General features: G+C 36.9%; 1 protein-coding gene across 6 annotated transcripts; it reads right to left on the bottom strand.

The window, feature by feature from the left end:
• Positions 1-40,778: 40,778 nt before the first annotated feature.
• On the bottom strand, positions 40,779-97,258 carry LOC131069409 (telomere repeat-binding factor 1). Of its 6 annotated transcripts, none has more exons than XM_058004818.2 (8): positions 96,994-97,256; positions 96,556-96,750; positions 95,295-95,399; positions 85,895-86,115; positions 85,487-85,571; positions 41,754-41,837; positions 41,284-41,650; positions 40,779-41,141 (listed from the first exon to the last, which is right to left on the bottom strand). In XM_058004818.2, exons 2-8 carry the CDS (start codon positions 96,703-96,705, stop codon positions 41,122-41,124), a joined length of 1,032 nt encoding a protein of 343 aa, XP_057860801.2. In that variant the 5' UTR covers positions 96,706-96,750; positions 96,994-97,256; the 3' UTR covers positions 40,779-41,121. The 6 variants fall into 6 exon arrangements, with proteins under 6 accessions (XP_057860801.2, XP_057860800.2, XP_057860802.2 ...); XM_058004817.2 differs by having other exon boundaries at positions 96,556-96,729; positions 96,994-97,254; XM_058004819.2 differs by having other exon boundaries at positions 96,556-96,729; positions 96,861-96,999.
• Between the last annotated feature and the right edge of the window lie 46,921 nt (positions 97,259-144,179).

Below are 144,179 nucleotides of genomic sequence, written 5' to 3' on the forward strand. Positions count from 1 at the left end.
TTTTTCTGAATCCTGATTTCTTTTGGCCTTCTTTCTAGCACTCTTCTCTATTTTATGGAAAGTGTATCATCACTTGTAACAACAGTTTGTTCCTCGTCATTTTCTTCACTTGATGCATTGGATAATGGATCTAGACCCCATTCATATTCATTTGAATCTATCTCTGAATCATTATCTATAATCACACCAATATATTTGACAAGAATGTTATATGATGAGAATAGTTCTTTGATTTTATCCATCTATTCTTTTACTATTTTTGGAATATCTTAATCAGGTTCCATGCTTGCTTGTACTCTTTGGGCTTGTTTGTAAGATTCTTCTTCTCTTTTGATAGCAAGATCTTCCTATTGTCTCTCATAGTCTTCTTGTTTCTGCTTCCTATTTATTATTTATGTTGCTTGATGTAGCCTTTCTTGTCATAGTTCTTCTTTAGGAATTGCCTTCTTCCTCTATTTGGGATGTTGATAATTGTTTTGCTTTTGTTTTGATTTAGAATACCCAAGTCCTGATTTATCTTCCTTAGATTGTGTGTGAGGACAAATGGGTTCTGAAATACCTTTCTGGTGCTTGCCAATTTGTCCTTTTCCTTCATATCCCATCCTTTGCATGATTTTGTAACCATTGTCATATTGCTCTATGGGAATAATGACTTCTGTAGCTATTGCTATAATCTCATTTTTATCTTTTTATAGCCAACTAAGAATGTCCTTGTCTTCATTTTCCTCTGAAAGTGTTCCAGCTCTAACAAATTCTCCATCAAACATTTCAATTGATTTATGTTGGATATGTGGTTGAGCATTTGTAGGTTTTCCATATGATTTAGGTGAAAGTGGTAAATTATGCAAAGAGTACTTCCTCATTCCTCCATCATTTAATTTGATCTTTTTCTCAAAGTTTTGCCATAATATCTCTTGAGTTTCCTTGGTGGGATAGACTTCTTCTCTATTATGTGGAGCCCTTGCATCTTGTGTTGGTTTTAGATTATTGCAATATTGGCTGGAGTCTGCTGATATAGTGATTTCTTTTCCAACTTAACACAATGATGATATATGGAAGGAACTGCTTGCATGTCATGAATCCATGGTCTTCCCAAAATAATGTTATAAGATAGATTTAAATCTAGAACTTGGCACAGTGTATCTCTTTCTACTGGTCCTCTTTTGATTGGCAACACCATAGTCCCTTTAGAAGAACGCTCTTCCACATCATAAGCCTTGATGGTTATTTTATTCTTCAGATCCATTGCATTCTTTGAATATCCCAAAGCCTTTATTAAACTTAACACACAAATATTCAAGCCAACTCCACCATCTATGAGTACGAGTTTGACACGGATTGTCTTAATGGTGACGTCGATATGTAGGGGAGCATTGCAAGGGTGTTGTAAGGATACGTCGTCATTTTCAAAAAAAGATAAGCAATGAGGGGCTATGAGGTGTCCCACCATGTTTTGGAATTGATCCACATCCAGGTATTTTGAGACTGTTGTTTCTGCTAGAGCTCTTTCCAATATTTCCTTATGCATAGATGAAACTTTTAGGAGCTCCAAAATTGATATTTGGGTGGGTATCTTTTGTAATTGTTCCACTAAGTTGTATTGTCTCGAAGTGGATATTGATTCATTCGTTGTACGTAGAAATGTAATCTTTTCTTTGCTTCTAGTAATGGCATTGATCGGTTCTGAAGGTGTTTTGTCTTTGACAATATTGACATTTACCACATCATCATATGTGTAAGTATATTTTACCTTGGCTTTGCCCTTGTCATCCTTTGGTTTAGATTTTTCACCTTTTTCATAATTTGGGAGTGGAGTTTTGAATGCTAGATGCAATTCATTTGTTTTATGACCATCCACTGTGATAGTTCCATTATCAATTAAGTTTTGAATAAGGTGCTTTAATCTTTGGCAATCATTGGTTTGATGTCCTTTGTTTAGATGATAGTTGCAAAAATGATTGTAATTCCACCAACTCGGTTTGACTTGAGGCTCATACTTTCTTGCTTCTAGTAAGGTAATCAATTTATATGCAAGAAGAGTCTTTAAAACCGATTCCAATGGTTCCCCAATGTTTGTGAATTTCCTGCGGGCATTGGAGAAGAAATACTTGGGTTTATTGTTCTCTTGATTGTTATTGTTTGGTGCTTCGCTTGATAAATTAAATATTGGTTGTTGTTTGGCACCATTGTTATCATCATTACCTCCATTGCTAATGCTTCTATTATTTGATCAGAATTTAGGTTTGTCATTGTTATTGTTACTGTAGTCACATAAATCTGTCCACTTAATTAAAATGAATATTTAGTATTTATTTGATTATTTAACCATCAATCAATAATTAATTAAATTAATATTTAATTAATTCATCTTAACCCTCTTCTCCTATTAATTAAATAAATTATTCAATTTATTTGATTTAATTCACTTAACCAAATTCAGACCATTAATTAAATAAATAAATCATATTTATTTAATTAAATATTCTCTCACATTTAAATAAATTAATATTTATTTAAATCCCCCAAAATCCCACCTCTCACATTTAAATAAATTAACATTTATTTAAATCACCTTTATCCTCTACCCACTTGCATTTTCCTACAAATGCAAGTTGCACAATTATTTTAAATAAATAATTTATTTAAATCACCTTTATCCTCCACCCACTTGTGTTTTCCTACAAAAGCAAGTTGCACAACTATTTTAAATAAATTATTTATTTAAAATCCTATTTATCCTCACCCACTTGAAACCTTTAATGGTTTCCCTTAAAGTCTTCAAACTTGATGGCTTTAAAGTCTTCAAACTTGATGGCTTCCTTCTATAGTCTTCTTAAGCCTTTAATGGTTTCCCTTAAAGTCTTCAAACTTGATGGCTTTAAAGTCTTCAAACTTAATGGCTTCCCTTAAAGTCTTCTTAAGACTTTAATGGTTTTCCTTAAAGTCTTCAAGCCTTTAATGGTTTCCCTCAAAGTCTTCAAGCATTTTAATGTTTTATCTTCCTTTTTCTCATTTAAATAAATTAATATTTATTTGAATATTTATCCAAATGCAAATTACACCATTTAATTGAAATAAATGATTTTATTTTAATTGAAAATACCAAAATTTCTCCCACTTGCATTTTCCTACAAAATCCACTTGCATGCCTAAACCCCTTCTAGATTCTTCTAAACCTTTCCTAATTAACCTAATCCATCCCCTAAATATTGTCACATTCCTAAGAAAATTGAAATCACTTCTCAAAGACTCCAAAGTCTTTGAAAATCAATTAATGCTTTGTGTGTTCAACAAATTAACCTCTAAAGTCTTCCAAACCACTTATGGCTCTTACATGACCATTAATGGTTAATTCCACTTACACCCATGGTTAAGGACTTTGACCCCTAACTTAACCCTCATGTAACCCATGTGTCTCTTCAAAGCATTTATTTCTTTGACTAGGGTAACCATCATGTCCTCTCAAGCATTTAATGCTCCTTATCTCTCCTCTCAAGCCTCCTCATGGTGACACTTGTCAACATGGGATTGGGTTGAAAGTCTCACATGGATTGAATATCTTTCAATCCTAACCCTTGTTAAGATTACTCAATATTAACCCTTCATTTCCCCATTTCTTCTATAAATAGAACCCTTCTCCTCAAGCAAAAAAGAAGCATTTAGAGTATTGTTGTTATACTGGCATTAGCATAGAGCTTTCTCATAGCATCACTATCTACACTTGCATAGCATTTGCTTATCATATTCAACTATCTTGAATCTCCATATGGCATCCATGGCTAGTGCTAAAAGCTGAGAGCTACACTCATTTGGGACTTGGAGAGGAGAGGAACAAGGGAGGAGCAACTATGAGCATCTTGATTAGCTATTTTATTCTATGTTTATATGCTTTCTATTTCATGCTTAATATCTCTCTTGATATGTTTGGAATGGTTTTTAGTTCTTTGTTTTGTTTTTATGGTTGAAACTAACTTATTAACATTGAACTTTGTTGTTGCCTTGTCCCCATTTCCATGACATTAGTTACCATTGTTGTTGTTGTGATTTTTGTTATAGGAATTGTTGTAGAGTTTTAACTCTCCCTTCTTTACCATTGCACCTTCTATCTTTAGACCATTTTCAATATTTTTTGCGAAACTAGGACATTGCAATTTGAGTCTATAACTCATTTCACTAGTAAGGTTGTCAATGAATATGTCCATTTTCTCTTGATCTAGTACATCTCTTGGATACCTATAAAACAGTCGTCTCCATTGTTGTAGAAAAACCATGAAAGATTCACCATTATTTTGTTTAATATTGCATAGGTCCAGCATTGCTATCTCATTTCTTATGTTGTATGAGTATTGTGAGATGAATCTGTTCACAATGTTTTGGGAATGGTATCATGTTTAAATTCTTGTCAAAAAGATATGGACAGATGTCCTCCAATGAATATTTCTTGGAACTCATTCCATTATGCATATCATGTATTTATTGTTGCAAAGCTTGTTGATAGGGAGCTTACTAGGAAAGCCCTCACAAGGCTAGTTTTCTCAAAAGGATCAATTTATTGACCAAAGACTTGTAGAGTCTGTTGTACATGACTACTCAATCTATCTTGTTTTTGTAATGCCAAGTACTCCATGGTTTTTTTGCCTAACAAACTCCCTTTTTGGTGATGACTCTTGCCCATGCATAGATCTACTCAAGATACTTAATCCTTCCAACTACACTTTCTCATGTTTGTCTCTTGGGTCCTTCAACCTTAGGTTTCAGAGTGTACTAGGGGTCTTCCACATGTAAATGTAGGGGCAGTGAGGTACTACTCACCTTTGGATGTTCATAAACTTGTTTTGAGGTCTATAACCCTTAACTTGCTCAAATTTCTTAAGGCTCACCTACCCCCAAATGAGGCTGCACACTATCTAGGAGTCCCAATAACGCTTGTTGGACTGTTTGGAATGTTTTCATTATGTTTCATAAGCCCCAAGTTTCATTTTTCCATCGGGTTCATGCATTCTACAAAAACTATCATTTTTTTGTGTGTTATGCAACAGGGCTAGCCCGTGGAGGCCTAATTGGCCTTATTTTGCTCCTACCGGTCAATGATGGTCATCTCCACCACAAAACTTGTTTGGAATGATGTTTTAGGAGTGTATTCTCAAGGATTTTTGAGGTTTAGCCCACTGTTAGTGCAGATTTAAGACTGTCCACCTTTTGTGGCATAATTGGAGGGTTTGGTAGGGTTTGGAGCAAGTAATGTTTGAAAGTCTCTCTCACTCCACTCTACAAGCCTCCTCAATGGTATAAGACCTCTTCCACATCTTAAAGAACCATCCCCTACTTTTTCCTTGCAAGGAAAATGTCAAACACTTGGCAAACAAGAAGGAAAACAGTGAATTGCCTCTGTCACTGTCTTTTAACTGCCCTTTGCCAATCAACTGTTGTCATCACTTTAAACCTGCACAAAGAAGAATTTGTATAGAGAGAATACCTCAAAGAGGTCTAAGAAGTATTAGAGGAACTCCTATTACATTTCCTTCAAGATTCAAGGCTTGGATTATGGTCTTCAAGCATTCCATGGGCATTTTGTCATATACAATTCATGAAAACAGTGAACTCACTGTTTGATTACAAGATGAGAAGGATTTAAGAAATAACAAGATAAACTACTCCTCCAAGAAGTATACTCAATGCCTTTGGCCAAATTTCCAGACCCTTGTCACATTCATTTTCTCACTCAAATTACTTTTGAGTGCAAACCTTGAGTTTCATTCAAGCTACTAGCCAAATGACAAACACTTGCCTAGTATTCACTCAATTGCATATTCCAAACCACTTTTTTGGCACAAAAAGAAAGATATGTACATTATATACACATGGATAAACTTGGAAGAATCCATTGGAGGGATCCCAGACCTGGATCAACCAAGTTGACACATTTTACAACTCCAAACCCCTGGCAAGGCAGTAGATGCACAGTTTACAAATATTTTTGTATTAACACCTTGCAAATGAAAAACCAATGAAACAATTACATGAGAAGCCTTATTACATCAACATCTCAACTTCCAAGAAGGTACAGTATGGATTTGTATAGCTACAGTACAGATTGCCATTCAAAAGGAAAATAAAACAGTCATAAAAGCCAAAAAACTTGATTTCTATTAAGTTTCACTTGTAAGTATAATCACCAACCCTTTCCAAGGAAAAGGGAGGCCTTATATATTTTCTCTGGTTGGTTTTCACACCCTTGTATGGACAAAAGGCTTCAATAATTACATTTTTCAAGAAAATGACAATTTTGACAACTTTCTTAAGCCAAATGACAACTTTTCTTGCTCACAAAGGCATTTTTGACAACCTAGCCTTATCAACTTGCCTAAAAAACTTAGACATGGTTAAAAATACTAAAAAAACATGTTTCAAAGCTCTTGAAGACATTAGGAGACCTTTTTGGCACTTTTTCATATTTTTGCCAAAAATTGTCAACTCAAAGCCTAAAAGGCAAAACTTGATCTCTAGAGCCTAAAATGAGATCAAAACCACTAAACATGACCCAAAACAACCTAAAACAACAAAATAAACCTAACACAATACTTTACAAACATAAAAGCATTAAATACCCAAAAATGGGAGTTTTACTCAACTAGGTGCTCCTGCACCACTTGCATTTCTTGAGTGAGACTTAATAGAGGATTATCAACACGGATTCTCCTTGCATCCTCATAAGCTCTTCTGTCACCACGCTCTCTTCTTGTTTCACCTTGGTTCCTTGTATCATCATTATCTCTTCTTGTTTCTTCATGGTTCACTCGGTTTACATCATCTTCATTGGGATCATCAGTGTTTTGATTATGACTTGTTTCCGTATCTTGTTTCAAACTTTCCATGTTAAAACCTTGTGGCAATTTTTCTCTTGAATTTGCCAACATTAGGATGTACTTTTGTTTTTCTTTTTCCAAGAGTTTTTCCATTAGTTTATCAAATCTAAAGTCTTGTTCAAGGTCCCTAATGGTATTATAAACTGCTTCTTCATCAAAATCTATGTGCATCCAAATGGTTGAAACATTGAATTTTCCTCTTCCATTTGCTTTTGTTGTCTTCTCAATTGCTCATGTTGAGCTCTAGTCCAAACTTGCATATGATGGATTTGAAACTTCCCAAGTTTTGATTTTCTAAATGCAACTCAATAGGAGATCACTAGTTTAGGAAGATAAGCTAAGTTGATTTTACCACCTCTATTAGTGTGTTGTGATAAGGCATCTTTTTGTTGAAAAGCATGTGGTTGTAATTTTTCTCCATCAAACTTTGTTTCATAACCATGTAAATAGTTACGAAAACAATGTAGGAATGTTCTATGTTTCTGTTGGTGTAAATAAATATTCATTATGGATATTATTACACTTTACGTAAGTTAACTTAGGATAATGCATTTCTTTGTAGTTTGGATTTGAGACACTTAGGGAAGTGTGCACATAGGGATAGAGCTTGTAGGAGAAATTCCACCTTTCGTGGTCTTGTTTTGTTGTTACACTCCACATTCAGTGAGTCATCCACCTCTTGTGGAATATTATATTATTTCTCCTACCTACCCCTAGTATTTCTTACCTACCCTTGTTTCTCATTGAGCCACATGTCATGATTGTGTGCTCGTACATCCATATGGCCTTGCCTATATAAGCAAGCCTATATTCATTGTATTAAAGAATCCAGTTGATCATTTTCATATTGATGAGAATACAGTTTGTTCTTGTCATTCTTTTGTCTCTATTTTAATACTTTTCATTGTGCCCTTGATCTTGGCAAAATCTCACATGGTATCAGAGCCATTGGGGCTTCATTGATTGGTTTTTAGAGACATCATGGAAGGCTTCTATTTTTAGATCTGAGGAACTGCGCTTTTTGGAGGCATCTTGGAGCGTTTTCAACCTCACCATTGCTTTCAAGAGGCCATTTCCATAAAAATCGAGTATAAATTCGACATATTTTGGCAAAAATTGATTTTTGGGTGTAGAGGAAATTTTTTGCCCAATTCGGGTGGTACAGTACGGAATTTTCGGATTTTTTTCAAAAAAAAAAATTATTTTTTTTCTGAAAATTATTTTCCAGTTTGAAAATTTTTTCGAAAATTATTTTTGGGATCTGTACCTTCTACCCAGTCAGCAGCGCACAGTCAGCGCCCAGTCAGCAGCACCTAGTCAACGCCCAATCAGCATTTTCTTTGGAAATTTTTAGACCCCTCTTCGTTGAGTAGTTTGGATTTTTGGGTCAACTTTGGAGGCCCATAACTTGCTCAATTTTGCTCCTTTTTGGGTGCAATTTTTTTTTATTTGGGCTAATTTTTCGTTCTCTTCGCAATGGTGTGGTTATTTTCTGGTTTTGGTGTACAAGGTTTTCATAATTTTCAGATTCTCTCAGTTGTACCTGTCCAATCCTCAATTCTGCAACTTCAAAGGCCTCGTTTGAGCTCATACGACCTCCTTTTCAGGTGCCATTTTTTTTGAAAGTGCATATTTTTTCATCTACTTTCATAATCTATGATCAGATTTTAGAGATTTTAAGTAGAAAATGTACTTTCAGATATTGGTCTTACTTGCCCTATTTGGTACTTGTAAATTGCTTGGATCTTAGTTTAAATCTCTTGCATTATTAGTTTTTGAGTCTCTTTTGGCCTTATTGAGGTAGTTGTAAAATTGAAATCAGAAGTCCACTTTGCCATTTTTTGCAAGTGGCCCATTGTACATGCACTAAGTATAAAGTGCCAAATCATCACTTTTGGGGGGGTTCTTTGATTGAGTGAATTTGGGGGGTGTCTTGTGTGATTGTGCCTCTCTTTCCTTGTGCTCTTTCATTTTGGTTGCAATGAGTCCTTATAAATTTCCACCTTTAACTCCACATAATTATGCATCATGGAAAATTAATGTATTGAGCAAATTAATGGAAAAAGGTCTCACGCATTACATAGATGGGACAATAGCAGCACCACCTGATCCTAAGGCTGATCCTAATGCTCAGTTAGAATGGCTCACTAAGAATTGCATGGCTCATGGAACTTTGCGCAAGTATGTATCAGCTGACCTCATCTTTCATATTGAAAAGTGTACTACAATCAAAGATGCTTGGGATATGTTTTAGAAATTGTATGGTCAAGTTGATGAAATCAGAGGTTATAAGATTGACAATAAGCTCACCAACTTGGATCCCAAGAGTTTTGATACAATCCAAGATTATGTCACCAAAGCAAATGAGCTAAGAGCAAAGCTTAAGGATTGTGGAATTGACAAAAAGGATGCTCAGTTGATATTCAACTTATTGGACAAGCTTGCACCAGAATATGCAGCATTTGTGTCTAGCTTCCAAACTCATCGTTTGACAGTGGGGAGTTCCTATGTTATGCCTTCATTTGATGCTTTCACAGAAATGTTGATATTGGAACAATCTAAGTTGTTGAACATGGGGCTTCTCAAGTCTTCAAAGTCCAAGGCTTTGGTGGCTAATCAAGGAAATCAAGGAAGTCAAGGCAAAAATTCCAATAAGAAGAAGAAGTAATCTAAGTCACAGCCACAACAAGAAAAAGGACAATCATCCTCTCCATCACAAGGCGGTTTTTCATCCTTTTCCAAGAAGGGGACACCACCTAAGAAGGATAAGCCAACTTGTGCATATTGCAAGAAGTATGGTCATGATGAGAATTGATGCCACACAAAGCAAGTTGATGAGTTAACTAATCTTCTTAAGAAAAACAACATCAACTTGCCATACGCCTACACAAAGAAGGATTCATCTCCTTCCTCTTCCTCACAGTCTAAGGGAAAAGGGCAAGCATTTGTGGCTACAACAAGTTCTTCATAGCAGTGGATACTTGACTCAGGTGCCTCATATCACATGGGTTCTATAAAGGAGCAGTTTTCTTCATTGGATCCATCTAAGGTACCTCACATTTACATAGGTGATGATACACAAGTAGAGGTTGAAGGGAAAGGTTCAGTTGACATGGATGATGGAACATTTGAGAATGTTCTCTATGTTCCTAACTTGTCTACCAACCTTCTCTCTATCTACCAAATCACTCACTATGGGAATGGGAAAAAGGTTGAGTTTACACCAGATTCAGTTGTGGTAAAGGAACTTGATGATGATGCCTTGGTAGCGGTGGGACAAGTCAATGACAACTCAAGGCTTTATTCATTCTCCCACTTTGTGCCAAGTTCACCTTCTAGGGCCTTTCTTACTCATTCAAATTCTAAAAGTAAGCTATGGCATGAGCGATTTGGTCAGCTCAACTACTGCTATCTTCAGCAGCTCAGCACTAAAGACATGGTCACAAGTCTACCTCGAATCAGTTTTTCAAAGGGTGTATGTTCATGTTGTTCCATGGGCAAGCATCCCAAGGAAAAGTTTGATAAAGGGAAAGGTTGGAGAGCTTTGGAAGTTCTTCAACTTGTTCACGGCGATATAGTAGGTCCATTTCCAACACCTTCATTTAGTAAGGCCCGCTATGTCCTCACCTTCATTAATGACTACTCCCGCTTCACTTGGGTCTACTTTCTTATTCATAAGAGTGAAGTATTTGATAGATTTCAGGACTTCAAGACTCGTGTGGAGAAGCAATCCGGGAAAGTGGTCAAGATTCTTCGTACAGATAATGGAAGATAATATGTGAACAAGAGACTTGAGGATTTTTGTACATTTGAGGGGATTGATCTTCAGCATTCTGTAGCATACACTCCACAGCAGAACGGAGTTGTAGAACGCAAGAATAGAACTCTCAAAGAAATGGCTAGCTGTATGATTCATGCACGTTCTCTTGATCCCGCCTTTTGGGCTGAGGCTATCAGTTGTGCCACACACATCCAGAATCGGGTTCCTCACAAAGCTTTGCAAGGTATTACTCCTTTTGAAGCTTGGGCTGGTAGGAAACCGATTGTGAGACATTTCAGAGTCTTTGGGTGTCCAGCATGGGCTCGCATACCTCCGCAGAAACGCAAGGCATTGGAACCACAGAGTCGACCTTGCATATTTGTTGGATATCCTAAGGGTGTTAAGCCATATAGATTGATGGATCCTGAGACACATGAGGTGTTCATTGAGAGGAGTGTTTACTTTGAGGAAAGCTCTCCTAGCTTAGCCTCTCTTCCTCCTCCACCTTCCTCCATTGTGGATAGTGATGCTAGTGATTCAGATGATGAGACTCCTTCAACTCTGACTCGTAGGGTTACACCTCTGCAGGGTCCACTTGTAGTTGAGGAGCCTCGTTCTCCACCTCCACCTAGACCTCGTTGGGCTCGATAGACACTTGAGTCTGCAGGTTCTCTTGTTGGGAATCCTTCAGATACACAGAGAACTCGATCATAGCATCAGGATCTACCACATGCATTCATTGCTACCGCTTCCGATCCACAGACATTTCGGGAAGCATCAGGGGTTCCTGAGTGGGACCAAGCTATGGAGGAAGAGTATAGTTCCTTGATGAGGAACAACACATGGGATTTAGTCCATCTCCCTAAGGGGAGAAAGATGGTTCGATGTAAGTGGATCTATCAGACAAAGTATGATGCAGATGGTAGTGTGGATAAGTATAAGGCTCGGCTTGTTGCGAAAGGTTTCTCTCAGGTTGCAGGTGTTGACTATACTGAGACCTTTGCGCCTGTAGCCAAGATGAACTCCATTCGCTTGACACTTGCTATTGTTGCAGCTCATGGTTGGGATGTACATCAGATGGATGTGAAGAGTGCTTTTCTTCATGGTGAGCTTGATGAGGAGATTTATATGGAGCAGCCATAGGGTTTCATCTAGGATATTTCTTTGGTTTGCAGACTAAGGAAATCTCTCTATGGCCTTAAGCAGGCCCCCAGGGCTTGGTATGCCAAGATGGATTCATTTCTTCTCTCTGCAGGGTTCACCAGGTGTCATTCTGATCCAAATGTCTACATTTTGCGACAGGATGACTCTCACTTGATACTTGTGCTCTATGTTGATGACTTGATCATTACAAGGAGTACTGCATCCATCATTAGCAAGGTCAAAGCTGCTTTGCATGACAGATTTGCTATGACTGGCTTGGGTCTTTTGCACTACTTTCTTGGGATAGAGATTTCATAGTCACCTTTCGGGATTACACTATCGTAGCCCAAGTATTCTCTTGATCTACTTGCATGCTTTCATATGGTTGATTGTAAGCCTGCACCGACTCCCTTTCTTTTAGGAGTCAAGATTGAGGCTCAGTGTTCTTCTCCACCAGTTGATGCCACTTTGTATCGTCAGCTTGTGGGTAGTCTCATCTACTTGACCCATACACGCTCTGATATTTCATTTGCAGTTGGCATGGTTTCCCGTTTCATGCAGGAACTACATGAGCTTCATTGGAAAGCTGCCAAACGCATCCTTCATTACATCCAGGGTACACATCACTATGGGATTCACTATGTAGTAGGCACAGGACTTCGCTTGGTTTGTTACACGGACTCCGATTGGGCTAGCGATCTTGATGATCACAAGTCTACTTCCGGTTATAGTTTTCACCTTGGTTCGGGCCCCATTTGTTGGCAGAGCAAGAAGCAACATGCTATTGCTCTCTCTTCGACTGAGGCTGAGTATTGAGGTGTTGTTAACGTAGCAACTAAGACCATTTGGCTTCAGCAGATTCTCATAGAGTTTGGGTTCACCACTCCACGACCGACAGTTCTACATTGCGACAATCAGAGTGCTATTGCAATCTCGAAGAACCCGATCCAGCACCAGCGGACCAAACACATCGAGATTCATATGCACTATATCCAAGAGCTCATTCAGGAGCAGGTCATTGATTTGTAGTATTGTCCTACAGTGGAGCAGGTTGCAGACATATTCACCAAACCTTTCACTGAGAGTAAGTTCTAGCAGTTGCAAGCTCTCTTGGGGGTGTGGGATGTGTCATTAGGGGGGGTCAGCTGACTTCTCCTTCCTCTCTTATGGGGGGGACTTTTTCCTCTTTGAGGTTTTTTCCTTCTTCTTTGAGAGTCTTTTGTACTTTCATCTCTCTTTTGGGGGGGAGTTTTTTCCCACTGGGTTTTCTCCTTTTCTCCATTTGTGAGAGATGGCATTGCATGGTTTTGCTTGCATTTGCATATTGTACATGGGTACCTATCATGGCCTAGTAGTCGGGACCCATCTTGCATTGTTGACTTAAGTCTTCATTCCCCTAAGTTGCACTTAAGGGGGGGTGTTGGTGTAAATAAATATTCATTATGGATATTATTACACTTTACTTAAGTTAACTTAGGATAATGTATTTCTTCGTATTTTGGATTTGAGACACTTAGGGAAGTGTGCACATAGGGATAGAGCTTGTAGGAGAAATTCCACCTTTCGTGGTCTTGTTTTGTTGTTACACTCCACATTCGGTGGGTCATCCACCTCTTGTGGAATATTATATTATTTCTCCTACCTACCCCTAGTATTTCTTACCTACCCTTGTTTCTCATTGAGCCACATGTCATGATTGTGTGCTCGTACATCCATATGGCCTTGCCTATATAAGCAAGCCTATATTCATTGTATTAAAGAATCTAGTTGATTTTCATATTGATGAGAATATAGTTTGTTCTTGTCATTCTTTTGTCTCTATTTTAATACTTTTCATTGTGCCCTTGATCTTGGCAAAATCTCACAGTTTCAACAAAATTTTGCGATTGATGTATAAGAATCTCCTCTTCTTCAAGATAACCTTCCAACTTGGTTTTCTTTTCCTAAGGCGATATAGAAAAGTCATATAAGCATCTAATGATTTTCAAGTTGTTTGATTCCAAAGTGAGTGCAATTTTTATTTTGATATAACCTGGGTCCAAATAGGACCAATATATCCAAGATAATGAACAAAGGTTGATATGATCTAGTTTCATGATAAAGGATTTGATGTATCTTGATAAGAAATTATCGGTGATGTCAATTTTGCACTTGAGATGGTTGAATCAATAACTTGTTGAATGTTTATGAAAACCTTTGGAAATAATCTATTTGATTAATAAACTTGATTGTTTGACTAGTTTTAGAATTTGTGATAGTTGAAAATGAACCTCCTTGAAAAAGGGTATCTGAAATTGATGTTGAAATTTTGCTCTGATATGGGAAAAAGGTAACTACTACGGATGCGCTAGAACAAATGCGCTATCCTATTGAATAAAAGCATTATCATGTGCAATGAATGCATTGTTTTATTGAGTGAAAGTGTTACTCTGTAACTATAAAGGTGTGAACCTAAGTTCTAAATGCGATGTTTCTATTGCAAAAGCATTGTCCAGTTTGACAAATGCATTATCCTGTGTCTCAAATGTGTTGTACTGTTAGGCAAAAGCATTATCTTAACGTGCAAAAGCATTGCTCTGTGCTGCAAAAGTGTGATTCTAACTGTTTAATTGGATTTCTCAATTTACCAGCAAGTTGTCGGATTTTTTACTCATTTCAAGATGATGATTTTTCAAGTTTTTGACCATTTTTTTAAAAAATTTGTAGACACAATGTTTGGAAAATCAAAATGCCCAAGCAAGCACAAGTCTTATGGCAAGCTGGGACAATAATAATCTTACTAAAAACCATTTTGTCTAGTTGCCAAAATCCTTCTAATTGTTAGCACTGGCTCCATCCTCGGCACTCACTTCTCTGGGGCAGCCAAACACTAGTTTCCATGACAACTCCCCATGGCAAACTGCATATCTCTACTAAGAATCGTATGTGTGTGAGATGCTTCAAAGGTCTGACCTCCTGTGCTAACAATTAGAAGGATTTTGGCAACTAGACAAAATGGTTTTTAGTAAGAGATTTTGGTCATGTGGCCATACATGTGACACTTTACACTTTGTAAATACAGAAGGTTCCCAGCCTATAGAGGTTGCGTTCCATAGGGTTTATGGCGAAACATAGTGTCGGTATGGACTAATCAGCACATGTTGCCCATGACTTTCGTCATAGACACGTATTATTTAAAGTGGATCAGAAGGACTCAGTATTAGCTCATTTCCACTTGGGTCATTCCCCTCTCACTGGCCCCCTCAAGGTAGCTCGGGAAGGCAGGCCCTCTAAAGGTAAGACATAAGATAAAAGCAGGTCTAGCTTTATGATCACTGTATTAGGGTGAGAGCATACTCACCTACTACTTTTAAACAAACAGGGTAGACAATGATTATTTTTAACCTTTAAATCATCTATGTGCAACTACTTTACTGAAAAACACACAATGCAAGTTTGCATGTTGTTCATTAACCCCTTCGTTAAGCTAGATGAAAAATGTATGGTCTTTTACTTTCCAAAAGAACTCATAATTAAACTAAGTGAGGAAATGCATCAAAATTGCTCAAGATAAAACCTGCATGCACACTAGTCAGTAGTTTGCAAAATTTAAGTCTTGGATAGTCGAACCTGCAAAGAGTTGTTAGCTAACAGATTATAAAATTTCAAATTTGCAGATAATAGAATGAAAATGCTAAATCAGTAAATGTGCTATCCTACAAAACATAAGCACTACCCTGCACAACGAAAGTGTTAACCTAAATTGTAAAAGTGTTGTTTTGCATATTAAGTGCGTGATTTTTCAAAAAGCGCTAACCTATGCAACAAAAGTGTTAACCTAAATGACAAAAGCACTAACCTAAGCGATAAAAGCGCAAACCTATGCAGTAAAAGCACTACCCTATGTAGTAAAAGCGCTACCCAATTTCACACAGGTGTGAAACAGGTTTACAAATGCTTTAATTCAAGAATTAGACAGGATATTAGAAGAAGATGTGTGAGGCCTAAGCCCCATGGTGGGCGCAAAAAATATATCAACTTAAGTTTTCACCTCAAAAGTAACCTGCAACTTGTTAGTCCATCATGAAAATATAAAACTACAGGGAACTCAAGCTTCAACCAATGAAACAATAAGAAATAAAGCAAATAAAATGATTATACCTTCATGAATTATGTATCATTGTGTCGTAACCTCATTGTTCTTGGTTACAGATGATTTTCTCTCAGACAAGCACCAGTAGCTTTCAAGATGGCAAGTGTGGAATGGACTAATAGATGATATGATATGCAAAATCTATGCTATGAAAATTATTTATGCTAAATTACTCTAAACTCTAAAATGCTTAGACAAATGAACTCATGGATGCAAAGATTAAGACTCCTAGTTAACTATAAGATTAGCTATTAGTTTCAAAAATGGCTTAGGAGACCTCTATTTATAGATTTTTGAGTGCATAAGCTTAGGTGGCAGAGATCAATGGTCATGATTAAATCTTGCTTTTTGGATGGCTATGAAATAAGAGGTTGAAGGTTGAGAGAAAGGGGGAAGGAGAAGACAAGTGTCACTCATCTCACCTTGACTGAGGGGAAGACTGAGAGAATCTAGGATTAGTTTGAGAATATTTAGGAATGGAAGGATAAGTGGACTCAACTCCCTCCAAAGATGTAGGAAGGTTGGAGGAAAAAATAGGGAGATTTCAAAGATTATGTGCATGTACACATTTTATTCATGAATATGGAAGTTGGAGATAAGTGGCTAAAAAATTATTTGTTTTTATTGATTTAAATTAGCCACATGATGGATGAGTTGGCAAAGGTGGAGATGATGTGGAGATGAGGTGAGTTGGAAAGTGGTAATTAAATAATTATGAAATTATTTAATAATGGAACTATAGGATAGTGAATAGTGCACAAATATGATAAGGAATGATAATTAAATGCTAAATATTTAGTTATTGGCTTAGAAGAAAGGGGGATAATGAATTAATTAATTAAATATTTAAACTCAATTAATCAATAGAAGAATATTAAAGACTAATGAATTAAATAAATTAACCTTTTCAAATTAATTATTTAATAGAAGAACAATCATTAAATACATATAAAATATTTATTTTATTGCTCATAGCCAATTTTATGTGTATACAGCCATCAATGACAACCTCCATTATCCATGAACTAGAATCCACTGGATGAGTGTCAATTGCCAACAATCTCTCCCTTTGGCATTGATGGCAACACTTGTGAAAAATGACTAAGTGTTGAAACCTGTATACCGAATCAAAATTTCTAAGGTTCCCCCTTGGACCAAAACTCAAAAACTTGTATCATTCTCTATACAGTTTTTACTCTACTCTCCCCCCTTGACAGCAATGCCAAAGATGGGGTGTTGCTCAAAAACTTATATACAAGGGTATATACTAGATATTATATACATACTTGAAGATATTTGCAAAAATGGTATTCAAAAATCCTAAGTGTGTGTCCCACCCATTCTTGAAGTTTTCCAAAACTATGATGAAAGCGGAAAACATAAGCATATATCCCCACATCTTTCAATTCTGATGGAACTGGTTGAGCCATTGTCTTCAAGCAATCAACTTTGTTGTTCATTATGGTGTATATCCAAGGAGCAATAAGGTTCCAAAGCTCACCAACCCGCCTCAGTATCCTATCCTTTTTTGAGTTTAGGTTTGAGATTTGATCAGTTAGTGCCATCACCTGACCTTTTATGCTGCTGGCAAGGGCTACATTAGAATCAAATGAATGAGATATACCATCAAGCTTGCCTTGGCAAACACTGATCTTCTTATCTATTTATGAGGTGAATTTGGGCAATATAAAGCATGACTTGTATATCTTTTCTCCTTCACTCAATGCCTCAAAGATAGTCTACAGTCCTTTGTTCAATCTAACTTTGTCATCTTCAATCATCTTTTGGAATGTCTGCATACGCACCTCCTTGAATCTGTCCAATACTTTCTTGGTGGTTGCCTTTTCCAATGATTCAAAATTGGTACTGATATGATTGATTAATTGTAGCAGCTTGCTAGAGGGGTTGGAATTTGAATCTAATTGCATTTCTGGTACCACCTTTTGTAAAACACTTACATACATCTCAATCAACTTCTTTTCCTCATTCTTTGATTTATCCAAGTCCTGACTATCTTGAGCTTGGACTGCTACAGCAACCATCAGCCTTTCAACTACAAACATGTGTCCAATGTCAAGAGGTCTATCAAAATTAATGGAGATATGTGAGAGAATTCAATTCCCTTTGTCCTTCGAAGTGTCAATTACCATGATTACTAGGACATTAACAGTTTTTTGCTTTCCCTTATTGACCTCTTCATCCTTATCTAGTGCCTTGTCCTTCCCTGATTCTCCTTTTCCTGCGTCCTTTTCTTTAACATGTGCATCGGTTTCACCACTTTGTGCAGTATCATCTTTAGGTGTTTGTTTGGCCTCTTCATTTTTCCCTTCCACCATCTTTGGATGGTCAACTAGAGCATTTTGACTATCTTTTGCATCAAGGGTTATATGGGTCTGGACTTCCGAATGAGATGTATCTTCCTTTTGAGATTCATCATCATTTATTGGCAACCGATTGTTCTTTAGAAACTGTTAGAGTTATCATGTATTAGCTAATAATTATTTATTTAATTATTAGTCTATTATCCTCTACGCTTAAGCTAAACTTAGACATTTAATAATATGGTAGGTATTTAATAATTATTCTAATTATTTAATATACTTTATCTCTTTAAGGTTTCTTTAGGGTTGCATATTATCCTTTTATAAGGATTGTATTGTACTTTTTCATTAACTGATTCCCTCTTTGAATGATAATCTTCTTCTTCAGAGCCATTATTGCTTTTTGCCTCCATTCTTCTCTTGTGACATGTATTTTTCTTGCAGGTGTTCTTGGGATCTCTGAAGTTGTATTTTCTCAACTTCTACATGGTATCCGAGCCTACATATGCTGCTTCTTGTTCCAGATTTTTCGGAAGATTTTTTGGAGGCCAGGGTTTTAGTTTTTTCAGAGCTTTTTTATTAGATCTGGGGTAGTTGTTTTGTTTCTGATCATTTTGGGCTCAAACGGACCTCATCATTGCGCTCAGAACACCCAAAAACCCCCATTTCCATATTAAATTTATCAAATTTTGACAAGTTTGGGTTCTGGACATTTTTTTTGTTTTGCCTTTTTGGCACGAATTTCAAAAAATTCATCAGAAAAATCAATTAAAAAAATTTTAGAGCAGTTTTGGCCCAAAAAAGACCTCATCGTTGGCTTCCGTAGGGCGTTTCCAATCATTTTGATATATAATTCGACCTATTTCTGTGACAAGGACATCTGGGCCATGATTTTTTCATTGGCACGTTTTACGAGGCACAAAAATCTGTACGGATGTACTTGCAAATCCGTCAGAAAATTTACCCTCTTTATGCCCTAAAAGAGGGGTTTTTTTTCTTTTGGTCGTAACATGGTCATACGGAGGCATTTTTGGACAAACCTTATATCGTCAGAAAGCTCTTTTCGAGCTTTATCCAGATCTGGAGGTTTGAATTTTTTATTTTGTTTTTGTTGTCAAAGCCAAAAGTTCCTTATTGCACTCCGAGAGACATAACTTGAGCATCTGAACTCCATTTTTTGAGAACTTTATATCTTTGGAAAGCTTGTTCTGTGCACTTTCCATTCATATGAGTTTTCTTTCTAGATTCTTCTCTAGGTACATTTTATTCAGTTTTTTTCTTTTCAGCACTTTGGTGAATATCTTGGATGTTTCAGGTCCTAGGATCTCTTTCTTTGAGTAGGATGTCTCATCTTTGGCTTTTCTTTCTGTATTTTCAGCCTTATGTCTCTTCTGATCATTGTAGACTTTTTTTTGTAAGCATTTTCTTTTTTGCAAACGCACTGAGATAAAGTGCCACTATGCATTATATACTTGGGATCTTGCACATATTGTGCCTTATTGTACATGCACTACATTATAAAGTGCCATGGGGGGGTTGATGTTTGCCTTCATTTTCCATCTACCTTTGTCACATGATTGTTCCTTCCACGACATTCGCCTCATGATATGTGTCAAGTGAGTGTTCCTTCCACGACACTATATACTTTCTTTGCACTTTCGATGTTCTTGATTCTTCGTCATGCAGTTCTAGTTGGCATTCATTTTCAGTGTACCTATCATCTCTCCCTTGTCAGCATTATGGGGGGGTTTCTCATGTTGCTCTAATGCTTCCTTGGTTCGATTGATCAACTCTTGAGCCTTTGGTGTTTTATGCCATATGTATCTTCGAGTTCAGTTGTTTGCCTTTCTTTGCCATCTGATTCGAGTAGTGTCATTTGAGGGTACTCATGCAGATTACAGTCTTCTCTACCTAGTCATGTTCTCTTTCAGTGGAGGCTTTTTAGATCAGCAGTTACTCTTCGACAGTGTTTGCAGCTTCTTCATGCTTCAGTGGTGTTCTTCATGATCATCCTTTGTTCCTATTTTCTAAGACATTCTCTTGTTTGGAGGTTTCTTCAGACCTTCACTAGTCTTCATCTCTTTTTGGAGTAGAGTTTTTTCCCACGTGGTTTTCTCTATTTCTCTGCTTTACATATATCTTTTGTACTTGGGTACCTCATCAGCCTTTGTTGTCAGGACCCAAATTTGCCTTCATCATGTAGTTGCATTTTTTGCATCATGCATTTAGTTTTTTTAGCTACTCCCTAAGTTCATCTTAAGGGGGGTGTTAGAGTTACCATGTATTAGCTAATAATTATTTATTTAATTATTAGTGTATTATCCTCTACGCTTAAGATAAACTTAGACATTTAATAGTATAGTAGGTATTTAATCATTATTTTAATTATTAAATACACTTTATCTCTTTAGGGTTTCTTTAGGGTTGTATATTATCCTTTTATAAGGATTGTATTATAATTTTTTATTAACCGATTTCGTCTCTAAATGATAATCTTCTTCTTCGGAGCCATTATTGCTTTTTGTCTCCATTATTCTCTTGTGACAGGTATTTTGCTTGTAGGTGTTCTTGGGATCTCTGAAGCTGTATTTTCTCAACTTCTTCAGAAACTTTTTCCATATTTATTCAGTTTATTTTCTTACTTCCTCAACCCTGCCAAGCATAAGCCTATTTACTCTGTTTTTGCTTCGGAATTCTTTCTTATTGGCTAGCTCCATGAGTATATCAACTTCTTCTTGATAAATGCAAGCACTGATATTGATCAATTCATGCTCTTTCATTTCCTTATCTAATTGGCTTGTAGTCAGCCTTCTAGCATCAAGAATGTTATATAATCTTTTGGAATGCTACATTCTAACTCAATTAATGATTTGTTGAAATTATGCAAATGCAACACAACAACTTCCTCAATTTCCCTCTCGTCATTCTCATCAAGATCATCATAGTATGCACTGATATTCTTGAGATTACCATCATTAGCCATTTCATCAGTCAATTCTTTTGCAGTCAATGGGGGAATAAAGGTATATTTACCTTCCACCTTGTCGGATTCAAGATCCTTATCAAACTTTGTCCTTAGCCTTCTTCCTCTTTTAGGCTTGTCGATTAGAGAGGGTTCAAATTTTATCTTCTTTCTTTGTTGGGCGCCACTAGACTGTGTTTTCCTAACCACTCTGACAAGTTCTCCTTTCTTCTTTGCTTTCTCGGCTTCCTCATCTAACTATGTCTTAGATGCAATAGGAGATACAGTGACATAGGTTCTTTTTGGCTTCTGCTTCTTCTTCAACACTCCTTTTTTGGATGAGCTTTGAGTTATTGATGACTTCACCGGAGTGGGAGAAGACTTGGTCTCCTTAGGCTTTGACTAGGAGGGAACTAGTTCAATCTTAGGATTCTTTGATTCCATTTATGCTTCCATTTGAGCCTTCTTCTCCTTAGCTTTCTTGATGGCTTCTCTAGTAAATCCCATTTGTTATGCCACAGCCTCGACCATTTTTGTTAGTTTTCTTTTATTTTTGGGCTAAGTGAACTTCTTATGCAATTTCATATCTTTTTTCTTTGAAAGTACCAAATTTTGGTTCTTGAGGATCAACCGACTTGCTCAAAAGATGTTGAGCATAGCTTTCAATAGTTTGAGAATCAACCTCATAGCCCATTGGCATTATCCATATTGTCCTTGGTTCTACAGCCTCCATATGGCACTGGTCCTTGTCGACCATGAATTAGATGGTATCTACATATTTATCCACTACTTCCTCAGGGATCCTTTCCCTATTCTTCATTCTGCCTTGGAAGGTTTTGAAGAAACTCCACAAGGAAGTTGTTTGATTCTCTTTATTTCCCAATTTTTTCAAACCTTGTTTAATCTGAGTAAGCCATCAATAAGTCATATGCCCATTGGACCCTGTTTGTCCCGAGGATCTCGTTTATGAAGTTCAGTGCACGACAAACTATCAATGAACCAAATTTGAAAACATTCTTCTTGTCAGTTTTGATTTCCTTCAAGTTGCTCAGGAGCTCTTCAAGAAGAACTGTGCATAAATCATACTGCATATCCTCTTTCACCGTCTGATAAGTTGCATATATCGTAGTACATGAGAGGAAATTCAATCTGCTAGACTTATAAAATTTGCACCCAATAATCATTGATGCAAATCTGACATCATGCTCTAAGATATCATCAATTGTCATTGACTTGCTGTCAAATTGAGCATCGGTTAGCTTTGTGACAGTTGGATTTGCAACCTTCCTCAAATTAGGTTTTCCATTGGTTTGATGTAGACATGTGACTGCATGAATGGCCTGCTTGGTTATCTTGCAGGGTCTATCCAACCATATGAATTCATCATGGACACGGTTCAAAATATATCTTACACATTCATCTTCATCGAATATCAAAAAAAAAAAATTGTGTGAAACCCTTCCTTTGTAAATGTGCATATTTCAATTTGGGGTTTCCAACTTCATCCATTATGTGCTCAGTATACAGGGTTAAGATCTCTTTATTTCCGTTTTCCTTAATTGAGCAGTGAATGTATGCCCTAACATCATCATTGTGCAAACCTTTGTATGGCATAGACAAAAAAGCACCATTGGGATCATCCTCAACAGAGTTAAATGGATGTCTTTTGAATTGTGGCATTGCTCGCTCAGAAACTTCTACCACCAAAAGTGTATCAATAGAAGAAGATGCCATTTCAAGAAATTTAGGGTTCAAAGGATAAACACACTTCGGTAAATACCTTTTTCTTATGTCGGATAAACAAGAACTCCTTGTCGGATCACCTCAAGCCTTCTGATCGCCTAGAAATTTGGTTCACCTCGCTCTATAGCTTCAACTCTTCTCTCACAATGTGAGAAATGATTCACATTTCGCCCTTTTTAACTTTGCAAACCCTAACTTTAAGTTGAAATAAATGCAGTTGTAAAGTTCAATCGAATGTCTTATTCAGCATAATCCATTCCACTAGATTCCAAGATCGATATGAAGAATTCTGGATAATCATCTCCAAGCATCTACAATCAACCTTCATCAATCATAGATATCTTTAGGGGGTTTCTGCAAGATTGTGCATGAAGATGCCACCCCCTGAGGCCAAATGCCTTAGTAACCGGATGAAGATCCTGCACCAGATTTAGGTGCAAATTCCCTGTCTGTCTTGGATTCATCTTTTCTAACCCACATCTTGTCATGCTCGTTACTGATCTCTTCTACCTTTTCTTTGCTTTTCTCATCTGATTTGCCTTTGTTTACCGAATCATTATTCTTGCTTCTGCAGAATTTTGCAATGTGACCGATTTTGTTGCATGCACAGCAAACAACATTTCTCTACATAGGTCTGAAATTCATCTGATTTGGTCTCATCCTGCATTGGTTAGAGATATGTCCAAACATCCCACAAGCATAACATCTTTTGTTCTAAAAATTGTTCATTACTAGTCTGCACATGTTTGACTTGTGACCAAAATTATTGCATATGAAACACTGACCGGTAAAGGTAGGACCATTGTTCATACTGTTCATTCCATTATTCATCCTACTTCTGCGTTGATTTTCCATATGACCAAATTTATTGCAAGTAAAACATCTACCATTGAATTTATAGGAATTAGGATGTCTTACCGAAGGATTCTTTCTCTTCTTATGATTAGGCTTTGCATTGCTTTGTCCAAATCCGGAGAATTCTCCTTTCTCAAATCTGAGTTTTCACATGTCTTTTCCATGTCTCTGACTTTCCAGCATCTCATCAAGCCTTGTTGAGCTAGCATTGAATTTGTCTTTGTATTCATTTTCAGTAGCAATTTCACCTCTTAGGGCAATAATCAGTCTTTCAATTTCTTGGCCATTATTCCTTGATTGTGTCAACTCAAGCTTCAACTGATCATTCGCATAGGTGAGCCTGAAGCATTCATTTGATCTGTCTTTCAATGATTGAGTCAAACTTTCTTCATTCTTCTTCCAGTCTTCAATATCCTTAGTCAGCTTCATCACAATGGATTGCATCTCATTCTTCAATACAACATTCACTCTAGCAAGCTTATCACATTCATCAGCTTTGTCCAGATTTTCCATGCTTTGTTCTTCTTTCTCCTTTAGCTTGTCCATCAGCTCTTTCCTCTTGTCTCTTGAAGTGTTTACTTGATCTTTCAAACCATTAATCAAGTCTTTAGTTGCATTCAAGTTTCTCTTTAAGGAACTTATTTCATTTCTTGCTGCATCAAGATCCTCAAGTGCCACACAAATTTGTCTCTGCAAACCGAAATCTGTTGATTCAATCTCTCAGACCTTCCTCAAGCGATTAGGCTTCCTTGAAGGAACTAGGCTCTGATACCAATTTTTTAAATCAAGGAACACTAAGAGGGGGGTTGAATCAATGTTCTACTGATAAATAAACTTTCAAACTTATTCTTTCTTAGACCACCAGAAGCAAATGCAAGAAAGTAAAATGCAAAAATACAAGATAATCAACCACAAAATCATAACACCAATATTTTTACATGGAAACCCGAAAAGGGAAAAACCACGATGGGATTGGAACCCACAATATTAATACGCTGTGATCGGGAATACATAAATATTACATAAGGGGAATGCACTTGGATTAAGGCACACTACCTATAACCAAAGGTTCAATTATAATATAGAAGTCTCATTGACTTACAGATCATTCACAATGATAACTACAATGATTAAACTCCAAAATAGAATCAAACAATGCCTGGATGAGTTTCGGTTAAGTGCAAAAAGTCTGATTGTAACACCTTGGTAGCTCTACCATGTTCTGCTTCTCAGTCAGTTATCGGATCAAGAATGCGCATGTGAAATTGCGCCAAATAGGTTTCTTGATCACCACTCACTCATATCATCACCCAAAAAGATCTTCTACATTGGTCATTCATATCCGCAATCATAAAATAAGACATTCATCAAGTTGGCCAAGCATAATATGCAATGTAACGTGTAACCGGGTGTTGGCTTAGATCATATCACTAAAATATGTGTGGATCAACCAAATAATGTCAAAATGATTTCTACATCTTGGCCCAATCATCCCATGCACGAATTTGACCACCGCAGTCATCTCAAATATTCTGAACCAAAAGTGCTTTGCTTATCCTGACATATTGATGAAAGATTACGAGACCACTTCTCTACCGGTTACCAAAAAGCATGACTACCGAATAGGATTTCCAAGGAGAGTTGCCATCAATGACAACCCTAATCCATTATCCATGCACTAGAATCCACTGGATGAGTGTCAATTGCCAACAACTTTACTAATAAAAAACAAGTTGACAAATAGTGTCACTTAAGTTAGCTTTCAATAATAGTAAGTTTTGTAGTCTTATGGACAAGCTGCAGCAATATTACCAACACTAGCAAATTTAGAATCTTGTAAAAATCTACCAAAAATGGTAATTTTGGATCGTAGTTACAAGGTGTTTATTTTTCATTGTAGAAGCAAAGTGGGAGTAGAATTAAAGACAATTAATCCAATTTCTTGTGTTGTTTGTGTTTTATTTATTTTAGATTTAATGTTGAAAGTATTATAGTAGATTGGCTACTTAATATTCCCCCTTAGCATGAACCAACAACCTAGAATATGGCAAAAGACAAGTCATAGAGCATTGTTGGGCCTACAACCAAATGTTAATTAGTTTCCCTTCTTCCTATTCATCCAATGATTAATTCCAAACATTCTCAAGCTCTCCCTCAACTTGAATCTTTGCATCACTTTAATTGTCTCTATCCTCACCATTACATTTTGCACCTTCAAGGCCTTTCTTGAACATATTGTTAAAAATTGACTTTCCCACCCACCATCATCCATACCATTTTCTAATATTTTATTTCAGATAGTTGATAGATTCTATAAAATGAGTATCCTAGTAACTTGCAAAATACTAACACACATAAATAAGTTACTAAGATGTTATTACTCATGTGTGGGTGCACTTTAGGCTGTCTAAGACCATATTTTCAAATACTGAAGATTTTTTGGGAACAAATAGTCTGCTTCGTGAATTGTGATGGATACACTCAGAAAGAGTACTAATTTTACCCACAAACACGTCACAAAATAGAGATGGTCAATAAGACATTGATGCAACTTATAAGGTGAAACAACATTATCCTAGGGATGAATCACTTTCTAACTTTCAATAATCTTATAATATAGCAATTCATTCTTCTGCAAATCAATGACCATTTAAAGCATGTTTGGGACATTTGCCCTCGAATCCCTTCAGTGTACTTCTCATAAGCAAGACGAATGAGTAGGGTAAGATAATGATGTGGCTAAAACTAAAAGAGCAATTTGAAAGAAATCAAAATTTGTATAAGCAAATGCATGACTAATAGGAAAAGAATATAAATTAAAGGTAGGAGAGAACGTTTGAAGCACTCTATAAACCCTTTATGTTAGATGAAGAAAAAGAAGAACAAATGCTACCTCTTTAGAAAATATAGATGTGTCATTGTAAAAAAAAACAAGGTAAACTCAAAATAGAATCCAAAAATCATTTAGGATAAGACTCAAATATTATAGGATTAATCAAGCCAAATTTCGTAGAAAAAGTGGCAAAACTATTCCCTCCCCCTTAGTGTCTCATTAAGTTTTTGTGAGGCCAAAAGCTCCCTGATATGGCAATTCTACCAAACATGAGCAATAACATTTATTCAAAACCTACCTTGCGCGCGGCTTGGTACATCTCCAACGGATTAGTCTTACCCCAACTCGCCCCTTCCTAAACCCCAACTTGGAAATATGTAAGCCCAAGGTAAGTAGGTTGGGCGTCGGGCTGGGTTGCAGGGATACCCCTGCGGCAACAACAACAAAAAACATCGATTCAAAACCTGTGATAGAAAAATAGAGCATAAGGATTGAACACAATTGTGGCAATGTTTGTTAATAATGTGATTACTAATTGAGGTAGTGTTCAATACAAGGCCAATAACATTGTAATGTCCACGAAAATCATGACCATTGTAAATATTCCTTGTAGACATTGAAAAGTGTCCATCGCTTGTTTGTGACATTTTTAATCATTATTCTTCTAAATTAATCAAATAATTTAATTATTTAATTATTCTAACTTTCCTCCTCCACTAGTTAAATGATTTTTATTATTTGATTTTCTTTTTCCACAATAATTAAATAATCTTTATTGTTTAATTATTTATCTTCATTTCTCCTTAATTAAATTATTTAAATTATTAAAAAAAAATCTTCCACTCTCTTATTATTAAATAATTATTTAATTATTTAACTAGCTAACTAAGTCTTCTATAGTTAAATGAATTCTTTAATTCGTCTATTTATTCACTTTTCTAAAACATGTAACTTCCAAAAATACATAAAATCTTTATTTTATTTATTTTCTCCTCCCATGCACTCAATTAATTATTTTATTATTATTTAATGCTATTGCACCTCTCAACTAACACCCACTTTGAGTTCAATTGATTAATCAATTCATTTTTCTCAATCATGCACCCACATCACTTAATGATGCAATCGATCATCTTCTAATAATAGTTGTATATTCTTCTCATTGAACCTCATCCATCAATCTATATAAAAAAGTTATAAAAGCTATCTTCATTCATTATTTATCATAACCACAATCTTTCAACTTTTGTGTGATCACGCCACAAAATGTTACGATATAATTCTAAGAACAACATTACAACAATTCATGAAAGTTAAGAAGAGCAATAGAGGTAACCATGATGTTTGCATAAAGGTATAATTGTTTCTTTATTCATTTGATTGGTTGCATTCATCATACATAGTATATTGTGCGAGATTAGGATCCAGTGTGATTCACGCTGATTTTTATCTCAATCTTTACACCCCCCAACCAAGTAAGCTCAAATATACAAAACAAACAGATATCGATTCACCTCAAACAAACATAGAAATTCTTCTAAGACATCGGTTCACCTCAAACAATGTAGGAATTCTTCTAAGGCTTGCAAGAACATACCAACAACAGATGAGTCTATAAAATAAGGTTGGTGCAGGTGTTTGAAATCACAAGATGATTGGGAAATGTTGTAGGGAATTCATATGTTGGTTAATTGTACAAAATTAAGTAAATAGCAGTCAATGTTGCACCCACAAGTTTCACTTATTCCCCAATGTAATAAAACAAGATTGCAAGGCACTTACCACTACCTCTGACTATTTTCCACACAAAATGGTACACTTGCAAAAACACAAATCTACATAACACAATGGTTTTTTGTAGGATTTATTGGGTTTTAACATTGTGGAGGTGGATTATGTGGACTTGGATGGTGAAAATCCTATGAAAATCCATCACATTTTCAAGATTTTTGTTTTCATACGAATCAGAGTTTTCTGTGAAAATTAGCCACATTCGTTTTCAAGAAAGACGTGTCGTTGATTGATTGGCGAGTATTTTGAATAAGTGGAACAGTTTGGAAATGAGAACGCTACAAGAAATGTTGGAATAAATCATTCATATATTAATTATTCACTTCATTATATCAATTCACTAAATAATTGATGCCTTGGTTAGTAATTAATTATTGGTATTTATTAGTTAGTTAATTAAATAATTAATTAATATTTATATCTATGCATAATGCAAACTAGGAAAAGAAAACTATGTTTAGAATTTCAAGAGTTTCATGCATTAATTAGTCTAATATGTTTTTTGTGCATACATGATTGATTCATGTATTCTATTTAACTCTCAGTCTATCTTGTAGACTCCACCATTTAGAATTTCTATCTTTAGAGTTAGATTTCTTTATAAGGATGTCATATCCTTCATTGTAACTCAACCAACAAGCAATAAGCAATAAGCAATACATTCAATTATTGTTCATTGTCTTCAATTCTCTTTGTTGTTCAATTTTCTCTTATTGTGTGACAGGTATTCTTGAAGAAGATAACTGGGCTTGTGGAATTCACATTTCATGAATTCTAACTTGGTATCAGAGCTCCAGATTTGAAGATTTTTGTTCGCTTTTTTCGGAGATTACTTGCATTTACACAGCAAAATTGTTTATCTTGGGTTAATTTGGAGCTCACCATCAGTTCTAGAAGGCTCGAGAAAGTAAGGATGGCCTTTTGTTCACTGAAATCTAATATACAGTCCATTTTTCAAGGGTTTTTCTCTGTTCCAGAGGGTACTTGAAAATTTGGAGCATTTAAGGCTCAAAAGGACCTCATGGTTGGCTTCAAGATATTGATTCGACGAATTTTGATATATAATTCGACCTATTTTGGTTGCAGGGGCATCTCAGGCAATTGTTTTTTGCTAACAAGTCGTACAACAGGAAAGGTACAAAATTTTAATTAATTTCATCAAAAAAATAATATTAAAAATATTTTTTTAGGCGTTGAAAAACGCTGACGGTTAACAACTATCGCTGGTCTCCTAACCGCTACCGGAGGCATTCTGCAAGCCGCCTAATAGCGGTCAGCAACAAACCACCAATGGTCTGCTGCAAACCGCCAATGGCTGCCAAGCGGTTATTAAAACGGCCCACCACCATCGCGTTAACCTCTACCACTGCTCCGCCCTTGGTCTACTCCGCCACCTTCGTCTATCTCCTCCGCCACTTCCGTCGAGCCACTGACCCGCCACCAGAGGAGAGGGCTAATTTTTTTTCTAAGGCTTTTTAATAGGGGTGTGGTTTTTTTGCTCTAACTTGAGCAAACGGAGGCGTTTTTTGACAAACCATATATCATCAGAAATCTCTTTCCAAGGCGGATTCAATTCTGTAGTTATATACATATATATATATATATATATATATTCTCATTTAGCAAGCTTTTTTTTCCAGTTGAAGTCAGAAGTTGCAGTTTGCACTCCCAGGCGCATATCTTGTGCATCTGAACTCCGTTTTTCACAAACAAAATATCGTCGGAAAGTTGATTCAGAGCTCTATCTAGATCTTAGGTCTTTATTTGTAGGTTTTTTACCAGATTTATGTTTCTTCCTTCCAAAGTCAACAATGCATTGTTTTGGTCCTATTGTGTAGTCCTCTGATCCGAGGTCTACAATACTTGTTCTCAGAGGTATTAAGTTCTGATTTTGGGGCTCTATTACTGTATATTTTCTTGTCTCAGTTATGTACTTTTTCCAGCATCATGGAGAAAATCAATATGCCTCTACTTACCACTTATAATTTTCTCGAGTGAAAGTCTCGCATTGAGACCACTCTTAAGAAGTTGGGGTTATATCGAGTCACCAAGGGTAAAGAACTCGAACCTACAAGTGTTGCAGAAAAGATGAAATGGTTCAACATATGTGATGAGGCCTTTGGCACTCTTTTCATGAGTATCTCTCCTGATCTCTTGTTTCATATTGAGTCTTGCAATACACCACAGGAAGTTTGGGCACAACTTGAGCTTCTATTTGGGAAGTAGGACACACTCAGGAGTTATCAGTTAGAGAATGAGTTGATGTCTTAATCCTTCTGATTTTGACATGATCCAGGACCTCTTCACAAAACTTAAGTCCTTGAGGCTTCAGCTAAAGCGGTCAGGGATTGAGAAGAAAGATGATCAGTTAATCCTTTCTATTATTGCAAAGCTTGGTCCAAATTATTATGTCTTTGTTTTTGCCTTCTATGCTATAAAAGATGCTATGGGCTCCAACTACACCATGCCTTCTCTTGATGAGTTTTTCATTCAACTCATGCAAGAACAGTCCAAGTTGATTCAGATGGGTACATTGAAGCCTTCAAAAGCTTCAGCTCTTCTTACTACACCAACTCAGACGGACATGAAGGTTTCATCTAGCAAAGGTAAGAAACAGAATTTGAAGACCACAAGGCAAGGAAAGGATTCCACTTCACAGAACACCTCCGGTTCACCTTCTCCTAAGGGAGAATCGTCGAAGAGAGAAAGACCTATTTGTTCTTATTGTAAAAAGGAAGGGCAAAATGAGACATATTGTCATCAGAAGAAGTTTGATGGATATGAGAAACAGATTTCAGATTTGACTGCTCTTCTTGCAGAGAGTTATATTCCTTCTTCTTCTTCTGGCAAGTCTTCTTCTTCTCCTTCATTCCAGACAGATGGACCATCCAATGGAAAGGGTCATGCATTATGTGCAACCACTTGTTCACCCTCTTCTTGATGGCTACTGGATTTAGGTGTTTCACACCATATGGAATCTTCTCAAAATATTTTCTCATCTTTTTAGGCTTCTCCTACACCACACATCATGATCAGCAACAACACTGTCATGACGGTATGTGGGAAGGGTTCTATCGACATTGATGACAGTACTTTCAATGATGTACTTTGTGTATCATCTTTGTATCCTAACCTTCTCTTTATTTATCATATTGCTCACAGTGGGACAGGGAAGACAGTTGAGTTCACATGAGATTCAATGCACATCAGAGATAGCGAGACTGGAGACATTGTTGCTATAGGGACAGTTGATCATTCTTCCCAATTGTACTACTTTCTCATTTTGGTCCATCTTCTCCATTGTCTGAGAATTCCTCTCTTTTTTCAAGAGAGCATGTTGAGGTGAAGTCAGGTCACTTGAGCTTATGTGTTGTTCCTGAGACTAGTGTTGTGACTTCTACACCTCCACCTCCTATTGAGTTTGCATTTGTTCAGCAGGATTCCTCTTCAGCACCGCCAGACATTGTAGCTCCATGCATTGAGCCCACTACTGCAGTTGTTGAGGACATATCAGAGGATGTTCATTCCCTCTCAAATGACAGATTCAGTACATCTATTATCCCACCATCATTGGATCTTCCTTTACATGATCATCATGCATTCTCCTTTGATAAGCATTCAGACCTTCTAGTTTTGCCTTACATACAGGTTTTTCCTCTTCTTTGTTTGTTAACTTTGTTTCTTCCACGTTGGTTTGATCATCAGCACAAGGGTTCTATCATTCTGGGGGAGCTTTGGAGCTTCAATCCTCTCTCATGGGAGGTTAGTAGTACATATGTTCTTGAGAGAGTCTCTTGAGACATTGATTTTGTACTTTCTTTTGTGTTTCTCTTTTAGAGAGGAGTTTTATTCCCATTGGGTTTTCTCCTTTACTCCGTTTCTGAGAAACTTGCATGTTTGTTCATGGGTACCTCATCAGGCTTTAGGACTGGACTCATCTTGCATACATCTTTGCATGTTTTTTCCTACTTCTTTGCCTCTCTCTCAGTTGTGCATTTAGGGGGGGTGTTGGAATAAATAATTCATATATTAATTATTCACTTCATTATATTAATTCACTAAATAATCAATGCCTTAATTGGTAATTAAATATTGGCATTTATTAGTTAGTTGATTAATTAATTATGAATAATTAATCAATATTTTTCTCTATGCATGATGCAAACTAGGAAAAGAAAATTATGTTTAGAATTTCAAGAGTTTCATGCATTAATTAGTCTAATATGTTTTTTGTGCATACATGACCGATTCATGCATTCTATTTTAACTCTCAGTCTATCTTATAGACTCCACCATTTAGGGTTTCTATCTGTAGAGTTGGATTTCTTTATAAGGATGTCATATCCTTCATTGTAACTCAAGCAATAAGCAATTTCAAAGCAATACATTCAATTATTGTTAATTGTCTTCAATTCTCTTTGTTGTTCAATTTTCTCTTATTGTGTGACATGTATTCTTGCAGAAGATAACAGGGCTTGTGGGATTCGCGTTTCACGAATTCTAACAAGAAATACATGTGGTAGTCCACGCAAAAGATCTAACAAAGACAGGAAGGCAGACGATGTTGGCTTGAGACAAACCTGAGACAAGTTGTTTAGAGGCGTTGGTTTTTGGTTTTTTTGAGTTTTTGTTGCTAGCAATCATGGGGACAAAGCAACAAAGAGGGCCCAAGGTTTTTAGAAGCAAGCATAAGAACCCAGAAAGGTTAAAAATTTTGTGGGTCCAACAATATAGGCAAAGATTCAAAAGTGGTGGCTTTAGAAGGCCACAAACAATAGAGTTTTGAGCAGATATTTGAGGGAGATTCGAAGCGATTTTACAAAGACTAGCAAAGGGCTTCAGTCTCAAAAGATCTGAAGGTTTCTTGTTGGCCAAACGGAGTGGGCTCTAGCAAGGCATAACAAAGATTTGGTGGACCTCAAGATAGTGCGTAAGGGCATTGCAGGTAAGTTCCCGAAATATCTTCTCTCTAGTGGTGGATTTTGTCAGTATTTGGTTTTGTTTATATGTATTTTATTCAAATCATTTCAAACTCTGGCAACCACAACACAAAATAAACCTGATAATAATAAACAAACTTTGGCAACTATGGGGTGTGGGTTTTACAATGGTAATTCTAAACCCAAAAATATCAAAGTTCAAACAATATGGTGGATAACATCACAGGGCAAGAGGTGGATCTACTTATAGACTTCTTAGAATACAAAGAGGATGAGCACATTGCCTCATTAAAAGAACTTGAAGAAAGATGCAAGAGGAGGATTGGAAAGGAACATGAAAATGTGTCTCAAATAGGCAGGTTGACACTGTATACCAAAAGTTTATTAGCAAGGAGTCTAGAATCTCATGCCTATATACAAGACAAAGTTCCAAATGTAAGAGAAAGACTTACATTTGTTAATGCCAAGCAATATAAGAGAATTTTACAGAGAAGTCAAGCCAAAATAGCCAAAAGGTTAAGGTGGTTAGAGTACACTAAATTTATCACTATACTGCCAAGGCTAGTAAGCTTCAACCAAACAATAGTTATTCATAACGTGCAAAAAAGCAAGTAAAGACAAAGATGGAAATGCAAGTGGATTATGATAATCTTAAAAATCAAGCTGAAGAAGTATGCCAACAAGATCATCAACTCAAACGCATTGAGGAGTGAAGTAGAAAAAGGTAGAAACAAGAGAGGAGATGAAAGTTGAAAGCAAGTTGGACCAATACAACCCTAATTCAACTCCTCCAACTTGGTCCTCAAATCTATACGTTAAGTAATTAATGGGTTTAAAGAGGAGACTTGAAGGTCTAGAAGCATCGAAATGGTTGAAGTATAACAAATGGCAAGAGATCATGGACAACAATCATTAAATAACTCAAGAAAACAAGTTCCTTAAAGAGGAAATTGTCAAATTGTAAGCCAATTTGAAAACACGGCAGCAAGAAATCCTAGGCATGAAGGAGGAACTAAAACAAATTAAAAATAGAAATTTTCCTTAAGGAACATAGGAAAGAGACACTTCACATCTACAAAATCTCCAATCAACAATAGCAAACATAGAGATCAAAGAAGCTAAACTAAAGAAGCAACTACAATAGGCAAAATTGTGGGCACAAGTAACGAAGGGGTCAAGAGAGAGTCAAAAGAAACTCGTAGAGAAGTAGATTAAAGTGCAATTAGGGGAAGAAAGACATCGGAAGGATAGGGTAGCAAATATAATATAATAAAAGGTTTGAAGGGTTAAGGAGAAGGTGAGCATACTGATAGGTTAATAACAGACTTTCTAGTAGACAAGTTGGAGTGGATAGGGCATATTCATCAAGCAAGCAGAATTGGTAAAGTGTGACAAGATTGCATAAATAGAAATGTAAGGGTAACATTGAAAAGCATTGAGGACAAGAACAAAATTTAGAAGAATAAAAGGTTTCTCAAAGGTACACGATTCTTTATAGATGAGGATTTAACCCCTTTAAAATTAAAAGAGAGAAAGAAGGAATGGGGAAAAGTACTAGCAGCAAGAAATGCAGTTAATGAAGCATGGATGTATAAGGAGAAAGCCTAGTTCAACAAAAAAATAGTACATAGCAAATGGGAAGGTGGGGCCTCCTGGACACACCTCTCAATGGTAAGATGGAATTGTACATGTTACACTTGGAGGATAGGGCTTGGTTTAGGGCCCATAGCAAAGGGGATGAACGTGATTGTTCTCCTTGAGATACACGAGCATGAAGGATGTAAGGTTCCGAATTTTAAGGGATACATGAAGATATCAGTATGGAATGAACTAATTGAAAGTGGAAAGGGCCATGGAGGAGTAACAATCTTAGTAAGAGAATCTTGGGAAAGAATTATACATGTGCAAAAGGAAAACTCAAATAAGCAGTACATATGGATGAAAATAAATGTTGAAAAGCTCATAATCTATCTCGCAACATGCCACTTTGCTCCTCATGGTTCAAAATTCTATAAGAAGAAGAAATTAGACAAAGAGGACCCTTATGCAATCTTGAAAAAAGATATATTACCATGCAACCACAAAGGTGAAATCATCTTAATTGGAGACTTTAATGCTAGAACGGCCAATAACTAGCTTCTTTGCCTTAGTAATCAAGAGGGAATAGGAGACGATCCTTTATGGTTAGAGGAATAATGGAGCCAAAAATGGGAAAGAGTGTCTCAAGATGAAAAAGGAGCTATCATACATTATGGAGCAAATTTTATTAGGACTTTTCAACTTATATGATCTGATTATATGCAATGGTTTTAAAGGCTTGGCCAAGCTCAAAGAACATTACATGTCATAACTACAATGATCAAAGTGTGGTAGATTATGTTATAAGCTCAAAGAAACTTGTGGCAAGTTTAATAGATATAGAGGTGAAGGTTTGTCCCATAGAGATGAAATCAGATCACAACTCAATATATGTAAAGTTTAGCATGCAAAAAGATAATCAACACCAAAAGAAGATGCAACAAATAAAAAAGAAAGAGGTCACTCAAGACACATGAAAACCAAGAAATATTTTGAACAATGCTCAAAACACAACTACATGAAGTGGAAGCCAATGAGCTAGTCAATTCAAACAAGGAAACAATATGCAACGTCAAGTCGGCCTCTATAATCCTATGGGCTCTCAACTCATGCAAAAGGTCTAGACCTAAAAGGAGCAACAAGAATAGCTTCCCCACAAACACATGGTATGATGAAGATTACAAGGTAGCAAAGAAAATGGCCAAAATATGGGATAATAATAAGGAATATACAAAGGTAGTAAGAATGAAAAAAGAGGATTACATGCAATCAAGAAGAAAAGAATTGATTTCACTTGAGAGGCACAACCCAAGAGGCTTTTGGAAAGAGTTGCAATAAAGAGACAATCAAAAAAAATACTATCATAGACCTTCAATGGCTAGAATATGCAAAGCAACTATATGAGAGAGCTCAAGATAAAGATACCCCTTCGATAATCAATTTAAGAACTAAACACGTCTCTTCCAACAATATTAATGAAAGAATTAGAAAGCTTGCAATGGGTAAAGCTCAAGATGTAGATGGCCTACAAGCAAAACACTTAAGATGGGGCTTGGAGATCCTCACATCTCACATCAAAAGAATGTTCAATGGCATCATTTAAAATGTGTTCGACAAATTGGACAACTAGTGTTGTCATCCCCTTGCTCAAGAGTGGTGACATCAATAATCCCTCAAATTATCGCACTATAATGATCAATCCTCATTTTGGTAAACTTTTTGGGAGCATGATAGAAAGACGAACCATTTGAGCTCAAAAAGAGGGAAAGAGAGCGCAAGGGCAAGCGGGCTTTACGCCAAAGCATTCTACCATCGATCATTGCATTACACTCAAACACTTGATTGAAAAGGAATGGGACAAATAAGAAGGGGACTTGTTTTGTTGCCTCACTGATTTCAAGAAAGCTTTTAAAACACGGTACCTAGAAGCAAATTGTGGAGTAGAATGAAAGAATTGAAAATTCCATAACAATATAGATTTGTTGTTCATAGATTGTATGACCAAGTCTGGGCTAAGATACGAACCAAACATGGATTATCAAAATGCTTCAGAAGAGACATTGGGGTCAAGCAAGGCTACCCATTATCTGCTACTCTATTTGGGACATACATTGACAAGTTAGGGAAATGGATAGACAAGTTTATTGGTGGGAGAGTTCATTTGACCATTTATGTAATAAAGTTGCTTTTATATGTTGATGATCTTATTTTAATGACATAAACAGCATAAGATTTGAAATAAAACTTGAAGGCTCTAGAACATTTTTGCCATGAGGTGGGGATGCAAGTGGACACTAGAAAAACCAAGATCATGATCTTTACCTTGAAGAGAAAAAAGGTTCATAGAGAATTTGTTTTTGAGGGCAACCTCTTACAAATAGTCAATGAATATAAGTACCTTGACCTATACTTCCACAATAAACTTAGCTAGGAAACATGTAGAGCAAAATGTATTCAAGTGGGATGGAAAGCCTTATACTCACTGCAAAATAGATGTAAAAGAGTTGAACTATGGGACTGAAAAACTAAGAAAACTCTTTTTAGATTTCTTGTGGTTCCAATGGTACTATACGAATGTGAGGTATGGTGCAGCAACACTTCAGCAAGGAAATGGAGACAAATAGAGAGATTACAAAAACATTTAATTACAAATAGCCTCAAGATTAAATCATCTATCGCATACAAGATTTCCTAGCGGAAGCGGTGGCTTTTCCTGTTGAGGTATCGGATATATTCTGGTTGCTAAGTTATCTAAGAAGATTAAAAAACATGGAGATACATTACTAGCCAAAAATGGTAGCAGGAGAGAAACTAGATAGAAGGGAGAGCACATGAATGAAAGAAAACATTAAATGAATGAATAAGTGGGATATTAACATAAAAGATTGTTTGAATAACAATGGAGAAATAAAAAAGTTTGTACAAGAAAAAATTCAAAGAGAACATGTAGATAGGTCAAATAGGAAGGAAAAAGGAATACTATATCAAACATTTCAATCCCACACATGACCATACACAAAAGAACTACATAGCAATGGAAACAAAATGGAACGCAAAAATGTTAATTGCTCAAATAAGAACCAACAAACATCAACTTTGATATGAAATAAAAAGATGGATGATACCTAAAGAGGAATGGGAAAATAGAAGATGTAAATATTGCACTCAAGGGGTTGTGGAGACAGAGTGGCATTACATCATGGGCTATCCAGCCTACAATGATACTTGGATCAACTATGCTAAAACATTAAATGTAAATGCCTTGAGTAACCTATTTGATGAAGAAAAGATAACAAGAGTTACAAGTTTCTTAATCAAGACACACAGCAGAAGATCCAAGATGTACAAGGAAGCAGAGATTTAGCAGTCACAGTGTTTTGTTTGTGCTTTGCATGCTTCCTTTGCTAGCTATCCGTGGGTCCCATAAGTTGTTTGGCCTCGTGGGCATTTTAAAAACATTCATTCATTCATACCTCATAAGCAAACGTCAAATATTTCAAACAATAGCCAGTACAAATATTTTTGTGATTCTTAATTCTAATTTTTAAAAGTTTGCAGATCAAATTTAATGCACAATTATTTTAGAGTACAAAGCTAGCACCCTGGTGGGTGATGACGAACACCTTGCTAAAAAGGTGGCAATTTACAAAACAATTATTCATATTTGTATTATTTAGGTTTCAGCGCCTTTCAATGAAATAGTTTTGGGCAAAAAATTCTTACACAATGGTTTGCTTGCTTGATTGGCTGGAGGTAGGCGCCTAAGGGCCCTTAAAGACAGAAGGTCCAGAGATGAAATTCAACATAGAGGTTATTGTTGTTGGCTTATTGCAGATACAATGATGAAACACTCTGATAAGGCAAACCATTCTGCATCATCAAATGGCCTTCTTGGGTGACATTATGTACCAACGTTTGAAGATGGTTTTCCTAGCTCCAAATGGGTTGATGCTGGCTGCCGTCAAGATGGTTCTCAGGGCGGAGTTAATGTTTGTTGCTGGGCATTACAAAGTCAGCATGGACATTGCTTCCTGGTTTGTAGCATCTTTGCTTGATCTGGGAGAGCCAAAAGAGGTGGAAATGGTGTGCATGCATAATGGTGTACAAGGACTTTCTGTGATGGCTTGATGATGTAATTGTGGCAGCCAGGCTGGGCATTGGCATTCCTGGGCCAAGCGACATTCCCACGTTTTTGGACTCCAGTGCAGATGTGATATGGCACACTTTCCTGGCCAACTTTCACATGATCACTCTGGCTCAACATCAAATCAGGGCCGAGCTGAGTTGCACCTTCCTCAAGAGAGTTACGAACTCGATGCCCATTCGTGATGTTGAATGGATGCACGAACTCATTGGTATTGTCCATGGAGATGATAATACCTGAACAGAGAATGCAGCAGGGTTAAAAGATTTTGTATGATCAAAAGATATGCTCATGCATAATGTATTATTCTGGTTATAAAAGTTGATAGATGATAGGACCTATTTGGGTTGAAAATCCTCAGGCTTAGAATGGCCTGCATTATGTGATGGGAATACTTGGATGTAATTTTGTTTTTGATCAATATATTTTCAGCAGCATCATGCTGCAGATTACAGATCAAATAAATGGCTAGCATCCTCGTGGTGGTGAAATTCACCTGAATGATTATTTTAAGCCATAAACACACTCTAACTACATGGATGGCAATTCCTGTACAGACTGTAGTGAAGGCAATGCGACAGATATATGATTCCATCAGGAATGTATTTTTGTCTGAATGTTAATGTAAGAGTTTACTACCATGTAGAGAACATGCTGCATAACAAATATAATTCCATATTCAATTCGAAGATGGAAAAGAAGAATCCCTCAAATTTTTTCTCAAAAAGAAAAATTATGATTTAACATTCAATTCTGAGGCTGACAAAGAATTGGTTCTCAAAAGACGAATGTCTTTCACTTTTGTACATAATTTAGACAAAATTTAACAGACTTCTAGGTCAATAAAGGCTGCATGACCAATAAATGCCAACTTCCACAAGGGGACCATGCTGCTGCCATCTTTCTACATCACAGTTTTGTAGTAATCTATATGTACTGTTAAGGTAATTTATATCCAGATGACAGGATGCAATAGCAGATGATAAAGACCCTGATGAACTCCATGAACCAATAAAATAGCACTATATAGATGTAATTACTCTCAATTTTCATTTGATAGAAGATGAGAAATCAATGCAGTTGTTTCTAGGATAACTGTATAAGTAATTATTGTAGTTAAAACCCAAGATATTTGATCTTGTTAGGCACAGCAACAGTGACAGAATCATTGAAGTGATCGATACATGCATAAACAAAAGTCTTCTAACCCAGAATTACAGCATAAAGCTACAATATGAGTTAAACATAATGCACCCCATCAGGTAGTTATAACTCAAGTTATTGATCTTGCTAGGCAATGTAACAGTGATGATTCTACCATCAGTAACATGGTAGGCCTTCTAACCCAGAATGTACACCTTTACATCATAAAGCCACATTGTACTCATATATAATGCCCACCATCACACAAAACATAGATTGACATGGTTATAGGGGAAAGCAGGTGGTTTGAAAGTTAACTAGCTGTTACAGGAAAACCTATGTCACTTGATCTCAAACGGAGCATGCTCATCTGTGCATTACAATGTGTTAGATTGGAAAAGAAACCTAATCTTCAGGCTTCCAAATAACAAGGATAAAGGTGTGCTTCCTATACATTCCCAATGGCAGAGTCCTACCACTATAGATTTATCTCCTAATTATATGATCAGTTTTGAAATGCCACGTTTATAAGTACAGTAATCAAACAGATAACAAGAGCACCCTATAGGAATGAAAGTAGTATTATTACAAACAACTTTTGTTACAGAAAATCATTTTGCAATCTAATACTACAGATTGATGATACCAATTCACAAAACCTGCTCATCTAGATAGTTTCATTAGAGAGAAACAATTTGTACAATGGATGCAGCTCCAACAGGTATGGTGAGTTTTAAGCCAGCACCAAGAAGAGGAAAATTATCTGATTTTCTGGTATTTGTTATGGCAAGAAATCAGAGACCTAGAACCCAAAGTTTGCAACCTGTGTAGAACAAAATTGCGCTTCTTGTTTTTTTGTTCACTAGTGCTCCATGAACAGCATAGCATTTCTCACAATACAGCATCCCAATCATCTCCAGCTTCTAGCAGCTGTACACAGCATAATAAGCAGAAATATAATTCAGTGCATGTCTCAAAATTAAAATATTCAATACAACTTGTTTACTGAACTTTAGATATTATATTGTTGCCAGCTATTGTTAAGGATGCATATGTGAAAACTATTACTTACAATTTTTAGAATTTCTGAGATTCATCATTGCTGCTTCTGCAAAAGCCTGAGCAGCTTCTGCATCAGCCTCCGCAGCATCAGCTTCCCTTCCTGCTTCTTCTGCTTCAGTCATAAGTAGTTCAGCATCAGCCACTGCCTCAGCAGCAAATTTAGCAGACTCCTCGGCACTCATCATTGTCATCTTTGACAGTTCAGCCTCAATTTCAAATTTTGTTGGGAGTCGTATTTCTTCTCTGAGTCTCTTAAAGGGGTTTTTGTAAGGGCTTGGGATGTGTTTCCCCTCAAGCTCTTCTTGTAGCAAATGGGTAATTTTTGTTCCTTTTTCTCCATGGAGAAAACTTCTATTGAGCATATAATTTTGTCCCATCTGCAGTAAATCAAAAGAAGATGATGAAAATGGATCAGTACATATCTTGATAATATCATCTTTAAGTACTACAAGTCTACAACAACCATTTGCAAATGCTTACCTTCACCAGCTTACCACAGGCTGTTAACAAGTTCAGCTTGGAAGACAACATTTTTTTCAAGTTTGGCATTGGGAAGTTATTGTCCTGTTTGAAGACAATAAATTCAACATTTACTCTAAATCACTAAATTAATATGAATTCTACATTATTCACAAAAACAGTAAGAAATGAACCTTCTACAACTTACAATAAAGCCTCAAAATAATAACATTTCCCCTTGCATAAATTTTCTTCTATATAAATTTGCTTCTACAAGGACTAAAGCTAAACACATACAGAGAAACCACTATTACAGTCATCAAGTTAAACCTGTGGCTGAACTTTTAAAGCACAATTATTAATTGTCAGTTGAGAGTGATTTTTTGAACTTGAGCTTGAACTGGATCCTACACTCGAAATTCTGTAGATTGCTCACAATGTGATTTTGATGAAAAATTGTCATTGATGTCAAAGTAATTTGTAAAAGGAGATTGATGAATATATTGATAAACATACAGTTGATGAAATTTGTGAAAGGAGATTAATGAACATATTGAACCTACTGAATTAGTATAGTTGATAAACATGCAGTTGATGACCTTTTGTCCTAAATCCGATAAATATTTTACAGTCTGATCATATAGTCCCAGTCTGATCATACAGTAATTACACAATTACAGTCTGTTGGCTTGAAGATATCCTATTTGTAATGATTGGTTGATACATCTGTGATGTTAATCTTATTCACTAAGATTAACTTCAGAATATCTAGTTCAGAATATAAGGGCTCATCACGGCAAGAAGAATTCTCGGAATACATTTGTGATGGATACTTGGCAGATCATATTTCAAATCTAACAAATAACAGATTGTATTTATACACCTGTGGATGGATACTGTGGCAGACAGTAATTCAAAGACATCAAATGATAGATTGTGGTTTTGTTGCAGATAGCAGAACTTCTAAGTAGTTAATGCTAATACGTAGTCTGCAGAATTATTGTCAATACGTAGCAGATGATTATTGATTAGAACAAACCGACAATGACAGATTGAAGACTTTCAAAAAGGGGTATTGAACAAAAGGACTATTTATGATAGTCAATTGTCGTGGAAGTAAGATGCATATCGTGGGTCAATGCAAAGTCTTAAAGACCAAACGATGTATAAATCGTGGTCAAAAATATGTTTATCTATCGTGAATTATTAGAACCGAACATTAATAACATTGGTAGTATAATCGATGATTAATTTTAGTGTGTTAAAATTAATGAAAGGATGCGGTGAAGTCAAGGGGAGGGCGTGATAAAAGAACAAACAACATCTTGAAGAGGTGCGATTAAATAAACCATGATTTAAATTTGCTAAATCCGTTCTGAATTAAATGGTTGTGACTATTCATTGTACAAAGAGACATTACCTCTCACAAAGAGGTATGTAAAAGGTATTTATTCATTGGGAAAATGTGATTGGACAAGTTAGAGAGTGTTGTAGAAGAGTTAAAAAGAAAAAAGAAAAACAGATTTCATTTCTGTGAGAACACGTATATGAAGTCAAATATGATATACATCATAAAGAGGAATAAGTAAGGAGAATCTATAGTAGATTCTTTTGAGAATTATATTGCAGATTTATGGACTGTATATGCAGGTCCATGAAGTATTTCTGGGCAGGTTGTAATCAGAATATCAGAATTGTTTTGAAAAGATTTTAACAGATTGCAGAAGAAAATATCAGAATTTTACGAAGCAGAGGTTGGTGCCTCATCATAGGTGAAGTAGGTGCTTCATTTTAGTAAAGTCGGTGCTTTATTTGAAGGGGTTGGTGCCTCTTGTAAGTTGGTGCTTCCAGTGGGTTGGTGCTCACAAACTAATTTAGAGGTTGGTGCCTACAATCATTGTAAATGACACTTATATAACTATTGGCATTAATGCCATGGTTTTCACCCACATTGGTTTTCCATGTAAAAACTTGTGTTCTTATGTGTTCTTACTTGCATATGTTGTTAAATAAATTTTGAAGTGAAGTAAATTAAGAAGAAAAAATTAAAAATTACTTAATAAACTGATTCACCTCGCCCCCTCCCCCCAACATCTCAGTATATTTGAGTGCTCTTCAGATTTGAGGTTAATCTTATTAGATTTCCACAATCCGTGAGGCTAATGCTGCTGCTTTTGGATTTGATTGCGTGAGATTTTAGCATCAATGTTGCAGATCACACTCCGTGATCCATCATCAGGATGTTAGAGAGCATAGGGAGAAGAAATTTGATTTTAAGGTTATACAGATTTTCCTCTCTTATGCCTTCACTGTTCATCATTCCAGCTGTGCTGTTCAATTTCTACAAATGCTATGCACCATGAAAAAGCATATAGTTCAACTGGGATCAAAAGCCAAGTTGAAAGCATGAAAGCTGAATGCATATTTATTGGCAAGCCCACATAAATTTCGCATTGTCTCAAAAGGATCCCCAGCATCATCTTCTGTACTCAAGGACTCCAGTATCATCTTTCTGCACTTGAGGACTTTTCTTTGAATTTCCTGGAGTTTTTGAAACTGCAATCTAAATTCCCAATTCTTTCTTTCAACACCACTTCATTTTTATGAAGAAATGAAGATGGCCCATGTATATCTCAGAAGACTCTTTAACCTCCTGCCGATAGTGCCTGAAGAACTTCCAGGAAGGGTGTTGCTAGGACACAAAAGAGACCTGATTTGAGATGTCATTGACCCAGCAAAATGGCACGGCCTTTGCCATTGCAAGCTCTCACGCATGACCAATTTATTTACCCCAGGACTCTTCTTACTATAGGGCCAAAGCACAAGTCTCTCCTGAGGAACTGCAGCTATAGGAGGATTGCAAACTTGAGCAGAATAAAACAAAAACACCAACAAATTAAGAGTCAATCATTAATATGCATAGCTAGCCAAGTGAGGTGTGCGTGTGTGTGTGGTCTGTGTCTGTGTGTCCCTGTGTGTGTCAGACTATGACTATGTGTGTCTGTGTGTATGTGTTTGTGTATGTCTATCTCTGTGTCTGTGTCTCTGTCTGTGTGTCTATGTGTGTTTATGCAAAACTAGCCAAGTGAGGTTGTTTGTGTCTGTGAGTGTGTGTCAACCAACTGCATGTCAGAAAAGGCTTGGAGGGCTTGAAAGGTTTCCAAAAATGGAAAATTTCCAAAAAGAAGAAAAATATTCAAAATAGAATTGTTAGTGCCTTATTTTACAAAAAATGCCCTTTTTTAACCAATGGAATATTCTACTAGGGCTAAAATTAGTGGGCAGCACTAAAATTAGAGGAGGGCACCAAATTTAGAGAGTTGCCCTGATGTCAACGAGATGCAGGCACTCATACACGTGACAACCTGAGCAGATGTACTTGCACAAGCTTTTGAAGCTCTTTTTGTTTTTATTTGCAATAAGAATTTGAAACTTAACAAACATTTGAATAAAATTTTCTAGAAATTTTTTTGTAAAAAGCCTATGATCCTGCAATTTTTTGCAGAGGGTACCAATACGCTGCAGGTCCGTACAGATTCGTATGCTGCGGTATGAAAATTCGTGCCCCCAAAAAAATTTGCAAAAAAAATTTCTAGCTTCCAATTTCGACGATCTAACAAGCATTTTTGGAGTTTTTGAGCCTTCGCAGCACAATAGTGATGCCCGTTACACTCCAAAGTGCCCAAATTTTTCGCTGACCCCCAATTTTTGCCTCAATTTTCATGCCCTCAGCCAAATCGACCCAAAACATCAACAGCTCAAAATTTGATGAAATGGTAGTCGTTCTTAGGGTTTTGGGACATTGCAAACGCGATGGCAACCTTCGTTTAAGCACAATGTGCACAAAAAAATCTCTCAAGGTTGGATCCCTCAAAAATATGGACAAGAACTTAGCAGATCTGCTTTGATACCATGTAAAAGATGATAATTTCAACCTCACAAGCCAAGAGTCATCTACAAGCAAAACACCTGTCACACATAAGAGATCAAGCAATAGCAATATGCTCAACAACCTGAAAATTCTATATTGATTGCACACAAAGATTATGATTACAATGAATGAATGAATCTTTATAACAATATGCTCAACAACCTGAAAATTCTATATTGATTGCACACAAAGATTATGATTGAATGAATCTTTATAAAAGGATGAACAAAACCTTAGATGCAAAACCCTAATGCGAGATTAAATTAGCTAGCGCCAAGTGTCACAATCATAATGATTGAGACAACATAAGCTATTATTAGTCTAATTAAATAAAAGGAAAAAGCACCTATGTTTAGCTTAAGTGAAAAAGTGATTAAAGGACCTAATTAATGAATAATTAGATAAGTGTCCTAATTACTTCAACAATTTTCCCATGAATTATTGATATGATGAGAAAACATTATTATTATGCATTTAGGCATAATCTACTTTCAAGGAAAGTAGGCTAGTTGGAAATCTCCTACCAAATCTAAGCCTCCTATTTGTCTTCATGACATTCCTAATCATTACCTTATTCAAGTTCCTATCCATCCAGCATTGTGTCTTTTATTCTTTCTTAGAGATATTAGGAGGGCTATGAAAAAGCTGAGCACTAGCTAAGCAAAGGAAACTAAGGGATCTCAAAATCGGTCTTTCAAAGATGGCATATTAAATGGACTTGATTGACCAAGTACAAGCTTATTTATGAGTTCGTTTTCTCAAATCCACATAAACACAAGACTATATTGATCAGTACTTCCATCATGATTGACAGAGATGCTAACCCTTCTTTTGCTCTAGAGTCTAAGTCTAGCCTCAAATTTCCATCAGCTCTTTCTCTTCTATCTCCATTCACTCATTCTTATGCGTCTATCAACAATTCCTTTTGGCAAGGAATCTTTCATTCATCTATTCTAATTTATCTAGGGTTTACTGGTCTAGTGTCTAAGACCACCATGTTAGGTTATTTTTCTTCAATGTAACATTAGAATAGTTATATTTGTTGTCATTGATTTTAGCAATCCCACTTTCCAGGTTTTTGAATCCCATTGACTTACATCCATGTTTTGAGTGATTGTAATCAGATTAATCGAAATCCTTCTTTGTTTTTGGAGTATTCAGAATCCTTTCCGGTTCGTTGAAAATTGGTAATAGCTTGATGGCCTGGTTCAAGTATAGAGTATGGTTTATCTATGCTTATCCTCCTTCATAGAACTTAAATGACTATAGGGAAAGAGATCATGACATTTATCTTCATCTGAAGCCATCTTAGAACTTAGGCAAATTCACTCTCTCAAATAAGGTGCAAATTTGACTCCGCTCTGGTTGGTTTTTAATTCCATTTCTCTTCCATCATTCATGGACATTAGTATAATCTATTTCTTTCTTTTGACTACAAGTCTATGCTGATAATAAATTATTTTGTAGAACCACATCTTTAAATCTATTGCTGATTCAATATAACACACATTTTACGAGAAAGAAAAAGGTGACACTAGAAGTGCAAATTCCACTACTGATCATCAAAAAACATATTTTACAGATTTATGCTATAGCATAGTTAGGGTCATAGTCAGTACTCTAAAGGTTCTGCAAGCTCGCGAGACTTTTTTTTGGGCCATGCCGATCCAACCGAGCTTGCAAGTTGATTCTTCCTCAGTCTGGCCAAATTAAGTAAAAAATCATCATTTTTTGTCATGTTTTGCTCTTGTTTGCCCATTTCACCCAACAAAACATCGACCTAGCAGGAAGATGATTTGAGAAGAGAACTTTGAAGGATTCATAGTTGATCAAATCATCAAACAAGTAACTTACTATCATATTCTTTCTTTTGTTTCTTTGATTTGAAAATCAAAAAGCCTTGAAAATTTTGGAATGTTGTCAAAAAAAAAAAAATCCATTTCCCCTCACCCCTTACTTCCTAACACTTCTAGCTTCTATTTGGATTTTTTTTTCCAAATAAATACTTAACATTTTGCTTGTTGCTGATTTTTTGCAAAACCCTACTGATTTTTTTCCATGTTAAACAGCAATATCAAGTTCAACACAAATGTGTGGTAACAAAGATCCCATATATAAGTATGATACACTAGGAGCTATCAAGGGCCAAGTAGCTTATAATGAATGCAAGCAGCCTATGATAGGGGGAGTTAATAGATTAAAATACCATCTTGCTAAAATATATGGACAAAATGTGAAGGCATGCCCTAAGGTGTCCAAAGACGTTACTAAAGAGATGAATACCCTACTTCTTGAGTACGAAATGAAAGAAGTGGAAAAGCAAAAGGCAAAGGAAGCAATAACATCAGTGATGAATAAGTATCTATGGATTCCTTTGATACCCCAAATCCAAGCATTCATCCTGCACATTCCTCTATTGGTGAGAGTCTTGAAGGTTCTATTTCTACTTTTAGTAATATTCCTTCATCATCACCAAATTTCTTTATTCCACACAATGTTCCAAGAGCACAACCCTCACTTGAAGGTATCAATTGGAATAAAGAAAAACACCACGGGGCTAGGAATAAAGAAAAACACCACGGAGCTAGGATGTAGCAGCAAACTTTTGGTACTATAATAATTTACCCTTGAATGTGGTGAGTGGTCCATATTGAAAAGAGTTGGTGAATGCATTAGCAGTTGTTGGTGTTGGGTTTAAGACTCCAACTACTAAAAAATTGAGTGGTCATTGCTAGAGGAAGCCATTAAAAATATACAGCTTGTGGTTGATGATCAAAAGAAAGCATGGCAGAAAAAAGGCTGCAGCATATTATCATATGGATGGAATAGGACTCACCATAATAATTTACCCTTCAATGTGGCGAACATCCCATATTGGAAAGAGTTGGTGAATGCATTAACAGTTGTTGGTAAGGGATTTAAGATTCCAACAGCTAAAAAATTGAGTGGCCCATTGCTAGAGGAAGCCATACAAAAATACACGACTTGTGGTTGATGATAAAAAGAAAATATGGCAGAAAAAAGGTTGCAGCATCTTATCATATGGATGCACAGATGGATGGAATAGAACTCTCCTTACTTTTTAGCGGCTTCTAATGGCACATTAATGTTCTTGAAGTCTATAGATGTCTCATATGAAGTCAAAAATGTTGAGACTTTGTGCAATCTATTAGACCAAGCGATCCACAAAGTTGGGGTTGAGAAATGTTGTCCAACTTATCACAGACAATGCAACGACATATGTAGCCACAAGGAGACTTATTATGGACAAGCATGCTACTATTTGTTGAACTCCTTGTGCTACACATTGCTTGGATTTGTTGTTAGAGGACATTGGGAAGATTGGATGGGTCAAAAATGTGGTTGAACACACTAAACAAGTTATCAAATTTATCTATAACCATTCTTGGGTCCTTTCTCTAATGAGAAAGCACACAATGGCAAGTAACTTGTGTGACCACAAGTGACACGATTTTCTAGCCACTTCCTCGCTTTTGCAAATAATTCTTGCCGCAATTCCTCGTCTCAAGAAGATGTTTGGTTGGAGTCTCCATTTTCCAAAAAGATTGAAGGGGAGAAGATAGCAAGAACATTTTTTTATGACTTGTTCATCAAAAACGGATAGGAGTTAATCAGGGTATGTAACAAATACAAACACAAACTTTATATAAAATCAAATATTTTTTGTTTTCCTTGAGGGGTTAGTTTTTTAATAATTTCAAATTTGTTTTCAATTTTTTAGGTGATAGAACCTTTGGTCAACGTTCTTTGTATGGTAGATGGAGATCGCAAGTCAATGGGTTTCCTTTATGAGACCTTGGATAAGACAAAGAGACCATTGTGCATTACCGTAATGGAAAAAAAAATATGAAATCGTTTGGTGATTCATTGATCGCAAATGGACAAACCAACTCCACCAATTGATACATGCCTTGGCCTATTACCTAAACCCAAAGTTCTACTTCTCCAATACATTTAAGGCTAATGAGAACATGGCAACTGCTATTTCATGAAATGATAAGATGGTGCTAGATACTAGGATAAGAGACAAAGTTCTTGATGAGTTAAAGGAGAGAATTACTATATCTTATTTATGAATTTGACATTGTTGACTCTCTAGACTTGCTATATTTCATCTATCTATTCAAGATCTATAAGGGTGTGGAGGGGAGACTCTTTCTTCAGCTCAAGCAATTCAAAATGAGCAAAAAACAAGAAAAAAAACATCTTTTAATTTTAAGCTCAATACAAGTAGATATTAGAAACTTGATTCTATTTCTTTACTTAAATTCTTATATTTTTTAAATGCACTTTTGTAGATTTCTAGTGGAAGAATTACGATGCTAGCATACCAAATCATCAAAGGCTAGCCATCCATATTTTGTCCCAGCCCTATAGTGCTTTTGGGTGTGAATGCTATTGGAGCCTATTTGAGAGCATTGACACAAAGAAGTGAAACAAGTTGACCTCAGAGCACTTCAATGATCTTTACTTAGTTTAATACAACATTCGCCTTCAAACTAGAAAGGTGGAAGGCATTTCACATGATTCCAAAGACTTGGATGAGATTGATCCTTATGGTGAATGGACTGTCAATTAACAAGATGATGTCCTCCTTACTGATGAAAATCTTGCAAAATTAAAGAGAGGAGCAGCAAAAGCAACTAAATTGGATGCAATGGAGGAAAACGAAGACACTTTTGAAGAAATAGTCTATCATCATTTTGATACTGACTTATATTCTAGTTTGAGCTCTGAAAAAATAAGTTACACTAGGAGGCGAAAGAGGAAGATGTAGAGTGTATTTGGTTGTTTTCTTTTTTATTTTGACATATCATCATATGTAAACAATTATAAATCTATAATGTTGTTAACATTTGAAACTATGAAATTTCAAAATTTGAGAGTTTGAGGATTGTGTGACGTGTAATGCTTGAGTTGTAACAAATTGATAGTCAAATAAGACTTTTATGTTCTCTAAATACATTAATTTCTTTTTGTGTGTAATTATAAGGTTTATTTTGGCAAGTCCTTGCTGAGTCAAAAAATTGGTCTGTTGAGTCAAGTACAAGTCTTCAAACTATGGTTATGGCTAACAGCTATTTAAATGTTGATATATTTATAATACCTCATAGAAATCTTTATAAATAATTATATGAAAACAAGGGTGTAGACTGTTTGTTATAAAAATATCTTCCCGTTAGATATTCGTTTTTTGGCAACTATTTCCAAAGGAGGTATTAGACTTCAGCATTACAGATGCTCCTACATGAAATTACTTTTGAAATATGAAAACTCACAATGCTTCAGGGTAGATTAAGGTGCAAAATGTTGCTCCACCAACAGCAGTTTTCACCTATGTTGCTTGTTGATGTGTTTTTTATAACACCTCGAACACAAAATAAAATACTAAGTATTCTATCCTCTCTTGAACAAGGAAACCTCAAATGCTAAGCTTTGTGATCAAACCAAGCTGTCATGTCCCCTCCCTGATCGTCATATATACATAACATAGTGCATGGACACAAAATGCATACCAAGGAGGATTTTTCAAACGTGACAAAATTCCTCCACTCCTCTTGAAATGTGCTCCAAGCAGGTAGGAAGGCACCAAACACATGCTAAGGAGGAATTTTCCTCCTCAACAAGAATTACTCCTCCAATGCCCAAAAGCACTCTAGGAGGGTTGGAAGGCACAAAATCAAGGTTAGGGAGGATTCCTCAACTTTCACCAAATTCAAAATGCACCCAAGGAAGATGAAGAGCATCAAAATCCAATCAAGGGGAGTTTTCCTCCCAGGATGAAATTCCTTCACCACAACAGAATTTGCACCCAAGTGTGAAAATTTCCAAGACAAGAAAATTGGCCAAGTATGGAAGATTCCTCTCATCAAGACTTCGGACAGGATGAAATTCCTTGAACGTGAAAAAATGGGTTGTTGTCAGAAAATTCTCCCTTCAGGACAGAGCATACACGAACATCTAAAAAATTTCTTCAAAGCACAAAATTCCACCAGGGAAGAATTTTCTCTCTCCAAGATTGACAGGCACTCAAGGAGTCCTCATAAATGGAAATTCAAAAATTTGACTATGGAGAAATTCCTTCTCTAAGCCCCAAATGCGCCCATCTGCAAAATGTCAGAAATGATGAAACATCAAGAATTCATCTATCCAATCCAAAGACGTCAAGAGGCACAGAGGTCCAAGATGAGCAAATCTAGTTTATGACATCCAAGTTGAAGAAGAAATATAGTCTCAGGAAGTTTATGGAGGAGGAATTCCAGTTCTAGAGGATGCTAGTTGAAAGACCTCAAGATTCAAACAAGTATAAATGAGAAGAATTTACAACTATCTTGAATTTCAGCTGGAAATCCAAGATCCCAATCAGGAAAGAACAAAGAGGAAGAATTCTAGTTCCAGACATTCAAGGAAGGCATTCAAAGTTCCTGAGATCCAATTCAAGTACGAAAGACTTCAAGAATGACAGAATCATCGACAAGGAAAGATGTTCCAAGAAGGTGAATTCCCAAGCAAGTACATGGAAGGAAGAAAATGATCAAGGAAAGATAATTTCAGAAAAGTTAATCAAAGTTAGAACCTTGATCACAAAATGATGCAAAATGGAATATCCCTTGTGATGAGTCACGAAGTCCACATGGTGTCCAACATGGTGAGGTGGCACCCTGTCACCTTCTCTGGCCAATCAAATGTCGCCCAAATATCGTGACCAAATTCAATGCATTTGCCGCCAAGGGAAGGGATAGTGAGCATCCTATTTTGGGCAAGAATCTATTAAATGCTTGATGGAGTGGTGGTTCATTTAATGCATAGTGGTCGCCTTACTTGGAATGATGAGTCATTTAATGCAAAGTTGGTGTGATGCCTTATTTATTACCAGACCCACTACTTGGCGCCACAAAGGGTTCATTTTTGGTCAAACCCTAATTAGGGTTTGCATCTTGTAATCTCGGCCCTTAATTTCAAATCAATCTTGGTTGTTCATTTATGGGAGGATCTCTATAAAAGGCTATGCCTTCTCGATTGTAATCCATTAGATAGATAGCTCATTAGTTCAAGTAGAGAGCTCTTGCTCCTTAGAGTAGAAGTAGACTAGGAGAAGGAGAAGACATCGTTGTAAGAATTGGAGAAATAAAATTTGATCATTGAAGATATGGTGGATTCATGTTTATTTCAACTTGTTGCATGGTGTTCTTCCAATTTCTCAATTGTTAGATAAAGTGCTTTGATTTCAATGGAGAATGTAATGGTGTTTGATGAATTTCCATGGTTCATACTTTTTGCATCTTGTTGATTATAAGTTGCAGTGTAAAGTTAGCCTGAGCCACTAAATTTGTGCTAAGTTCAATTGTGGATAGTCATTTGGATTGCACTATTTTGGGTATTCAAATGCACTTTCTCGATGTGAAAATCCTTCAGCATCCTTGGAAGATTGCACCAATTCTTGTGGAGTTGTAGTTGATCTTGGCGAATTATTTGGAATTTGTCCATTAGAGCACCATCCATTGATATCATTATCCTTAGGAGTAGATTTAGATCCTTCTAACCCTTTCCCCTTTAATTTCAGTTGTGTCTGTTCAAAAAAGAAGCATCATGAGATTGCAATTTTCGATGAAGAAGTTTCAGCGAGCATTGCACAAGAAGTGAAGAACAATTTAAACGTGAGTCCCCTTGGATTACCAGCAAAACATCAAGCCAAACGAGCTCATATCCAACATAAAGTCACAAGTTCACAGTAGGAACCTTGGAGTCACCTCTATGATCTTCACAATCTTAGCATATGAGGGGTCTTTGCTCAAGAGAGGATAGAGTGACCGTTGGAAACTTCATTCTGTGTTGGTGTGGTCACAAAACACCCATCAACACTACCATTTTAGGACCAATAGTTTCTATGCATAAATCCTCTTGGATGAATAAAATAGTTTATTTAATCATATAATTTATTTATAATTAGCATATTTATAAGATATTATGTCTATTTTTATCTCTATGCACTATTTTTGACATGAAATAGCAAAATTAGTTTATTTTCTCTATTTTTTATTACTATAAAGTTGGAAGTTGCCTACTTTGCTATCTCCACCTTAGATTTGTGCACTCATTTTGGTGACCAACCCCCTAGTGGTATTTTTGAGCCATTTCACCTAATGTTGGCATTTTCCATGATTACAAAAGGGTGGTGCAAGCGACCCCAACGTTAGAAACAACTTGTCTGACAACTCTAAAATTTTGGACCCTTGATTCCTCATGGATGCATGCATTGGTTGGGCAATTGAATTTAAACACCTATACTAGAAGCAATACTCTCCATGTTCAAGTTTCAGAAAGTGACTTTATCCATCCCTTTTTGCCCTATGCTTAGAATTTTAAAGCTCTTGAACCCTGCAAGCCCTGCCTCAGTTGTTTCTGCCCAATGATTAATCGTGATCAAACATGTTGTTCTTGTCTAATTTCTAGAAGAGACAATTTCCATTGTTGTCACTTCCAATTCCCCTATGCAGTCAGATCCTTCAGTTAATTTCCCCCTTACCTTTATCTTTGGCCCTTGTGCCATTTTGTTGTCCTTATGCCTTTGTCCCTTTCAATATAATGGAAATGGGAAAATGCCTCATCTATATCCTTAAGCTTTGAAAGCAACACAAGCCTCCTTAGATATGTTGGTGTGATTAAGGTTTTGTACCTAGTAAATTCTTGTACCTAGCTAGTTCCTAGTAGGGGACTTATTCACATGACTGAAGTTTACTTAGGTCTTGTTGTGTTGTAAACACACACCCCATTGCAAATGGGGACCCCTTCTTTTTGCTTGATAGCTTAGTTTTTTGCTTAGTTTTGCTTAGGTTTGGCAATAATTTCAAGGTCTCTAGCCTTAGAATGAGGGGGGTCAGTTTTGTCAAGTCTTGAGCTTAGTTGAGGAATGAAATGGGAAATCAAGTCTTGAGCTTAGTTGAGGAACAAAATGCTGAAATCAAGTCTTGTGTAGAAGTGAACTCTATTGTGACCATTTCACACATCGCCCAATCACAAATGGGGACCCCCTCTTTTGCTTTCAGTTTTACAGTTTTTTTTTTTAGGTAACATTGGTAGGAGCAATCTGATGGAAATGTTGTCATTGATGTCAAATAGGTAAAGTCATGGAGATGATTAGTCATTGATGTCAAACGTAGAAAAGCAAGATTGTGGGATTGTTATAGATAATGGTTGATGTCAAAGGCACTCAATTGTGATTGTAGATCTCGTCATTGATGTCAAAGGAGTTTACTGTTTCATGAAGATGAATGAACATATTATGGAGTTTGATTGCACACTATTGATTATACAGAAGTTTAATTTATCTTATGCTCATAAGCATTTCACAGACTGATCATATATACATATTCCTGTTTCAGTTCGAATGAAAGTTCACAGTCAGCATGTTTAATGATAACAGTAATATTAATTAATACACAGCAGGGATATAAATTCATTATTGAGGGCAGCATCTCTGAATTATTAAAAAAGACAGTGATAAATGAATTGGAAAGAAGATAAAGATAATACATCAACTCCTCCATTATGAGCAGCAGAAAGAATTCACCATAATCAGTTTACCTACAGTGATAAGAAGACAAATTCCATATTATTAGTGAAGCGATGCAGATATCACCGAGAATCATTCTGGCCGGAATTAATAACTGAGAAAATAGAGACCATTAACTGTAGCATCTCAAGTGACAAAGATTATTATTGTTTGCAAAAACATGAATAATATTATGATCAGTGATCAACAAAGACAGTAAAAAATGCGATGGAGAGTAATGATCACAATATTTGTGGAGCGACCAGAATTGGATTAAGATGGCTGTTCGTGTGAATAAACATACAAACAAACTCCAAGTATAAGAAACAGACGTATTCGCATTTGATAAGAAACTATAATTAATATCAATTCCCAAACAAATCAAATGACCATCGAAAGGAAGGCTTCTAGCAATAATGGAAGGAAGAGATTCTTCAAACTACAAGAATGGTATCATAAAAGCAAGACCCCATCCTTGAATAATACAAGAGCGGCAATTTGTATAAGCAATCCATACAGAGAGTGAAAACTGTTTATAATAAGGTGAAGAAATTTGAGGGACAACGAATATAGTTTCAGAAGTAGCAATCTCTAATAATCTAAGTGCCCATGCACATATACAGAGTACAGCGATTAAGAAAAGCTATTGTAATTAATGACAACCATTAGTCCATTGACAAAGTCAAATGCATAAGAAAAATAATAGATATTGTTCGATGTTTAGAGATAGAAGGCAAAGATTGAAAGGCAAATCGACTTACATGGTAGCCAACTTATAAAGCAGCGAACAGTTAAATATATGCAATGATCTTCATCCATAATCGAGTAAGACACAGCAGCGAATTAAAAGCCAAAGGGATTACGTCAAAAACTAAAGTTTATAATACTATGACAGCGATCTGTATAATTATCAGCATGTATTGTGAGCAGCTATTTCATGAAGAAATACAGCAGTCTTTGACCAGCGATCAAATATGATGATCATTATTCTTTGAAACATGGCATCTTTGCTAAGAAGGTTGTGAGGAAGAAGACAGCACAATGGTCGATTCATTGTGGCGACTGATTTCAGATAATCGTCCTATATGTTATGCACGCAGCAAACAGCAATTCATATGCAGCAGTATCATAGTTGAGGGGGTTGATTACACCACAATAGCGATTCAAGTATTAAATATACATATGGCCAATGATACGGTAATGAAAGTCAGTTAAAAAGAAAACAGTGTAATTTGCTACATAACTTTCACTCAGCGATAAATATTAAAAATAACATATGATTAAAGAATAAAATAAAAGAAGCGCTTATGAAGAGAAATATCGTTAAGAAGTTGAGAACAATATCAAGAGTATTTGTTAAGAGCTGCGTATATGAAAAGACATGTCTCATTTTATTCAAAGAGTATGTCCCTTAATGATATAAGGGTATAAATAAAGTTTGGGATCTCTATTTGGTTAAGTGTGAGAGAATAGAATACTAATATTATAAATCAAAAGGTATGTCACTTAAAATGTATCGTGAATCATATAAAAGGCACTTGGAAATCAATTGAAGTGTAGTGTATGCTGTATAAGTGGGTTTAAAGGATATATCATTCAGAATTCTGAAGCAGATCTTGAGAAAAATATTTGAAGGAAAATTGTGTGTAAATATCTCATCATCCATGCGCAGATTTGAGAAGGGAGCAAACTGAAGATTTATGGAGGGAATTCATTATTAAAGAATGTATCAATTAAGTGAAGAATGTAATGAATAGAAGATCATTAAAGGCAGATTTCTGAGTGTATGACAGCAGATGTATAAGCTTATATATGCAGATTTGAATCAAGAGGATATGTATAGAGAAATGTTATAAGCAGATCTGGTGAAGGAAAGAGTAAGTGTTAAGAAATTGAATTGTCCATCATCCGTTGTTATAGCAACATTGTCAAGGTGGAAAATCAGATTTATGTGAAGTGGGTTGGTGCTCACAGATTCTGAAGTGGGAGTTGGTGCTTCCAGTGGGTTGGTGCTCACAAAATTCAGAAGTGGGAGTTGGTGCTCACAATATCAAATTTGGGAGTTGGTGCTTCCAGTGGGTTGGTGCTCACAAACAGAGATTGGGGTTGGTGCCTCTAGTAGGTTTGTGCCTACGAAATTTTGTAAAAGAAGAAATATATAAAAGCATTGATTTACCGTGGTTTTCTCCCGTAGGGGTTTCCACGTATTTATCTTGTGTTCATATTAGATAGATTACATATGAATATTAGTATGCAATGAATATTTTTATGAAATAAGTTATATACTTATGATTGAAGTTGAAAAAGGTTTAATTGGTAAAAGATTGTTGTTATACTGATTTACCACAACCCCCCCCCCCCCCGCCCCCCCCCCTCTCAGTATAACCATGTGCTCTTCACAAACCTTTAGAGTGAATAAATTTGTGTTGATCTCACATCCAGCATTTTGAGAGTCAATGATTCACATCTTTTCCTTGCTTTAATGGAAGTGAAATGTGAATTTGGCTATCTCACATCCAGCATTTTGAGAGTCAATGATTCACATCTTTTCCTTGCTTTAATGGAAGTGAAATGCGAATTTGGCTAAGGCAAGTTGGTTTTAGAGGTCAACATTTTAAGGAAAAGAGAGCTGAAGTTGAAATTATCATGAGAAGCTTGGGGCAAATGGATCAAGACAACGAAAGTTGCATTTTGGAGGACTTCCTTTGACACCCCCAAAAGAGCGAACTAAGACTTCCTTTGCCCCCCTATATCAACGACCTAAGGTTTTCAACTTCCTTTGACCCCATGAATCAGCAAACTAAGGTTTTCCACTTCCTTTGACCCCATGAATCAGCAAACTAAGGTTTTTGCATTGCAGGGTTTTGATTGAGATCATTGTTTTTTGCCAAGTGCCTTTTTAAGGAGCTTAAGTGATATCAAGTTAGGAAGGAAATCAATCACTTCCAATGGAGGGTCAAATCAATGACTTAAGCATTTTGATCATTTCCTTTGATTGCCCAAATCAATGACTTGAGCATTTTGAATCATTTCCTTTGCCTCCTCCAATCAGCAACCCAAGGTATTTCATTTCCTTTGATGGTCTAGATCAGCGAACTAAGGGATTCCACTTCCACTGAAGCTCTCAATGTGCGAATTAAGCATTTCGGACCTCACTTCCTTTGACCCCTCAAAAGAGCAACTTAAGGATTGGGCGATTTCCTTTGATACCCCAAATGTGTGACTTAAGCATTTTTACTTCCTTTGATGACCCAAAAGTGCGACTTAAGGAAATATGATTTTGCAAAGAGGAAGCATTTGATATATGTGCCACCTTGAATGGACCCCACGATTGAAAAGAAAGAACGTTTTTATTTAAATTTGAATTGGAAGAACCAAATCGGCCTTGAGTTTTAATTTGCAAATCATTAAATGAAATGCACAAGTCAGCTTTGTGATGAGTTATAATTCCCCTTTGAGCGACTATAAAGCTATGTTGATCATTGCATTTGATCAACATAGAATCGATTTTGTGCATGATCTTGCTGAGGAACAGCGAATTGATTTTCTAAATCAGCAATTTTCATCAAGGCAAAGGCGAAGTCATTGAAGACAGCGAATTCATTCGTTATCAATCAGCAAATTGACTTCCTAGATCAGTGAATTTGTCATTGAAGGCATAGCGAAATTCATCAACACCGAATTTAAAAGGAGATCAGCAATCCTATATCTACAATTTGACAAACTCCAAGCAGTTGATATCAACAATGCCTTGATAGAAGGCAATTTTGCCAAAAGATTTATCAATTCAAAGTAACCAGTCCATTTTCAATCAATTTGCAGGTCTGAGACAAGTTTAATTAATCATTTTTTTTTTAAGAAAATCAGACCTTGTTTAGCACTGGTACAGCTTCTTGCTTATTGATTTTATCATAGGATGCTTTGTTCATTTGCATTTCAATCATCTAAACACATTTCAAAAAATAATTCATCATCTTAGATGGTGATTTTCAGGTATTTGGTAAGCTTAGGGTTTTGCAGAAGCCTAGGGTTTTTTATAATTCATTAGGGTTTTAGCGATTTTATACACTCCTAAGGAGGAATTACCAACCTAGATGAATTTTAATATGTCATAAGCACTAAAGTCATATCACCACCCTAACTTGGTCAACTCTCACAGGTAGAACATGGCAGGAGTACGGCAAACTCTCATCAAGGAGGACTCAAGGGTAGAGGCGATGGAATCCAAGATTGCATCATTCTAGGGCAACACAAGAGACACCAACCTTGGCCAAATCAACATGAAGAGATTTCAAGGACCATTGTATACAACCAAGCCTTCCAGATATTCAAAGATGATGATTGAGAGGGGGATAGTGAAAGCAACAAGCTTCCCTCCAGCTGTACAATGCAATGAGTAGATTCTTGAGTGTGCCAAGCACCATGATGCGAGCAAAAGGATGATAGTGTCACCTGATGGTAAAGAACTTGCCTATTTATCCCAGAGAGCTATAAGTGAAGCTTTCCACATACCTAAATTCAGCGGCATGATTCACAAGAGCAAGGAAGCAGGACAGGCATTCTATGATGATGATCCCGACATATGCCTTGGCATAATCAACAAGTATTGGTTATTGAAGAGCAGACCTGGCATATCCAAATACCCACCAAGCTCCATTGGATTGACTTCAAGGAAGAATTCAATGACTTGATCACTATGCTCAACCGAATTGTAGGAGCCCCACAAGCATACCAGTTTGAGAATTGGATGTTCTACTTCATGGAGATCATATCGACTGGAAAGAAAAGGATCAACTAGGCAAGGATTATAAGCAATAACATTGATATATAGCTCAAGAGACTTGCACAAACCAGAACATTCTACATGAGTTCATACATCATAGATTCGATTGCGAGAGCTCATGAATATGCAGGATTAATCTATAGAGGACCAATAGGTACTAGAATTGGAGAATTGAGAGCATGTGAATCATACACACAACTACATTACCCTAGCAAGACACATTACAAGAAAGTGAACGATGCCTTCACTATGCACATAACAAGAACTTTGCAAGGTGGCATTCATCAAAGACTATCCCCACAAGCAAAAGAACTAATAGAGAAGTTTGGTGCTTGGTTTATCCAATTTCCCAAGTTGACCTACATAAGGATTCAAGGATACTCTTGTCCGCCCTATATGCTACTGAGATATCCTACCAACAAGATAGTATTGCTTGAGTTGGTGATGCAGTTGATGGCATACAACAAAGTACAGAAGAATAAACATAAGTCAAGAATCCCATTTCCCATTTCAATTGGGCAGTCGTTGGAAGTGTCTCCATCTTTGCAAGTGGCAGAGAAGGTGGAACAAGAATTGAAGTCTCTCCTTATTTCATACTTTTCTAGAGACAACTTTGATCCCTACAACAACATCAAGAGGTCTAGTGGAAGAAGACATAAGCACAAGTTACAACTACAAGATCATTTCAAGAATGCTCAAGATGATCTAGACAAAAGAAGAAGAATGTGTTCAAGGCTACCGATTGACATTGTCAGGGTGTGCAAAGTCTTCAGCATTCCAAATCAAGCACAAGATGCCTTATGTCGATATATGAGCAAGAGAAAGACAAAGAAGTAAAAGTAAATTAGATTGATGTGGAGATCACTAACTCAAAGGATTTAATGAAGTCGGTCTTAGCATATACAAGACAATGGGTAGACACCCTAATCCATAAATTGAAGAGTCAAGGCACTCGATTGACATTTGAATTGATGGGAGAGGTAGAGTCTTTTGATGATGATACGGAAAGTGAAAGCCAAAGTGGAAGTGCCACCCAGTCGGCTCATTCCAATGTTTAAGAGGAAAGAAACCAACAAAGAAGGGCCTCCAAAGAAGAAACATAAGTCAAGTTCAAGCCGTCCTCCTACCAGTGCCTCTTCCATGCACGAAGTGGAAATGAATCAAGTTGTTGCCTAGAAAGATCATCCACCAAGACAAAGCATAGATCATGGAGAGAATGAGTGAATGGAATCTACAATTCAGAACGGCAAGTATGAAAGGACAAACAAGGGTAAGCAATCATTGAGTCAAGACAAGTCAGTTTCACCTAAGCTAGTCAATGATAAGGAAAGCAGTGACATACATGTAAATATCAAAGATGACAATCAAGAAGTAACATCTCCACCTAGAAAAGATCAGCAGCTGAATGAAGTGCAAGTAGGAGAAGAGAAATCAGCTATCCCTGCATGGCTTAGGGAGAGATTAGCAAAGGAAGTGATAGTAGAAGAGGAAGATCCAATCGATATAGATAGCTTCCTGGATAGAACTCAAGAGATTGAGAAGAAGAAAGCAATAAAGATGTCAAAGATGACAAGAGATGGTGAAGGATCTCGAATAATACAGATTGCCACTCCAAGAGTAGATAAACCCAAGGGCGAGATCATAGTAGAAGAATATGACTTGGGGACTATTGATTTAGGTCCTCCCACCACTAATCAAGCATTAGAAGACATGAATGACACAATGAAAACAATTCACGACATGTTAAAGTTGGAAGTAGAGAAGAATATGAAATTGGAAAGAGAAATCAGTGTATTGAAGATACACCTGCAACAGTTCAAGCAACCGTTGAGACAGCATGATCCTTTAGCTATGCCACGACCATTGCTTCCTCCAAACTCAGTTGACAATTTGGAAAAGATGAAAACTTCAGCACACCTGTATTAGAATATTTAATTATATTATAGTCACCTATATTTAATTCCTTGTTTAATGGTCATTTAGCTTTTTAGTTTTATTTAGCATTTAGCTTTTTTTTTAGTTAATTAGCTTTTAAGCTTTATTTAGCGTTTAGCTTTTTAGTAGTTCACTTTAAACGACTTGTTCTTAATTTAGAACGTCGTCTTGTAATCTCTATATATATGCTTGTATATTGTTGAATACATTATCCGATTATTGAATCACTCATTCAATTTATTTTTCATGGTATCAGAGCAGGTCGATGGAATTCTTTAAAGTTTGGCGAATTTTTTGATAAAAATCATTGCCTTCTTTCTGGAATATTTTCCAGATTTTTTTTAATTGTTTTTTTATAAAAAAAAACGATTTTGTTTTTTTGAAGGCTTTTTGAGGGTTTCGAGGGTTTCTGGTTTGTAGGCGAATTTCTTTGTGTTGGGCAGCAGTTCATGTTTTTTTAGGGTTCTGGAGATTTTCGAGCCTGCAACCTGGAGGTTTTTTTAGCAGATTGAAAATTTTCCTAGGGTTTTTGCAATTTTTGACTAGGGTTTTGACCCTTCAGTTCAAGTCAAAATTTTATTCTGGTTGCACATTCTTGGTGGGTATTTCAAGACCTCAACTGGGTCGTCATCATATTTTTCTAGGTGCATCGTTTTTCGTGTCTCGATTTTTGAGCCGTCAGATCTGCATTCTGATTTCAAATTCTTGGTGGGTTTTTCGAGAGCTTTTCTGGGTTGGTCTCAGTTTTTTGGGTGCCTCGTTTTTCGTGCCTCGAATTTTGTGCCAACAAATTTGCCTTGGAATTTAAAAACAATTAGTGATCTCTGCTAATTTTGTGGACGTCAAGAATTTTGGTGTCTTTTGGGCGCTATTTATGTTGTACATCCGACCTAGGGTTTCTGCCCCTATTTTTTTTGCGTTTTTTGGGGGAAAAAAATCATCGATATTTTTGTTTTTTTACAAAAAAAATCAGAGGTATTTTTTTATTTTCTACAAATTTTTTTTTTTCTGATTATTTTCAGGAAAATTTCAGGTTTTAAGTTTGCAGAAAATTTTAATTTATGGGTTTCTTCCAAACCTCGAAATTCACGACTTAGAATTCGTGCCAGAATTCTCCTCCAGGTTTTCAGATTTTTTGTGCTGCTACTTCTATTCTAATTTTTGAATCAGATTCTTCTCTCTCATGCTTTCACTAGGTTGACCTCGTTCAACCTCCATTTTTGTGATGGCATCTTTGACCAACATCATGTTGGAACACAGTCAAAAGTTCAACAGTTGCCACAACACCTGGAAACAGTGCATGTTTACGATATATGAATATCGTTACCTTTATTAGATTGATTTAGGCCAGACCTTGTCTTACAGGTCCCAGGGTTTTCACGATTTTTTCCTGAAAAATTGTCTGTCGGTTTTCTAATTTTTTCCACAAAAAATCATGGGTTGGTTTTCACATTTTTTTTCCTCAAAAATTATTTGCAACGTTTAGAATTTTTTCCTTAAAAATTATTATCTGTCATCCACAAAGCTTGCGTGGGATTTCTAGGTTTTCACGATTTTTTCTTAAAAAATTGTTTGCTGGTTTTTACGATTTTTTCTTTAAAAATCATCTATAATACGCGAGTTCGCGTGGATTTGTGATTCGCAAAGTTCTCTAGGTTTTCTGATTTTTCACCATAAAAAATCATGGGAGGGTTTTGCTTTATTTTTTTCTCAAAAATCAGGGTTTTACCACGTGATGTATGGTATTTTACCACGTGATGTTGTCTAGTGTTTTTCCGCATGATGTCTGATGTTTTACCGCGTGATGTTTGGTGTCTTACCACATGGTGTTTTGGGTCTTGCCATGCAAAGTTTCAACGTTTTGTTCGATTTTTTCCACAAAAATCGTTTCAAGGGTTTTTTACCATTTTTTTTCCACAAAAATGATGATTTGTATCCTCAGTTTTGGAGGGTTTGCCAATTTTTCCTCAAAATCATGGTTTCAGGTTTCAGTTTGGTTACCCAACGTCAGGTTGGATGGATTCTTGGTCGTTAACACTTTTCAAATCCAGGGAAGGTCTCCATCGCAGTAGAGTGTTCTTTTCATTTGTGACCAAAAGACCTGCAGTGTCTTCTCTAGGGTAGTTAGTAGATAAAATGACCATTAAGGAAGGGTATTAGAATATTTAATTATATTTTAGTCACCTATATTTAGTTCCTTGTTTAATGGTCATTTAGCTTTTTAGTTAATTAGCTTTTAAGCTTTATTTAGCGTTTAGCATTTTAGTAGTTCACTTTAAACGACTTGTTCTTAATTTAGAACGTCGTCTTGTAATCTCTATATATACGCTTGTATATTGTTGAATACATTATCCGATTATTGAATCATTCATTCAATTTATTTTTCAACCTGATGGATACTTAGATAAATAAGACTTTCAAAAGGGCGAATGCATTTATCAAGGAATTAGTGAAGATATTTGATAGAGTTGTAAGTGTTCTTGAAAGAACTCAGGTTCTCATGGCAGCATATGATACTTCCGTTTACACCAGAGACTTTACCATACCTATATTGCAAGTGATGAAGAAGATGTCGAAACAAACTTTGGTGAACAAAGGAGAATTGAGAGATGAGCAATCGCCTGATTTCTAACAGCGATGTAATTTGCTTCATATGAGAAGGGTCATATTTGAGGATATCAGCACAGGATGCACCTTGGTCAATGAAGCAATAAATTTGATACATGATAAGATTGTGGAGTAGTTGAGATCATTCTTAAGAAGGAGATGAAAGGAGGAATCTATATTGATGCCGATCAATTAGCTAAACAGGTGAAGATCATATTCTTTGGACCAAACGAATTGCCTTCTGAGAAGCACTTGGACGAAATACACTCATTTGCAGTACTTTACAATAAGACGAGATTTTGGACCAAGATAGGAGACAACTTTTGCCTCAACCTTGGAAGAAGTCAATTACTTGGAAGAACAATTTAAGAACCTACCTATAGTTCCAATAACTGCGATTGAATTCATGACGTCTAGATTCATTGAATTTGCAAAAAGAGAAAAGGATAAGGGCAACAAAATTCTAGATGATAATTTGTTATGATCCTTTTGTGACCTAATAACACATCACCCCATTCCAAATAGGGACCCCCTACTTTTTAGGTCCTCTTGGTCTTTTGGTTTTGGTTCTTTGGGTCTTTTCACAGCAATCCCTTCGGTCTCCCCGGTTTGCAAGTGTTCTTGATGAATTTTGATCAAGTCTGCAAGGTGTTTGAGCAAATTTGGCTAAGTTTGGAACCTGTTGTGTCTATTTTAGGGTTTTGCCCTTCAGACTTAGATTTAAAGTTGTTTCCTTAGGGTTTTCGAAAATTTGAACGTTGCAATGAAGTCAGAGCCCTTCAAGGAAACTACCAATGAAATTTGAGCGAATTCTATAAGTTTCACTACGTCCCGGATTGGCCTAATTTTGCCAAAAACAAACTTACTATTTTAGCAGTTTCTATTTTTAGTGTCACCCTATCCCAGTTTGCCCTAATTTGATGTTTGAAACTACTTACTATTTTTAGTAAGTCTATTTTTGGCAGGTCCATCTCAAGTAGTGGTCAATACACTAAAGACAGAGTATTCTTGAAAATCCAAGTCTAAATCCGGAAAGTTGAAAAAGCAGACAAGTGATCAGAAAAACGGCTAAGTATAGAGTTCTTTCCTGTCGAAAAAGCATGAAAAATCTTCCAAGGCACGAAAAATCTACTTTGCTCCAGTAAGGGCATCCAAATCTGGAAAGATGAAAAAATGGACAAGTCAAGAAAGATTTCCAAGATTGATCAAAAAATCCTTCACTAAGGCAAAATGGCACTCAAGTCAAGAAGAGGGCGCCAAATCCAAGGCAAGGAGGAATTTTCCTCCAAAGTGAAAAATCTTGCACATGGTGGAAATGGCGCCCAAGCTAGGAAGAGAGCACCAAAATGGTATAGAGGAGGAATTTTCCTCCAAGGCAAGAAATAATCCTCCTAGTGGAAATTCCGCCCAAGATTGATGGAGGGCGCCAAAACAAGGTAGTGGATGAATTTTTCTCCATGCAACAAAATTCCTCCTTCACAGCAAAATTCCACCCAAGGACAAGACAAGGCGCCAAATGGGGTGGGGGGGGTCATGCATGAATTTTCAAGATTTTCAAAAAATCCTCCACAAGGTGAAATTAGCACTCAAGGATAAGGAATGGGCGCCAAATCAAGGGAAGGAAGGAATTTCCTTCCAAGAGTGGATTTCCTCCATGTGAAATTAGTGCCCAAGTTGAGGATGGAGCACCAAACACGAGTAAATGAGGAATTTCCTCCCCCAAGCAAAATTCCGCCTCCATGGGTCAAACCCGTCCAAGATGGGGTGAAGTCACCAAAATGAAGTAAGAGAGGAATTCTTCCCTTCAATGAAAATTCCTCCTCCAATGATAAAATGCTCCCAAGGACAAAATTGAGGAAGAAATTCAAGATTCTTGGAAATTTCTTCCCAATGAGAAAATTATGCCCAAGAAGAAGAAATCATGAAAAATTGGCTAAGTGTGGGAAATTCCTTCCTTCGGGACAAAATTCTTCGAAAATGTGAAATTTGGGAAAGGCATGAAGAAATCCCTTCCTCACGGGCAAAGTAGAATCAAGGTCAAGGTTGGGCACCAAAATGAGGTTAAGGAGGAATTTTTCCTCCACATCAAGAATTCCTTCACTATGGAGAAAATGTGCTCTAGTAAAGAAATGGGCGCCAAAATGACATCAAGGAAGAAAAGTCTAATTTTCCACAATTCCTCCACTTCCTAGCAAATACGCTCCAGGTTAAAGAGGAAATTTTCAAATTTTCAGAAGAAAATGCAGAAACATGTTCTAGGAGGAAAATGTCAATTCCAAAGAAATCCTTCACCATCGTCAAAATGTGCCCCCAAGGACAAAACAGAACGTGGAATTCAAGGTTAAAGAGGAAATTTTCAAATTTTCAAAAAAATTCCTTACTCAGGGAAGAAACGCACCCAAGGTGAAGAATTTCAAAGCATGAGAAAAATTGGTTGTGTGAGAATTTTCTCTCTCCAGGACTCGGGACAAGATAAAATTCCCCAAACAAGGAAATAGTGATCAATTGATGGAAAATCTCCGTACAGGACGAAGTGTGCTCAAGAACACATAAATTTCCTTCAAAACAAAAATCCCTCTACAAAGATTTTCTCTCCTAGAATTCCAGACATACAAGAATCCTTCAGAGGTGGAAAAGATTGTTAAAATTCTTCCAAGGTAGGAAAATCTTCCAAAATGTCTTTTGTAAGCCTGGAATGGAAAGATTCTTGTAAATGTTGAGACATGGACCAGCTAGGACTCGAACCTAGGACCTTCCATATGCTGTTGGAGTGCTCTACCACTGAGCTATTGGCCCCTCTTGGACCAGTCCATCGTCGGTCCGAGTGTGGCTTATTTCCAGGCTAGCAGCCTCAAGCACACGAGAGCTGTGGCTTAAGGGGGGGTGTTGGTGTTGGAAATAAGCCACACCCGGACCGACGATGGACTGGTCCAAGAGGGGCCAGTAGCTCAGTGGTAGAGCACTCCAACAGCATATGGAAGGTCCTAGGTTCGAGTCCTAGCTGGTCCATGTCTCAACAGTAAAGGATGAGTTGGCAACATGCAAAGAGAATATTCCATATTAATGAAGCACAACTCGGAAAATTATACAAGTTCCTATGACAGCAAAGTCCATTTGCATGGCGAGAATCTATTGAGTGCAGGGCTGCATGATGGCGCATTTATTGCTAGTGGACATCTTGACTGAGTAGAGGCATACTTAATGCATGGTGGCTATCATATTCCAAGATGTGATGGCTCATTTATTGCATATTGGTTGATTTTGGATGTAGTGGTGGATTTAATGCATTGTGGGCATCATTTTGAGCAAAGGATAATTAATGTAAAGTGGGCGAGATTCCTCATTTATGACTCTCCCCACTACTTGGCGTTGTATTTGGGAATTTATTGGTCAAACCCTAATTAGGGTTTGCATGTAAAATCTTGGTCGTTGATTGGTTTGCAATCTAGGTCATCCATTTTCAAGCTAGATGCCTATATAAGGGGTTTCCCCCTTCATTTGTAAGGGGGGGAGATTGTATGAAATTGTTGCGATAAGCTTGCTCATACCTTTTGTTGATAGATGATTTTTATCAACAGTGCAACATTGGACTGAGCTATTTTATGTGTACGCTTAATTTAAATTGTTGGATGAGCATTGTTCTCTGATGGTGTTCATACATAGTTTAAAATCTTTCAAACACAACCCCTGAAGATTGTGCCCACTTCATGTAGTTGTCTTCAAGTGGCGAAGTGAAGTGTGGTTGATCTCATCTAAAGGATTACCATCTATTGAGTTCTTAGATTTAGAGTAGTTTTCTAAACCCTTTCCCTTTTACTTTAAAAAAGAGACATTCAGAGCCAAATCATTTGTAATGTCCCCTCCTCACTGATGACCTTCCAGTGGTCCATTAGCCTATTCCTGAGACCCGTAGGCTAGGTGGAATGAAGAATGAGGGTCCAGCATTGATGAAACGAGGACTTACTATTTTTAGTAAGTCAGGGAATGACCATTCTGGAGTTATTGTCCTACTGAGCTCTCCATTATTGCCTCTGGACGCGATGATCATGCTTTTCTGAGCATTAGTTCTTGACTTACTATTTTTAGTAAGTGGCTATGTGGCACAATTCTATTTTTGGCAGTAGACAGGGGTTCTGATTCTGCAGCAGTTATGTGGTCGTCCGAGCTCAGATTCATCCTGATTGTGATAATAATCAGTACAGGAGTCATTTGCGACATAATTAAATATTATTTCCTTATCCTAAGGTTTAATATTTAATTAATCTGATTATTTGCAACTGATTTATTAAAATTGGGATTAATGCCTATTTTTCCTAAGTTCTTGGTGAATTTCATGTTTATTAAAGAGATGTCGAAATATTGAGAAAGATATTATTTTTTTATGACTTATCTCTAATATTTGCCACAGTGTAACGTAGGTCCTTGCCTTGGGCGTGAGGTTTGACTTGTGGGAAATGGAGCCACATTTGGGGTCCACATGTAGTGGAGTGAAATGCAAATGAAAGGCGTTGAAATTGAAGGAAATTGCATTTGGGGTTGAGGTGTGTGAAGTTATAAATATGAGACTTGGGCTCTGTTGATGTGTATTTTGTACACCATCATACACAGAATAAAATACCTAAAGGCATCTTATCCTCTCTTGAATAAAGTCTCTAACTGCTGAAGATTCGCATGAAGGATCAGTTAGGATGACTCCAATGTTCTGGTTAGTAGGGTCTCTACGTGTGGATAAACTCCAGTGGTATGATGTGATTTGCTGGAATCACAAGGGGACTTACATCTGATGATTGAACTTCCGATCTGCTTTGCTGGAACACAGGCTCTTACTGGCTTAGATTTGAAAAAATGGAAAAAGGATGAGGGCGAAGAGAAGATCTAATCCTAATACTAAGAATGTAGGAGCAATGATTTGATTTTTGATGAAACTCTAACTAGGTCTTGTCTTGACATCAATGGACCATCTCCACAAGGCTAGTGCGATCTTCTAAGGGAAGCTTTATGATGTTCAAATCATCACCGCAGGCATAGACACCATCAAGTTGATGCATATCAATGAAGAAGCGACAAATTGAAATTGAGCTTAAGCTGAATGATTCCAGTTGACTACACAAGGCAAGTCTGCAATCAACAAACTGCTAGTAGTATGGATATACGAATTCCACCATTAATCAATCGCATTTCCTCCATTCATCTAATCATCTACCATCTAGGATTGAAGACTCAACAAGAAACCATGCAAATTGCAAGAAACGACACACTTCACCATTACTTCAATGAAAATGGAGTTTGTTTACAATCAATGGCAACAATTTCTTGCCTTGTCCTCCTATTCTACTCTAATTACTATTCTATCAATTTCTAACTACTCCCTATCTACTAACTGCTTTCTATTATTTACAACTCTCTCTAATTATTTCTAATTAGCCTTTACAAAATGAAATGTCAGGGCTTATATAGTGCCCTCAATACAATTCAATGGCTTAGATCCATTCGAGATTAATGGCCAAGATTCAACAATAAAAACCCTAATTAGGGTTTGTTACAACCATTACATAACATTTAATGCTTGACCAATGATAAAATTGTATTGCTTGGACACATGTCCTCTCTAGAAAATTCGACCAATGGATAGCCAGGGTAGGTACACCGGAGTTTGTGCCACCTTCCATGAGTTAGGTACATCGAATCTGGACATGCTGAGGTGGACCACACTGACTGGATGAGCGATGACTAGGATGCCACCTCGTCTGACACTTGGTTGATACTCAATTTGGTAGCGTTGAGAAGCTAATCAATCGCTCTAGGATGCCACCTCGTCTGACACTTGGTTGATACTCAATTTGGTAGCGTTGCAAAGTTATCTTTGATTAACTCTTCTAAAATTATTTGCTTCTTCAACGAGCCCTTGTCCTAACTCCATGTGTCCTTGATGTGTAGGATGATGATGTACCTCGCCTTGGAACGCTGGATTGAAAGAGGTCGCCCCTGTCCTGGCTTGATCGTCCCGGCGAAGACCGTCCTTGATCCGGCTTGATTTTCCTTGATGAGATCTCCATTTGATGCCTACACAACATTTCAAAATTAGCAACATGATTTTGCAAAGAATAACTAGATTAGAGATTAAATTTAGGAAACTTCATAATAAGTCCTTGAGTTATCATTTCCTAAACGACGATTGAGCTATTAGAATTCAAAATTTCAAAATTTAAGGCTATGACGATCAAAATTTGAAATTAAAACAAGGGATCTTGTCATACCTTACTTGAGAGTTTAACTCTAAAATGCAAAACAAAGGAATTCGCCTAGGCACAAATCAAAATTTGATGGCTTCAACGTGATCTCTCTCCAAATGAACGTCCACTTTAGCAATTCGCCACCTTGGGGGAGGAGTCTTCAATGTCTTGAAGATAACAAATTCGCCTTACTTGAAACAAACACGCACTCCTCTTTGATGATAATTTCGCACCTTGTCTTCTCCAAAATCGCATATGAAAGAGGATAAAATGATGATTTGAAAATGAAATAAACACCTCCCTTTATAGGCGCTCACCTTCACATTGACCCTAGGCCGACTTTGGTGAATAAGGCAAATTTAAAATAAACTTAAAGGCCGACCTTTGTAAAATGAAACAAATTTTAAATCAAGCGCCCCATTTTATTTATAATTAATTAATTTAATGCCTATAATTTTAAATAAACTCGATTTTTAAAAGGCAAAAATTAATTAATAAAGACCCATGCGCTAATGTTAAATGCTAACTTTAATTGGATTTCAAATTTATCGATTTTTTCCTAGCATTTAATAAAATCTAAAGAATGTTTTAGCGCCAAATTTGGAAGAGGTAAGGACACAAACCTATCGCTCTGGTCCCTGACTAAGGGACAGGAGCGAATTTGATGTTTAGTCTTGATTCTCTTGCCTTTTATGTTCAAAACCTCCATCCTCACGTTGAGACTGGCATGTTTGCCAAAAAACTCGAGCTTGATCGTCTTGATTTGGTGGATGAATGCCCTCTAAGGTGGATATCGCCCTGGTCCCTGACTGAGGGACAGGAGCGCCCAAGCTAATATAGGTCCCATTTGGTGTCTTGCAATCTTCAATTTTGTCTTCAATGAATCCGTAACACCGTCTTTGCTTGCCTCAAACCCTAAACTTGCTTGATCTTTGCCTAAAACATGCCTTATAAGGAATTTCGCTCTGGTCCCTGGGAGAGGGACGGGAGCTACACTGAACTTCGCCCTGGTCCCCGACTAAGGGACAGGAGCGATTTTGCATTTTGGTCCACTTTTCTTCATGTTTGTGTCTTCAAATTATATTCAACTGGTAAAATGCACTTCCTTGGACCTCTTCAAATCGTCAAGTTGTTAAAATCCTGCAAGGACAAAGCAATATTTGATTTTGAGCTCCGGTCCTTCACTGAAGGACAGGAGCGATTTTTGCCTTCCAGGCCCAAATGCTTCACTTTTCACCATGAAATGTCTTTGCTAGGGAAGATATCATCCTGCCTCATGCTATGAATAAAAGTTAATGTCCAAAAAGAGGTCTAAAATTGTGCATATAAAGAAAATCGCTCTGGTCCTTCAGTGAGGGACAGGAGCGAATTTGACCTTCTAGGCAAAAACTTCATCATTTCATTGTTTTTGATCAAGTCTGGATGTTCTATCATGCTCATTTCGTCCTTCACCATGCCTTTGATGTCTCAATTCGTCCAAACACGGTCAGGAATGGCTCAAATAAGTATTATCGCCCTGGTCCCTTGGTGAGGGACAGGAGCGCTTCGCCTTGGTCCTCCTGAGAGGGACAGGAGCGAAATTCGCTCTGGATCCTCAGTGAAGGACAGGAGCGAAATTTGACTTTTCGAACTCTCTATCAAGACAATTTTAATGGAATATAACATTTAAGTATAAGACTTATACTTTAAGTTATATTCCATATATACTTTCAGGATGTTTGAGAGTGGTTTCAGACCTCCAGGAGTTATATTGCAAAATCTAGTTTTTTGAGGTTTTTCAGTTTCCAGACTTAGTCAAATTTCAGGATCAGGACATTCCAGACTTAACCAAATTTGCTATCCTATTGATCTCCCCGACAGCACTCAAAATGCAAAGGCTAACTAACAAAACCCTAAAAAAACCCAAAGAACAAACCCTAAAAAGCAAAAAAAAAGCAAGGGTCCCCATTTGCAATGGGGCGATGTGTGAAAACGTCACAACAGGCTCCCATTTCCACATCTTTGAAAATTGCATCGTTATGTTGCCGGTTTGGCTACTGAAAATCTAAGCTTCGAAGTTGGCTTCCTAGCTGAGTCTCAATTTCGTACTTGCAAGATAGTACCTAGCTGTGACCTTGTGTTCCCATTGCTGATTGGTGAATGAGTTGCAAATTATGGAGTGTTCTATGTTGGATTTGAGTGTTTCTAGTTGCTGGTCGCGGGACTGCTGAAAGTATATTTTGCTCACATCTCTTAACCAAGCGACTCCATCATTCTGGGTACCGGCTCATCCTTCCTTCCTAGCCATGGCAATACATTGTGTAAGTTTTTAGCAAGTTTAATTGAGCATTGATTTTTCTAGACAAAATCGAAATCCCTAGGTATGGCGTGGGTTTTTGAAATTGCATTAGGATGCGTGCAAATTAAATTAGGGTTGTTTGGGGTTGTAGTTTGGATTGGATGTTGTTGTTAGTGTTATATTGGGGGATTGGGATTGATTTGAGTTGATTCGGGTGAAAAATGAGGGAGTTATGAGTATTTTGATCTTTCCATAGGCTGCTGAATTGTACTTTCAGCCTACAGATTAGTTGTAACAGAAAATGATAGTCTTCTTGTAAAAATCTGCAATTACTCTTCTCATCTCATCTCTATTTTGTAAGGTTGTTTCAATAGTACTGATCATCCCTTCTTTCTACTCTTATTTGTAATCCCCACTGCATAAGTGGAAGAGGCTGGCTTGCCGCCTTCTAAGTTTTGTAATTCAATTTTTGTACTCAATCCTCCCACTGAATAAGTGGTCTAGTGATAAGTTCAATACAATGGTCCTCCCGCTGAAATATGCGGTAGAGTGATAGCTTAATGTAATGTCCTCCCGCTGAAACACGCGGTAAAGTGATTGAATTTCAGTTTCTTGTCATTTTCCCTTGGTCGGTTTACCGCCAAGAGTTTGATTTATGTCCTGCTGGATAAGCAGAAGGGGCTGGCTTGCCGCCCAAGCATTGTAATTTCAGTTTGATTATTGTTGCTAACGATCCCCGGAACACTGTATGCTCTCACCCTCCCAGACTGGGCTCTCGGTGAACAAAAGGTAGAAGGGTTCCCTTTCAGTAGTTCGGTTTATTCCTCTAACCTTAACGGGTTGTGGTGATTGCTTGTGTCGCTTATTGTTAAAAATTCAAAAAAAAAATTACTGGGATATTACATCATTCGTGAGAATACCCTTGAAGTTATAAAATTGTCTAAATCTTCTTCAAAGTGTGCAAAAGTCCCCTTGGATTACCAACAACATCTACCACACGAGCCTATATCCAAATAAATTTGCTAGTACGCAGACGGACCTTGGAGTCATTGTATGATCTTCCTGCAATCTTGGCATACATTTGACTTTGGTCAAGAGAGGATAAGGTAGTTGTTGGGAAACTTTATCGTGTGTTGGTGTGATCACAAAACGCACATCAACAGATCCTAGGTGGCGTCATTTTTCCTATAGGAGGATTTTTCCTTGTATTTTGTGCCAAATGGATGTCACATTCCCATTGGCTGATATTTAATAATTTGCAATAATTAGATATTTTGGTTGTTACAAACCCTAATTAGGGTTTAGGTGGCAAAATTTGGGCCCCGATCTGATTTAATCTTGGTCATTCATTGTAATTGAGAACTCTATATAAACTCAACTCATTTCATTTGTAAAGGATCGATTAGAAGAGGTTTGAAGAATAGTTGCTCGATACTACAGAAATTAATAAAATCATTTAGGTGTTGGTGACTTATTGAGTTTTGGAGCATTTGCTTGTTTCTTCATCCTTTTATGAGAGAACTTAATACTAAAAAGAAAAAAAAAATTAGAATAGAATTTGCTTTAAGTACTTTAGATGAGTGAAAGATGCATTTGCATGATTGATAGTGAAACTCATATTGTTCATACTACTAGTACTCCATCGTTGGTGAAGTATCCCACGTAGTCGATTGAACTCAATTTAGCAAAAGCTTAACTTCAATTACCATACCATCATTGATATGCTTCATCTTAAAGGTATCTATGCTTGTGGTAGTGATTTGAAAATCATCAAGCTATCCTTAGAAGATTGCACTAGCGTTGTAGAGATGTTCATGGCATGTCGAAGCAAAGCTTAGTTGAGCTCACTTGAAGTTGTCCATTGTCTTGCATTCTTAGTATTACCATTGCATTCCTTAAATGTTGCTCCTTTTTTCATTTTTTTTTAAAGATCATTAGTAGTAGGAAGAGCGATATTGCAACATCATTCGAAGAACAGCATTTCCATAAGCTTGAATTGAATGAACAACTACGTAACTCCCCTCACAGGTACAGCAAACACATCACACCATTAAAGCTATCCAACACGTCAAGACCTAACATCGAGAACCTTGGAGTCGTCTCAAGTGACCTTTGCTAATCTTCAACATTTGAGAAGTCTTTGTTCAAGAGAGGATAGAGTATTCAATACTTTATTATGTGTTTGATTGTGCATAAAAACACCATCAACAAACTCCAAGGATGAAAATCATGAAAAGTGACAATTCAAAACTTTAGATTGTGAAAGTGAAGAAATGTGGGTGTGAATAGGTAGAAGTTTGAAAGAGATGGGTGAATCTTCGTTCAAAATTGCAATAAAAGGTGAAGTTTTAATTAAAATGTAAGATTACCTTGCAATTCCTAGCATGTCACATACAACTTCACCCAAGATTGTAAGAAAAACATGGATTTTCACTCAACAAATTGAATGCACAAGTCTAAATCCCGATCAGGAGTGCATGAAGAGGTGAAATCCGCACTCAACAATGCAAGACAATGTAGGATTTCCACCACAAAGTGCAAGAGGACGTGAAATTTCTGCCTTGGAAGCCTTGAGCAAGGCAAAATCTAGCCAAGGAATTCTTGTCAAAGACAATATCACGTCCAACAATCCTTGAGTAGGGAAGAAATCCACATTGGATAAATGCATGTACAAGTGAATTGAATTCCAAAAGAAATGAGTGCTCATCTTATATTTATAGCCCTTCAAAACAAGATGAAATCAAGCAAGAGGTCAACCTGAATAAGGAAATGTGAAATTCCTTCCAAAATTCATTTTTGTTTAATGCAAACATGTAAGAATGAGGGAGGCTGACTTGAAGTGGAGGAAAGTTGCAATGTGAAAAAACAAAATCAAACCCTGACCTAGCTGACCCTTATCAAGGAGAGGGAATTATTACATGAGCGCCTATATATGCAAGAGGAAAGGAATCATTCTCACATCAATTCAAAACGAATTTAAATGGCAGAGATAGAAAAGAATTCAACAGAAAAATAAAAGTGCAGAAGTCAGAGAATAAGGAGCAGTTCAAGGTTCAAATTCCACTACAAATTGCAAGTGTAGGGTTCAAAATTGCAAGTAAGACATCAATTTCCACTTCAAAATGTAGAACACCATTGCAATCTGCCCAAAAATGTTGAAATCCTTGCAGTTTTCGATCAACAATGCATGATGACCTTCTAAACAAGCTCAAGGGTGCAAGTGAAAGTTCAAATCCTGACACATAATGCATGTCAAGATGTGATTTCAGCTTGAAAATGCAAGACTACCTCAAAATCCCACTCAGCATTTTGACATTTTGTGCATGCACAAGTGAAATCCCTGCTCATCATTTTAGTAGTTGGTGAAAAAAAGATAAAGAACAATGCAAATGCAAAAAGGTGATGAGGAGACCGACTAGGATAAGTTTGTAATGAATGCAATTAAAAAGCTACGAAAATACTAACTAGGTCGGCCCTTATCAAGAGATTGCTATTGATACATGGAGTGCATATAAAAGAAAGATTTAAAGAATCATTAATCCAAAACAATTCAAAGCGAATTCCAGCAGAGGACAAGTAAATTCAAGGGCAGATAAGGGTGAATTCAATACAAAGAAATCAGACCCCAAGCAATTATTGAAGGAGAAAAAAAGAAGAGTTGACATTGAAAGCTAGAAGAGAAGGATTTTTTGGAGGAAATACAAGAAATTCACATGCAGACCTAAGCAAATTCCATTCACCAATTTGAACAATTTCCAGATTCAAAGCATCATTTCCACAATTTCAAGGATATTTCCAGATTGTTAAAGGTGAAATCAGAATGTAGTAAAGTTCATTTTTCTGGAAAAGAAGTGAAAACAAGCGTTTGCAAGTCATTTTATGAAGCATTTTTAATGACATTTTGAAAATGCAAATCAAATTGGTTGCTTAGAATAGAGTTTGTTTCACAGTTTCACAATTGAAGAATGATTTGTCATGAAATTTCTTTTAAGATCTTCAATTGAATTAAGAATGCAAGATTTTAACTTTCATTTTCTTATAGTGAGTTTCTTGCATTTCAGTCTAAGGAATTCAATAATTAACATAAGGTTTCATTCATAATTTTAATCCAGGGAATTTTGTTTATTTTCAAGGATAATTGGCAAGGAAACTAATAATAGAGGAGGATGACGAAACATGAAGAAGAACACTTCAAGAAGATGACAAAGAAGGACTCAACAACATGAAGGATACAACTATGGCAAGATGGCTTTTCAAGGATTGTCATGAAGATGAAGATGGAAAAGCGAAAGAAATGAAAGCCTCAAGGAAAGCATTTTGAAATTTCAAAAGAGTTAATCAAAGTTAGAAACTCATCCAGTGAAGATAAAGAATGATAAAGATGATGCAATTTGGGAATATGAACCATTACAATCAGTCAAAAGACTAGATGATGTTAAGTATCAAGAGATATTGCTGGGAATACAGAGATTCTTCATAATGCTATGTAAGTGGAGCTGAAGCAAAGAGCTAGGTAAAGAAAGAAGAAAGTTTACAAGGCCTAAGTAAAGAGAGAAGAAAGTTTACAAGGCATGTAAGAGCTGGGGTGGTGCCTACTCATCTCCACCAATCAAGTAATCCAAGGTCAACATTGTCCAGATTCATTAAATGATGGACGTATAGCTAAGTAAAGAAAGAAGAAGAGATGGACATATAGCAAGACATTAAAAGATTGCATTTGGCGTTGTATTTCATTATTACTACGAAACCCGGGGACGCGTCCCCTACCTGAAAACCCCCGTCCCAGTCCCGGGGACGTTTCGGGGACTTGGGGACAGCCAGGGGACGTCCCCCCCCCGTCCCCAAATTGTCAAAATTTTGAGGGGACGTCCCCGAAACGGGGGGACGGCTTCCCTAGCTGTGGGGGACGTCCGTACGTCCCGGGGACGGCTGGGGACGGATTGGGGACGTCCCAGCCGTCCCGGGGACGGCCAGACGTCCCCCACATCTAGGGCTAGGGAAAAATATTAAAATAAAAAATGTCGTATTTTCAATTTTTTTTAATGATGTTTTTTGCGTAATTGAGGGAGTGAAATATCTCATGAAGGGTTTTTTGCCAATAGAAAAATAACACCCGATGCCTATATAAAATAATAAAAGTATTTTTGGCCTCGCGGGGCGCTGCCCCTCGACCCCGCCCTGTATCGCGACAGGGAGCACGCAAGGGGCGCTGCCCCTTGACCCCAAGTTGGGGGCGCTGCCCCCAAACCCCCGTCAAAAAATATAGGGGGGAACTGCGCTGATGGAAGTAGTGAAAATTTAACCTCTGAGTCTGATTAGGCTCCATTATGTATTTTATTTCTTTAATATCTATTATGATATGCATATTGACAATGTGAATGAATTGAAATTCTGAATTATGAGTGCATATTGAGTATTGAGTCTATTGATAATGTTGTATGTTCGATGTTTGCATTCTAAAATGTTTTCATAGTATCATACACATGCTATATCCATGTTTTCATATGAATATAATGTATAGATGCATGCTTTATCCATGTTTTCATATGAACATTTAGAATTTTCCTATATATTTTAAATTTTCCCTATATTTTATACAGCCGTCCCCTTTGCCGTCCCCCCCGTCCCCAAATTTGGGAAAAAAATTTGCCGTCCCAGAAACCCGTCCCCCCGTCCCCCCGTCCCGGAAACTTGGGGTAACATAATTTTCATACCATTTGTAGTTTGTTGATTGCAAATTGCAGCGCATGGTTAGTATGAACTAATTATGATCCTAGTTCGATTGTGGATGTTCATTTGGATTGCGGCAACATTGGGTGCTTGGATGGATGTTTACAATACGAAAAATCTTTCACTACCTTTGGAGATCGCATCAATTTTGTGTAGTTGTTGTTATCATGGCAAAACAAAGCTTGATTTAAGGAATCCATTTATCTAAATCACTATTCATTATCATCATTGTTCATAGGTCTTAAATTAGATTCTTTGACCCTCATCCTTTTGATCTTGGCAGTAGTTTAAGTTAGTTTAGCAAGAAAAAATCACTTAGATTGCTATTAAAAGATGTTCAAGTTCCAACTACTTTGTAGAAGTGTAAAAGTGCAAGTCCATTTGTGAGAACAGCAAATCACATCATTTCACTTGGTCTATCTATTGCAATGTCAAGACCTATCAATAGGAACCTTGGGGTTACCTTAATTGATCATATCTTTAGCATTTGAGGTTTCCTTGTTCAAGAGAGGATAGAATACTTAAGTATTTTATTTTGTGTTGGAGAGTATCACAAAACACCCATCAACAGGTCCTAGGTTTTCTTCTAGAAGTCTTAGTTGTCTAGATAAGAACTTATCAATCTTATTATTATGACTTTAATTTACTTCTTGTTAACTAAGTCATTTAATATGTGTTCTAAGTGGTTGTCTCATAGCATAGGGTTAAGACACTTGTCAACATCTTATATAATCCTATCACTCACCTTGCCTATATAAGCAAGGCTATTGTACATTTGTAACACATTTCATATTCAACCAATATTCAATCAATCAGTCTTACATTATTGAAGCAAGCTATTCTTGCCATTTTTTCTCTTGTGGAAGATATTTTGGTGTAGCAGCTGATCCAAGGGGTGTTAAAGAGTCACCATTAATTCCTACAAGATGGCTTTGAATACTGTTGTGACGTTTTCACACATCGCCCCATTGCAAATGGGGATCCCACTTTTTCGCTTTTTAGGGTAGATGTTTTCTTAGGTTGCCTAGCTTAGCAGTAGTTTAAGAGCTTTTAGCCTCTTTCTTGAGAGAGGATGCTATGCAATTTCCAAGTTGTGTCCAGGCATGAATTCCATGACGAGGGTTCAAGGTAAGAAATGTATTAAAAGAGTGAAACTTGGAATATCGGTTGCTTTCCTTGGGTTTCCGGAAGGAAATTCAAGGATAAAATCTTCTCTAGAGGGAGTCCGCCTTTTCATCTTCCTCCTTCCATCCTTCTCCTTTCATCCATCCATTTCCACTTCCACTCACTTCCTTCCATTTAACCCGATATCCTTTACCCTCCACCTTTTCTACCCTTCCATCTTTCCTTCACAACTTCACTATCCTATCCCTCATCCTCCATCTACACTTCCACTTCGCCTTCCTTCACCTTCCACTTCCTTCCATCCTTCGCAATCTTCCTTCATCCCTTCACCTTTTATCCCTTTCCACCTCACCTTCCTAACATTCCATCCCTACACCCTTCCTTCCTTTCATCTATACCCTTCCTTCCATCTCACCCCACCTCCTACCTTTCTTCCCTCTTACCTTCCCTTAGCCTAACCCCTCATACCCTTTACCCCCTTTACTCCCCTAGCTTACCCTCCACTACCCCAATCCTATACTAATCCACCTTCCTTCACCTACCTAACCCCTATCCCATCCTAGCTTACCCTTCTACTACCCACCGCCAACTCCCTTTACTCCCCAATATCCCACGGCACCCATCCTTCACTACCCTTTCATCTCCCACATCCTTCATCCCTTATACCTCCCTTTCCCTTAGCATAACCTTATACCCCTTTCCCATCCTTACCACATCCCTCACTTCCTTGCCATTGTGGCACTTTCCTTTCTTACCATCCCTTACACTCCCCTTCCACGCGGCACATCCCTCCATGGCATCCCTCTCTCCCTTCCCACCACAACACCTTCCTTTCTTAACATCCTTAGCACCCCTATCCACTACGGCACATCCTCCCTTCACCCCCCGCACCCCTCTCTCCCATGCGGCACTTTACTTCCCCACATCCTTCACCCCCTCCACTACCGCGACAAGTTCTCTTTTATTTCAAACACCCAACAAGCATAAGGAAGTCATTAGTGCCAACAATGATAAAGAGGACCCACTCATAAGACAAGGTATTTCATTTAAAAGTGAGACCGTTGACAGCTTAGCCCTTGGAATCCACGACAAAGGGGAATAAGGCATAATGTAACATAAGGATGAGGTGGTGCCAATAATGGAATGATCGACTTCCAAAGACAAAAAGCATTCTATTTTAAACAAAGCCGTTGAAAATTCAAAATAAAATAATAAAAAGACAAGGTATTTCATTTAAAAGTGAGATTGTTGACAACTTAGCCCTTGGAATCCACGACAAAGGGGAATAAGGCATAATGTAACATAAGGATGAGGTGGCACCAATAATGGAATGATCGACTCCCAAAGACAAAAAGCATTCTATTTTAAACAAAGTCATTGAAAATTCAAAATAAAATAATAAAAAGAGTTAAGTCGGGCTTTCATTGGCATTAAACCTTGAACGTTGGAAATCTTTTAATAAAAAATGAAAAACATACAAGTCGGCCTTTTAGGAAAATAAAAAACAAGAGATGCCTCCCTTTAGGATCAATACTTATTTAAGATGGTTGATTGTTTCAATCGCCTCATTCAATCTATATTCTCTAAAATAAGCAGCGAATTCCATACTAGGGAGGTAGAGATTCATGAAGGAAAATAAAATCATTCTGCAATTCAAACCAAGTAATTTCAGATAATGAATCTAAAGTCAGATCACAAATTGGAAATGAATCACAGAGGTAGATTTCAACAGAGACAAGTCAATTTCAGACCTGAAGGTATGAGCTTATGTGTTTAAGGACAGAATTCCAGCCAGTGGCAAAAGAAAGAGCAATATTTGAGGGACCACAAAGGAAATTCTAAGGCAAAAGAAAGCAGATCCATTTCCTTGATTTTCAGTGGTTGATTGGTCATTTCCCGAAATTCTAAATTTATTTCCAGAATTCTGATTTTATGCAATTAGGAATGCAAGACTACAGCCTCAACATTTTCCTTTCATAATTTCTTACATTTTCATTTACAAGTATGTTTTTCCTTTTAGGTTCAGGTTGCTAAATGATGAAGGAGATCAATCCACCACAATACAAAGGAATGGCTTCACAACATGAGAGTACACATGATAAAAGGAGGACTTTTACGCAATCTTGAATTTCCTCTAGAAATCCAAGAATCATTGTCAATATAGCCAAATGAAAGCCCCAATGCGGAAGTGATCAAGACGGGAGATAGTTCCATAAGAGTTAAACAAAGTTAGAAGATGATGCAATTTGGGAATATCTCCTACCTTCATCTCATTCACGTTTGAGCTTGGAAATGTTGAGTATCGAGAGATATGCCTCATTCATCTACAACTTGTGATGAGTTACAAAGATCAAGCAAGTTGAGGTGGTGACCAAATCTTATCCAATCATATTACTCCAAGTCAAGGTGTCTAGATTCAATGCACCTAGCTCATCCATCAAGGAGACAACTTCCACATGTGGGCACAAAGTTCGATGTACCTACCCTCATCATCTATTGGTCAAAATTCAAAGAAGGATGTGTCCTATAAATTGTAATTATATCATTGGTCAAGCATTAGATGCTTTGTAATGGGTGTAACAAACCCTAATTAGGGTTTCTATCTTTCAATCTTGGTCATTGATGTGGATTTAATCCTAGGCCTTCATTGTAATAGAGAGCATTATATAAGGCTCACTCCCCTCATTTGTAAAGGTTAATAGTTAATAGTTTAATAGCAAGTTAATAAGCATTAGATAGCAAGCAAATAGTTAGAGTAGAATAGGAGAAGGCAGAAATCGTTGCCAAGCTTGTAAATAAACATCCTTTTCATTGAAGATATGGTGGAATGTGTTGTTTCTTCTACATAATTGCATGGTTTCTTGTTGGATCCTCATGTTAGATGATGATAATTAGATTGATGGAAGATCTTTGTGCAAGATCAATGGTGAAATTCACATATCCATACCACTAGCAATTTGTTGATTGCAAGTTTGCCTTGTGTGGTCAACTGAAATCCTTAAATGAGCTTAACTTCAATTGCTATTCACATTTTGATATGCATCGCCTTGATGGTATCCTTCTTGTTAATAGTGATTTAAACATCTTATGCTTACCTTAGAAGATCGCACTAGCTTTGTGGAGATGTGCTCGCATCTCAAAGCTTAGTTGGAGTTTCACCAAAAATTGTCCAACGCTCTTACATTCTAGGAATAGACTAGATTCTCTAAACCCTTCCTCTTTTTATCTTTTTTTTTCTATCCAAGTCAGTTAAAAAGAAAGCATCACCAGATTGCAATATTGGATGGTTAAGTTCCAGCAGCATTCAAGTAGTTCAAGCACATTCAAAGTTCAACGTAAGTCCACCTTGTGATTCTCGCAAAATCACATCACACACTAAGTCTATCCAAGAGCACGTCAAGACCTGACATTCAAAACCTTGGAGTCATCCCATTTAATCACGCAGTTTAGCACTTGGGAGGATTTTGTTCAAGAGAGGATAGGATACTCAGTATTTTATTTTGTGTTGCATGGTGCATGAAAAACACATCGACAAATACCACCAATATATTTCATAAGGATATTATCTACTTGCACATCCTTATCCATTTGGATAGCTCTCCTCCAAAAATTACTAGTATGCTCTTGCACACTATTCTTATTGTTGCTTGAAATACTGCCACTCAATGTACCTCTAATTTTAATGATAACTGAGAGAGAAGTGGTTTTGATTAGCTTCTTAAATTCATCCCAAGAACAAATGGGTGGTAATTTTCTTAAAACCAAAGAATAAAAATAGTTTACAAATTTTCTTAAAACCAAAGAATAAAAATAGTTTACAAAACAAAAAAATGTTTTGCTAATATTTATCTTGCAAAAGAAATTGGTTGCTCCTAACTAACATGATGCATGTAAAATATACCCCAAGTTGAGCCAGCTAATGGTCAAGCTTCTCTACATCTACCTCTCATACACACAGAGATATCTATGGCTTTGTGTCAACTTTGAAAAGAGGGATTGTAGGGAAACTTTGTTCCATGGGACTGCACTTCTCATGTGAAATCAGTTGCTCTTTAGTATTGAATTCCTCTAGGAGTGTCACCATAATTCATTCTCCACAAGTGTCATCATAATTCTTTACAGATTTCCCATAATCCTTGAAATGCTTGCCACATTTTCTTCTAACTTGAGAAATCTTTCTTCGTTAACAAAAGGTGTTGCATCACCACATGCCATATCATTCACTCTTCTTATATCTAGATTCTATTTGTTGTTGCTAAGGAAGTAAATCTAGTTCCCACTTGAACCATCTGCTTTTCTAATGGGCATGAACCTGCGTGACCACACAAAAAAACCACCACACAAAATCCAAGAAAATCCTGTTCTGATACCAATGTAATCTGTAATATAAAGTGGATAAACCATTACATAGATCCTCAGAAAAGTTTCTATTCTTCCCCAATGTAACTCGATTACATAAGTTGTCATTCCTGAAGTGGAAATAAGGGAAACTAGTCAATACACTTGACTATTAGAGCATTGAACACAGTATTAAGTGTGTAAATATAAGCAACAAGAATTAAAAGCACTAATAATGAGTGCATATCTACAACTTGACTTAAATAAACCCAAACTGGATAAGAAAAAAACTCCGGAAGGGAGAGGAATTGTTCTACTCAAGCCACTTTAGCTACTAAAATGTTTTTCTTGCCTAAACAAAGCTTACAATGACTACTTCTTGCCTACAACAACAATGTCCTACACCATACAACTCTACCATGTGCTCACACACCCTAAACCTCTATGACACTCCCAAAGAATCAGGCAACACTAAGAAGTCCCCCATTAAATGGCCTCTCTTGGAGGTTTCATAATAAGAAGAGTTACAAACAAGTCGAAGGAAGTTCAAGCATCATAGGAACTGAATGGAATCATTTGGAGTGCTCCCAGATCCTGCAAAGCTTGCCTCTATTGTTTCTGTGATGCCTTCAACCACAGCCAAACATGCTTTGCTCGCCCAGTTTCTAGCAGGGATAGTTTTTAGTTTTTACTGTCATCAAACTAGTAAGACATGTTTGACCACAATCAAACCTATCAATTCTGTTTTTTTTCTCTAGAAGGTTAAACTCCAGTGCAGTCAGATTCTTTGATTACTTCTTACTCCATGTTTTCTCAACATAAAAAGTTTTCCTACGAAACTTACTGACACTGCTCTCAAACTGAACCTTCAAAGTATGTTAGGCATAAGGGTCAACTTCAATCAGAACATAAGTGAATAAGCTAGCCTACTTAATTAACTTGACTGATCCACTTACAGATCATCAAGTGTGGCTCATTTTCTCCAAAAGGAATCCAAGGACCATGTTGTCCTATAAAAGAACAAAAAGGGAGATGATATTGATGTGAAAGAAAAAAAGACAAGTAATATTGATTCTTACTCAGACGCAAACTTAAAAGATAGATGCCCACTTTCATTGTTTTTTGGTGAGAGGATTTCTCAATCACCAAATTCCATGCAATTATATTGTACTCTATTTAGTTAAATAAGATGCACAGTTTGAATTTCAAGAAAAATCTACCTCGATATATGCTGCAATCGTAGATTTGCTAGATCCTCTAGGTTCCTTCAAGCTGGCAATAGCATCCATAATGAGAGTATCTACCCTGCAAACAAGAGAATAGGAACATTGGAATATGGTCCACAAATCCATGAGGTTCAGCAAACATATCTGCAATTCCAATATGATATACAAATACTCTCTACTACAGTCACAATTATACAGATGAACAGTTGAAAGGTCTATAAGAAGAATAACTTGGATGTCAAATACAAATGTTTGATAAACCAAAAAACAAATAATCATATAAGAACATATAAATATACTTTCACTCGCCCTTTTACAAAACCAAAGGCAACCAAAGCTTATAGATCAAAATTGGCATGACATCACAGATGAACATAATAAATTCCATAAAAAAATTGTTACCTAGGAATAGATCGCATAGAGTCTGTGCTGTGTAAAGATGGATCTACAACCACCAGTTGTTTAGCATCGTCTGGAACATTAGATCTGCCATTTGTTATTGGACCCAATAGAAGGTGCCTGCCAGATTGTTTTGCCAGTTGTGAGCTCTTTTTGAATGCCAGTCTTGCCTTCTCCCTGGATCCCCATCCATTTGCAGTAACATTAATATTTCGCCATTTATCCTGCCAGATAGTTAAAGTTAAACTGCAATGCCAAATACACTGAATAATTTACAATGAAATGACATTGCTTAAGAGATTTGCCTTCTCAATACAACACAGTGATACTCCAACGTTGATTGCCATTGAACTGATAAAACAGTAAAGCCTGGAGTTAAAGAAACTTCTAAACAATTTGATGGTGTAGATCAAGGCAAGATATAATTTTATTTTATATATAGATTAAAAAAAAAAATTTATATAGATGCATATAATCAATATAGAGAAAGTACTGTCCAAGAGGTTGAGCTTAACTGGTTAAAACACTGGGTTCTCACTGTGGAGACCCAAGTTCAATTCCCAATAAGGACATCTAAAGTGGAATTATAAGCTGTGACTCTTGGCCTTCCATAGGATGGGGAAGGTCTTGGGTCAATCTAATCAAACATAGTAATAATAATAATAATAATAATTCAAAATGTTGCGGCTTCGGCCTATTACCTATCAAAAAAATATATATATAAAGAAAGTACTCTCAAAAAAGAAATGCATAATGTTGTTAGATCATGCATGATATAACTAATGTTGGTGGTGCTTATCATAACTCAAAATTCAGAAAGTATTAGAATATTTAATTATATTTTAGTCAGTTCTATTTAATTATTTTATTAATGGTCATTTAGCTTTTTGCTTTTCAGTTCATTAAGTGAAACTATTGCTTCTTTTATAAGAACACATAGTTTGCTTTTTAGATTTTAGCTTTTAGCTTTATTTAGCACTTTTAAGTGTTTTAACTTCATGTTGAAGCTTTAGATTAACAATTCATTCTTTTAGAACACCGTCTTGTAATTCCTTTAGATGCGCTTGTATATTCGTTATTAATTCATTCAATATCATTCGATTTATTGATTCAATTATTTTTCATGGTGAAGTTTTTTTTTTCATGTTCGCGGCACGACGTTCATCAGGGTTTTTCTAAGATTTTGTGCTCGCAATTTTTGAAAATCACGTCATTTTTTCTGCGTCAGGTGTTTCTATTTCTAGGCGTCTTTGCTTTTGGGCGGTTAAACCCACGTGGCGCGCTGCGTTTGAGCTTTTTCGTGGGCCGCTATTTTTTCTTTCAGCGCGAATTTAATTTTCCTAGTGGCACGATTTCCTACACAACAATGGCCTGCGAGAAGGTATAATGCAGCTCACACGACACATTTTTTTTCCATCTTGGACGGTTATTTCGGCGTTTTTTTTTTTTGGCCACGACCATGTTCCGATCTTAGCTTGTGCGATTTCTTTTTCACGATTTCTGATCTCTAAGGCGGCTTTTTTTTGCAAAGTAGGTTTTTTTGGTGACGCCAAAAATCTCCCTGCCATGGCCTCAACCTAGGGTTTCGGCTGAGTTTTTTTTACAAAAATCGTCTGATTATTTTCTGCAATTTTTCTTTCCGATTTTTTTTTTTAAAAATCACAGGTTTCTCTCTGCAGTCTTACTCTCAAGATCTGTGCCAATTGTTTGCAGAAACATTTCTATTTTTTTTCAAAAAAAAAAATTTGGGTTTATCTAGAATTATGTGCCAGATTATTGCCTTGGGTTTTGTGCCCAGATTTGTGCCTCGGGAGTTGTGCCATTTTTTGTTTCTGATTATTTTTCTGTGACCTAGGGTTTGCAGGAAAAATTGAGTTTTCAGCAATTTGCACATTGGACTTCGTTTCTCGAACTAGGGTTTTTAGCATTGGTGTCGCCTACTTGTATTCTGATTTTTTTAATCAGATTCTTCTGTCCCGTTTTCGTGCCTTCACTAGGTTGACCCCGTTCAACCTTGGTTTTTGTGATGGCATATTTGATCAACACCATGTTGGAACACAATCAAAAGTTCAACGGCTGCAAACTACAACACCTGGAAACAACGCATGCTTACCATTTTTTAGTATCGTTGCCTTGATCAGATTGTTTTGGGCAAGGCTACTCATCCTACAGCTTCAGGTGCAAATCAGGATAAATTCGATGAGCACACTCGAGAGGCTGTCATGCTTATCAAGTTATCTATCACAAATGATCAACTTCCTCAAGTGCCTTCAGGTAAAACAGCTAAAGAGATCTAGGATCTCTTGAAGGATCTTCATGAAACGCCCGACAAAAGCCAAGCTTTCTTTCTGAAGAATATCTTGTTTTCTATCATGATGGATGAAAAGACATCTATCCAGGCACATCTTACGAAGATCAAGGACATCCATGACTAGTTGCAAGCTATTAGCCGCACCATGACTGAAGAGGATATGGTAGTGATCACGCTGAAGAGCCTTCCCAAATCCTATGAGCATTTCATTAATACACTCAATATCACTTCTACTAGTGTTGATTTGAAGTTTCCTGATCTCTGCAACAAGCTTCTCCAGCAGGATCGACGGAAACAGCAGTTTGGAAGCAACACTAGTTCGTCCAATGATCAGGCCTTCACAGCCAAAGCTCCAGATAAGAGCATAGGCAAAGGGGAGTTCGTTCAACAAAAAGGACAACGCAACTCTGAGGAAGGGTTCACGAAGAATTTCACGTGTCACTATTGTGGTGGACCTGGGCATGTCCAAAAATTCTGCAGAAAGAGGTTGGCTGATCAAAAGTCCAACCAAGGAGGGTCTCAAGAGCAGGTGCAGGCTCATGTTGCAGAGCATTCTGAAGCATAGTTGAAAAACTCGAACTCGCCACGGACTCGGCAAACCAAAAATTCGGACTCGGACTCGGACTCGGACTCGTGAAAGACTCGGCAAGGACTCGGCAAAAAAAAAACGTAGTTTTACAAAAAAACATAAAGAAATTAATGCATTTAGAGAACATAAGAGCCATAATTGAAACATTACACATGTCACATACTCATAGTTTCAAACTTTCAACTCTAAAATGTATAATACCAAGATTTCTTCAATGCTAATTATGCTTTTATATGGAGCCTAATCAGACTCGGAGGTTAAATTTTCCCTACTTCCATCGGCGCAATTTCCCCTTATATTTTTCGACGGGGGTTTGGGGGCAACGCCCCCAAGTTGGGGTCAAGGGGCATCGTCGAAGGATCCTGAAATTTGACTAAGTCAGGATAATTGAAGAATCCTCCAAAAACTAGATTTTGCATTATAACTCCTGGAGGTCCGAAACCACTCTCAAACATCCTGACAGTATATATGGAATATAACTTAAAGTCTGGAATGTCATCCTGATCTTCAAATGCCCTGAAATTTGGCTAAGTCTGGAATGTCTTCCTGATCCTGAAATCTGACTAAGTCTGGAAAATTGAAGAATCCTCCAAAAACTAGATTTTGCATTATAACTCCTGGAGGTCTGAAACCACTCTCAAACATCCTGACAGTATATATGGAATATAACTTAAAGTATAAGTAAAGGAAATGTCACTTATACTTAAATGTTATATTCCATATATGAATCCTGACGGAGAGACCAAATTTTTTCACATGTTAAACTCGATTTTAAAGCTTGCATGACATTTTTCTGGGTCGCGCGAGTCCTTGCAAAAGACTCGTGAGTCTTTCAGATGGACTCGCCTCGCGAGTCCTTGGCGAGTCGACTCGTGGCTCCCATGGACTCACGAGTCCGTGGCGAGTCCACGAGTTTTAAAACTATGTTCTGAAGAGAAGGAGTCAGCCTTCTATGCTTTTTAATTTTGTCATCGGTTGGGTTTTATGTTTTTTCGACACAAAAAATCATGGGAGGGCTTTGCTTGATTTTTCCTCAAAAATCAAGGAGTGATGTTTTACCACGTCATGTCTGGTGTTTTGCCACATCATGTCTAATGTTTTACTGCGTGATGTCTGGTGTTTTACTGCATGATGTCTGGTGTTTTGCCGTGCGATATTTTAGGGTTTTGTTTGATTTTCTCCTCAAAAATCATTTCAAGATTTTGTTTGATTTTCTCCTCAAAAATCATTTCAGGATTTTGTTTGATTTTCTCCTCAAAAATCATTTCAGGATTTTGTTTGATTTTCTCCTCAAAAATCGTTTTAGGGTTTTTTTAAGGGTTTTACCATTTTTTCCACAAAAATGATGATTTGTATCTTCGGTTTTGGAGGATTTGCCGATTTTTCCTCAAACTCATGGTTTCAGATTTCTGTTTTACCCAACATCAAGTTGGATGGGTTATGGTAATCTTGATCATTAACACTTTGCAGATCCTAGGAGGGTCTTCGCCGCAACAAAGTGTTCTTTCCATTTGTGATCAAAAGACCTGCAGTGTCTTCTGTAGGGTAGTTAGTAGATAGAATGACCATTAAAGGAGGGTATTAGAATATTTAATTATATTTTAGTCAGTTATATTTAATTGTGTTATTAATGGTCATTTATCTTTTTGCTTTTTAGTTCGTTAAGTGAAACTATAGCTTCTTTTATAAGAACGCATAGTTTGCTTTTTAGATTTTAGCTTTATTAAGCACTTTTAAGTGTTTGAGCTTCATGTTGAAGCTTTAGATTAATGGTTCGTTCTTTTTAGAACACCGTCTTGTAATTCCTTTACATATGCTTGTATATTCATTATTAATTCATTCAAGATCATTCGATTTATTGATTCAATTATTTTTCAGAAAGGATATAAGATCATGATCTAATTTGGTTATAAATTTGATTTAGATAGTGGTCGGGGCTTCCCAATATATTTCAGCGGGTGCTGTTAAGAATTTTTAGGAGCATTTCACAAGCAGGTGGTCCCATGGATTTATATAACAGGCAAGCTCAGAAATTTCAGGAAGCTGGTGATCTCATTTTTTTTGCAACAGCTTTAGCTAAAAAAATAGTTTAATTATGTTTTAGCAATAGCTAATGCTAAAAGCTGTAGATGCAAGACATGTAACACATGTAGCAAAAAATCTCCTGAGCTGATCGGGAGATTTTCAACCCCCCTCCAATGGGGAGACCAATGGGGAGCAAACCCACGGCCCAAGCCAACTCCACTACTCGTGCGGGTTATCCTAGATTTCCTAGTTACATAGCATTGCCAAATATATGCATGAAACTAATTGAGAACCAATATGTAGTAATGTAGAATACTAAAGACTAAAATATTAATGAGATTTGGCTACCCTCTGTCTATTGCTCAATATATGTCAGACACAAATAACTAGCTCATTAATAAATAAATCCAACGATAGTAATCCCCCGTCCATCTAAACAATAAAAAATGCACACCTATGGGGGAATCCTCTTCAACATGACAACCTACACCATTCTCTTGCAACCATCTTTACAGATTAGATAAAGAAGATAGTAAAGTTCTCTTGTAACCTTGCATCCCCTTAGCACTTGCAAGTTGGTGCAGAATATTTATAGCATTTTCACTATCAGTCTAATATCTTACTTGGAGAATCACATCGTGTCTCTTCAGATGGTGCCTAGCAAAATATTAATAGAAGTGAGAAAAACAATTAAAAACTTTGGCGAACTTCTGGATCTGTCATTGATTTGCAAAGATATAAAGAAGTTGATAAAATGCTCCATCTGACCCAAAGACATTGGCCAAACAGAATCAGTCAGCAGTGGGGTTCAAAACAGGGCATTCCATGCACAATGATAAAACCACCAGTACCAACACGTGATGATTACATAACTACTGGCTACAACAAGGAGCGGTTTCAAAACCTCCCTTTTCAATAGTTGTTGATTTGACAGTAACCAAACTGTCAGGTAACACAGGTAGCAGTATCAAAACCACTAATGGTGAAAACGCAACCACAGGTCTGCACAAGGCAATGTTTGAGAGTCCTATCATGTGTAATTGTAACAAAAGACCAACGATGTCTATTCATTTCTAAAATGTTTGAGAGTCCTATCATGTGTAATAGGACACTCCCCAAACATTATTAGAGGAGAATGAGTTGGTGAAGGAATGAACAAGTGAAAGTCAGGGTGCAAGTGTCAGGAGGATTGAATATGTGATGTATGGTAGAGTAACAAGCTGTTCCTACTTGGAATTACTCTATGCCTCTCTTGTAATCTTCCCATTAAAGCATTAAGAAGACAAGAGACAACAGAGAGTGTACTCTTTGTATTAAATTCATCGATTTACAGAAGCAGAGGAACAAGTGCAATTGCCATTTCCAACTGGTTTTCCACATCTTGGGGTTTCCAAAATAAAATCACAGTGTTTCTAATATGACTGCTAATTGAGCCAATTAAATAAATAAAAGTCTCTGCAATTTCCACAAGCAATGTTTGTTAAAGATGTTCAATTTACATTCAATATGCAAGTTATATTCTATTTTATATTATCTTGTTCTATGTATTACTGATTAAAGTATAAATCTGACTATCTTCTTTTGTATGGCAGGTGAGAGGAGCATTTTTTATTTTTCTATGTCCTTTCTCACGAATGCCATTCGATATATGTATATAACAAGCGGGGTACGATCAAGCAATGCCTTGATCGGTCATGACCGATCAAGACATTACTTGATCGTGCCTCTTTGTTAATACCAAACAATGCATATTAATTACCAATGCCAACCAGTATATGTTTATACTTTAACACTCGATGACTATCGGTGTTTGCATAATCTTAACAGCCGATAACTATCGGCGTATGCTTAACAGGCGATAACTATCGGTAAACTTTATTATGCCACCCGATATTAATCAGTGCACATATAACCCGATATCAATCGGTGTCAGCTTATATTAACACCCGATACTAATCGGTGTTTGGTTAATTCAATTTATCATTTGTTTACTATTAATTATGTTAACCGATATAAATCGGAATGCATTAGCATGATTTAGTAATCGGTGAACATAAATAATGATATAGGATGATTATCGATATTAAGCATTTAATCGAACTGAATAGATTAATTATATGCAACTGAAGAATGGTTATCAAGTGAAGGATTAATAGCTTGAAGGTTTTCATCATAATTATCGATAGGATAAATGATTGAATGAGAGACTTCATTTATCTCTCATTCAATCGTTTATCTTACCGAAGCTATCATGCATTAACAATGTTTGTAGAGAAATTATAGATCAGTCACAATCCATTGAACTACTTCTAGGAAGAAAAAAATCTGTACCATTGATACAATTTGATAGCCATAAAAATGGCATTTTGCCTGAAATTTTGCTTTTTATTATACTTTTGACTTTTCAAACTCTTTAGTCTTGACACTTATTAGTTATTACTTATTTAATGTTTGCAATTTTGTATTTGTGTTTTCCTCTTTTGGATATTATAAGATCTTGCCTTAGTCCCATAGTGAAAGGAAATGATGTTGACAGTTCTACTTCTACACCAAGCATTAACACAGTATGCGATAGCACCAAATTCTTGCCTTGGTCTTCATCGACTTTTAGTTTTTTCCATTACATTCTTTTTTCCCTCACTTGGCTATTCAAATTTGAATTTGTATTCTATGGCTAGGATTTGCTTGCCTTGGGTTAAACCCATTTATTAGTGTTTTCATCATTTCTGTGTTTCACCCTTAGCCCTTACTCATTTTATCAGGTTCTAGTAGTACCCTAGTACAACCTCAGCTGGCCCAATGGTAAGGCCTATGTAGTCTAGAGGGGAGATCACAAATTTGAATTTGGAAGTGGGGTAATGTTGTACACCTCATTTAAACAATATGTAAGATAAATACGAAAAATGATCCCCTTGTGGAATGCTTGCATAAGAGGAGTCTCACATACCAAATTAGTGTTTCACTTGATACTTGATAGTGACCTAAAAACTACCTTTACCTATTTTTTAAACTTTTCTATTGTAACTGGTTGTACAATTGAGTCTAGTTGGCATATTTTGGTCATTTGCTGACATTAGTATAATTTATTTCCTTTAAAAATTGGATTTTTAATTACCTTTTGCTTCCTTCTTAATCATTAGTGAGCTATGATGAGCACTTGGATACGCAGGGCCCACATTATATGGCCAAGAAGAGGCAGAAATAGATATGGCACAAACATCCTTCTGTTTTTGACAAATGGAGCCAAAATTATTTCCCAAAATGGAAATGCTAGGAATTTTTTTTGTCTTAGTAATGTTTATCTACAAGATAGCAAAAGGAGTGGATTTTTGCCGTGTTAGAGGGATTTTGCTTTCCTCTTTGTTTCATCGCAAAATGAAATTTAATTATGTCCCAAAAATTACTAGAAACCCAGAACATTAAAGAGTTAAATTAGATACAGTGTGTGCTTCTTTGCCCTCAATCTTCGTTATAATCAGGTAAAAACTAGTATCTGTTAAATCCATAAGCTCCCACAACTCAAAGTGTTTTGTGACCAACGCCAATCAACATATGTTAATTACTTCTTCATAATTCCAAGTTATCAGGTGCAACTTCATGTCTAAGTCTAAGGTTCACTCTTTCATCTGGCAAGCCAAAAGATTCTAAAGCCAATGTACAATTATTGTGACAAAGCAACATTCCAAGTATAAAATTGTCAAGCCATACTGTTTTGAAAATCAAATGAGCCAACAATGTATGTGCAGTCCAATTAGTTGAGATTACTTAACAACAATCAAAATGGTTGCTTAGTTTCTGAAAGATCCAAGTTGTTCAGTCCTTACTGAAGCTAAATTGATTAAACACAAAGTTCTTCACTCCAACAAAGCTAATGGTAAAACGTAATCAGACATTATATAGTTATGATATTTTATCTCACCAATATGATAGTATTTAATAATGCAACAGGAAAAGGTAAGTTCTCTAGTTCTAGAAGATCCGGGTGGATTTTCCCAATTGGTGGACAGCCTAATCGATAGCAGGTCATCAAACTCTATCAATTATTGGGAACCCTGGAGGGACGTAGTCCAATATAAGGGTCTACCACTCCTATCTTCAACATTCAGATGGCTCCAAGTAACATGTAAAGACTGCACATAGGAAACCTAGACAATCTTCAACAGGGAAATCAAGCTCATAAATCTTTTGGGGCAAACTTTTAGCAAATGATGAAGAGCGGGTGCTGAAGGTTTCCAGTTACTGCTATGCTTTTTAAAAAAAATTTGGATATACATGTTTATGTGATGTAAACTTCTTTATAAATTACAATTCAATTGATAAATGATGGTTCTGAATAAAATCTCCAAAAATTTGCACCTCAGCAGCAAATTCTGTTTTTCATCAGACCACTGTTGCTACAAATCCCTCCTATTTTTTTAACAGCACCCACACTTGAAAATTAGGAGCTGCTGTCACTTGTACTAAAATTTATTGAATACCTTAAGTCTTATACCACAAGAACATTGTAATTTGCCTACAACATTTCCTGTAATAGCCTCCAGCCTCAACCCTACCTCTACCCTTCTACAGCATCCTCTTAAAGCCTGCCACAAAAAGAAACAGATTTTTTAGATGTTTCCAATAAAGACCATATGTTTTCCTATTTCCTAACATAAACCATAGAAGCGATAGCCCCTACATAGGAATCTGTACTTAAAGATCCTAAAACCTTAAGAAAAGGAATTATAGAGATCTGTAAAATGATTGTTAAGGATTCATGGCAACAAGGTGTAACTCAAGAAATCACTTTCAGTGAATTATAGAGATCTGTAAAATGATTGTTAGGGCTTCATGGCAACAAGGTGTTACTCAAGAAATCATTTTCGGTGAAGGAAGGATGTTTTGAGACAGAGTCGGATACTTGGATGCTAGAGAATGTTTAGGATCGTATGAGACATCCAAAGCAGGATTTGACAGACGCAAAAACTGAGATAAAAAACAGTATTTCTAGCTTCTGGACAAAAATACCGGTTTCCAATAAGAGGTGGTCTCATAATCACCGGAGCAGTTTCATCCAGATAATCATCAATTTTGTAATCGCCCCTTATGACAAATGATGTTTTCATTGCAACAGCAGACACCGCGTGGCATTCCAATTTCCTCAGCTAACAGTTCCATGATAGACTGTGTTAAGACAAAATCAGAACAAGGGAGGTGTTTAGGGAGTTTGCTAGGGACTGAATTGAGTTAGCTTCGGGCTGGTTGTGTGCACAAGGGACCTAATATTTGTATTGCCATTGACTCATTAGAGATGGTGATTAATTTGGCTCACATTTTGCTAGAGTTCTCTACCAAAATTCAGGTTCTCCCAGGTAAATTTCTGTTGTCTTCAATTGTGTGGTTGTTTATTCTCACTTCCTTGCATTTCTCAGTTTAATTTATTACTTACAAAATTTCAGTCTTCATGACTTTCGTTAAAACTGTATTTTGGAGAATATTGTATTGTATAACAACCTTAATTTACAGATCATGTGGCGTAATGCTAATCGGAACAAACCCTCTTGTACCAAGGGCATATGGAATGGGAAAAAGTGGTGTAATAAACATGGTTCAACAGCGAATCGGGTTTAAAATATCAAAAAAGTGGCATCCAAGTATGCTCGTAACCTCAACAAGACTTCCCAAAGACCAAAAACTGTATATTATAAATGTGAGTCATGAAGCCCAAAACATTGGAATTAGGGTTAGTATTAGGGTTACCTTGAGATCGACATTGGAGCGCGAGGCCAAATAGGTGCTTAAAAGAGGATCTTTGAGAATTGCTGACCATTTGCCTGGGCCGTATTTGTCAATTCCGGCACGAAGAGCGGCTTCCTCCTCCTTCGTCCATTTTTGCTTCGGGGCACCCATGCCCTTCAAACCCTAACTTCTAACCTGCAAAGCATGCAACCGGTACTAAATGGCCTTCAAAACCTTCATAAAACCCTTATCTGCTAATGGCATAACATGTAGCCTGTGATGCTATAAAAACATTAATTTTGCTAATTTGGCATGGACTTAACTACCCTGCACATTTAGCAGAAACCATTTCTCATATGTCACGACGATTTGTTTCTGTGCAAGATTTCACATAACGACATCACTTATTTTTTTATCACAAAAATTGTTTGATAGCTCGAACTGAAATTTATAACTCACCCTGACAAAATATAAACTAAAACGTCAATTGTACTCCCTCCAACAGCATAATTTCAGACCGTATATTTCTCAGTGTTCGACTTCAAGTTGTAGAAGACAAATTTTTTTTCTTGAGAATATTTGCTGCACTACTATTTTTCTAGTATTTATTTTTATTTTAACTGATAATGGAGGTGGACACAACTGATCTCACTCTCTTCTTCTGTAATTATAATTGAAAGGGAAGGAAAGCTATTTGAAATAAACGCTGGCATTAGGTAGGTATATAATTCATGTGATTGTTATTTTGCTTTCCGCGTGATTGTTTTTATGATTTCCGCGTGATTCTTTTCATGTCTTTATAGGTTATGTCTAATTACTTTTATGTTTTTGATGTGATTATTTTTTATATTTTTGCGTAGTGATTAAAAGCTCGACCTTGTCTTCTTTTTTTTTTTATGTGATTATTTTTTATATTTTTACGTAGTGATTAAAAGCTCGACCTTGTCTTTTTTTTTTAATGAATATGTGTAATATATGTTTAATTACTAGATGACACATTTATTCATCAAAAAATATAGTCATGGTACGTTGCACCACATTTAAAATGAGAATTTTAACATTTTTGAGAAGTTTTTTCTTTTTCCTTTTCTTTATATATGTATAATAGTGACATGGTAAATATTTTGATTTTTTTACTAATTTAGGATGTGGTTCTACATAATATCCATTTATATTATTATATTTAGTCAAAAATTAAAATTATTTTATATTATGAATTTCAATTAATAAATATAGTCAAATATGTATAGTAATATAGTGATTTCAAACATGAGCTTTAATAATTTATTTTATGGAATGGGAGGTCTCGTGAAATGGGAAAATGTTGCTACTAGATATATGGGAATCTTGTTCTTCAAAATAGAAGGCCCTCCTTTTTAGTTCTCAATTTTTAGGGAGTGTCTTTAGGATGGAACTTAAAATTTCTTCCAATGACTTATAATTTTTTTAACCACATCTACAAATTTCCATTATTAACTATTATAAAATAAAATCATAAGATTGCTAGCTTCTTAGAACTTCATAATTTAAAGTTTTAAACTTGTTCACTACTGTAATCCAAAGGCTTGCTCGGCTGTAAAATGCTCCTAAAAATTTTCAATAACACTCACTAAAATATTTTTAAGGAGGGTCCTCCTCTAATGGCCTCTAGCCCTTTTAGTACTAAGAGTATTGTGATCTCAATCTTTTTTTAGAAGTCCTCTAATTTATTTCAATCCTATCAGATTCAAAATAAAAACTTACCAATAGATTATTTTTAAAAAAATGCATTGTCAAGAGGTGTGATTTAATAAAAAGCTTTTATATTTTATCTCAACATACAAAGATACATAGATATTTAGTTGTGGAAGTGATTTTGAGATGTACAATTTTTTAGGCATATTAAATTTGAGGGAAGAGGCATCTTGAAGGTTTTCAACTGTAAGGTAAGAATTGTTAGAAAGTATAATACTAACTTGATGTTTCTTCTATAAAGAAGACTCTTGAGCTTCTTAGATTTATCTAAAGATTAACTTGATCCCATGTTAGAGAGTGCAATGCTTGTAGGGATGAAAACTACATACTTTGTACTTTTTCTATTCATTTTACATTTGATTTGGCACATGTTTACAATAAGAATGATTTGGAGTAATTTTAACCCTTTTAAAGCATAAATTGCCTCGAAAAATAATACCTCCACAGATCTAGGCATGACTCCTCGCATTGCAAAGACCATGTTCCACACCTATTCACACTCTTCATTTGAGACAAACACATTTTTTCCTCTTGGATAGAATTGTGTAGTAGTGCTAATTTCATTTAATCTCATATTTCCTACCTAGATACCTAAGCTTTTTTAAGGTTAGGTGTTGTACACCTTGTAATTCCTACATACATCATATTATTTATTAATGTGTAATACGTTTAACTAAACATTGACCCCTCGTAAAATTGGGTGCCACCCTTAGAAGCAATGAGATTTTGTGGATGATACAATATGTCAATTGACAGTATTATTATGATAAGTGTAAGAGAATGTTGAAATGGGAGTTGCATAATTGAATAAGAAAACCATTTTAGACTATATTTTGGTTGGTGTATAAGACCATCATAAAAGAGTAATTACATCTTCCAAATCAATTACCTAGTTTAACTAATCAATGTTAGCAACTATCGTTGTATCCTTGAATGGTAGCACTTCGGTTTGAATTGTTAGGATGAGGTGATATCAACCTTGCAATCCTATGCATTTTCTACATGTCTCCAACTTTTTGGTAATGGGTACTTGAATGGCCATGTAAGTGATTGGGACATTATTTACTTATTATTATGCTTTAAGGATTTAGAATGTTAATTTTAATGTCATTTACAAAGAAAGTTACATAGTCGTGATTATCAATATAGTTGACCATCTCACTAATGGAGTACTTGGGAGTTATATAAAGTTGTGTGGAGCATCTCCTAATGATGAATGGAATCCACATTAGTTGGCCACAACACACACACACATCACATCATTTGCATCAGCATTTACAAAAATAATCTAGATCAACATCATATCCTAAAACTCATCTAAATTAAAGTAGCTGCATCCATAACATATCATCATTTATATGTGTGACCACATGTTGATCCAAAGAAAAAACAAAGATATAAGTCAGAAATATATCATCAATAAAGTAATCAAATGACCAAAGTCCCTGGATATATATATATAACAAATGCTCATCACATCATGAAACATCAGTATCAATAAACAACAAACAGATCATCCAAACATCATATGAGAGCATCATTGAGTAACATATCTATAAGATCAAAGCACAATAAAGTATCATATCAAGAGGTCATCAAAATACAAAGATATATATACATCGAGGTACATGTACAAAATCTGTAATCATAATCACAGTGCAGGATTAGTCTGACCACCTCCAAGACCTATCGGTCGAGAGCTCAATCTACACGCACCTGGGCTACTGCTAGGAGCGTCCCTTCTAGGACCCATAACCCCCTCACTACCCCTGTCTCTGAAAACCCTTGTGTCATGAACTGGCAACATAAGTAGGAGCACGTCGGTCTGGTGGCACAACCTGAAAGTATAGGATCCTGTAATACTCTAGATGGTGTCCCTTGTAACACCCTATGTGGCTGCTTGTTGCAATGATCGCACTGTCTCCTTTGCCTGGTTGTGTCGCTCTATCTCTGTGTCCCGCTCTAGCAACATTGTCACCACCTGTCTCTGCAACTGCACAACCTGTGCCTGGGCTTGTGTGAGCTGACCATGTACCCTATGCAACAAGGACTATAATATTGTTGTTTGTGCCTGCTGCTTATGAGGAGGCACTCTAATCTGCACACCCTATGGTTGTGAAGGTTGCAGATCCTGCATACCAACCTGTCGAGGGGCAGGAGGGGGCATATCAATCCTCCTCTGACAGGCCAATGGCTACACATCCTCCTCCTCTGACTCCTCCTCTGTTGCTACCACCACCAATCCCATCAAACCTACTCCTCCACCAACTGCCTCAGACTTTGTATCCTCGTCAGATGAATCACCACTCTCCTCCTTAGATCCATCACTGTCTGATCCCTCCTCTGCCCCCATGGCAACAACATCCTCTGCCTACAACGGTCCACCCCGCCCAACACCACCCATCCTCCATCCTCCTCCTCTACCTCTCACCACTCCTCCTCTACCCCTCACCACTCCTCCTCCCTCTACCCCTCCTCCCATCTCAACCACCTCCCCCCTAATCATCATCATCAACCTCCTCCAGGGCAGGAATCATCTCTCTGGCCCTGTCAATCGCGGGAACCTGTGTATCAAAAAGAATTGCATATACTTTGCAGTCATCCCTGCATCCTCTACATCCTCATACATACTCCATACGCAAAAAGGCAAAGAATAGAACTCAGCTCGGGCTGTCGTTGTGATGCTAAAAATATGGTATATAAGAAAGACATACACATATAATGAGACAATAAAAACATAAATGAAAAGCTTAATTAAAAACTAGCTTAAAAATGCAAACCATAAGCCTTCTCTTAAATGTCCCATTTTCCTCTATTCTTAAGGACCTTGAAGGTGTTGAATTGATTGGCTCTCAGCGAAGCAATGACCTCCAAAGTGGCAACTCAAGAGTTGAGTAGCTACTTGATGATGATTGATTATGCAAATGATATAAAATGCATGATTTAAGAAATATGATTAATCCAAAATGCTAATTACTAGATGATTGAAATGAAAATTGCCTATAGTAATGATGCTAAAGCTATGAATGCAAGGGATCCTTATTGCTCCAAACTGAGGGATATATGTATAAATTCCAAGGCCAAAGCTGAGGTGGCAGGAATCAACGGTCCAGATCTGATCTGAAGATATCAAGGGCCAAGATTGAGGAAGTTAGAGGAGAGGTTGGAGGAAGAGACGTTTGTCATCTTTGTGGTGACAAGTGTCAAGGAGCCTTGCTCATGAGAGGGCAAGTGTCCAGGGGAGGAGACATGTGGCAAAAGTGCTATGTGTCTCAAAGGGAGAATATCCACACCATAGGAGGTTAGGATAAGGAGGTTAGAATGTGCAATATAGGATAGGGTTAGTTAAACCCAGGGTTAGGTTAGGGGATGGTTAGGTTAGGTGGTTAGAAGTTAGGAGGCACGTGCTCATTTGAATTTAAAAATTCAAATAATTAGAAAATGATAATTAATCTCAACAAACTTGAGTTTGTTAGTTTTAATTAGGGATTAGAAGAATTGATTAATATGGGGGGACATTAATTAATTATAATTAATTAATCAAAGGGGGATATGAAATGAACTATATAAATAAATCATGTAGATTTATTTACTAGTAGATGAATAGAGAAATGAATCAAATTGCTTGTGAATTCAATTAATTGGGAAGGGGAATTAATCAAATAACTATGTATTTAATTAACTATCTTCAAACCATTTTTAGTTGTATACATTTTGCCCCTCTTTGAAGCGACGTGTGACGACGCCTTGGTTCAAAGAAAACTCAATTGATGATGTTGTTGATATTGATTTCGATAGGATGCAGATTTGATCTTGATTTGATGTGGATTTGGTTTCGATATGATACTAATTCGATTTGTGAGATGATAAATCTCGATATGATGCCCCAGACGCTGACTGGTAGATATTGATTCGAGGATGCCCGCTCGGGAGATGAATCGGATAATTTTTGAATTTTTTTTTTTTGAAATTTTTACGATTTTTAGATTTTTAATGATTTTCCGATTTTTAGAACTTTTTAGAGCCAATCCGATTCATTTCCCGAAATGAAATTTGAAAACGCTACCCTGTCCACCCTCCTTAGTCTTCACACTTAGCAAAATTTCGCCTTCAATCCTCTGGATTTCGCTCCTCAAATTGCTCCTCAATTTCGCACTTTAGAAGGGATGAATGAAATAATGCCCCCCTATTATATAGAGCGCTCACCTTTTATTCTTTTGAAGCTAGAGGAGGCGCAATTCATCCAAGAGAGGGCTATGATTTAAACTTTGCCTAGCAAAATCCTTTTTCTTGCATCATTTTCAAATGGTCTTAGAGTTAAGTACTCAAGAGGAGGTATGGCAGTGGTAGTAGATGATGATCATCACTTGTCAAAAGGCTTGGAAGGGTACATACCCATGACAGAAATCAAGTGTGTAATTCCTATAGCCACAATCGAGATCAGTCCTATAACCTTGCAAATTTAATAGAATCATATGTTTTGGAACTTAGGCAGTACTCTTAGGGTTAGGTCAAGCTCTTACACTTTCTTTTTATCATGTATGCTCTCCTAAGAAAATTGACTGATGGATTTGTGTGTGTATATTGAATAGGAGGAATAGGGTCTGAAATTGAACCACGGGTGCACTACCGTGACAAACAAGGAAACTAGCAGCAATATTCTTCTTGAATGTGTTTCTAATGAGAAGAGCAGATGTGGAAAATAGTGTCAACAAAGCAAAATGATGAGTCAGAGTACTTGCAATATGTTTTTCAGAAGGAAACAACTGGTAGGAAGAGAAAGAGGGAGAGTAACATAGATGATGTCCTAGAGAATGATAGTGGTGGGTATGTGAGAGTTCCCATGTTGTTACACAATGCTCATCACGTAAAGAAATTAAAGTTTGTTGTAAGCATGGCAGTGGTAGTAGATGATGATCATCACTTGTCAAAAGGCTTGGAAGGGTACATACCCATGACAGAAATCAAGTGTGTAATTCCTATAGCCACAATCGAGATCAGTCCTATAACCTTGCAAATTTAATAGAATCATATGTTTTGGAACTTAGGCAGTACTCTTAGGGTTAGGTCAAGCTCTTACACTTTCTTTTTAGCTGTAATCCCACTTAAATGCCCCATTGTGAGTTTAAAAAGGTGAATTCCTTTTACCACTCTTCATTTGTGCACTTGAGTTGTTTGAGAAAGTTTCTCTGGAGGAAGGAATGGCGATCCCGTACCACCAACATAGGTTCGAGCGAGTTCGGCGACACGAGTGTCCTCCGGCCTACGGTCCACCGATACGCACTTCGAGAAAACCCCGCTTTGTTAATTTTTAGGTGATTTTTGAAAAAAATGGCTATTTGTATTAAAAAAAAAAAATTAGCGTTTTCACCAGATGGGTCTGTAAAAAAATTACATTTTTGAGATGGGTTTTTTATTTACAAAATGGGTTTGTAGGATTTTTCGAAAAAAATTAACGCGTATCCCAAAAAAATTATCATGCATTTATTGGAAAGAAAAAAAATTCAATCAATTTTTATTTTTTTTTAAATGAAATCCCACCACCGGCGCCACCGCTGGGGGAACATTTTTTTTTTAGTTTTTTTTTGGGCGATTTTTGGTTTTTGGCGATTTTTTTTTTTAATTTATCTAGCGATTTGCTAATTTGTTCGAGATTGTGCGATTTGTTGATGATTTGATTTGATTTTTGTGTTTTTTTATTATTTGATGATTTTTCGATTATTGAGAATTTTAGCATTTTTTCAATTTGGGTGATTTTGAGAAAATGATTTGATTTGTCGATTTTTCTCATTTATTTAATTTTTTGATTATTGATGAATTGATTGGATAAAGAGGTGGAATTTCTGTCGATTCGATTTGATTTATGATTTCGATAGGGTAAGATTTGATTAGCTATCTAATTGATAAAGTTAGACACTCCTGATTAATGAAACGTGATGATCAGTTATGATTATCTCGATGTACGTGCAAGATGAGATAAGATTGATAATGACCTCATGATAGATGAGTGTCATTGATAGGGGCCCAACGAGATTTGATAAAAATCTCAACTGCGCAAGATAGACTGACAGATAGATTGATTTGATAGATAGATAAATCAAGAAACTAATATGATGAAATGATTTGATTGTAGGAGCACTTTAGTGTCCTCCAGTCTCGGGAGCACTTCCCGAAGACATGGATGTTGATACCCTGCCTTAGTCAGGCGGAGCGAGACCACATTGACATGTGTGGTTTATCTTCCCTTCTCGACATGCTCCGACCCTTGATAAACCAAGGATTATTGACAACCTTAGCAGAGCGTTGGCACAGCGAGCACAACACTTTTCACCTACCAACGGACGAGATGACGGTGACACCCGAGGATGTATACCGGATGTTGTGCATCCCTGTGATGGGCGAGCTAGTGTATTACGATCTCAGCAAGCGAGGTGGGATAGATGTACTTTGTTGAGTGTTCGAGGATGATGAGATAGGCGGATATGACATTGTGTGGCAGGAGATGTTAGAGCTAGGTTATGCCACATTACCCACTGTTCTCATCGGATTCATTGGAGGTTTCCTTTGTCCTGATCACAGGTCAAAGGGATTACCTGTTGGATGGGGTCATCTTCTTGAGCAGATGGTGACACAGGGGACCCGATTGCATGGGGGTCATGCATGCTAGCGCACTTATATCATGACCTGCACCGAGTTGTGTACCAGAGATCGACTGCATTATCACCAGGGGTAACTGTACTTCAGATATGGGCCTAGGAGCACCTGCCTATCACATGACCATTGGCTGACAGAGATAGATCTGTAGGTAGGCCTTATGTTGACGGGTATCCAGGTATCATTGTCCAGCGAAAGCTGGGCAAATTGGAGTACTGGCGATGGACACTGGATGATCTGGATATTGTGATATGGAGACCATATAGGGATTGTGAGATTTGGCCCAAGAATGTAGTGGAGATGGCGTATGTATTTGTGTCGCGATACTTGATTGGATCGACACCCTATGTCATCGAGTGATTCCTTTGTATGAGGGTGTTGAGACTGTAATACCCTAAAAATGATCATCTAAACCATGGGCCCTTAATCTCGACAACATCACCAAGGTCCTAACCAAAGGCATTAAATCAATCTTGAGCACATTATTAATTCTTTAATCATCAAATATCACATGGCAAATCAATTACTCAATATTAATTAAATATTCATTTAATTAATTGAATCATTTCCAAGAATATCATTTTGATCAATTATCCCATTTTAATTTATTGAATATCCTTGCATATTTAATTAATTAATAAAATTGTCATTTAATCATACAAAAGGAATTAATTTATTACAAGAGAGGAATTAATTACAAAACAAGAGTTGAATTGAAATTAAAATAAAAGAATTGAATTTTTCAGAGAAATCAAACTTGAGATATTATTTCTTTTTCTAAATTTAGAACTTGAAATCAAAAAAGCAATTTAATTGAATTATTGAATTATTCTCTAAAATTGGAACTCAAAGCTTTTCAGAAAAAGAAATTCAGTTGCATTGAAAAGACTATTTTCTTGAATAAATAAAAGAGTTATCTATTTTTATCACAAATACATGGAATTAATTTATTATTATTTTCAATGCAACTTGGACTTCTAATTTGAATGCATTTCAATTAAACTATAATTGGAATCTATCTCAAGGTTAACTTAACCTGATTTCTCAATTATTTTCAATTAATTCTAAATTGAGCTTTTCTCTTGGTAATTCTCTATAAATTCAGTCTTCAGCTCTTATTCCAATTTACCCCAGAGATTTTTGAGAACACGCTTGGAGATTATTATCACGCTAATTTTGCTCTGGAGTCATTGAAGATTATTGTGCTTTTTTAGATTATTTGCATCCATTATTGCTTACATCCATTGTTGCTTGAATTGATTATTTGCTTGAATTATTCATCCATCTTGCATCCATATAGTTAATATCGTATAGATTAAATCCTTCATCTTGGTGTAGTCTAGTCACTAGTATTGCTTATAACAATCTGAGAGCAATCTTATACTCGCATCTTTTAGAAGATAATTAGTCGCTTTGTTATGGTTTATTACTTATTGATTATTGATTACTAACCATGCATATAATGACTTAATTTAAGTGTTGTGCTTGCAGCTACAAACCACTTTTTCACACACACATATATGGCGCCCATCGTGGGGCAGAAAACTACATTTTTCGGCCTCCAAGACTAACTACTTGTTTTTTTTGTTATTTTCCAAATTTCAGATTTTTCGATTTTTTTGTTCGTACATCTCGTACGATAATTACCACAGGCTGAAATGACAAACTACAGGTGTCGTACGAACTGGAATCCTATCTCGTATGAGTTGGGATCTTGTATCATACGAGTTTTCATATTGTCATATGACTCTGTATTTTTTGGTAAAAAATAAAATAAAATTAAATTAAAAAAGGGCAAATTTTCATGATTTTTTTATTATTCTGATGACTGACCCTGACTGTTTATCTGTCTATCTCAGAATTTTTCATAGCCTAATCAGTTTTTGTAGAACGCTTGTCAAAGAATATGCTTGTCGCACAAAGACAATATGATTACTGATTCGTTGTCTTTGCAGGTTGCCTAAAGAGAACCGATTAAACATCGTGTATTCTTTAAATTCATTTTTTAGGAACCTAACTTGCTATCTGGTTAAAGAATAAATCTGTCTTTTGTGTTTTTAGAAGATTCTAAGAGGTAGGAGAGTATGCTCTTGTCTTTTTCTATACAATCAGAAATCCAGACCCTTGAGGCTTTTTCTTTGTTTGAGATTTGTACATCTTAAGCAAGCCTGCCCTCCCGAGGGGTTGAAAAACTCTTAAAGTCGTTATGGTCGGTGTGAGGGGAACGACCTAAGTGGGAATGGCTAGACCCCAAGTACTCCAACCCACTATAAAATAAATGTGATTTGATGAAAATCAAGTCAACGACAGTGCTCGGGAATAGCTCTCCTTCATACCTTCAGGTATATTAAACCTTGGTTTTCAAGGCTGGGAGACCTCTTAATTGAGTTTATACCTCGACGTGTTGAAAGGATCCCTGACTAGTTCCAATTAAAATTAGAAGCTACCCGGTTCATCTCCGAAAGGGGGATAATCTTTGTGCAAGAGAGATAGTAACTCTCCCAAGATACTTGTCATTTCATGCCCCCATTAGTGTTTGGAGTCGAATAATATGGCATTGAGAATCCATTGCATGAGACTCAACAACCGTATTCTGATTAGCTATTGGGTGTGTACCTGAGTCTACAAGCAAAGGTTTTCTTTCCTCACCAAATTCCTTAGGGTTTGCATGTTGTGATTGGAGTCACTATACATACTACTTGTTTTCCGTGTTTTCATCCCTGAAACAAAAATTGAAATATCAAAATTAGAGAAGCCAAGAAACAACTTAGTGATTTGAAACTCTATCCGTGTCATAAACTAGTCCATCCTAAGTCAAAACTATGTCCGTGTCAGAAACTAGTTTGTCCTAAGTCGAAACTCTTTCCATGTCAGAAACTAGTTCGTCCTAAATTTGAAACTCTATCTATGTCAGAAACTAGTCCATCTTAAGTTGAAACTTTGTCCATGTCAGAAACTAGTCCATCCTAAGTCAAAACTCTGTCTGAGTCAGAAACTAGTCCATCCTAAGTTGAAACTTTGTCCGTGTTAGAAACTAGTCCATCCTAGGTCGAAACTTTGTCCGTGTCAGAAACTTGTCCATCTTAAGTCGAAATTTTGTATCCTGGTCCAAAATCACTCCATCTCATAATTGGTCATACTCAGTTATCATACTCAACAATCGAAAAAGCTCAGAATTTCTAGGCTCTGTCTTGTGAACAGTTGTACGAGTCTGATAATTTATCGTGCTACACCCGATCCTGTTTCGTACGAGTCTTCTGATTTGTCATCCTAGACCTGATTCCGTGTCATACGAGTCATTTTAATCTGTCATCTATATCATGTGTCGTACAAAACAAAACTGCTCTGAGTCTTTTGTCGTGCTGCACATACCCATCTATCGTATGGTATGAGACAACAACTCATACGAAACAAAACTTTTGTCGTCCTGTAACTGCTAAATTATCGTCAGGTTCAGAAATCCTGTCATACAAGTCTCTGGTTTTGTCAGAATAGAATAGTCAATCTTGCCTAAAAACAACTTACAACGAACATAATACTGGTTATAAATTTTCCTGAGCATAAACAGATCAAGACAGTGTACCTATGCCATTTGCGTTGCACGATTTGGTCGATCATCTTTCAACTAGTTCAATCAACTACCTATCAAATTTTATTCACTTAGATAATGTCTTATACAAGATAGATCGTTCCTGAAACCAAACTGAATCTTACACTACGCTTAGAATCAACTTAGATAAACGTCTTATACAGGATAGATCATTCCTGAAATCAGACTGAATCTCAGTTGTTTCTCCTAAACAATACATTAACCGAACAACTAGCTCTGAAATTGATCTTGACCTCTGCATCACAAACAACTTTAGGTCACACTAATCCATAAAAATGCCTACACAAACCAGGAGTTCTTGTAAGAAAGAAGTCAAAGGCAAAGGAATACCCTTTTCATACACCGACAATCCATTTTATGAAAAGGATCCACTCACTGACATACCGTCATCATCAAGCGAACCAATTTTTGATGAGCCTAAATCTCCCACTATATATGAGATGGAACACAATGACGAAAACAAGGATGATAATAACATTCCCAAAAATGATAATGATTCCTCATCATTAAGTGAGGCTAACGAAGACACTGAACCTCCAGAAAAATAAATCCTTGATTGTCAAAAGGACAAAGAATTTAGAAAAATGATGAAAGCTATCATGACCCGAGAGAAGGAAGACTATTTCTTAGAACTAGCAAAACAAGGTGCTAAACTTCCTACTGGATATGATGTACAGACACTCGTTACTAAAAAGAAAGAATCACCTATACTTATGGTACACAAACAATTACTAGCCTTACGAATGGAGGTCATAAAACTGAATAATAAGGACAAGTCCCCAAAACAATATTCTCTGGAAACAATGTGTCCCTTTCCATTGGACAAGACTCTATACATGCCTCCATTTCCTTCACAAGTGGAGATCCCAAAATTTGATAAGTATGATGGTACCTCAGATCCCCGATATCATGTCAGAGAGTTTTGTGCTGCCTGTATGGAGTTCATGCATGATCAAACGTACCTCATGCGCCTTTTCCCAAGGAGTTTAGGGGGTCAAGCAATGGAATGGTTCTCAAGTCTACCCAAAAGGATAAAAACGTTCGAAGAACTAATCCAACTATTTTTACAATAGTACTCATACAACATTCGACATCCTATGACTATGATCGAGCTTTGCAATACTAAACAAAAAACAGGGGATCCTCTTCTTACTTCCTCCAACGCTGGAGAAAGATGTTTTCTAAGTATTCTCGACCTATCCTAGACTCCGAGAAAATGGATATATTTGTCAATAACTTGGTTCCCGAACTGAAATATAGTATACAAATGCAAGTACACCCATCATTTAACAAAATGGTAGATAATGCTATTCGAATGGAAGATGTGCTCATAAACAAGGGGGATATCACACCTTAGAAAGAAATACAACCAGGATCTAGCTCTAAAGAGAAGAACAAGTATTGGAAGTTTGGCAAAGACAATAACAAGAATGTTGTTAATGATGGAATAGTAGACACTGTCAAAGCCAACTCAAAATCCACAATATTCAAATTGGCTAGTGGTACACAAGCACTTAAAGCCGCTGAGGCTGTAGCAGAAAATCCGCCAAAGAAAACAAAGGAATGGTTCAAAGAAAAGCCTTGGCTTTCCAAACCTAAGCGTGATTTTACTCCTCTCAAAGAATCGTATGAATCCGCTTTCAAAACTTTGTTGGCAAACAACTTGATAACACTACCAGATAACTCCAAACCATATGATCCAAAAGTTAAACCAAGATGGTGGAGAGAAAATGAATATTGTGACTTCCATCGAAATAAAGGTCATAACATAAACAATTGCATGAAGCTAAAACATGAGATTCAAGATCTCATAGACGTTGGTAAAGTTGTTGTTGGGAATCATCCGACTAATGCAGATCATAAAGCATTTAAAGACCCTTTGCCTATTTACGAACAAGGTGATTCTTCAAAGACCAAAGGAGGTGCCAAGGTAAATTATACTTATGCCAGTCAGGACAACGTTATCAACATGATTGAGCCTTCCCACTTGGAATATTGCAATGTGATTATAGGCCAAGATAAACCAAATGAATCACGCTATGTAAGAGCTCTCACCCGTTCTCAAAAGAAAGTCACCCTCCAAGGAGCTAGTTCTTCCGACCTAGCTCAAGCAACATCAAACCCACCAGCCTTGCCAAACAAACAAAAATAATCAACCTTGGACAAATTTAAAAGGTTAACTTAATCATCATCTTCTGGATATAGTGTCATTGAACAGTTGAAAAGGACAAATGCTCAAATCTCAATCTTTGAATTGCTAAAACTCTTATCTACTCACAAAGAGATCCTAGACAAAGCATTGCTCACCACCAACGTTCCAAAAGATTTAGACATTGATCGGTTTCAGTCTATGGTGGGTCATCTGACTTCACCTTACTATCCGACCTTCTCTCAAGAAGATGATAACTCACTAAATCATCCACATAATGAGCCATTGCATATTGAAGCCATGATCCATAAACACAGAGTCAAACATGTTTTGATAGATCGAGGCGCGGGGTTGAATATTTGTACTTACAATCTGCTTACACAACTAGGATTCTCTGAAAATGTCATTGATCATGGCAAGAAAATAACAATAAAAGCCTATGATGAGGAAGAAAGGACTTCTAAAGGTCTGGTGTCATTACCTATCAGAGTGAGACCAATACAAAGAGATGTCCTTTTCCAAGTACTTGATATTCCTTTGTCATACAATATATTACTGGGCAGGTCGTGGATTCATGAAATGAAGGCAGTACCGTCAACATACCATCAATGCTTAAAGTTTACTTATAACGGAGCTGAAGTCAGTATTCAAGCTGATATAAATGTCGTATGTAATGCATTGACAAAAGGTGCAGATACTTTTGTGCCTCATAATAGGGCAACCTCTCCAAATGCAGATCCAGAATCACTAATGAAAGACTTGGAAAAGAGATTGAAGATTACAAATATCGGCATGGATGGCTACAAGATAGAACGGGTACTTTCATTAGTTTCTCTCCCTCCATCACCAAAACAGTTGGGCAAGCCATCAGAGGCTATTAGAACACAAACTTAAGCTCCAAATACCATATATGATGGTCTCTTTGTATAGTCTTCTACCTCCTTGGTAGATGAAATAAAAGAGGATGTTGTTCTTAACTGGCTCTTTAAGGAAGATAGTCAAAATGAGGAGGTACGACATTGTGAGATTTCCTCAAACCAATATGGTCCTGGCTACAAAATGATTCAACACATGGGGTACTCAGGTACTGGTCATTTAGGCAAACAAAAGGAAGGTATTACTGAACCAATTCAGCTACAAACCAAATCCACAAATGATAAGGCTGGACTGGGTTACGATCCGAAAAAGACATCAAACCAAAAACATGTTTCTAAGTCTAAGTGGCAGAAAAGAATATTGCCTTTAACATTATAGGAAATAGACACTCAACAAACAAAAGCAGAGTGTAGAAAAGAGAAAGAGGAATCAGCAATCAAGAAAGAAGAAACAGTCAGTGCTCAAGATTCAATGGTATCAGCTACAATAATATAAGAAGTTGAGGTCCCTGAGGATATAAGAGATGAAGTAGTAAGAATCAGAGAATTGTTTGCACCGCTAAAAGTTCCAGTCACATATACTGGCAAGCAGCAAGTAGACGATTCGAAGACTGATTCAAATGAGTATGAATGGGGTCCTGGCCATCTCTCAGACACATCCACTACAGAAACTCCAGAAGAGACTAGCAATGTCATAAATGATGCTCAAGAGTTGATGCGCATAAAACTAGAGAAATAAATATAGGAAATTAGACAAAATAGACAAGAAAATTATGAACAAGGACTGAAAGAAGGAAGAATACCAGAAAGCTTCTCATCTATGTACCCCTATCCTAAAACAGACCAAATTAGGTATAGCACTACACAAGAAGAGTTGGAAGCTATAGAAGAAGAACCAATTATCAGTCTAGAAGAAGCTGAATGGACTAGACGAAAGCAAATCACAGAAGCATCAAGATCATGTCAACAGGTGTGTCAGATACAAGTGACAAATGAACCAAAACATGAAGGAACTTGCAGTATTAAAGATGTTGGTGTTGATACCATACATACACTTATTAAATCACTTGAAGAAGACTTAGAAACTTCACTTGATGACTCTGATGACAGTCCTATTCAGGACAATATCTACTCAGCCTCAAATCCTGAATCAGCTGATACAAACAATGAAAATCTGTCTACTGATCTTATCACTATTAAACCACAATATGACATCCAATATGGCATAGTGAACGGCGTTACAAGTATGTCTATCGGATTAGATCAACTAAATATTAACGTGAACTTTAATAATCATGATCTAACTCTTCCTGGTCTCGAGACACTTACACAAGGTATCCTTCTGGAACTTGACTTTTCGATCCGCCGTTGTGATAACAATACCGTGAATGCTCTTGAACCTATCCAAGATTTATCCTTAGTACATCCCGAATCGATTGACTGTACTTTACAAAACCAGCCCATGGATATACCTACTTTTGCCGATGACTATACGTTAGCCTATTATCTCAATGCAGTCAAACCTATAGACTCTTCCACCAGTGAACAAAGTGAAAATATGACTGAAGCGGGTATCAAGTATCTTAGTCCCAAAAACAAGAAAAATAAAAACAAAAGATCCGATGGCGAAAACCTTATTGTGGCGGTGTTAGAATCTAAAAAAGAGAAAATAAAGGACGTACCTAAAGGTGAAAACCTCTCTGAGGCACCTGAAGGTGAGATACTTGATATACTACCAAGTCATTTCCAGGAAAGGTCCTCCATATTGATCGAGCCAACTCAGCCAGTGAACATTGGGAGTAAAGAGACACCACACATCATTCATGTAGCTCAATCACTATCAGCAGAAGAATTGAAGGAGTTCACTCAACTATTCTTAGAAAAGAAAATAAACTTTGCATGGAAGTACTCTGATATGCCAGGCTTGGATCCTGATCTCATTATGCACCATCTTTCAATTACATCGAGAGTAAAACCAGTTAAGCAAAAACTCTGTAAGATGCACCCGCATGTAGCACTATTAGTCAAGGTTGAACTAGAAAAACTGCTCAAAGCTGGATTCATTAGAGCTATAGATTATGTCGAATGGATTTCAAACATAGTACCTGTGTCGAAGGCAAACAAGTCTATCAGAGTTTGTACTGACTTCAGATATCTTAACAAAGCTTGTCCGAAGGATGACTTTCCATTACCAAATATTGATATGATAGTCAACATAACTACTAGATATGAGATGTACTCACTAATGGACGAATTCTCCATATATAATCAAATCAAAATAGCTCCTGGAGATCAAGAAAAGACAGCTTTCACCTGTGCATGGGGAACCTTTTGCTGGAACGTCATGCCATTTGGGCTAAAGAATGCAGGAGCAACCTATCAAAGAGCAGTTACAACTATTTTTCATGACATGATGCATAAGAATATGGAAGATTATGTTGATGACACCTTAGTGAAGATTATGAAAAGATCAACGCATATTCAAGAGTTAGGTCCTATACTCGATAGAATGGAAAAGTTCAAACTCCAATTAAATCCAAAGAAGTGTGCATTCGGAGTGACATCTGGTAAACTACTTGGCTATATCATTTCAAAGAAGGGAATCGAGGTTGATCCTGAGAAGGTCCAAGCTATAATGGAAATGTCACCTCCGAAGAACATCAGTCAAATGAGAAGTCTACAGGGACGTCTCCAATCCATCAGACAATTCATTTCTTAGCTAGCAGACAAAGCTCAACCTTTCACAAAGGTATTGAGAAAAGAAGTAATATACAACTGGGATCAACAGTGTGAACAACATCTTCAATAGATAAAAGAGTACCTATCAAATCCACTGATATTGATGCCACCGATTCAGGGTAAACCACTAATCTTATATATATCAGCAACTGATTCATCGCTGGGGGCACTTCTGGCACAACAGGATGACAACAAAAAGGAACGCGCTATTTATTACATCAGCAAGACATTGGTGTCTTATGAAATGAACTACACTATAATAGAAAAAGCATGTTTGGCATTAGTCTTTGCATCACAAAAACTGAGACACTGCATGCTAGCACATTCAGTCAAGCTAGTGGCCAAAATTGATCCACTCAAGTATCTTCTCAATAAGGCAACACTTACAGGAAGATTAGCAAAATGGGTTATGATCCTTATAGAGTTTGACATTGAATATGTGAAACGCAAAGCCCTAAAAGGACAGGTAATTGTTGATCAACTTGCTGAAGCTCTGCTTGAGGACACTCAACCGCTACACATAGAGTTTCCAAATGAATCTATAATGCACCTTACTCAACAAACTTGGAAAATGTTCTTTGATGGGTCTTTTACTCAGAATGGTTCAGGTGCTGGCATATTATTCATTACTCCTCAGAAGTATTCAATCCCAAAGTCTTATAAGATTTTATTCCCTTGCACGAACAACATTGCAGAATATGAAGCTTTGGTGAATAGGATAAAACTAGCTATTGAATGGAAGGTTGCAAAATTGTATATCTATGGAGATTCTCAGCTGGTGGTTAATCAAATCAATGATACATATCAGACTCGAGATGAGAAACTGATGCCTTACAAGAGAATGGTTGATGATCTTAAGAAGTATTTTGCTTTTGTATCATTCCAATAGATTCCTAGGTCTGCAAACAGAGCTGCAGTTGCTATGGCTACCTTGGCATCTATACCTGAGTTATAGGAGTCCAATTTTTGCTTTGATTTCCTGGTGGAAGAGTTATATTACCCCACTTATGATTCTCTTGAGACCCAAATAGTCTATTCTATTATTGGACATGACTCATCCTGATACAGCCACATCTATTCCTATCTATGCGACCAAATTATCCCTGGAAATCTTACCCGAAATGAGAAAAGAAACCTAACTCGAAATGCTTTGTGATATGTTATCATAGCTAATGATTTATTTAGACGAGGTTTGGACAGTACATTGCTTAGATGTCTAGAAACTGAATAATCTAAACGTGCATTATCGGAAGTCCATGAAGGTATTTGTGGATCTCATTCGAATGGCCTTACTTTAGCTCATAAACTACTACGGGCTTACTACTACTGGCCAGACATGGAAAAAGATGCCATCCAATTTGCTAAGACTTGTGAGAAATGTCAGCTTCATGGAAATCTCATGCATGCCCCGGCAAGGGACCTCATACCATTTATAACACACCGGCCTTTTCAGCAATGTGCCTTTGATCTCACTGGTCAAATATGTCCTACTTCATCCAACGGATATAAATTCATCATAATTGCCACTGAGTATTTCACCAAGTGGGTAGAAGCAGTTCCACTCATTAAAGCAATCGGTAAACAAGTCACCTTGTTCATCTTGAACTATATCATCTATAGGTATGGGATACCTTCGTCCATCGTGACTGATAATGGAGGATAGTTTAAGAATAAAGATCTGGACGAGCTTTGTGAGAAATTCAAAATAAAGCAACACTGGTCATCGATATATTACCCTCAAGGTAATGGACAAGCTGAGGCGTCTAACAAAAACCTACTGACTATCTTGCATAGAACAGTGAACAAATCCAGGAAGGATTGGCATCTGTAGCTCAATCCTGCACTATGGGCTTACAGAACAAGTATCAGAACACCTACTGGGGCTACACCTTTCTCTTTGGTGTATGGGTCCGAAGCAGTACTACCTATTGAAGTAGAAATACCATCTCTAAGAGTTTCTTTGCAAGGTCTTGTTACTGATGTAGATCATATAATATCTAGATTTCAAGAACTCGAATTGTTGGATGAGCGTCGACAAGTGGCGTTTGATCATCTCAGAGTATATTAGAAGAGAATGTACAGAGGATATAATAAGAAAGTTTGACAAAGAGAATTTTAGGTTGGTGACCTAGTTCTGAGAGAAAATCCAAAAAATCAACAGTTTCGTGACAATAAAGGGAAGTTTGAACCCAACTGGCTGGGTCCCTACATTGTTACTGCAATATTCGGCTCTGGTGCCTATCAACTCTCAAACTCGGAAAGAGAACAACTCCATGAACTAATTAACACCATCCACTTGAAGAAATTCTTCGCTTAGCATTCTTTGTGCCACCAACTTGTACAACTGGAAAAAGTCCTAAAATTTTTTTTTAAAAAAAATCATAAAATACAAAAAAAAAAAAAAAAAAAAACATCAAAAGAAAAATAAAATAAAAAGAAAGAAAATGCCTTGGTGAAAACCTGGTAAACAGGCACCTTGGTAAAAAAAAAATTTGAATCTCTGCCAAGCAAGTGAAAACCTGGCAAACAGGCGCCTCTTGTACTCAAGCGTTCCATCTATCAACACAATGTTGGCATTTCTTGCTTTCATGCATCTTTGCTTTCGCTTGTACATATTTTTCAGTCACTTTCATGACATCTTGGTTTGTTGGAACCCTCATGACTTGAAACTGATCAGCGTCCTAATCTTAGGTTACTCGACAGAGCAATTTACATATCCTAAGCAGTACTAACCAAGTCATCTTTCCGTCAGTGAATCGTGGTCGTCCACTCTGAGTCAGTCACCTGTCTCCTAACTACCAAAGATTTTTTTATCACTGAGTAAGCAAGAAAAACAACATAATGGAAAACAATCACTAAACAGTTTGAGCTATGAATGAAAATTTTCTATGTGTGCTGTCTTTTATATTGGTTTTCGATTATTATCCCTCTGAGTAATTCGAGGAAGTCTATTGTGACTAAGAGGAGCAAGGATTGGGGGCATAATATTTCTATGTTTTTTGCTTGTAGGAATGATCCCAATGATTTGGAAACATATAAATTAGCTGGGTATCTATGATAAGAGCCTTCACAACAAGGTGAAATCGCCTCACATACCTCGACTTCGCTTATTTGTATGCTACAGGGAGGTCCATATCATTTCTTTGTTTGTTTTGAGGGAATTTCTTTATGATGCAATGCGGGTCCCTACAAAATCTGTCCAAGGATATGAACGAAAAAGGGTCATTGCAAACAAGATAATACTTATTGCACATTGAAAAAGAAAGGAACTCTAACCTGCCTGTTGTGTTCGTTATGCTCAGTGATGAATCTTAAGTATTTTAAATCTAGTGACTAGGTTTAGGATGCATTTCGCATATCATTTCACATATCATTTCGCATATCATTCTACATTTTTGTGAATTTAGAGTGATTTCAGTATGATAATAATCTCTTTATCTTCTGAATGAGAGTTGAAAGCATCATCATTTCTTATGCTAAATGGTCTATTTATCATCATTTCTTCGATCGAGTACTTTTGTTTTGAGATGTTAGCTGCATACATAACATTTAATATAGCTTCATACATTTCATTATTTGCTCATCTGCATTCATCTTATTGCATAGAAAAATAAAAACATTGCATTTCTCATATTACTCAATACTCATTCATTTATTTGCATATGAAAATAAACAAAAATAGACATCCATAATCATTTGCATTACATACATACATATTGAAAAGAAATGCATACATATAGAATAAAGCATATAAAAGACATCTCATAAACGAATCAACACAAGTATGATGAAGTCAAATCGGATCTTGTATATATATATCATGTCAAGTCTAAAGGTACAAAATGATGTCGAATGACATACAAACTCCCATTGGAGCAAGAATCGTATAGGCTACAAAAAAATGGGTGTGTCTACAAAAAATGTATCCGAGCTACAAGAAGAATATCTAGCTCTGAGCCTCTCCCTCATCACCTGGTGGAGGAGGAGGAGCCTGATGACTGGGATCTTGTTGAGGTGCCCGAGCTCCCTCAGAACGTGCCATATACTGAGAATAAGGAATCACTCGCTGCGCTACTGGAACTACCACGCTATATGCTGCAACATAGTAGGTTGCCCTGTTGTTCTAATGCAAAACCTCTTGCTGGAGGGTGTCTCGCTCTGCTCTCATCGCTGCAAGCTGATGATCACGCTCTCCTCTTAGCTCAGCCAACTACTTATCTCTCTCAGCCCTCACCTCTGCAAGCTGTCGGTCTCGCTCCGCCAGTTGAGTCTGAACCACTATCAACTATGACTGCAGCTCTACAAGACGTGCTCTCATCAACCATCCTGTGTTTGTCCCCTACTCTCGCGCCAACTCTCCACCTCCATCTCCACCTCTAGTACCACCCTGCTCCTCCCTCCGCAGTCAGACCTGTCTCGGAGCTGCTCACTCCTCCTCAGCTCCACCCAAGAGGTGGAGAGCCAGCGCCGAAACCCTGTTGTCCACCCTTAGCTGGACCCTGCTGCTACTAGCACCAGGATCATCACCTATCTACCTTGGAGCCTCGGCTCTCTATCCCTGTCCCTGTCTCTGTCCCTGCCTCGAACCTTGTCCCTGTACCTGTGCGGGGGCATCCTCCTCAACATCCTCTATGCACGGTGCCTGCTCACCCAGATTAGTAAATCTAGGAAAAGGATGTTGCTGGAACCACTCTCTGTACTGGGGCAATACCCCCATCCGTAACATCATCCATATAATCCCATCTGAGACTTTGTAGACCAGTTAGCTCCTGCATGGACAAGGCATAAGATAATCGAGGAGACCATCCCTGTCTCTCCTCATTCGTGTAACGTGCATACGTTGTATACTCCTGCGAGATCCACTGAGGCCGGCCATACTGCCTCATCACTTGTGATACAACGAACCGCTCCACAATGGTCTGTGATCTCATAATAAGAGGACGCGTGACAAACAGGTCCCTGCGGACTAGCCACCAGTCATCCCAAGGCTCCAAACCTCTATAAGGTCTCCACACTACGGCTATCAAATTGTCTAACTATCGCCGCCAAAAATATGTCTTGCCCAGATGGGGCTGCGTAATATAACCGACATACCTATATATAATTGGCTGCCCAAGCTCTCTACTATCATCTACCACCAACCGACAAACAAGAAGATACTCCCAAGCCCAAACCTGTAAAATATATACACCTATGGCCATGCTCTGACCATCTCTATACACGATCTCATGCATCTCGTGATACATGTGAGCCAGCAAGCAAGAACCCCAGCCAAGCCTCTGAGGGGTCTCCATCAATCTCATCAACATCCTGCCCCAACCACACTGGAAACCCTACTAACCTCTATCTGACATCAGAAAACAACCAATGAAGCCTGCTAGAACACACGCCAGAGGAAACTCCTCGCTATATCTGCTCATCAATATGTCCCAACTAATGGAACGAGTTAAAATGTCAGGATCTCTAAAGACATGCCTCACTGCCTGTAATCCTGGAAGGTGCCCTGAATCATAATCCACCTTATCCCTAGCAAAAGGGATACGAAGAATCCTATATACATCCTCGGGAGTGATAGTCAACTCCCCCACCGTCAGATGAAACGTGTTATGTTCTGAATAGAAACGCTCTACCAATGCTGTGAGCATTCTGTGATTCACATGGATATCTAGCAAACTAAGAAGATGAGTCAAACCACATACATCAATATGAGCCTACTAAACCTCAGATAAATATCGAACTAACACCATAGTGAGAGATAAACACATCTAAAGAGAACGGGAGGTAATCGAACCTGCAAAAACCCAACAACGAAGCATCAGAAAATATTCCAAACGAGCCTACAAGAGAAGTAAAACATCAAGCAAATCCAACTACGTCAAATGCAAAATCAAATTTTCACGTTTAAACCTTAAAAAATGCTCACTGTCTTTCGAATGACAAAACACAGAGGGACAGAATCTCGTACGAGTCAGGAATAGCTCTCATACGACAAAACAACCCCAAATGACAAAATATTAGGTCTCGCACGACAAAATGGTCTTTTTACAGACCTGTCGTACGATACAAGGGTGCATCTCGAACGACAATTTAAATGCCTTCAAATGACAAAAGAAAATTTACCAGTTACTTGTACGAGATAGAATCTTGTCTCGCACAATAAAACGTGAAACCCGACCCCACACATGAGAAAAACTTGAAAAATGAGCAAAAAAAATCAAAATTGAAAACATAAAGAGGCTTAAGATCGATCACTTACCGCTGGCTCATAGTTTCGGGGTCGATTATGACGTCTCTAGCGCTCAAATCGATGCTGACAAGTAGGGACCACCATTTTCTTCGCAGAAGGCTTTTTGAATTTTCAAACTTGGAGGGTTAAAATGATTTGAAAATGACACTTTTGTCCAATATATAGCCAAAAACCTAATTTTTCAACTTGCTCTGATGGACATGAAAATTGTACCGTTAGCTAATTTGACCATTCTGATTCCATTTTTGGGATCGAAATTGAAATTTGAGATCATTTTGCTAGTCAATTTCACAATTTGGACCGCTTAACGCTCTTTTCATCAAATGCTCATTCTTTCTTCAAATTGTGCTCAATTTCAACGCTGAATATCAATTTCAATTCTTCACGATTAACTCTGCGCTTAACTTATCAATCAACGCCGAATTTTTCAAAAAAAAAAAATCCTTAGAATCAATTTGCACTCAAATAACTTATCATCACCACAATTGCCTATCATGTACCCTCGCTATCTTTTGATTTCGCTCCCAAAGGGGCATACTCACAACCTTATGACCACACATCTTCAATGTCGAGAAAATGTTTTCAAATCTTCATCAAAAGTCGAGCAAAATCTTTTTTTAACTAAAGAAAATCAATTCTCATTGCTAAGGGGCATCTCAGCTTCATCGCTTCACATCAAGTTGAGATCTCTCGATTATCGGAATCGAATCAATCACTAGGGGCATATCAGTTTTATCGCTTCAAATCAAGTTGATATTTGTCTTTCATCTGAATCAATCTCTTAATGTTAATCAGTTTCATCACTTCACATCAAGCTGATTATTCGTTTAAACTCAATCAAAAGTTTAAAGAGTATCTTTGATCCCACTCAATCTAAGCAGGTGTTCAGTATTCATTTCTTGATCAAGCTGAACAGTTTATCCTCATTGTGTCTTGATCAATCAAGTTCAAGATCGATTTTTATCATCACTCACTGTGTCTAAGTTCAATCAAGTTCTAGACCCGCAAGATCCGCTTCTTGATCAATCAAGTTCAAGTTCGGTATCTTTTGTTTCTATCATTCCTCAGTTCAATCAAGTTCAGGAACAATATCGCTTTAATTAGACTTCATTCATCTTTGTCACTTCGAATCAAGCTAAACACCTTGCTATTCATCTAGTTCATGATCATTCAAATTCAGAACTGGCATCTCCTAGACATCACACATTCTTTGAACCAATGCACTGCTCGCACATTAATTCAAAGAGGGGCAAATGTAATACCCTAAAAATGATCATCTAAACCATGGGCCCCTGATCTCGACAACATCACCAAGGTCCTAACCAAAGGCATTAAATCAATCTTGAGCATTTTATTAATTCTTTAATCATCAAATATCACATGGCAAATCAATTACTCAATATTAATTAAATATTCATTTAATTAATTGAATCATTTCCAAGAATATCATTTTGATCAATTATCCCATTTTAATTTATTAAATATCCTTGCATATTTAATTAATTAATAAAATTGCCATTTAATCATGCAAAAGGAATTAATTTATTACAAGAGAGGAATTAATTACAAAACAAGAGTTGAATTGAAATTAAAATAAAAGAATTGAATTGAGAGAGAAATCAAACTTGAGATATTATTTATTTTTCTAAATTTAGAACTTGAAATCAGAAAAGCAATTTAATTGAATTATTGAATTATTCTCTAAAATTGGAACTCAAATCTTTTCAGAAAAAGAAGTTCAATTGCATTGAAAAGACTCTTTTCTTGAATAAATAAAAGAATTATCTATTTTTTACACAAATGCATGAAATTAGTTTATTATTATTTCCAATGCAACTTGGACTTCTAATTCGAATGCATTTCAATTAATCTATAATTGGAATCTATCTCAAGGTTAACTTAACCTGATTTCTCAATTATTTTCAATTAATTCTAAATTGAGCTTTTCTCTTGGTAATTCTCTATAAATTCAGTCTTCAGGTCTCATTCCAATTTACCCAAGAGATTTTTGAGAACACGCTTGGAGATTATTATCACGCTAATTTCACTCTGGAGTCATTGAAGATTATTGTGCTTTTTTAGATTATTTGCATCCATTTTACTCATCCATTATTGCTTACATCCATTATTGCTTGAATTGATTATTTGCTTGAATTATTCATCCATCTTGCATCCATATAGTTAATATCATATAGATTAAATCCTTTGTCTTGGTGTAGTCTAGTCACTGGTATTGCTTATAACAATCTGAGAGCAATCTTATACTCGCATCTTTTAGAAGGCAATTAGTCACTTTGTTATGGTTTATTACTTATTGATTATTGATTACTAACCATGCATATAATGACTTAATTGAAGTGTTGTGCTTGCAGCTACAGACCACTTTTTCACACACACACACACACACACACACACACAGTATGGAAGGATACAGGGGATACCACAGGGTACAACTCATTATGCTCGTAGGAGGTTGGATGTGGCTACTTGGGGGCCCTCTATTTCATATGACCAGGCATGTGCAGAGTATCAATCATTGGGGCCACTGGATTGGGATTATCTTCCAGATGTGATGGATAGCAGGATGACAAGTGAGTACGTCGTGTATTGTACAGTACACAAGTTTATGAGGCTGACATGTCCAATTTTAGATGAGGATGATGAGAGGCTATGATGCAGAGCTCCTATATGACGGAGGGATGGTGGGGGGGGAGGAGGTGGAGGCGGAGATGATGGCGAAGATGGAGATGGATATGTAGGAGATGTAGGAGATCATGGTGTTGGAGATGATGATGGAGGAGATGATGATGGGGGTGATGGTGGAGATGATGATGGGGGAGATGGTCGAGCAATGGCAGTGGCAGGCACACCAGGAGCTAGCAGTTCTAGATCTGTTAGAGATGTATATACATATTGGATGGCCCGGGTGATTAGACAGAGGAGATCAAGGGCATCAGGTCCCAGAGCAGGAGGTTCCCCAAGTTGAGCAGGTACCTATGAGAGTATCACAGGTTGAGCAGCCATAGGCAGAGGCACCTCGATGGATCTTCATTAGGATGTTGTCTCATCAGCAACAGGCTCAGATTATGGACTTACAGACTTAGGTTCAGTAGCTAGAGAGTCGATTAGCAGAGAGGGACTCTCAGATGGCTCAGCTAGAGGTTCGAATAGCTTTTCTCATAGTCAAGAGAGATGCAGGTAGGGATAGGTGTTGGCAGGCTGAGGCATAGGTACAGTTGTTAGGAGAGTCTATTTAAGGGAAGACAGCCCTGAAGATGATGCACAAGGGGATCCGAGAGGCTGAATATTATAGGACCTTATACTTTATTGTTGTTCCTGCTGATTGGAGGGCTCCAGGATTTTCACAGTTGAGCAGGAGATCGGGATAGAGCCATACTGAGAGTCAAGGAGTGACAGGGCCACTTCAGAGAGATCCCCCAGGTGGGGACCCAGGTACATGGGTATCAGCTGGTGTTACTATACCTGCCGCATCATGACAGAGTTTCACTCTCTGTCCTAGTGGTCACACTGATATGGGACATTGATCCATTCATGTACACACCTTTTTGTGATGAGATATTGATGATTCCCACGATGCACATTTGTGATGTGTCTCATATATTTTGTGATATCATTGTACCTTGGACATAATATCTTGTTTTGATGATATGATATGCAGTCGATCCTATTCGCTCTACATGACCTATGAGATGATGGATGCATTCTATTTGATATATGATTATGTTGTGCAATTACTTTCACGATGCAGATGATGGATATATGATGATGCAGTATTTACATGATGGTATTCAAATGCAAATATGTATGGTGATGCTTATAAGTGCTATGTGATGTACGTGCAATGCAATGCTTTCTATGTTTATGATATTTTTATGATTTTCTCATGCATGTTGAAATGCTCCTAACCCAAATACTGTTGTGACCACAAACGGACCTAACCAGTTTGGTTCAAACTTTCCTTTCTTTTCTTGATCTGACTGGTTTCATGGATTTTCTTGTAGTACTAGTTCTCCAACTTGAAAGAATCATGGTTTGACCTTGTGATTATAACTTCGACACATTCTTTACTGATATACCTTTAAATTATCAAAAGCATTTTGTCTTCGTTCATGGATCAATTTTAACTCCTGCAATCTAGATACTCATTGTTCTTCATCTGGGATAAGACCTTTTAATGATACTCGTAGAGAAGGTATCTCTACTTCTATTGGCTATATTGCTTCTGATCCATAAACAAGAGAGAAAGGTGTGGCACTTGTTGGTGTGCGGATATTGGTACGGTAGGCCCATAGAGTAGGGTTCAATTGAATATGCCAATCTCTGCCAGCATCATTCACTATCTTTTTGAGGATTTTTAAAATAGTTGTTTTTTATGCTTCTGCTTGCCCATTCCCTTGTGGATAGTAGGGTGTGGAAAATCTGTGTTGGATCTTGAATTTCTCACATAATTCTTGGACATCCCGATTCTTGAACGGTCGCCCATTATCAGTGATAATGGTCATGGGTATTCCATAGCGATAGATGTAGTTCAAGGTAAATGCAACAATTTGTTTTCCTGTGATATTTGTGAGAGGTACTGCCTCAATTCATTTTGTGAAATATTTTGTAGCTACAAGGATGAATTTGTGACCATTGGATGAAGAAGGATTTATCTTTCCTACTAGATCAAGACCCCATTGGCATAAAGGCCAAGGTGTTGCCAAAGCATGAAGTTCTTGTGCTGGTGCATGAATCAAATTCCCATGGATCTGACATTGTTTGCATGTTCTAGCTATCTAAAAAGAATCTTGTTCCATAGTTGGCCAATAATAGCCCAAGCATATGAGTTTTTTCGAAAGGGTAAGACCACTTGAATGAGTGCCACAAATTTTGTTATGGACTTCATGTAAGGCCTTCTCGGATTCTTCTTGTTCGGGACATCTTAAAAGAGTATCGTCTAGACCTCGTTTGAACAGGGTATCTGCAACAAGAGTAAAATGGGAGGATTAGCGAATAAAGTTTCTCTTTTGGTTCTTTGATAAATCAGGAGGTAGGGTGTTATCTTTCAGGTATGTATAAATTTGGCCATAGCGGGAGGAATCATGTCCAACAAGGTGACAGATAGTTTGGGAATCAGGACAATTATGAGCAGGGTAAAACAACTCTTCCACCAAGAATTTGTAATGCTCTTGATTTTCCCGTGTCTGAAGTAGAGAAGCAAGTGTTACCATGGCATATGCTTCTTTGTTGTCATTCCTTGGAATTTTCTCAAAAGTTATTTCTACAAAATATTTCTTGAAATCATCTACCATCTTTTTATAAGGCATGAGTTTGTCATCCTTTTGTTTGGTAATCATCATTAATTTGATTGATGACAAGCTGAGAGTCTCCAAAGACTTGGAGTTGTGTAATGTTCCATTCTATAGCCATTTTGATACCTGTAACCAAAGCTTCATATTTTATTGTGTTGTTGGTGAACGGGAAGCTTAATTTGTATGCTTTAGGAATTGTATGACCTTGTGGTGTGATGAATAGAATACCTACTCCTGATCCGTGCTGTGTATATGAACCATCAAAGTATAATTGCCATGTTTTTATGGTGATCGTTAAGATATCAGCATCGGGAAACTCAATGTGTAAAGGACAATCATCTTGAAGCGGTGCCTTGGCTAGTTGGTCTGCAATGACTTGTCCCTTGATAGATTTTTTGTCGACATACTCAATATCAAACTCACTCAGGATCATGATCCATTTTGCTAATCGTCTTGTCAATGTTGCCTTGCTGAGCAAATACTTCAATGGATCGATTTTAGCTATCAATTTGATGGAGTGAGATAGTAGATAGTGTCTTAATTTTTGAGAAGCAAAAACTACCACCAATCATGCTTTTTTTGTTGGGGAATAGTTGAGTTCGTATCCCACTAGTGTTTTGTTGATGTAGTAGATGACCCGTTCTTTTCCTTCATTATCTTGGTGTGCGAGCAGAACTCCTAATGATACTTCAGTGGTCGATACATAGAGTAATAACAAATTTCCAGGAATAGGTGACATTAGGATGGGTGGTTGCATGAGATATGCTTTGATCTTGTTGAATGCGTCCTCACATTGATGGTCCCACTTGAAATGAACATTTTTATGCAATAAATGAGTAAATGGTTGACATTTATCTGTCAGTTGAGCAACAAATCTTATGATTGACTGGAGTCTTCCTTGGAGTGATCTTAGTTGACTGATATTCTTGGGAGATGTCATTTCCATGATTGTTTTGACCTTAGTTGGATCTACTTCAATACCTCTAGCTGAAACAATGTATTCCAATAACTTGCCTGAAGTGACACCAAAGGCACATTTCTTAGGATTTAGCCGTAGATTGTACTGTTCTAACCGGTCAAAGATATTTTCCAGTATCTCTATATGTTCTTCTCTATTGTAAGATTTGGCCAAGATGTCATTCACATAGTCTTCCATGAATGTATGCATCATGTCATGGAATATCATTGTCATAGCTCTTTGATATGTGGCACATGCATTCTTTAGTCCAAAAGGCATGATGTTCCAGCAAAAAGTACCCCACAGACATGTGAAAGTTGTCTTTTCTTAATCTTCAGGTGCTATTTTAATCTGATTGTATCTGGAGAAACCATCCATTAGAGAAAACATGGAGTGTCCAGTCATTAAATCTACAATGATGTCAATGTTAGGCAACAAAAAGTCATCTTTTGGACATGCATTATTAAGATCTTTGAAGTCTGTGCATACTCTGATACTTTTGTCTAGTTTTGAAATAGGAACAATGTTTGATACCCACTAGGGATATGCTACAGGTCTGATGAATCCTACATCCAGTAATTTCTTTAGTTCTACTTTGACCAGGAGAGCGATATGTGGATGCATCTTCCTTAATTTCCATTTGACCGGTTTAGCTCTTGGACTAACATTTAAGTGATGCATAATAAGCTTTGCATCCAATCCTGGCATGTCTGCATATGCCCAGGCGAAATTGATTTGTCGTCATTTGAAGAATTTCATATATTGTTGCATTTCTTCTTCTGACAGAGAAGTTGTTGGATGTAGGATCTTTGGTTGCTATGTTGTCCCAATTTTAACGGCCTTCATTGGTTCGATCAAAATTGATGACCTTTCTTGATAGTACTCAGGTAAAGTGTCAAATCTCTCATCTTTTGGCGCCTTGAGGAGGTTTTCACCATTAGATCCATCCTTTCTTTTTACTTTTTCCTGATCTAATGTTGCCAAGAAATAGTTTTCAACATTATACTTGATATTGTTTTCTTTATTTTCACTTTTGCAATTGGGAGATTCGGCACCCACTTGACTGGAAGATGCATTGCTAAAATTCTTTGTGAAAGTTGTTGCGGGTTCGATTGCATTAAGATATACATATATGGCATGGTCATTCGGAAAGGTATCAATGGCAGTATGTCCTTCATTTTCCTAATCAATAAGTTTGGGGTGGATTAGAGGTAAGGGGTCCTCTGGTTGAGATGTTTCAAGGGTATCAAGGGTCATGATAGATATGTCAAAGTTTTCGATATGTATGTCAATGTCTAGAATGGTACTCTCATTAGAATGACCTTGCACAAGGAGTTCTTGATTGTCCTCAATTAAGTCCAAGTCTACCAAATGTGATTCTAATTCAAGTGGGCTAGTTCCTAACGTTTGCCCTGTATACGTGTGAACTACATCGACGCCTACATCTTCTTCGAAGCAATTTTCTTCAGCTGATTCTTCAGAATGATAGGAATCCCATTCCCATTCATCAGAATCTATCTCACTTGCAGCTTGCAATCTACAAATTTATTCATATAGCTTTTGATGTGTTTCTTCTATTTTTCTTGCTATATCTTTTCTTCTTTCATATTCAACTTCTTCTGGACTGAGATTGAGTTCTGTCAATCTTGCTATGAGCTCTCCTTGACTTGTATTAGGTTCGTGCTTGTTTTGATTAAGAGTTAATGCTGCTTGGGAGGTATCATTGGTTTGTTTTTCCTGTTGATTTGAGGCTTGCTTCTTTTGCCATTTCATGTTTTCTTGTGCTTGTTGCTTGGCAGATGCTTCTTCCCTTTCAATTGTAAGTTGTTCTTGTTTGTTTCCATGTTCTTCTTGTTGTTGGCTAGATGATGTGTCTTCTGGTAGAGTAACTTGTCCATACCCTAAGCCTACTTTGTCTGTAGCCTATTGAGTATGAGGTTGGATAGGTTCTGAGATAGATTCTTTTCTTTTTCCTATAGGACATGTTCCAGTGTGTCCCATTTTTTGAAGAATGTTAAATCCTTTTCCATACTTTTTGGTGGGTATTCTAACACTGTTGATCTTTTTTTGGACTTCTTCATACTTGTATAGCCATTGTAGCACATCTTTGTCTTATGTTTCCTCTAATAAGGTCCTAGAACTAACAAATGCTCCATCAAATATTGGAAGATGTTTCACAATTGGTTGTTGTTTAGAGTTTGATGGTTTTCCATAGGATTTAGGAGAAAGTGGTAATTGGGATATTGAATTTTCTTCATTCCCTCGATCTCTTAGTTGCATTTGTTTTTCCATACTTGATAAAATTGAGGCAAATGATTTTTCTTTAGTTTGTTTGTTTGAAGATGATGCCTCCCTGTTATGAGGAACAATGACTTCTTGAGCTGGTTTGAGATTACTACAATACTAAAATGGATTTGAATTTGTCAAGATCGAGATTTTCTGCCCGTTGTAGGAAAATTTTAGGCACTGATGATATGTGGATGGAACAAATTGTATGTCATGTATCCAGGGTCTTCCCAAGAGTATGTTGTATGATAGGTCCAAGTCTAGAACTTGGCATGTTGTGTCTTTCTGCAAAGGTCCCACTTTGATGGGTAATATCACAATTCCTTTAGAGGAACGCTCTTCTTAATCATATGCTTTGATGGTGATCTTTTTCTGGGGATCAACTGCATCTTCTGAATAACCTAGAGCACAGACAAGACTCAATGAGCAAATATTTAAGCCAACTCCACCATCTATTAGGACATGTTTAATGTGCGTCTTGTGAATGAGGACTTCAATATGCAAGGGAGCGCTATGGGGATGTTGCAAGGACATGTCGTCTTCTTCGGTAAATGATAAGTGGTGAGGGGTTGTGAGGTGTCCCACCATGGTTTGGAATTGATCTATATCAAGATCTTTGGACACTGTTGTATCTCCTAATGCTCTTTCTATAATTTCTTTGTGTGCAGGTGAAAGCTTTAAAAGTTATAAGATGGATATTTGTGTGGGTGTTTTCTGTAATTGATCCACTAGATTATATTGTTTGGTAGTGGATGACATGTTATTTGTAGGACCTGACAAAACCACTTTGGCTTTGCTTTGTGTGATAACATGAGCGGGTTCTTGATGTTGTTTCTCTTTAACCACGATCAAATTTACCACATTGTCATATGCATGAGCATAGTTTACCTTTGATTTACCTTTACCGTTATGATCTATTGATGATTCACCCTTCTCATAATTAGGGAGCGAAGTTTTGAAAGTTGTGTGAGATTCGTTTGTTGTATGTCCATCCACAGTTATCGCTCCATTATCAATCAAATCTTGGATGACATGTTTTAATCATTGACAAGCCTCTGTTTTGTGTCCTTTGTTTCGATGGAAATCACAATAATGGTTGTCATTCCACCAAGCAGGTTTTACCTTAGGTTCAAAGTTTCTTGCTTCTGGTAAAGTAATCAATTTGTTTGTGAGAAGCATTTTTAATATGGATCCAAGGGGTTCACCAATGTTTGTAAATTGCATTTGAAATAAATTTTTGATAGTTGCTTTTGGTGATTGTTGTTTTGCTAAGCCGCTGCTGAGTGATTGGATAAATTAAAAACTGGTTGTTTTGGTTTCACATTGTTGTTATCCACTATCCCATCGTTGACGACATTACGATTTCTATTCCAAAACTTTGTCTTATCATTGTGGTTGTTGTTGTTAGTGTTGTTAGGAGGGTGAACTCCTTCTTTTTATATTTTCAACTCACCCTTCTTTATCATGACTTCCTCCATTCTGATTCCATTATCAATCATCTTTCCAAAACTTTGATGTCCTTGCATTTTTAGATGATAACTCATTTAATCATTTAGGTTGTCAATGAATATGTCCATTTTTTCATACTCTGGCATTGTACGAGGATATCATGAAGCTAACTATCTCCATCTCTGTAAAAATATCATGAAAGGTTCTCCACTCTTTTGTTTGGCATTACATAGGTCTAGAATTATTACTTCATGTTTTATGTTGTAAGAGTATTGTGAAACAAACTTATCCACCAATTCTGAGAATGATCTGATTCCAGGTGGAAGTTTGGAGAACCATTCCATAGCTAGTCCAGTTAAGCTTTTTGGAAATAATCTCATCAAGTAGGTATCCTCATGTGCAAACTCCATACTCATTGTGCAAAATTCTCATATATGATCTTGGGGGTCAGTGGTTCCATCATATTTTTTGTATCTAGGAGTTTCAAAACCTATAAGAAATGGTATCATGTTTATATTTATGTTGAATGGATAAGGACAGATTTCTCAAAGCAAGTTATGCAGCTACTATGGGAGATTTGTTAAGGGGTTCTCTAAAATAGCAACGCCTCTCACAAATTTGACAAAAAAAGGGGCTTTCTCATGGAGTGAAATATCGCAACAAGCCTTTGAAACACTTAAGGATGCAATGAGTTCATGTCCAGTCCTAGCAATTCCGGACTTCACCCAACCCTTTGAGTTACAATGTGATGCTTCGAGTGATGGAATAGGGGTAGTTCTCATGCAAAACAAGCACCCTATTATCTTTGAAAGTCGTAGATTATCAGAGAAAGAAAAGCATTACTCCATCTATGATAAGGAAATGCTAGATACTATGCAAGCTTTTGCAAAATTCAGACAGTACCTAGTTGGAGGAAAATTCAATGTAAAGACCGACTACAATAGTCTCAGATTATTCATGAACCAAAAGGATCTTAATGACCGCCAATAGAAATGGGTGAGAAAAATTCAAGCATATGATTTTGATATAGAATATGTGAAGGGAACAAGGAATGTGGTAGCCGATGCTTTATCCAGATGATCCTATTTCAATACCCTAACCAACAGTACTGGGGATTGGAAATCCCAAATCACAATAGAATATGCCAATGATTCTTTAGCTACTAAAATAATGGAAGGGAATTTGCCAAGTGAGGATTACAAGGAGATGGAAGAATTGATATTCTATAAAAATAGGATTTTCCTTGCATCAAATTCCAAATTCAAGGGAACAATTTTAAAGGAATATCATGATAATCCCTTGGTAGGGCACCAAGGCTATTATAAAACATACAAGCAAATAAGAGAAAAAATTTCATGGAAGGGACTCAAGGGAGATGTTTTAAGGTATGTTCAGGAATGCATGACCTGTCAAAAGAATAAAGTGGAACAAACACACCCGATCGGGCTCCTTCAACTGTTGCCCATTCCTCATAACAAATGGGAAAGTATTTCTATGGATTTTATTACTAGCCTACCCAGAGTTTAGGGAAAAGATTGCATTTATGTGGTGGTAGACCAACTAGCCAAATATGCTCATTTTTTTGCCATTTCCACCGAGTATCGAGCACACCAAGTAGCTGAAGTTTTCTTCCAGGAAGTATTTCAATTACACGTGTTACCAAAGAATATTGTAAGCGATCATGATAGTCGCTTCCTCAGTCAGTTTTGGCAAGAATTGTTCAGATTAGCAGGAACAACCCTCACCCCCAGTACTAGTTATCATCCCTAGATAGATGGGCAAACTGAAATAGTAAATAAATGGCTAGAAGGATATTTGAGGAATTATGTTACAAATCAACATAATTCATGGATTAAGTGGTTGCATTTAGGGGAATATTGTTACATTACAAACTATCATATGTCTATTGGCATGAGCCCCTTTAAGGCTCTCTATGGATATGACACAATGAATTTTGGAGGATTAGCCATCCAAGAAAGTAGAGTGCCAAGTGCTAAAGACTTTATACAACAAAATGTGAATATTCTGAATTCTTTGAAAGATAACTTGCACCACTCCCAAAATCAACAAAAAATGTACGCTGACCGTCATCAAGAAGAAAGGACTTTTGAAGAAGGTGACTTGGTTTTTTTGAGGCTTCAGCCTTATAGGCAGTCATCCCTAAAGACCAATGGTGCTGTGGAAAATAGGAGAGGTAGCTTATGAGATTGAGCTTTCGGTAAATAGCAAGATCCATAACATCTTTCACGTGTCTAGACTTAAGAGAGTTTTGGGGAAACATGTTGCTCCCTGTGTTGATCTACCTCCTCTTGATGATGAAGGCAAACTCCTACTAGAACCCGAACTGATCTTGAATATGAGGGAAAAAAAGTTGAGGAACAAAACCATTCTAGAGTTTTTGGTTAAATGGAAAAGGTTGCCCGAAGAAGATGCTACTTGGGAAGGGGAGGAAATTTTTAATCACCCCCAACTCAAATTTGCTTGTGGACAAGTAAACTCAAGAGGGGAGGACTGTCATGTCCCATGGTAAATGTACAAAATGTTAACATCTATGTAATACGATCTTTGTTCCATATTTTAGATTTTTTTTTTAAAAATTAATCTTTTATTAAATTAATTAATTTAATGATGACAAAGATAATTCAATTAATCACCAAATAACTTTGAAGTTTATTATATACGATGACTAATACTTTAGGCATCAATTACTAATTATGGTGTTTAAGATAAAAGTCACAATCGTAGGAAGACATGCATCTTTCTTACTAGTTGTGACTTTTTGATATGATTTATGAAGGAATATATATATCGGGTTTTGGGGAATTGGGGGGAAGATACCCAGAAAAGAAAAAAAAGAATCGAATATTGCAGGAGTGAAACCAATCGCAATTTTGATTCATTAGACAGCAAGACAATCATCCCAGGTATGACGCATACTCAGAAAATATGCCAATTAGTTTTAACGTTTCAAGCTAACTTGTAACTTGCACAGTATTTAGATTCATGGTTATAATATACAACGGTAATTTGCATCAATTCCAGATTCACGTGTTCTGGAATTAACCCGTAAATATCCACCATTCAACTTGCATAATATGTTAAATTGTAACTATTTATATGATTCGATAGAGCTGTGCATATCTATTAATTAAACTTAATGTCATATGTGTATTTATGATTACAAACAGTCACAATCTGATACGTATAAGCAATTACAATTGTAATAAGTATGAATAATGTTATGCTAAGGAATTGGTAGTCTTTCATAGTACGCCTGATATATTATGATATACATAAGTAGATTACTAATAATGTTAAACCACTAATGACAAAAGCAAACTCCTTAATGATTACGTTTTCTATTCACCAGGTATAATAACCATAAAATTATATATGATGCTCTGCAAAAAGGATTAAAAAATCTGTTTGATAGCAACACACACAAGAGCACAAGAAACAAACGTTAGTGTTAGCAACAAAAGATGATCCTAAACAGGCATATCAAGAGAGATATTAAGCATGAAATAGAAAGCATATAAACATAGAATGAAATAGCTAATCAAGATGCTCATAGTTGCTCCTCCCTTGTTCCTCTCCTCTCCAAGTCCCAAATGAGTGTAGCTCTCAGCAGCTTTTTGCACTATGGATGCTTATGGAGGATTGAGATTTAATATTAAGCTTCAAATATGAAATGAAAAGCTAAATACTATGCTATTGATGCTAAAATGATATGTTTTAACCAAAAATGATAAGATGTTAGATTGCTTATGCTAAATGCTCTCTAAAAATGTCTATAGCCTAAATGCATACAAGTTTTCAGGATCTGGATTATGAAGGAATGGGCTCTATTTATAGGAAAAATGGAGCAATGGATGGCCAGGATTGAAAGGTTTAATCAAGGGTCAAGCTTGAAAGTTGGGGATCCATGTGCACAATTTGCACCAATGAAATGGTGACAAGTGTCAACATAAGATTGGGTTGAGAGAAGAGGTTGGAGGCATTAAATGCCTGAGGAGACCTCATGGTTATCTAGAAGGTAAGGGTCAAGCCTAAATTAGGATTACCCACTGGATTAGGAGTTAATGCAAGGATAAACCTTTGTGCAAATGATTAAGAGATAATCATGGTCAAAGCATTAAAGGCTTGATGAGACCCTTGGGTTGGGTAGAGGTTGAGTCAAAACAAATGTTTTAACCATGTGGGAGGGTTTGAGGTAACCATTAATGGTTATTGGAGACTTTGGGGATTAAGTGGTTGAAGGTTGAAAGCCTTCAATGGTTATCAAAGACTTTGAGCCATTTAGTGGTTGAAGGTTGGAAGCTTTCAAAGGTTATCCAAGACTTTGAGACATTTAGTGGTTGAAGGTTGAAAGCCCTTAATGGTTATCAAAGACTTTTAGGCTTTGAGAAGTGACTCCATTTTGCTTAGGAATGTGACAATAATTAGGGGATGGATAAAGTTAATTAGGAAGGGGTTAGAAGAATCTAGAAGGGGATTAGATTTTGCAAGTGGATTTGGTGGGTGAGGGAAAATAGGATTTTATTAAAATAAAAATTCATTTATTTCAATAAATGTGTGCAAGTTGTATTTGGATAAATATTCAAATAAATATTAATTTATTTAAATGAGAAAAAGGAAGATAAAGCATTAAAATGCTTGAAGACTTTGAGGGGAACCATTAAAGGCTTGAAGACTTTAAGGAAAACCATTAAAGTCTTAAGAAGACTATAGAAGGAAGCCATCAAGTTTGAAGACTTTAAAGCCATCAAGTTTGAATACTTTAAGGGAAACCATTAAAGGTTTCAAGTGGGTGAGGATAAATAGGATTTTAAATAAATAATTTATTTAAAATAGTTGTGCAACTTGCTTTTGTAGGAAAATACAAGTGGGTGGAGGATAAAGGTGATTTAAATAAATGATTTATTTATTTAAATGTGAGAGGTGGGATTTTGGGGGATTTAAATAAATATTAATTTATTTAAATGTGAGAGGTGGGATTTTGGGGGATTTAAATAAATATTAATTTATTTAAATGTGAGAGAAGATTTAATTAAACAAATATGATTTATTTATTTAATTAATGGTATGAATTTGGTTAAGTGAATTAAATCAAATAAATTGAATAATTTATTTAATTAATAGGAGAAGAGGGTTAAGATGAATTAATTAAATATTAATTTAATTAATTATTAATTGATGGTTAAATAATCAAATAAATACTAAGTATTCATTTAATTAAGTGGACAGATTTATGTGACTACATTTGCCCCTCTTTGAGACGGTGCAGTTTATCGCGTCGTTTCAAAGAAAGAAAAATAGGTGTGAAGAAATGCCCCATAAAATGTAAATTTAATGGGTGGTATGCCCCCTCGAGGGATGGGCCGAATTTTTTTGAAAAATCGAGCGATCTCTCGAAAAAGAATGAAAAGCGGAGGGGAGGTAGAATAGAAGAAATTAGAACTAATGATGAAAGAATGGGAGAAAATGGAGTGAATATGAAGAAACAACAAGCCAACGAGTACCCTGAGGTCATGCAAGAGATACATAGCAGATGTAGTGTGGGGTTTGGATTGATGCTATACAATTGATCAAAATTGTTTGGACAATCTGGTGCAATCGGTTTAATTGCCCCGGTCAAGTCAAAGCGTGATAGTTGATGTCAGTTGGTCGCTTGGACATGATAAAGTCTGAGTAAGTGAATCAAAGTGACCTGATGTGACTTAGACAATTGATGTAATTGCCCGATGAAGTCAAGGTATATGAAGCAAAATACTCGTTGAGACGTAGACAATTGATGTAATTGTCCGTTGGATTGTGTTTGATTGGTTGATCAATTGATAGTATGTGCGTGTGATGGATGGTTGTGGGGAATCATGGCAGCCCCGTTGAGACTAGGTCATTATGATAAATGCCTGATGTAGTCTAGGATTACCATAATCGATTACCTGTTGAGACCCGAAGATACGTGATCAGAGTATCTGTTGATAGTCTAGGTGTGTGGGAGTCAATGTATCTGTGTAGACAGAGTAACTGGCTTAATTTTGTGGATGAGTGAGGATGGGAAGCGATGAAGGGATTAGGATGATGTTGATGATCAAGATAGGGAGGGTGAGGGGGGATTTGATGTTAGATAGAAGATATGGAGGACTTATGACTCATTCCTATGGAAGAAGAGGAAAATAGAGTATGCATTATTATGACTATGTATGCATGATATGCAGCTATTATGAATGTATGGGTGGTTGGAATGCAACGAAATGCAATATATATAGATGAGATGGAATGACGATCCATAGTGCTCTATTTTCATCATTGAGCTTTAAAATGTTGGAAGAGAATACAAGCATCTTGACATAATGATTCAAGATGACCAGAGTATTTCTTACATGGATTTGATATAGCAAGTTAATACAAGCAACTTGATATAATGGATCAAGTTGACCCGAGTATTGCTTGCGGAACAGACAAGGATTATCTTCGTTCATGCATGACTTGGATCGTCCTCCTTGATGTTTTAATGTGATTTTTCTTTTTATATGAGCAATGATTTCATTTCTGATTTATTTTTTCTATCTTTATTCCAGGCAGACATATTTATACTTATATTACTAGTAAGGGATTATCAACATGATTTATTCTTGTATAACCATGATTTTTCATTCTAGGAGGATCTTGATCTCTTCTTGTATCATCTTGTTTGTAAACAATTTTGTTGCTTTAAGTATTCTTCTTAAAGAACCCTGTTTCGCCCTGTGATCAACAACAAAGTGTTCACAACAGTTGAAGATTTGCAAAACAATAACAATTCCTCTCTGGGTTTGAGAGGGGTAGCTCCCTCGTATGATGGGGGTATATAAATTTTCTAAGATTTAAAGAACAATAAGAACAGTCAAAACTGTTTGAGAAATAAGATATAAACTTATCAATTTTTAAATTCCACACATTCAAGTTAAGATACCAAAACTTGAAATGATAATCTTCTTCACATGCAATGTTAAAGGAAAGCAAATGGTTATTATTGATAGGACATAAGAACATTAACAATAACACTCAAGACGAATTGAACACACATCCAAAACATTTCTCTATTATTTTCTTGCTTTAATAGTACTATTCGAGTCCTTCATACAATGCTCTATGAAAAAGTGGAACGCCCCTTTTGATTGAATTACAATGAGGTATATATAGGTGAGGTTAGTAACCACTTAGGGTAACTACCTTAATCACCTTTATAACTACCTAAAATAACCAACTCACTTTAAGTGCAACAACTTGAAATAACTATCTCATTTGGAATATTAGTTACTTAGAGTAACTACCTGAGTTGAGCACTCAAAATAACTACCTCAAAAGAAAGAGTTAGGGTAAACCTAACTTTACAAAAAGAAATGAAGATAAGAATCGAATAAGAAAACTCGATCATGAAACTTATTTACAAAGGAAAGCCAAAAACATAATTCGAGCAACACACACACACGACAAAAATGAAAACTATACAATATGCATCACTGCATTTATTCTACGCCAGCTAAGGGTGCCGCTGATGAAGTTGTTGATTCTGAAAGCAGGTTCTGCTAACCGGATCCTTTATCCTTGAACATTCTGAAAAGTCTGATGACTGGAGTAACATATTTCCCTTTAGGAATAAGGATGTTGGCTATTCTCATCTTCCAAGTCTTCAGGTTTTTGTAGATGTTGCTTAGCTCTGCCACCATATCAGGTATTTGAGAAATATAAATCTTCAAGGACATGTAGGTATCAATCAACTTATCCATTGTGTTTTCATTGAAGACTTCTTTGTTAAACAGTTGTTGATCAACCATACTCTGGAAACCATTTTGTAATGCTTGTGAGTCTTCCATCAATGATGTAGTTGGAAGGAGGACGATGAGCTGACTTTGAAGCTTTACACATACTTGATCGCGAGAGAGCATAAGCCTTTCTTGATGAATACTAAGAGGTGGGGGATGAATTAGTATACCACAAAATATTGTACTTAAATGCTTTAATAGTTTAGCAGTAAACCGGTAAAACAGTTTAGCAAACAAACCGATTAACACACATGCAAACCAAATAGCAAATAATGCATTCACCCATAGAAGCACAATCACCATAACACAAGAGATTTTGACGTGGAAACCCAAATGGGAAAAACCATGGTGAGATGAAACTCATAAGTAACTATCTGCAGAATAGTAACCAAACCGGTTAAGGTCATACAATGTTCTTTACCAGAACAGATCCTATTAGGAATCTCAATCTCTGTTAGGAGATAAGTCTGATTAAAGACTACCTTGTGAGAGGATTTCAGATCCACAGATGTGATCCACCTTGTTAGAGGATTTACAAAGGCTTTTTTGAGCCTACCCGGTTAAGGGTTTCTAACTTGTCAAAGATATGAGAAATCAACAAGTGAATGATCTAGCAAATGACACAGTCTGCTTGATTAGATCCATTGTAGTTCATAGCTAATGCATTTCAACATTACTTCAGTCTTCAGTAACTCCTTACTCTATTACAACTCACAGACTTGATCTTCTCAGTTAAGATCTCACATTCAAGAGCTTCAATGACCACCAAAAACCTAACAACTACTCTCATACATATGCATACAAAACCCTAGACATGATGTCCTAAAAAGGAATTTGATTTCATGTCTGTCCAATAGGATTACATTGCAAGTTCCTAGGTTCATTGTATCTAGACAAATTTGATAACACAACACAAAATCACTAGCTCATCACAAAAATATACCAGCTGGTAACTCATCACAGAGTATTACCGGTTTGTCCAATTTTTCGGTTACCAGTTAGTGACTCAGAGTAATATCGGTTTAATGGATTACCAGTTGACAAAAATTGAAGATTGGGAAAAAGATAACTGCCACTTCTGGCTCCTTTGCTCCGCTCCGCTTGAGATCCTTAAACCGCTTGATCTCTCTATGCTGCTTGGGTCTTTATATCGCTTGAGATTGGTAAACACTTTTTGCATAACAATAGTAGTCTAAAGATTACAACATGATACCGGTTTGGAACAATTACCGGTTGAGCATAATTCATACATTCTCAAAGTGATCTCATAGCAAGTGTGTGTCCATCAATGACAATCACAACATAATCATCAAAATGCCAACAATCTCCCCCTTTGGCATTGATGGCAACACTTGGAATTTTTTTTTTGACTTCTAAGTGTTTTACAACAAAATTATACCATAAGTAAAATTACTCCCCCTAAGCATACACACTGTCCCTTTTGCAGACAATACAATGTATACTACTTTCTTACAAAGATAGACATGAAAGTATACATAGCATGCATCAAAATTTTAAATACAAAATACTACTCCCCCTTTGCCAACAATGACAAAGTACAGTTGAAAAACCCCTGTTCCATTAGCATTAAAAACTGATTTAAAAAGTTTATGACAATAAAGAGTGAAACTTGTCAAAAACTGATTTAAAATCTTGCATAAATGTCTTCATGGATAAAGACCATGATTCAAGCAATGAGGTAGAAACCTCATTCTCCATTTGCATCTGATAAACTTGCTCCTCTATGGCATCCATGGTACTCATCTCTTGAGTAACTATTAGGGCATCGATATTGAGGTAGCATTTCTAGAGAATTTGCAGTCTTGGCAGTAGGACCAGTTGAAGTTCCTACAAATTACGTGTCCGGTTGCTTATCTCTGCCTCTATTCTTCCAGATTGAAGTTGAAACCGGTGAGCAGTTTGTCCATATGTGGAGAAGGAATCATATGGCATCTTGAAGGTGCTAATAAATGACTGCATATCAGATTGCAGCTTGTCCTTCTGAGTGAGCACATCATCACAAAATAAATAAGGTTGACAAATCTTGCTGAGTAGTAGATTGCCCTCATCCATTGCATCTCTGATGTCCTTTTGTGCCTTCTGAAGTTCTGAGCGAAGCTCATTCAACTTCTTCACCAAGGCAATGTTCAGAGCCTTTTCATGCTCCTTTTTGGCATTTGTTTCTGCAACTTCTTCCAGGCTTTGGACCTGGTCTTCCACAACTGTACATAAAAGCTTTAATTGGGAAAGTGAGGAATCGGTACTGGGGAGGTTTGTACCGGGTATCAAATTGGTGAGTGTTTCCACCGCAGTTTGGATAACATCTTCCTCCTTTTTCCTCCTTAGAGCATCCAATCATTCTTGAGCAAGCTTAATGCTCTACAGTAGCTCCGATTCATTTGCAGATTGGAGGTCAATAGGATTGGTAATGTTAGCCGATTTGACTTGACTACCGATTTCCTTTGGAGTCTCCATGTGAGTGCTCTGTGTCACTTCTTCTTTCTCTTTGGCTCTTTTCTTGTCTTCTTCTGCCTTATTTTTCTACTCTTCTTTTCGCTTCTCTTCATCTTCATCCTTTTTCTTCTCCTCTTCCTTTCTCTTCTCCTCTTCCTTTTCCGCTTCCTTCTTCTTCTTCTCATCCTCTTATTTCTTATTCTCCTCTTCTTTTCTCTTTTCTTCCTCTTTCTTTTTCTTCTCATCCTCTTTCTTCTTTTCCTGTTCTGCCTGTTTTCTCTTGTCTTCCTCCTATTTCTTCTTCTCGTCCTTTGCCTGTTTTCTCTTGTCTTCCTCCTGTTTCTTCTTCTCTTCCTCTGCATGTTTTCTCTTGTCTTCTTTCTGTTTCTCCTGACCTTCTGTTTCTACTGGTGCATCCGGAGTAACATTATCACCGTTTAAGGCATCAACATCAATCGGTTCCATTTGAGTGGTAACCGGTTCTCCTTCACTATTGTATACTTCATCCAGTTGAGTGATTTTTGATTCTTTATCTGCTTTCCTGTTGGCTTCAACCACTTCATGTAGTCTTAAAGCTAATTGAGCAAGGGAGTGGGTATCTTTGACCACTTACAGAACTTTTCCTTCCAATAACAAGAGTCTTCTTCTTCTCATGAAGAAGAGGCCCTTATATCTCTCCACCACTTCATACAGTTCTGTTTTAGGCACATCAGGAAAGTACTGTGCAAATACTTCCTCTCTTATTTCTTGTTCCTTTTCTATGGCAATGCGCCACTTGTTGTCTAAAGAATTATACAAAGAATCAAGCATCTCAGATTTAATTTCTGATGGCCACCGGTCATTAATACATAAATAATTGATAACTTCTTATTCAACTTCTTTATTTTCATCATCAAAGCACTCTTCCAAATCACCGAGTACTTTTCTTCTAATATTATTAATTGTTCTTTGACAATGTGTCAAAGGTTTGTAAGAGGAAATATCATTATTTACCGGTGTAGATGTTGCCGGTTCACTCTTTGTCTTTTTCCTCGTTTGCCTAGTCTTCTTAGGTTATTCATCAGAGACAGTGTCCTCTGAGTCTGGTGTATTGCTTTTTGTCTTTCGCTTCCTCTCGAAGACTTTGGCAGGTGCCGCTTCCAGTTTCTTTTTTACTAGTGACCGCTTGGTCACTTTGGGACTTGTTGGAGTAACTAGTGCCGATGTTGAAGGCACTGCCTTTCCCTTCTTTACTGAGGGTTCTTGAATCGGTGTAACCCTTTCTAGATAGGTGTCGGTTCTCTTTTCCTTTGGATCAAGAGGTGAGGCAAGTAGGGTAGAGGCATATCCATCCAACATATAATACATTACCTCATATCCCATTGGTTCCACTTCTTCTTGTCTAGGCTCAACTGCCTCCATTATGCACTCATCAACTTTGATGGTGAAACAAATGTCCTCCTCATACTTTTTGACTATATCACTATTCTTACCCTTTGGTTCATTTTGCATCTGAACTCATCGAAGTATTTGTTCAACACTTCCAGATAGCCTGTTCCAACCGCTTGTAGGCTTTCCTTGATTTGCTTTGTCACTGGTTGGTCAGCAGACCACTGAATATCACCTACTCCTGAAAAATAGCCTTGGAAGTAGAAGAACAACCCAAACAATAGTTGTCCAAACTTAAATTTTAGGGTATTATCCTGTTTGATTGACTTGAGGCTCAACAGAAGTTATCTTTGCATACCAGTGCACAGATCAAACGATGCATCTTCCTTTATCATCCTGTAGGTGGCATTTATCGCTGCAACAGAGACAAAGTTGATTCTACTGGAATGGAACATCTGGTATCCTATCACCATACACACATATTTGACCAAATCATCCTTGATGGATTTGATAGTCATTCCTCATGAATCGCTCACAGAATCGGTGAGCTTGGTCATTTCCGTCTTGCTGATCTTCCTTAGGACTGGTACTTCACCGACATTGCAGAAATAGATGATGGCATGAATTGCTTCTGGTGTAGTATCATGTGTCTGCTCTAAGTACATCTTATCACCGTGTACTCTGCTCAGAATAATTCGAATGTGATCATCCAAAAATTCTTCAAGAAAATAGGTTGCGTTGTGAAGTTTCTTCTTTTCCAGAATGCTGAATTCTGGTTTAATCTTCTTATCCTTTCCGCATAATAGACTCAACTGGGAATGAATCATCAGAGATCCTAGGTCTTCAATCTTGCAGTTAATGAAATCTGAAATGCCTTCTTCCACTATGACACCAATGGGTATTTGAGATAGGGCATTGTATTTTGCCTTCCGTTGAATGAAGTCTACAGAATCAACGGGTGTACTAGAGCTAGCATGTGATGCTGAAGCCATGATATATAAAGAATTTTGAAAAATATCTTCGTAGATCAAAATTTAGGGCTTTGCAATTTGAACTTCGCTACACACTCCTTCAGTTGTTGAAATACTGCTTTGCATTCTACTCTTCTCCAACAGATGTTTGCTTCAGATTCTTCTTCAGGATTTTGATAAATTCTTTGAATCGCAATGTAAATCGCTTTTCTTCACTCTGCACTTGAAAACTTATTTGCTCGAAAAATGATAGCGAGAAATGATTTGAAAATTCCTTTTAAACAGATTCTCCACCTACCATAATAAATGCTCCACTATTAGGGCGTAAACCCTAATTTTTCCTTATACTATTTCTGGTTTTCTGCCAATCTGACAGGTATCTCATACTGGTTAAGGTCTTTTACCGGTGTCAACCGGGGGTTCGAGATATTTCACCGTTTGCTCCCCCTATGCTTTTATGATGCTTAGTTTGCCAGTTCAGCGACTTCCACACCAGGTGCAAAAACCAGTTCTTCTTGAATCACTTCTTCTGGCTTCTTCTTCCAGGTTTTCTTCATATCTGCTTGAACAATTTCAACATCAATTTTTCCTTCCGGAGTGACCGGTATATCATCCGATATACTCTTTCTACTTCTGCAGAATCTTGCTGAATGACCCGGTTTGTTGCAATGATAGCAAACCATTCCAGGTGCTCTCCAAGGTCCATTATTCATGTTTCCATTCTTCCTTCTGCATGTTGCAGAAGTGTGACCATGACCATGGTAAATCATACAGATTGCTCTCCACCCGGTCGCCGCTTGATAGCCACCGCTACCTAACTGATGACTATAGGTATTAAACCAGTTTGGGTTCCGGTTCCCAGAGGGTTCAGGAAAAACTCCTTGATTCCTTTGAGGATACCTTCCGGTATTGTGCATGACAAGTCTGCATTCAAATGCTCTATGCCCAAACTTGTTGCATGCATAACAATTACCATTGAATCTATTGGATCTAGGCTTATCATTCAGAAAATAAGGAAAATTATTGTA

Source organism: Cryptomeria japonica, chromosome 10 (assembly GCF_030272615.1).
Source record: "Cryptomeria japonica chromosome 10, Sugi_1.0, whole genome shotgun sequence".
Lineage (NCBI taxonomy): Eukaryota > Viridiplantae > Streptophyta > Pinopsida > Cupressales > Cupressaceae > Cryptomeria > Cryptomeria japonica.

Excerpts from the sequence above, each read along its gene's own strand:
- LOC131069409 (XM_058004818.2), bottom strand. The coding sequence starts at position 96,705 with ATGGGTGCCCCGAAGCAAAAATGGACGAAGGAGGAGGAAGCCGCTCTT. Across the intron at positions 41,651-41,753 it reads CCTGTGGTAAGCTGGTGAAG|ATGGGACAAAATTATATGCT; the intron begins GTAAGCATTTGC and ends GATTTACTGCAG. Across the intron at positions 41,142-41,283 it reads TCTCAGAAATTCTAAAAATT|CTGCTAGAAGCTGGAGATGA; the intron begins GTAAGTAATAGT and ends TGCTGTGTACAG.